Raw genomic sequence first — 144,179 nt, 5'->3', positions numbered from 1 at the left:
GCATATGCGAGACTGCTTATTTTATATTCACATATCTTAATCTCACCCAGCCAGTCTACTGTTTTCAACATGTGATCCACAAATAATATGAACAACAGTGGAGATAGGTTGCAGCCTTGTCTTACCCATGAAACTACTCTGAACCATGAACTCAATTTACTGTCAACTCTAACTGCTCCCACTATCTATGTAAAGACCTTTAATTGCTTGCAAAAGTTTGCCTCCTATTCCATAATCTCGTAGAACAGACAATAACTTCCTCCTAGGAACCCGGTCATATGCCTTTTCTAGATCTATAAAGGATAGATACAATTCCCTATTCCATTCGTAACACTTCTCCATTATTTGCCGCAAGCTAAAGATGTGGTCCTGACAACCTCTAAGAGGCCTAAACCCACACTCACTTTCATCCAATTTGTCCTCAACTAATACTCGCACTTTCCTTTCAACAATACCTGAGAAGATTTTACCCACAATGCTGATTAAAGAGATACCTCTGTAGTTGTTATAATCTTTTCTGTTTCCATGTTTAAAGATTGGTGTGATTACAGCTTTTGTCCAGTCTGATGGAAGCTGTCCCGACTGCCATCCCATTTGAATAATCCTGTGTAGCCAATTAAGACCTGACATTCCACTGTATTTGATGAATTCCGACTTAATTTCATCCACCCCAGCTGCTTTATTGCACTTCAATCTATTGACCATTTTCTCCACTTCCTCAAATATGATCCCATTTCCATCATCATTCCTATCCCATTGTACATCGAAATCTGAAACAACACTGATCGTATTTTCACCTACACTGAGCAACTCTTCAAAATATTCCCTCCAGCTGCCGAAGGCATCAACAGGATTCACCTCCAGTTTTCCTGACCTGTCCCAAATACTTGTCGTTCCCTTCTTACCTCCCTTTCCAAGACTGCTAATTAAACTCCAGAATGGTTTTCCAGCAGCTTGACCCAAAGACTTCAACCTGTTTCCAAAGTCTTCCCAAGATTTCTTCTTGTATGCTACAATTATCTGTTTGGCTTTGTTTCTTTCTTCAGCATAACTTACTCTATCTACCTGAGTTCTAGTATGTAGCCATTTTTTATACGTCTTCTTTATCCTTTTACAGGCTGCCTTGACTTGCTCATTCCACCAAGCTGTTTGCTTCATGCTACCTTTATACATTACTATTCCAAGACATTCTTTAGCCACTTCTAGTACGGTGTCCCTGTACCTTGTCCATTCTTTTCCAATGACTGTAATTGACTACATTCAACTAACTGGTACCTTTATGAGATCACTGTTATGTACTTGTGCCTGATTTCCTTATCCTGAAGTTTCTCCACTCTTATCCTCCTACGTATGGACCTGACCTCCTGCACTTTCGGCCTCACAATACCAATTTCACTGCAGATTAAACAGTGATCAGTGTCATCAAAGAATCCCTTGAATACACGTGTCTCCCTCACAGCCTTCCTGAATTCCTGATCTGTTATTATATAGTCAATGACAGATCTGGTTCCCCTGCCTTCCCAAGTATACTGGTGAATGTTCTTATGTTTAAAAAAGGAGTTTGTGATTACTAAGCCCATACTGGCACAGAAATCCAAGAGTTGTTTCCCGTTCCTGTTGGCCTCCATATCGTCTCCAAATTTACCCAAAAGCTTTTCATACCCTTCCGTTCGATTTCCAATCCTGGCATTAAAATCACCCTTGAGCAGAACACTGTTCTTTACTCTAACAACTACGTCACTGAGTGCGTCATAAAAACTATCCATCTTATCTAGAGATCTGTCCCTTCACAATGCGAGTATACTGACACAATCCTAATTTTCTTGCTAGACACTGTCAAATCTATCCACATCCGTCGTTCGTTTACATACCTTATTGCAACTACGCTGGGTTCCATTTCTTTCCTGATGTAAAGCCCTACAGCCCATTGTACTATTCCTGCTTTGACTCCTGACAGGTAGACCTTGTATTCTCCCACTTCCTCTTCTTTCTCACCCCTTACCCGAATGTCACTAACAGCTAAAACGTTCAATCCCAGCCTCTGCCAGCTCTGCCTTCATCCCAGAATAACCCCCATTGATATTAATAGCTCCCCATCTCGTTACCATTCATTTGTCGAGTCGTATCTTAGGGGTCCCTGGTTTGTCAATTAGAGGTGGGACTCTGTCACCTCCAAAGGTCTGAGCCATTTTGCTCTGATTGTTGCCATCATCATATTTAAAGTACCAGGGAAGCAGGTTGCTGGCCTTACTTGCCCCGGGTTCCATTGAGTTTTACCCCTAACGGTTGAGGGACTAACCGGTGGATTTGGTGGTCTTTGCCGTCTGAGCACAAAGGTGACCACGACTCAGAATATGTCCGAGATGCCCTACCTTATTCCAAAGTAACTGGTATCCCAACTGTCCGCTTACTTGGCCACTCATACGTTGCCTGTGGTACATGAACTAGGACATGACAACAGGAACCCACACTCTGGTGTTTTAAATTTTTCAGCGCACAGGGATTAGAACCATACATTCTACTCTTATAACAACTACGTAACACGTAATCTGAGTAGCTAAAATGGGAAATCTCACAGTAACTTTCAAAATTCTTTTGAGATGCTGTTGTATAGCGATTCTTGTTTTGCGCTGAACTCGTATAACAACTACATGATAAATAATATGAGACAATAATATGTTAAAATGCACAAACAAAATTTGGGAAGCTCTTGAGGTTTCGTTAAAATCTGAGACTGCATACAGCTGCAATAAACCACAACAACGAAAATGATCACAAGCATCTAAGCGAGAAGTTCGATAGTAGTTGGCTGCTTGTGGTGACCTTGTGGTAAATTACTTGACACTACCTAAGTAGCATGTTAATTCCAATACGTGGAATCTACAGGCTCTTGCATAACTTTTAACGACTCCTCCTTTCTTGCAGTAATTTTGTACAACCTGCTGATGATAAAAAAAGAATCTGTCCACCACAAATGGTCGAAGAAACGCCGGGTGTAAGGCTCTGCCTTTTCCACCAATTGATGCTTCTGTGTGCCAGTGTTTAATCGCTCTTCGTGGATTTGTAGCTTGCAAGACCCTTTTGCGTATCTCATCGCCGGATCGGGATGAGGAAATACTAACGAGGAAGTACTGAATGATCCCTTGAATGTAAGGAACAGCCTAATGAGCCCATGCTACTAACTGAAAGTGTACTATAAGAGGTAAAAAGTAATGACAATGAATAAAAATGAAATTAGTGATAAGTTTAACATCAAACCTGGATTCACAAAGTACACATATTGAAGGAATTTATTTACTTTGGGAGGTAAATAACACATGACAGATGAAGCAAGGAGGACAGGGAATGATGACTACCATTGGTAAATAATTAATTCGTGCGAAAATCTATCTACTACTATAAAATACCGAAATTAATATGAAAAATAAATTTCTCAGAATATTTTTCTGCCTAAAAGTAAACTTGCATCTTGTCACAACATGTCTAATGTCATAATGCATCTAGAATGATACGTGCTCAACTTCAGATAATCCTCTTCTCTGCATAGGCCCACTTGTGATTCTTTCAAATAAGCGTTACATTTATTTTCTTAACGACAATGTATTGAAAAGGTCCATATCATTAACGTCGATGTGCAGCAGGATTTTGGAAAGTATATTGTATTCGAACATGATGAATCACCTCGAAGAGAACGGTCTATTGACACATAGTCAACACGGATTTAGAAAACAGCGTTGTTGTCAAACACAACTAGCTCTTTACACACACGAAGTGTTGACTGCTATTGACAAGGGATGTCAAATTGGTTCCCTGTTTCTATATTTCCAAAAGGCTTTTGAAACTGTACACACAACCGGCTTGCAGTGAAATTGTGTGCTTATGGAATATCGTCTCAGTTATGTGATTTGATTCGTGATTTCCTGTCAGGGAGGACACAGTTCGTAGTAACAGACGGAAAGGCATCGATTAAAACAGAAAGGATTTAAGGCGTTCCCCAAGGCAATATTACAGGCCCTCTGCTGTTCCTTATCGATGTAAACCATTTAGGAGTCAATCTGAGCAGCTGTCTTAGGTTGTTTGCAGATCATGCTGTAGTTTATCGTCTATCAAACTCATCAGAAGATCAAAACAAATAGCAAAACAATTTAGAAAGATATCTGAATAGTGCAAAAATTGGCAATTGAATCTAAACAATGAAAAGTGTGACGTCATCTACGTGAGTGCTAAAAGTAATCCGTTAAATTCGGTTACTTGGTAAATCATTCTAATCTAAAGCCCAAAAATTCAACTAAATACCTAGGAATTACCCTTACAAACAATTTAAATTTGAAAGAACACACAGAAAATGTTGCCGAGAAGTCAGATCAAAGACTGCGTTTTATTGACAGAACACTCAGAAAATGTAACAGATCTACGAGACTGCCTACACTACTGCTGCGAGGTCTGGGATTCGTACCAGACAGGATGAAAGGAGTACATCGAGATATTCAACGAAGAGCATCACGTTTTTTTACTACTATTATCGCGAAACAGGGGAGAGAGTGTCACTGACTTGATACTAGATTTGGGATAGACACCATTAAAATAAAGGAGTTTTTCGTTGCGGCGGAATCTTTTCACGAAATTTCAATCACCATCTTTCTCCTGCGAATGCGATAATATCTTGGTGAGGGCGACCTACATAGGGAAAAACGATCCTCATAATAAAATAAGGGAAAGAAGAGCGCCCACGGAAAGATATAGGTATTTGTTTTTCCGCTCGCTGTTCTGGAGTGAAATAATATGGAATTATTGTGAAGGTGGTTCGATGAACCCCTGCCAGACAGTTAAGTGTGATTTGCAGAGTATCCCTGTAGATAGAGAAGTATATGTTTTGAAATTGTAGAGTTGTCTGGAGTGCCTGATTTTTTTATATAGTGTTAAATTCGCAGTGTGGACAATTGAGATGAAGACGTAATAATCATGGGTGACTGGAACTCTGCATTAGGAACAGAAGAGTTCTAAGGAATACGGGCTTGGTAGCAAGAATGAGTCAGAAGAAAGAATAATCGAGTTATTCTACAAATTTAAGCTAGTACCAGTGAATACACTGTTTAATAATCACAAAATCTTGATTACTTGGAAGGCCTAGAGGTACAGGATGATTCCAGCTGCATTATACCATGGCCATAAAGAGATTCGAAACCAGATGTTGTACGTTGTATTGTAAGTCATATCGAGAGCAGTTATAGACTTAGATCACCATATGGTAGAAGGGACTGAAGTTTAAGAGAGCCGCCCGGAAGGATATATTGCGGAAAACATTGAGATACTGAACTACTGGTGCCTATACTGGGATAATGACAACCACAACAAATTATTTAGTTGAAGAGGTATAGACATTACTCAAAGAAATCTAATTATGAAGAAACCTTAGAAAACAGAAGCAATATTTCAGTCGGTAAAAGAAGGAAGGCAATACTGAAGTCGTAAGTTCAATAGAGGAACTCAGCAATATGTCACTTAGAAATGCAAGGAACAGTAAATGTAAAGACGTCAATTGGTCGTTCATAGGAATAAATCGGAGTGTAAAAAAGTCATAACGATCTTAGAAGAAATCATAATCAAAGGCGTTAACGTTAAGAATACAAGAGAAAATCTCTTATTACCCTCAGAGCAGAAAGCGGATAAGTGGAAAGAGTATATAGAAGACTTCACTCGTTGATGACGCAATAGAAGACGATTTGGAAGAAATAGACCATCCAGTATTAGAGTTTCAAGGCTTTGGAAGACCTGCACTTGAAAAGGCACAAAGCTAGAATAACATTCATTTGGAATATCTCAAATCATGGGAAAGAGGCAATCAGTTCAAGATGGCATGCCAAATCTATGACAGATACCGTCAGGCATTCAGAAGAATATCTTCCATACAATCCACAACATAATAAGAGTACATAAATGCGAGGAATATCGTATAATCTGCTTAACAGCGCGTGCATCCAAGTAGCTGAATACACTCCTGGAAATGGAAAAAAGAACACATTGACACCGGTGTGTCAGACCCACCATACTTGCTCCGGACACTGCGAGAGGGCTGTACAAGCAATGATCACACGCACGGCACAGCGGACACACCAGGAACCGCGGTGTTGGCCGTCGAATGGCGCTAGCTGCGCAGCATTTGTGCACCGCCGCCGTCAGTGTCAGCCAGTTTGCCGTGGCATACGGAGCTCCATCGCAGTCTTTAACACTGGTAGCATGCCGCGACAGCGTGGACGTGAACCGTATGTGCAGTTGACGGACTTTGAGCGAGGGCGTATAGTGGGCATGCGGGAGGCCGGGTGGACGTACCGCCGAATTGCTCAACACGTGGGGCGTGAGGTCTCCACAGTACATCGATGTTGTCGCCAGTGGTCGGCGGAAGGTGCACGTGCCCGTCGACCTGGGACCGGACCGCAGCGACGCACGGATGCACGCCAAGACCGTAGGATCCTACGCAGTGCCGTAGGGGACCGCACCGCCACTTCCCAGACACATTGACACCGGTGTGTCAGACCCACCATACTTGCTCCGGACACTGCGAGAGGGCTGTACAAGCAATGATCACACGCACGGCACAGCGGACACACCAGGAACCGCGGTGTTGGCCGTCGAATGGCGCTAGCTGCGCAGCATTTGTGCACCGCCGCCGTCAGTGTCAGCCAGTTTGCCGTGGCATACGGAGCTCCATCGCAGTCTTTAACACTGGTAGCATGCCGCGACAGCGTGGACGTGAACCGTATGTGCAGTTGACGGACTTTGAGCGAGGGCGTATAGTGGGCATGCGGGAGGCCGGGTGGACGTACCGCCGAATTGCTCAACACGTGGGGCGTGAGGTCTCCACAGTACATCGATGTTGTCGCCAGTGGTCGGCGGAAGGTGCACGTGCCCGTCGACCTGGGACCGGACCGCAGCGACGCACGGATGCACGCCAAGACCGTAGGATCCTACGCAGTGCCGTAGGGGACCGCACCGCCACTTCCCAGCAAATTAGGGACACTGTTGCTCCTGGGGTATCGGCGAGGACCATTCGCAACCGTCTCCATGAAGCTGGGCTACGGTCCCGCACACCGTTAGGCCGTCTTCCGCTCACGCCCCAACATCGTGCAGCCCGCCTCCAGTGGTGTCGCGACAGGCGTGAATGGAGGGACGAACGGAGACGTGTCGTCTTCAGCGATGAGAGTCGCTTCTGCCTTGGTGCCAATGATGGTCGTATGCGTGTTTGGCGCCGTGCAGGTGAGCGCCACAATCAGGACTGCATACGACCGAGGCACACAGGGCCAACACCCGGCATCATGGTGTGGGGAGCGATCTCCTACACTGGCCGTACACCACTGGTGATCGTCGAGGGGACACTGAATAGTGCACGGTACATCCAAACCGTCATCGAACCCATCGTTCTACCATTCCTAGAGCGGCAAGGGAACTTGCTGTTCCAACAGGACAATGCACGTCCGCATGTATCCCGTGCCACCCAACGTGCTCTAGAAGGTGTAAGTCAACTACCCTGGCCAGCAAGATCTCCGGATCTGTCCCCCATTGAGCATGTTTGGGACTGGATGAAGCGTCGTCTCACGCGGTCTGCACGTCCAGCACGAACGCTGGTCCAACTGAGGCGCCAGGTGGAAATGGCATGGCAAGCCGTTCCACAGGACTACATCCAGCATCTCTACGATCGTCTCCATGGGAGAATAGCAGCCTGCATTGCTGCGAAAGGTGGATATACACTGTACTAGTGCCGACATTGTGCATGCTCTGTTGCCTGTGTCTATGTGCCTGTGGTTCTGTCAGTGTGATCATGTGATGTATCTGAGCCCAGGAATGTGTCAAAGTTTCCCCTTCCTGGGACATTGAATTCACGGTGTTCTTATTTCAATTTCCAGGAGTGTAGTTTTCTATGCGGAAGAATGGAGAAGACAACTCAGGATCTGTTAAGTGACTAGAAGTTTGGTTTTAGGGAATATCAAGGCAGCAGACAGGCAGTTAGTACATTGCGCTTAGTACTGGAAGCAGGAGTTAAGAAAAATCACAACGCTTTCATAGGGTTTGCCGACGTACAAAAAGCGTTTGACACGCTGCAAGAAGTTCGAAACCAAAAGGTAAATACGTGAAGAGTATTGGAAAACATTTGTAACGTACACTATGTGAAAGAAGTGAGAGGGAAAAAATGAGAACAGGAGACCAAGAACTACGTGCTCGGATTATAAAGGCTATAACAACTGTTCAAACTATACTATATCGAAAAAGCAATGACGAAAATAAAAGAAACCTTCAGAAATGGATTTAACGTCCAAGATTTATCAAAGGTTTCATCGATGATAAGATGGCCTGATGGCATTGTCATCCTAAGTGAAAATGAATAATTACTGAAGGACCTGTTGGAAGCAACGAACTGACTTATGAGCCCTTAGTACGGAATCGAAGTAAACCGTAGAAGGTCTAAACTAATGGCAATGAGTAAAAATTAAAGTAGTGCTCAGTTTAATATCAAAACTAAATACACGAAGTGAATATCATGAGGGAATTCTGCTACATCGAAAGCTAAATAAGATACGAGGGACGAAGCAAGAAGAAAAGGGAAAGCAGACTAACACAGGCCAAAAAGTAATTCGTGGCAGAATAAACATACTAGCACAAATATCAAGCTAATTTGAAGAATAAGTTCCGAAGTATATGCTCTTAGAAGCCATCTTATAGCTATGTGAGTCGTGGACTGTAGGAGAACCGCAAGAGAAAGGAATCCAAGCGTCTGAGGAGTGGTGTTATACAAGGATGTAACTAAGTGCACTGAACACAACTGAGAAAAGACTCTGCAGAATCGACGAGAAGAACAGAAAGTAAGAAACAATGTCAAGAAGAGGCAGCAAATGGTACAAATGGCTCTGAGCACTATGGGACTTAACTTCTAAGGTCATCAGTCCCCTAGAACTTAGAACTACTTAAACCTAACTAACCTAAGGACATCACACACATCCATGCCCGAGGCTGGATTCCAAGCTGTGACCGTAGCGGTCGCGCGGTTCGAGACTTTATCGCCTAGAACCGCTTGGCCACCCCGGCCGGCCAAGAGACAGCATAATAAGACTTACGTTACACAAGCAAAGCTCCGCTTTCTGGCTGGGGGTCAATCGGAATAGACCGAACGCCGTGTCTGAAACCTGATTGTCAAGGGAAGGTAGGATTCGGTTACGATTGCGGACGGGGCCGTAATCAATTACTATTGGTTACCTTTTACTGTTACACACAATTTATTGTAAACCAGTAATTCCAGACTCAACAATGAATAAAAATACCACATGTTGTTCCAGACTCAACAATGAATAAAAATGCCACATGTTGTTAATGAAGGAATAAACAACTGTGTAAATAATAGTGATGAATACTTCTCTGGTTATTAGACGAGTGGTGGCGTCGTTCTGTAGCAACGTTTCAATGAGTTTCGTACCCATCTTCTTCGCCAGAAGATGATGGGTACGAAACTCATTGAAACGTTGCGACAAGACGACGCCACCACACGGCTGATAACCCGAGAAGAATTCATCAGTGGAATACACCGAGAAAGACTGCAATCGCATATAAACAATAGTGTTTTCAGTGAGTTACAATTTAGCAAATCACCATTAAATACAGATACAACAGATAATGTTTTAAAAGCAAGCCACTGTGATCTGGGCAGAAGGCCTTACACGCCAGGAATGGCAATAAATTAAGAATTGCTTAAAACTGGCTGCAACTTACAAATTATATACTGAAATATTGAAGGTAGATCGCCAAAAACACAGCAGAAGGCACCAGACGCCAGGAATGGAAGTAAATAAGGTTTTAAGGTTTACTGCTACAGTACAGATACCAAATTAGAATGTTAAGGCAAATGACCACAATCAGGGCAGAAGGCCTTACAAGCCAGGAATGGCAATAATATAAACAATTTAGAAACCTGCTGTAAAACTGAAAATACAACAGCAACGGTTAATTAAAGAAAAACTAAAACAAGCAACTGATCACCAAGAGGGTGAAATAAGATGATGGTAAACTTTGTAACACAATCCTTCACATCCACTGTACAATGCACTGCTAGATTTATTCCAGAAAGCGACCAGAACTATTAACTAGACATATACAACCTTTAAAGTAGGCATTACAAGGTATTGTAATAATAAATACAATAATAAAACACAAGTACCAGTACCTAAGTTCCTTAAAGGGTACTGAGGCTGATTATACTAGGAGAAGGCGAGGACTGAAGGAGCGTTACGCTTAACTAATGGCTATCAGACCTCCTTTTAGAGCACACACGTCTTACAAGAACCAAGGGGCAACAGACGGTGCTCCAGGAATCAATCTCTGAGAAGGCCCGGCAACAATCACTTTCGCGAACGATGATATAGGCAGCCAAGAGTTGCATTCAATTCACAAGATGGTAACTCAGACTAGTGGCAGTCTAACGAATGACTAATGACAATCTTGCTGAAGCTACCTGACGTCCAATAAACCAAATGCAACGATGGAACAATACACCAAAGCCGGAACCGGTGGTCTGCTCTATGTCCACAGAATACTGTGCTTAGAGCGCCTGGAATAAGAAAGGAATCACTACCACCAGAGTAGAAGAATCACCAACCAGCCTGCAATCAAGAAAGCTGTCAAAACTGCACGCCTTACCGGACAGCAGCGGCAAGGCGAGAAAACGTACTCTGCCGCTACATACACTTACCCCCAGGGCAGGTAACTGGGGCGTTAGCGGCCACCAGGCAAGAAAAATTATCGCTGCTTGAACTTAACAAATTGTAACAAGTTGAACGCAGTAAATAGTAATAAGAAGTCGAGGTAAGCTTGAGAGGTGGCCATTGTCCTTGGCAATGGTAACTCTCACTTATATTTCTCATAATGTAACAATATTTAATGCAACTGATCGTCATGTACTTCTGAGAACACGAGTTTGATCGTAATAATATCATTTTTTGATCGTAATAATATCATTTAATTTGCTTAGCACAGACTTACTGTCGGTGTCTGCAAACCAACACCAAGTTATAAAAGAATGACCAGACGAGTCGAACTGTTTTTATTGACTGAATAAATTAAGAATGCCCTCTGTTCCCTATAGTGCCTTATCCTGTTGAGTCCACAGTAGGAGGGAGAAAGAAATGAATGTATGAAAATGATTGCAGGCAGAATGTTTGGGGAGAGAATGACGGTAGAACGATATTTAGCGATTGTGGGTGTACGATATAGAACAACTAGTCGATAGGCTGCGAATATAGAAGCTCTGAAACTTCAGCCTTTGGCCGTAGCGAGGTGTAGGAAGGTTGGATAGTCTGCAAAACTTACGTTTCAGTCCTTAGGGGGGAAAATCGCGGGATCTTTCTCATTGTGTAGGAGGGAGGTTTGACCGGCAACTTTAATTTGTGGAAATTCTGAGCCGATGATTGGTTAGGAGCCGCCCCCACCATCTACATCTAAATCTACATTTATACTCCGCAAGCCACTCAACGGTGTGTGGCGGAGGGCACTTTACGTGCCACTGTCATTACCTCCCTTTTCTGTTCCAGGCCCTTATGATTCGCGGGAAGAACGACTGCCGGAAAGCCTCCGTGCGCGCTCGAATATCTCTAATTTTACGTTCGTGATCTCCTCGGGAGGTATAAGTAGGCGGAAGCAATATATTCGATACCTCTTCCAAAAACTCACCCTCTCGAAACCTGGACAGCAAGCTACACCGCGATGCAGAACGCCTCTCTTGCAGAGTCTACCACTTAAGTTTGCTAAATATCTCCGTAACGCTATCACGCTTACCAAATAACCCCGTGACGAAACGCGCCGCTCTTCTTTGGATCTTCTCTGTCTCCTCTGTCAACCCGACTTGGTACGGATCCCACACTGATGAGCAATACTCCTGTACAAGTCGAACGAGTGTTTTGTAAGCCACCTCCTTTGTTGATGGACTACATTTTCTAAGGACTCTTCCAATGAATCACAACCTGGCACCCGCCTTACCAACAATTAATTTGATATGATCATTCCACTTCGAATCGTTTCGCACGCATACCCCCAGATATTATACAGAAGTAACTGCTACCAGTGTTTGTTTCGCTATCATATAATCATACAATAAAGGATCCTTCTTTCTATGTATTCGCAATACATTACATTTGTCCATGTTAAGGGTCAGTTGCCACTCCCTGCACCAAGTGCCTATCCGCTGCAGATCTTTCTGCAATTTTCTAATGCTGCAACTTCTCTGTATACTACAGTATCATCCGCGAAAAGCCGCATGGAACTTCCGACACTATCTACTAGGTGATTTATATATACTGTGAAAAGCAATGGTACCATAACATTCCCCTGTGGCACGCCAGAGGTTACTTTAACGTCTGTAGACGTCTCTCTATTGAGAACAACGTTCTGTGTTCTGTTTGCTAAATACTCTTCAATCCAGCCACACAGATGGTCTGATATTCCGTATGCTCTTACTTTGTTTATCAGGCGACAGTGCAGAACTGTATCGAACGCCTTCCGGAAGTCAAGAAAAATAGCATCTACCTGGGAGCCTGTATCTAATATTTTCTGGGTCTCATGAACAAATAAAGCGAGTTGGGTCTCACACGATCTCTGTTTCCGGAATCCATGTTGATTCCTACATAGTAGATTCTGAGTTTCCAAAAACGACATGATACTCGAGCAAAAAACATGTTCTAAAATTCTACAACAGATCGACGTCAGAGATATAGGTCTATAGTTTTGCGCATCTGCTCGACGACCCTTCTTGAAGACTGGGACTACCTGTACTCTTTTCCAATCATTTGGAACCTTCCGTTCCTCTAGAGACTTGCGGTACACGGCTGTTAGAAGGGGGGGGGGGGGGGGAAGGTCTTTCGCGTACTTTGTGTAGAATCGAATTGGTATCCCGTCAGGTCCAGTGGACTTTCCTCCGTTGAGTGATTTCAGCTGGTTTTCTATTCTTTGGACACTTATTTCGATGTCAGCCATTTTTTCGTTTGTGCGGTCTTCCTCTGTGAAACATCTTTTGAAAAAGGTGTTTAATATTTCAGTTTTACGCGTGTCATCCTCAGTTTCAATGCCATTATCATCCCAAAGTGTCTGGATATGCTGTTTTCAGCCACTTACTGATTTAACGTAAGACCAGAACTTCCTAGGATTTTCTGTCAAGTTGGTACATAGAATTTTACTTTCGAATTCACTGAACGCTTCACGCATAGCCCTCCTTACGCTAACTTTGACATCGTTTAGCTTCTGTTTGTCTGAGAGGTGTTGGCTGCGTTGAAACATGCAGTGAAGCTCTCTTTGCTTTCGCAGTAGTTTCCTAACTTTGTTGTTGTACCACGGTGGGTTTTACCCGTCCCTCACAGTTTTACTCGGCACGTACCTGTCTAAAACGCATTTTACGATTGCCTTGAACTTTTTCCATAAACACTCAACATTAGGAGTGTCGGAACAGATGCTTTCATTTTGATCTGTCAGGTAGTCTGAAATCTGTGTTCTATTACTCTTCCTAAACAGATAAACCTTCCTCCCATTTTTTATATTCCTATTTATTCCATATTCAGCGATGCTGCAACGGCCTTATGATCACTGATTCCCTGTTCTGCGCTTACAGAGTCGAAACGTTCTGGTCTGTTTGTTATCAGTAGATCCAAGATGTTATCTGCACGAGTCGGTTCTCTGTTTAATTGCTCGAGGTAATTTTCGAAAGTGCACTGAGTATTACGTCGTTCGATGCTCTGTCCCTGCCACCCATCCTAAACATCTGAGTGTCCCAGTCTATATCTGGTAAATTGAAATCTCCACCTAAGACTATAACATGCTGAGAAAATTTATGTGAAATGTATTCCAGATTTTCTCTCAGTTGTTCTGCCACTAATGCTGCTGAGTCGGGAGGTCGGTAAATGGAGCCAATTATTAACCTAGCTCGGTTGTTGAGTGTAACCTCCACCCATAATAATTCACAGGAACTATACACTTTTACTTCACTACAGGATAAACTACTACGAACAGCGACAAAGTCACCACCAACGGTTGCATGCAATCTATCCTTTCTAAACACCGTCTGTGCCTTTGTAAAAATTTCGGCAGAATTTATCCCAGGCTTCAGCCAGCTTTCTGCACCTATAACGATTTCAGCTTCGGTGCTTTCTATCAGCGCTTGAAGTTCCGGTCTTTACCAACGCAGCTTCGACAGTTTACAATTACAATACCGATTGGTGATTGGTCCCCGCGTGTCCTGTCTTTGCTCCGCACCCTTTGAGGCTGTTGCGCTTTCTGTAATTGCCCGAGGCCATCTAACCTAAGAAACCGCCCAGTCCACGGCACACCTGCAACCCGTGTAGCCGCCTGCTGCGTGTAGTGGACTCCTGACCTATCCTGTGGAACCCGAAACCCCACCACTCTATGGCGCAATGAGTGGTCAGGCGAGCAGAACAGTAGCGTGGCTCCGAGTCGAGGACTGCTGCCTAAGACTTGGACGAGAGAGGACGCTTTTCTGAGATGGGTCGAGCCATGCTCGATTTAAGTATGGGCAATGTGCTATATTTATGATTAATAGTTTCACATTAGGTGAACAATCTTTTTTTTCAGCTACACGTAAAGTAATATTAATATTTTGGGGGAACAAAATTTACGTAGGTAGGTAACGTGCAGTAGTAGGTGGTGTAAAATTGTTGCTTTCCTTTGTGATAGTAATTTGCAACTTCGGAGTTTTATAACAATTTTGCGGTGAATAATTTAATCTAATATGTTTGAGCAAGAAAGTTCGTTAGGAAAAATGAAATATTTAAGTGCGTGTGGCAATTTATTTAGTTTTACACCTGGCACTCACCACGTGGTGCTGATCAAGAATTTTATAACTAGTGGATGTACGAGTGCTTGTGTAAGTAAGTAGGAAGTGTGCTATTACATGAAATATGCGTTTGAAATTACGTACTGTTATAGATTTTCAATTTTCTTACATATCTGCAGTAACGTGGGTCCTTTGTTAAGGACAAGTGCTATCTCGTGTGAAAGCGTGTGTAGAATTTTAGCAAAACTAAGTGAAGATAATGCTTGCTGATTCGTGTTTATTGGAATGTAGAGTCACGTGAGGAGATTTTCTGAATAATTAAAATTGCAGATCGGGGAAAGAGATTATTGAACTGTTAACGTAGCCATGAATTTTGGCTGCAAAAAAGTAAGTAGTTAATCTTGACTGGGTGTATTTGTATGTGTAATTTTGGAACGGTTTTCACATTTCAGTGGGTGAATTTGTGTCGGGAGTAGGCAGCAGTACAATATTGGCTATAAATGTGAATGGTCAAGTAGGCGTGGAAGTTATGTGTCATAATTTTGGTTTTCGGTAGAATAATTTTGAGTAGAGATAGTTACTGTATGGTGAATATCGGAACTGCTAACGGCTCGATCCTTACGTTTCTCCTGTGCATATGTTGGTGCAGTAATTGTGGGTGCATGTTGATTAATGACTACAGTTGTGGAATATCCTTTTCTTCTGATCCAAAAGTGGGCACTTGTGGTAATAAGAGATAGCAGTCCGTAGGCGACCACAGTTTCAGCAAAAAGTCAGATGCGTTAACGATAAATAAAGATACAAAGTCAGATGCGTAAAATTTTACATTGTTAATAGGAAAGTCAGATTTGTATAAATTACATCGCGGAATCTGATGTAAATTTCATGCTGTGTAAGGATCAGCCGCCTTAATATTTGTTAAAAGAAGTGAACTTTTTTTGTTCTTATAATAATCTGAAATGCTTAATGAATAAACAAATTTGTTAAAAAAATTCATATTTGAGTCGGAACATTCATTCTATAAGAATAGACAAATCTTTCATTATTTTGTTTTATTATCATTAAAAAAACAAAGTTTATTTAATAATTTTACTAAATGTATGAATGTCAGTCATTGGGCCAAGCACAATTGACATAGCTTTCAGGTTACGGCATTTATGCGAACGTCCTGCAAATAAATCCGTTGCTCAAGCAGTAGTGGGTAACTTTGCAAGCTAATCATATCTGCCTTCCCCAAGCACTCCACTCTCTGCTCTTCGCCTCGGAGACTAAGAGCAGCAACACGAACCCAAGTCACTGGAGAATCGCGAGATATCACAATCGTGAAGGTTTCTATACTTGGATTGAAATGCACTCATCTTAAAGCTGGCTGGATCCGGCTTACGACGAGGTCGTATACCCTCGTGACCACAGCCCTTCGATGCGTGCCGCCAGCGGTCTCTGCGTGTTCTGGAACCGCGCAGACCTGGCTCCTCCTGAGTCCCCAACCGAACTCGCACTCTTACACGACCCGGAAAAACAACGACGTCGCCCCAAAGATAGGGTAACAGTTACTACAAACCGAGTGGCGCCAATCAACACGATAAGAAGACAGGCTTGAATGCTTTTATGTTACAATAAAACCCTTATCACTTGCTTATATTATACCTAGATATAAAACAGTGCTACAAAACCATTTTCTGATATTCCTCAACCACTTCTTCACTGTACTGTCCTAACCTATCATGAAGTACACCAAATGAATACTGGTTAGATAATACATGCAATTGTTGTTAAAAAATTCGTTTCAATGTAACATGAAATTCTACTTCTTCCCCTTCTCTGCAAAAAACTGATGCATATGTTAAAATAGCTACTTCTCATTAAAAAATAAACACCACTTTCGCAAGTGTCTACAAAATGGCAAAAACTACTAAATAGCAATGGGTTGTTACTGTCTAACACCTGTATTTGAAGACATTTTTACCAATTTCTTAACTATTACATATAAGATGTACAAACTACCACACAAGTTCCGAGCTTACATTTCTATAGTCGTGTAATACTACAACAAGTTTTTCTGTTCTATGAAAAGGAGCCTTCTAAATATCCCCATATACATTAATCACTGTTAATTAGAATGCATACAAGCAAATTCATAAGATATGTGGTACTGCATGTATAAATTGTACCGAACAGTAATTAATGTTGTAAGAAGTTGTGCGAATAGGTTGATCAACATTGTCGGATCCCCAGAGTTGGGGAAAACGTAGCAGTCGATTCAGTTTGTTACACTGTGTGGGAGGTCTAGGATGTGGTGCGTAGTGGTGTGTAGGGGTGTGTAGCCAGCACATCACCCTCATGGCCGTTGTCCGTTGCTTTGACCTTGGAGCCGTTATTTCTCACTGAAGTAGCTTGTCAACAAGCACCACGAGGTGAATGCACCCAATCCCAGCCCTCTCACCATGGGTAGACTTACTTGTCACCAGGGATTAGCTTCCATTGTGGAAGGTAAAACCTGTATGGAAAGATCAGTTTGGAACATGTCCATCAAATGACTGAGGCCGTTAGGTGCAAATGCTGCTCTGAGAAGAGAAGGTTGGCATAGGGAAAAGTTTAGATGTGAACTGGATCAAACCAGTCAGAAGACTGATCAAACAAAGTGAACATTTGTGTGCTCACAACTTATGTTTCCTGTGTCTATTTTATGCTGGTAACTTTCTATACGTTGATGCTGAATCTCATTGCCCATGTTTTCCAAGTGGGTGTAAGGCGTTTAGCGGTACAGTTAAGCGTAAGCCTGAAGACAAGAGCAGCCCTAGAGCATGTGAATCTAGCTTATTTTTGATGTGGTTATAGTTCCATACTATCTGCAACAGATGATCCACAAAGACAGACATTTTTGCACAGATTTTTATTACTCCATTTCAGTGTTACATGATCTTTTTCAAATTACTCCCCTCCTACTTCCATGCACTTTTTTTAGCGTCTCTGCCAGTCCTAGAACGTATGGTGCAGGCCATTACTTGTCGAATGCTTGAGAATCGCCTCACTTCCCTTCTCAGAGTTCTCAATCTAATGCCCAGACGCTTGACATTTACTCATCGGAATAAATGAAAAAATCAGGGTGGAAGACTGGGGCTATAAGGAGGATGTGCAGTACACAGGTAATGCCGAATTGAGCCAGAAACTTGTTGAACTAGTTTGCGACTTGAGACCAAGCATTGTCATGATGAAGAGGCCACCCAGTCCTAAGAAGTTCCGACTGTTTCCTTGTAATGTGCTTCTTCACTTTAGCAAATATTGACATGTTGTACATTGCTGTAACAGTAGTCTGAGGGGGAATTGCTTGCTGATAAATCATCTCATGACAGTCAAGAAATGTGAGCACCATCACTTTCCCAGCAGATGAAACAGTTTTCGCCTTTTTATTGTTGGATTACCTAGTGATTTACAAAGTGTACTCCCTCATTTTCTTTCAGGTTCAAAATAATGCGACCACATCAGTGATAATCGATTGCAGAAATGCGTCCCCTCCATCAACAAAGAGATGTAGCACCTCACGGCTTATACCCATTGGCACAGCCTTTTGTCTGGGAGTCAACGGACGTGGCACCCAAGGGGTACAAACAGGAGTCACACAGAGACGTTCATGTCTAATCTAAAGATCGTGCTTTATGTAATTCTCTTCACTGAGATTACGTAATGTTATCTGATGATCTTCACGAACAACCACAGCAGGTGTGTTGATATTGACTTTATCACAGCAGAAGCCAAAGCACGAGGCCCACCTTGCTTAACACAGGCAAGATGGCCTTCTTGAACCACCCGTACACTATTGCTCAAGCTAGTACATCTTCACCATACCCTAGCTGGAGATTTTTGTAAGTTTCAGTAGTTTAAAGAAACACAAAATTTTACTGCGCGATACTGCTCTTCACATGTCATCTGCATTCTTTGATATGAGAAAGACAAAGAGCATCTAGGAAATAGAGCATTAATACTAGCGTAACGATACAAGAGAGCTAACACCTGTGGATGTTAAACATAAAACCTGCTTTCTTCAAATATTCATGGTGCTGACAGGAAACTATCATAAAATCTACAGGAAAAAATCAGTCTCAGATGTTGTTGATCATCCTTCATCTTACGGGAAATTTCCAGAGAAAATATTTTAGGAGTTTCTTGGAAAGTATCTTATTGTCACACACGAAAATGTATTTTTCCCATTTTGTTATGGAGAGATAAAATCTCCCCCAAACCATATATGAAAACTAGGGGACGAATGTACTACTCAGTTAATTATCTCCCAAAATGTTTCAAATTAATTTATAAAATGCGACTTGTGAGATTAGTACTGTAGTGTTGTGGACTTGGCAACGGATTACACAAATGTTAGATTAAAGCAACAAACATTCTTTTGTATGTCTATGAGTAGTACAGTGGTGAGAGCTCTGGACCAAAGAGCATTTTACAGCAAGAACTTCTGGTTGCAAACCAAGTATCTAATTTTGCAGTTTATCCCAACTAAATTCTACATAAACAGAATACAACCAAAATGACCAATGAAGCTGAGTTATTAAAAAACTTAGAACATTATAGTAAAGAAATTTTGATTTTAATAAAAAGAAAAAAACCAAAATTTTGGGGCGTTCATTCAAATTCAGTAACGTGAATAGGTCATCTTCATTTGTAAAGTCTTTAGTATAATGATCTGAAGAGTAACTTTATATGTGTCATCTGAAACTAATAAAAATTTTTCTCCAAATTTAGTTGGTAAAATTTCATCATTTGAAATAATATAATATAAATGTTTTTGAAGTTCTGATAATTTAGAGAACACTTCTGAACAACAATTATTGCAATTGTTAAGTTCAGTTACTAGATTTTCAATGCTACCAATCATGTTAATTTTTATTTACATAAAAAAATGTACAGAATAAAAAATTGAAACATTTTCCAAACATTTGTAAAATGCTTTACAAACTAAGCTTTTCATTTTTTATCATCTCCAGTTTTCTGAAATATTTTAAAAGAAAATGCCATCATGATGTTAAAAGTCAATTATTTTCTTTTAATTTTCCATTTATTAGTATAATTAGAAATTTTCAGTTAGCATTCTGTGTTGTGAATAATAACTAAAATTTTTTAATCATATATAATAACATATGCAGTTGTATCACATCGAATATTTTCATTCAAGAGTTCATTTAATTTCATTGTTGTTTTCTGAGTAGTTAAAACATTCATCCTTCTAGACATATTAAATACATAAAAAAGATAATTTTTAGTAAAACTGAATGATCATACATTTACATCATTATTTAATTGAGTTATTCTTTTGTGGGATGATTTGGTTCATAATTTACTAGTCCACCATACTCAGCATTATGTTTAAATTAAGCAATAATCTTTGTATCTTGATGAAAATAATCATTATGCTTAACCTAAGTTCCATCTACCAAATTAAAATTTTGTCGATTAATTCTAATGGAATGATTTTAGGAACATCTTAAGCAATAGCTTCTTTATTAGGTTCAATAACTTGATCATTAAATACTAAAATTTTACCAACACATACTTCTTTATGCATATATATTTTCTTATCACTGCTGATAACAGCTCTATTAAAAATTTTATGTACTTTAATATGAATGTTTGGGTTATTTAAAGGAGTAAATTTTTCGAAATTTTCAAACTAGTTTGATGAACAAAAAGTACTATTGCTTCTCAATCACAGTAAAGTTTATTGTTTTTCAATGTTATATATGGAGTTAAAAACGTTGAATAAAAGGCAACTAGGCTAGTGTAATGTTTTTATAAATTTCTCTTATTGGGCAGTTCGTCATTTTTTTCAGATTACCACTCTCACCGCATTGAAATAATAAAGTCATTTGTATTAGGAAAAATTATGTAAACAAATAATGTATGTTCAACCAGAAATAAGTATTCCAGGAAAGAAATTAATGAACAATGATGATAAACTTTAATCAAATGCAATTCAATGCATAATCATTGTCACAAGTGGTTGCAGAAAAATAACATTATTGATGGTAATTATATTTTAGCACCAGAATGGTCAACTTGTAAAAAATTAGTCATTGGTATGTACCTTCAAAAAGTTTAAATCAACCAAAGTATTCAGAATTTATCAAAAGATGTGAAGAAATTGAGGTTAAAACTATTAAAAACTGTTAGTTTTATTGAAAATAATAATGAATTTATTTCATTACATGAATATGAAAATAATTCAGCTGTAATTTTTGATGCTTCCATTCATGAAAATCAAGATACATCTTGAGGATTTTTTACTAGAGGAAGATATAAGGGAAAAGATTGTTTTTATTTAAGATTTAAGTCAAACTTATTCAAAAAATCCAAATCAATTACTTAGAGACAATTTTAAATTTTTTAACGTTTTTAGACAAGATGATACAGATTTGAATCATATCTATTGTGAATTTATGGTGGTAATTTTTTACATTTGATGAATTTAAAGAGTTTTGTACTAAATGTTGGAATAAAGGTAAATTTGGTTTTATTACAATAGATATAACAAGAAATGATAATTTAGAGAAAAGATTAACAACATTTTAAACATTGAACATGAACACTAAATGTCAACAATAAACATAAGAATTGAAAATAAACATTAAACATTAGTTATTGAATGTAAATATTAAACATAAACGTTAAATGTAAAATAAAGAAGATTATTCATATTTTATTCTTAATTCTTAATAAATGCTTTCAAAATACGATAAACAAATTGCTAAAATGCCAAAAGAAATAAAAAGTAAAATAACAACTAAAAGAAGATTCTAAGAAATGGAATGGACAACCAAGAACAGAACATAAAAATTTGAAAAAGGAGATCAATCGTTATCAATGCAACAGAAAAAGTTAATGAACGAAATGAAGGATAAGGAGAAAAAATATTAAAAGCAATTCAAGAGAATTGTTGTAATGGAATTGGTTCCTTATAATCAACATTATTCAGAAGAATAAGGTAATATTCCAACAATTTAACATCATGAAAGAGATAAAAGAGATTATACATTAAGTGAATCAGAAGTAAATAATTTGTTAAAGAAATATGAAACATGGTAGAAAACTAAAAGAAAAAGATGGAAACGCATAAATATAAGTGAAAGAATGTTAGAATTTGTTGATCATATTGAAGATAACAATTCAGGATTTACATCTGATGGTCAATTTAAATTTGTTGGAAAATCACCAATATAATTCCATGGTAATAACTTAAAAATTGGTAAAAAAAGAATAAGAGAGAACAGATTAACTAATGAAACTTTTAACTAGACAACAAATATCTATGGATTTTTTAGGGATATAATTTTTTTCTCTTGATTTACTAAACTATACAAGAATTTATTCAACTCAAATGCTGTATTTAATTAAAGTTATTCAAATAAAGTAAAATCCAGTAGTGAAACTCTATATAACTATGTGATTAATATAATTGTTAAGCAATATTTTCCTAATTTTACAGAAATAAATCTTAGTGGTTCATATGATTAAGTTGTTGGTGGTTTAGGAACAAATATCCAAAGAAACCAATTGAAGAAATTTGCATAAGTGGAGTTAGGCATTCAGTCGGTAGATTAACAGTAATTCATGGTGAAAAAACACCAGGAAATAAAAATTATTGTAATGAAAAAGTATTAATAACACAAATGTTAACTAATAATTTGATTTCATTGTGAATGATCCAAAAGAAATTCCTTATTTAATCAGATTTTTGAATAAATTATCACATATATTTTGGAAAAGTGATGTACATCAAAAAGGGTTTAGCTAATATATCAATAAACAAATAGCCATTTGAAATGCATTTACCTGGTATAATTATTGTATTTGAGGAACGAAATTAAAAGAATGATCACCAAGAAATGATAAAGGAATTAGTCCATAGGATGGAATATGTTGAGGACATGCTAATTATTTATGGAAATAATAAATATTTAGAAAAAGTCAAGAGGCAGAAGAAATTACTATTATTTGCAAAAGTAAAAATGTATCCAAATGATTCCTCATTAACAGAAAAAGTTGCTGCATTGCTGTTAGAGGAATAATGTATGAGAAACGAAAATTAAGAATGGGTTTAAATTGTGCCAGCTGAAGCAGTTCAAAGCCTGTGTCTTGATAAAAATGGATGAGGTTTGTAAAAATAATTATTTATTTTTTTAATCTATATAATACGGAAGAATGCTGAAGATTAGATGGGTAGATCACATACCTATTCAGGAAGTACTGAAAAGGATTGGGGAGAAGAGAAGTTTGTGGCACAACTTGACTAGAGGAAGGGATTGGTTCGTAGGACGTGTTCTGAGGCATCAAGGGATCACCAATTTAGTATTGCAGAGCAGCGTGGAGGGTAAAAATCGTAGAGGGAGACCAAGAGATGAATACTCTAAGCAGATTCAGAAGGATGTAGGTTGTGGTAGGTACTGGGAGATGAAGAGGCTTGTACAGGATAGAGTAGCATGGAGAGGTGCATCAAACCAGCCTCAGGACTGAAGACCACAACAACAACAACAACAACAACAAACTATATAAATGCATAATGTTTCAATTGATTATACTATGCAATCAAGTGGCAAAATTAATCAAAATAAAGAATTAGTTAACGATTTTAACTTACATTGAAGAAAGAAAGGAAGAGAAAAATCTGAATTTGACTTGTTTCACAAACTACTACTGTTTTAAAAAAATTGTTAAATATTTAGTGAACAGAAAATCAACAAAACAGAAAGGTCGTTTATTAGCATTATTATTAGCTGCATTACCTTATTTAGCAACAATTCGTTTACTTGCTTATGTAACTGCAGCAATTGCAATGCTGGTTTATTTAAGAAAAAAGTCATAAAGAATAAGGAGAAGAAGAAAGATATAATTTGGAAATGGAAAATAAAGGAAAATGACTAAAAAATTCAAAGAAATAATGGTAAAATTAAATAATCCTTTATCAAATATTGACATCAAAGAAATAGTCAAACTAAAATTAATCGTTATCTTGCCTTTTAGTGGCTGATTAATTACCTAATGAACCAAAAAAATTTAGAATGTAAAATAGTTTATTTAGATACTTCAAATCACATTGGAACTCATTGGATTAGTTATTATAAAAATAAATAACGGAAATTTGTTTTAGATTCATATTGAGGAAATATAACTAAACAACTAGTTAACGATTTGTGAAAAAATACTTTGTGCTACAACAGTGTATTGAAGATTTCGATGATGTAATTTGGGAACAGTTGTTTGTATTTATTTTTAAGCTATAAACATGAATTATTATTTTAATTATATTTTAAATTTAATACATTCAGAGATTTGGAAATATACTCAATAACAGTTTATGAAAAATCCAGCATTCGATAATGAATAAATTTAAAAAATCAAAAATATTTAAAAAACAGTAGAATCAAAAATGTTTTACTTAATAAAATATTTCATAAAGAATTAAATAACATTTTTATAGTAGAGAAATATTTTGTTGATTTTTAAGGAAATTATAATAATTAATACCAATGATCCACTTGATGATTTGCAGTAAACGATTACTGGACACAATTTTCAGAACTTTGACAACAATATGTAAATGTGTTAATTGTTGTTGTTGTGGTCTTCAGTCCTGAGACTGGTTTGATGCAGCTCTCCATGCTACTCTATCCTGTGCAAGCTTCTTCATCTCCGAGTACCTACTGCAACCTACAGCCTTCTGAATCTGCTTAGTGAATCCATCTCTTGGTCTCCCCCTACGATTTTTACCCTCCACGCTGCCCTCCAATACTAAATTGGTGATCCCTTGATGCCTCAGAACATGTCCTACCAACCGATCCCTTCTTCTGGTCAAGTTGTGCCACAAACTTCTCTTCTCCCCAATCCTATTCAATACTTCCTCATTAGTTATGTGATCTACCCATCTAATCTTCAGCATTCTTCTGTAGCACCACATTTCGAAAGCTTCTATTCTCTTCTTGTCCAAACTATTTACCATCCATGTTTCACTTCCATACATGGCTCCACACCATACAAATACTTTCAGAAATGACATCCTGACACTTAAATCTATACTCGATGTTAACAAATTTCTCTTCTTCAGAAACGCTTTCCTTGCCATTGCCAGTCTACATTTTATATCCTCTCTACTTCGACCATCATCAGTTATTTTGCTCCCCAAATAGCAAAACTCCTTTACTACTTGAAGTGTCTCATTTCCTAATCTAATACCCTCAACATCACCCGACTTAATTTGACTACATTCCATTATCCTCGTTTTGCTTTTGTTGATGTTCATCTTACATCCTCCCTTCAAGACACCATCCATTCCATTCAACTGCTCTTCCAAGTCGTTTTCTGTCTCTGACAGAATTACAATGTCATCAGCGAACCTCCAAGTTTTTATTTCTTCTCCATGGATTTTAATACCTACTCCGAATTTTTCTTTTGTTTCCTTTACTGCTTGTTCAATATACAGATTGAATAACATCGGGGATAAGCTACAACCCTGTCTTACTCCCTTCCCAACCACTGCTTCCCTTTCATACCCCTCGACTCTTATAACTGCCACCTGGTTTCTGTACAAATTGTAAATAGCCTTTCGTTCCCTGTATTTTACCCTGCCACCTTTAGAATTTGAAAGAGAGTATTCCAGTCAACATCCTCAAAAGCTTTCTCTAAGTCTACAAATGCTAGAAACGTAGGTTTGCCTTTCCTTAATCTTTCTTCTAAGATAAGTCGTTAGGTCAGTATTGCCTCACGTGTTCCAGTATTTCTACGGAATCCAAACTGATCTTCCACAAGGTCGGCTTCTACTAGTTTTTCCATTCGTCTGTAAAGAATTTGCGTTAGTATTTTGCAGCTGTGACTTATTAAACTGATTGTTCTGTAATTTTCACATCTGTCAGAACCTGCTTTCTTTGGGATTGGAATTTTTATATTCTTCTTGAAGTCTGAGGGTATTTCGCCTGTTTCATACATCTTGCTCACCAGATGGTAGAGTTTTGTCAGGACTGGCTCTCCCAAGGCCATCAGTAGTTCCAATGGAATGTTGTCTACTCCGGGGGCCTTGTTTCGACTCAGGTCTCTCAGTGCTCTGTCAAACTCTTCACACAGTATCGTATCTCCCATTTCATCTTGATCTACATCCTCTTCCATTTCCATAATATTGTCCTCAAGTACATCGCCCTTGTATAGACCCTCTATATACTCCTTCCACCTTTCTGCTTTCCCTTCTTTGCTTAGAACTGGGTTTCCATCTGAGCTCTTGATGTTCATACAAGTGGTTCTCTTATCTCCAAAGGTCTCTTTAGTTTTCCTGTAGGCAGTATCTATCTTACCCCTCGCGAGACAAGCCTCTACATCCTTACATTTGTCCTCTAGCCATCCCTGCTTAGCCATTTTGCACTTCCTGTCGATCTCAATTTTGAGACGTTTGTATTCCTTTTTGCCTGCTTCATTTACTGCACTTTTATATTTTCTCCTTTCATCAATTAAATTCAATACTTCTTCTGTTACCCAAGGATTTCTACTAGCCCTCGTCCTTTTACCTACTTGATCCTCTGCTGCCTTCACCACTTCATCTCTCAAAGCTACCCATTCTTCTTCTACTGTATCTCTTTCCCCCATTCCTGTCAATTGTTCCCTTATGCTCTCCCTGAAACTCTGTACAACCTCTGTTTCTTAACTATGTTACAATATTACTATTCTAAGAAAGACATTGAGAAAGTTTTGACATATTATTTCTCATAAACAGATTACCTCCATACTTCATTGATTTGGAAAAGTTAATCATAAAGCATATGATCAAAAGTTTGATGAATTTGATATATTCTTAAAATGGTCTTGTTGTTGGTGAAAACATAAACAAAGATATAATATCAGGTGATTTTGATCTTTCGATGAGTGTTGTTGATAAACTTCGTAAATTAGATCCTGAAATCTAAGTAATTAAAATACCTCACAAGTCAAGTATTCTTATTGCAACACTAAAAGCTTCTGCTAAAACTGTTCCAGCTGATGTAAAGAATCTGCTTTTGGTGAAATAATTTAAATACGTTTTATTGTATACAAATGAAGAATGATAAGTGCATTTATTGTTTCAAGTCCAAAAATTTTATTGAAACACTTCAGCGTCATAGAATAATAACTGAAAATTGAAGACCAAAATTGAAGGTCTTGTTCAGTTTGTAAAATTAAGTACAGTAAATTCGTTAAAAATCTGTAAGTGAAGGTCTAAATTTTTATGAAAAAATTATTAATAATTTACATAACCTTATTATCAGGAATATCAAAAGTAATATTTTCTTATGGAATTGATTATTTCTGGTAGTCTGAATTAATCGAAATGAATTCTGTGAAGTTAAAAGGCATTTCAAATATAAATAAAGAATATAGTTATTTATGAACTGTTGTTGATTTTTTTCAAAATTGCTTGGGCAGTTCCAGTTACAAATAAAACAAGTAAAAATGTTGTTAATTCTTTTGAAAAAATATTTGAGTTACGAAAATAAAAAATTTCCAAACAGATAATGGCAAAGAATTTTTTAATTTAATGTTTCAATAATTAATGAAAAAATTTAACATTAATCATTATTTTACTTTTAGTGAATTAGTAGGAACTCCTGTTGAACTATTTAACATGGTACTGAAGAAATATTTGGAAGACATTTTCTCTTCAAGGATGTTATAAAAGGTTGGACATAATTTCTAAATTAATTGATGAATATAAAAACACAAAACATTCAAGAACAAAAAAGCTTTGAAAGAGGTAAATAAAGAAACCGACAAATTCTTAATAAAAACTTGTTATGTGTATTATTTGTTGGATACAGAACTTAAATGTAAAATTGGTGATTAAGTAAGAACAAGTAAAACGAAAGGATCATTTGAAAAAGGATATACTGCCAATTGGTCAAAAGCAATTTTTAAAATTGAAATGTTGCTCAATCAAACTCAGTCAAATATAAATATATGGTGAACTAATAAACTGAAACATTTATGGTGAAAAAGTTTTAAATAAGTTTGGTAATTATGTTTATGTTAAATTGTAATGATTTGATAATTCACACACTACAGATAAATAAATATAATTTAATTATTGTAAAATATCAATAAAAATTTTATACTATATAAATGGAGTCAGCTAAGGAAACTTGTACCATGTTTGGTACTGAAACGAATTTTCATTATACTTATTGTTTCATTAAAGAAAATGGAGTATATTTTGATATTCAAATAAAAGTTCAGAAAAGCGATTCAATAGAAAACTCAGATTTTACATGTGAGTTCATAGAGTTGTGGTTTTCGTAAATTCTCTTATGTAAATTGCAAATAAAATTTTTATGAATATTAGTTAAAATTCGAATATGAAAAATGTAGTACGAAATTTCATTTCACCTTTTAAGATGCATTTGTTACTTTATTTTATCCTCAAGAAATTCTTCTGTTGAAGTTTCAACCAAGTACTGAAACAATTTCTGTACTTTCTGTTGATATAAGTTTAATGAAATTAGTATTTAATTAATTATGAAAGTATTTCAAAATTTTCATGTCTTTTTTTAAATATCTATTTTTTTTCACTTTTTGGAACTGAATAACATTATGTTCACAACTAGTATCATATAATCTTCAAATAACGAAAGTTTTTCATAAATTTTGGTCCCTTAATTGAGGAACAACATATGGTGATCGTGTCTATTTTATCATATCGTTTTTTTATTATATCTATAGCTTTATCAAATTGTTTATCTGAAATTTGTATACAATAATCCTTAAGTTGATTCGGGTTTGTGTGAATGACTAATTTGCTCTTTATGAATACATTGTATATTAATCTTTATTTTATATTTTCCATGTTTTCGAATGATGGTAAAACAACCTGATAATTTCGTTAATTTTCTGCAAAAGGCTTTTTCGACTTAATAAGTGATGCATATAGATCAGGTTCATTAATAAAAGTTTTATGTTAATGTAAGTGTAATATTTTGGTACAGTTCAGTATTTTTTTATATATTTACTTTTAGCATTATCACTTAAAGTGTTTCTAGAATACAAATATTCGAAAATATCACAAAGTTTTTCGCTTTAAACTATGGTTTATATTTTTCATCAACGATTTTTAACTAGTCTGCTTTTTGTAATCAAGATTGTAATTGTTTAATTCCACAAGCGACCCCATTTATATATAGAATTTTTACTATTTATTTATTTCTAATAAATGTGTTTCCTTTTAAATGGAAAGCAAAAATAAAATCATTTGTACAGTTTACAACCAAGAAAATGAAATTCACAAAGAAATTAAAATAACAGGGAATAATTTTCATTTCAAAATTAAATTGTAAAAACTGTAATAGGAGTAAACAAAGAGAACATCTTCATAATTGTCATATTAATACATTTACCTGAAAAAGCCTTAGAGAATTATTTCAATGACATGGTACTTGGTAACAAGCTAACAGTGCCGCAATCCACCATCCCGTCATAGTGACAAGAGGTCCCACGAACTTCTGGCTAACTGTACCAAACATAACCCAACACACAATTTAGATGTGGTACCTATATTTATTTTTATAGACTTTTGTTTAATTTTAAGTATTAATTTTAATATTAAGTCTGCTAAGAGTACAGGCCACTGATTTTCCTGAACCATCGATTCAGTACTCTCCAAATGCTATGTTAAGAAGGTCTGTGATTATATTTGTGGAAAGCGTGGGACATCCATCAATTTCTGCCCACATAGATTGCGTTATGCCCAGTAGAAAATACAACCAAGATCGTAAATCACTGTGACTGAGCTGTTGATTTAACGAAACGTGTGACAGATGAAATGAGTTTAACTGTAATGTTTGCGGAACACCCCTTTGGCGACCACAACTTGCGCGTGTAAGATGTCTCCTACTGAAGTGATTGCGCATCAATGCTGCTGAAGTGTCAGTGGTATTTCTCACAACAGTTGCTGTACTTTTTCGTTGGCATACTTTCCTTTTCATATTTCTGTTTGTGAAATCTTTATATAATCAGGATACTTACTAACACACAACCTCTCCAATGCTCAATTTCATGACATTCGCCATAAACAGAAGCGATTCTAACTGTCATATATACTGTGGAGGTCTGAATAGCTTCATGAGCATAGGCAAAAGTAAAAATTATACCTAAGCTACTTACTTGCTTACATTTGGTACAGTAGGTAGAAGATTTTGTGGGACTCCTTTTCCTGTCAGTGGGTGAGTAGCTTGGGGCGGTGTTGTCTTTCAACGATGTCCTTTTTTGTGGCATTGGAAAAACTGTCATAATTGAACAGCTGTAAAATTTAAAAATTATTTTTATTCGTCCATTCGGAAATCACACCTTGATGTATGTTTCAGTCCTAAACATATCTGGAGCAACTTGTTTTAGCTGCAAAATCCTGCATGTCCTGGGCGTTTAAGTTGGGAAGTCTTAAGGACCGAAGTACTTGTCGTCATTCATGTAGCACCACATGTTACATTGCAATAGGACGCAGTGGTTAGACACTGGACTCGCATTCGGGAGGAAGACGGTTCAATCCCGCGTCCAGCCATCCTGATTTAGGTTTTCCGTGATTTCCCTAAATCACTCCAGGCAAATGCCAGGATGGTTCCTCTGAAAGGGCACGGCCGACTTCCTCCCCCATACTTCCCTAATCCGATGAGACCGATGACCACGCTGTCTGGTCTCCTTCCCTAAACCAACCAACCAAACAATTGCAATAGGAGCATCCTATATGGCGAGCAAACTGAAAGCTTTCTTCGATGTACGATAATTAATATTGTTTTCCTGGCCTTCTTGTTCATCTGAGATGTCGATCGCTGAATAAGCTGCGAGTATGATTAGTCGGCAACATGTTTGTCACTGTTCTGTAACAACCATTTTTTACTTGTATACAATTCACCGAAGAGAGGTTTCTCCCAAACATATCAAGGTACACTTTGAGTGCGTTACAAGATGTTTAAAGGATGTGATTGCAGCACTTGGCGCAAGGTTGCTTAAGAATGACGGAATATACAGGGTGTTGATTTTAACTCAAGACATTGAAATATCTCGAATACTACATATCGGATCAAATAAAGTTTTGATTCCAATTTGATTGTCTCAGAGGGAAACATCCAGTGATACGGCACTCGACCCACTATCGCAAAACTTGCATGGGCGGCGGGTTACAACTTTGAAACCTTCAATGGGAATCCCCTTTTATTGTTGTAGATCACGATTTTTCAGCAAAATCTATATATACTTTGTCTGAAGCATTTTCTTCGTTTCGCCTCACCTGACATTGTAATCGGAGGAATAGATATGGGTACGCAATCGTAATTTACGACAGGCTACTCAATGGTCCCTTGAATATCCACTGGCACGTGAGACTCCACCTCCGTGTTGCGAGGGCAAGACAGTCCAGTATCTCATAACTTTTAATTGGAAAAGCCATTGCTGCAACGTATAGTATTGAACAGGTGACTACTAAATGCGCCACTGTGTTTTTAGGTTGAGGCAAACGACTCTACTTTTCCTCTTACAGTAAGCGATCAAATGTAGTTCCTCCTACTTCAATACACTTAGTGATCCGCTTTTCAGATGATCGTACAAGGAACAAAAGCATGTCTGCATCAATGTCAGCACAGACGCTTCTGATGCTGTTGACAATATCTTCACGGCCAGTTGGTACTTACTAGTGCACCTTATTTCTTAAATACCGCATGAGAAAGAAACCCGGCGACCTACAGGGTCAGCTAATATGCCCACCTATGCCGATCCATCGACCATTGTAAACATGGTCTAATACCTCCTGTGCTTCAATTGCGCAATGCGCTGGGCAACCATGATGAAACCATGTACGTTGTCGAACGTCTAAGTCAACATCCTGTGGTAGTAGCGATAGGTCCTGTTTCAAAATCTTTCGATATTTTACATCCATTCAATGCGTCGTCGATAAAATACGGACGAATGAGTTTGTTTCTCATGATGCCACACCATACGTTAATTGACCAAGGACTTTGATTGTCAACTTGCCATAACCAATGGGGATTGTCTACACTCCAGTAACGCATGTTACGCTGGTTAACGCTGCCATGGGTTGTGAATGTCGACTCATCCGAAAAAAGTACCATGGCGAAGAACATGGGGGTCGTTAGACGTGACTATTCACAAAACACTACCAGGCTATGGAAATCGACGCCATGAAATTCTTGAGGCAGTGGAACGTGGTAGGGATGATACCTATTACGAGCCAGTACTGTGACAGCGTTACCTACGGATACATCGGAACTGCGGTGTAATTGCCTGGCGTTTATCTGTGAGTTGTGGTGCAATGCATCTAGTAGAGTTATTTAATTAACTTCTCCTCTAGCACGTTTGCTTCGTTTCCTTTAGCAAGTCTGTATGCTTCCATCAGTCATAAAAGACTTATAAAAGAACGACTGGGAGGGAACTTTCTCTGGAAAATACAGGACGTACAAGGTAACAGCAACCTCGATATTTCTCCTACGTTTTCCGTAAATCACGATAATTTCAGTATTTTCTTCTCTACTTGAAACATTGATCGTCCACTTGCATAGTTGATTTCCAAATGATAGGTAGGTGTCCAGGGAGTAAACGCTGCACAAGTGCTGTAACGTGTAAGGCCGCTATTTGTTCTACGTCTGCGCGATACGTGATTTCTGGTCGCAGTGTACTGCCTGTTACGACACGTCGAAGTTCGTCACTCGGCCACGGTGGCGCGTCGAGTAGTGTCCTGTTTGTTATCTCGGAGGAATACAACGTCGCGAATGGGGTTTCCGATTGGAAGTAATGAAATACTGGACTGCCCTACCCTTGAAGCGTAGAGGCAGGGACCCACGTGCCATAGAATGCTCAAGGACCATTGAGTAACATGTCGTAAATTACGATTGTGTAGCCATTTCTATGCCTCCGGTCATGGTGCCATCCGTGGAGAAACGAAAAAAATACTTCAGACAAAACGTATGCAGATTTTACTGTAGAATCGTAATCTGCAATAAAAACTGGGGTTCCCATTGAAGATTTCGAAGTTTCGCCCCGCCACCCACGCACGAGGTGGGGTGGCGAGTCGAGTGTAGCATGTTGGATGTCCCCCTCTGAACAAACAAACCAGAGTTATCGCTCTTTTTGATCGAGATATTTCAATGCCTTCAGTTAAAATGGGCATGCTGTGTATGTAGTGTCTCTTCCTTCAGACATGTCCAAAAGAAAAGACACCATTTTCACCCCGCAGCCTCTATGAATCAAGACACAAGGGAACTGAAGACGTTGGCTGCCATCGACATTTATTTACATCATTCTGGCTAGTTGAAAATTTGTGCCAGAGCATGATTCGAACCTAGGTATCCATCTTACTAAACAGTTTGTGGTTCCTCCTCCATTCTTTATTCTGTCGTGGGTGCTACATTTTAGTTAATTAAGCTGGCGGGTGACGATGTCTTCGATCTCCAGGGTCGTGTTCAGTTTATTTTTACTTAAAGCTGGGAGGACGAGTCACAAATTTCATCTCCTGAAACAGTAATAGCGGACGTAACGTAGCTTGACACCGTCGTAAGCTGTTTATTCACAAGCCCTGTTATTAAGCAAGCTCAGTCTAATTCCGTGAATAAACACTATTTCTTTTTGATTAGAATTAATTTCAAGCACTCAGAATTGAAAATAAATGTCTTGACAGCTTGTATTCATCGCAATTAAGTTCTGACGCCAGATTACACGCTTAAAGTCAGAGAGGTTGCTGGAGTGTAGTCGGTGAAATTCTTCAAATAAATGACTGTCAGCCGATCGCTCTGTGCTACCAGTTAACTTTTTCATAAAAATTGTTTAACTGCTGTTGAATAGATACTGACTTCAAAATTATAGTACGTGTTGTCTAGGTATTTTCAAAACAATCAGCCTCAGATGCAAAATCGTAACACTTCAACAATGGTACATATTAAAATCCATAAATAACGAAGCTGAATCAGAGATTACTTTTGATTCTGATTTATTCGTAACTCGTACGAAACGAAACTTTCTCAAATAACACTCTTCGACAACAATAACAAGTGTAACCGAGCTTCTCACTGAAAGAGAGCTGACAGAACAGAAGATATCCCTACGGTCTAAAACATGTAATACTAAAAACAAAACATCGAACAATGCAACACCTACTTGTTATTCTGAAGCCTTTAGCTTCCTTGAAAAATCTAAATTATTTTATTATATTAATAACCTTACAAATTTCAAACAAAAAGTGACATAATGACAGACTTAAATAACTCAAAATAAATATAAATAAATATTTCACTTGCTGTAAGAAAGAGTGGCTCCAAGTTGCAATGACTATTCCGCTATTTGGACACAATAGTGAACAGAACCGTACGCACTACTCTAACACGCCTTCCATCAGACCAAAATTCTCAGCTTGTACCACACAATGCTGATGTAGTATCCCTGCCCATTAGCCTCATTAGTCGTGGCATCTCACCAATTCTGGTGAGAGCTCGACCTTGGTGTGCATCTGTACTGAAGGGAATATCGGCCATCAGCGCCTTAATTATACATATACATCCTGTGCCTCTTCTTTTGGAGATATCCCGACATGTCTCCGGGTGGCGTAGTAGTCAGCGTAACTGCTCCGGAAGCAGTAGGCCCCGATACGAATCCCGATCCGCCCACAAATTTTCAACGTGCGCCATTGATATAAATCAGTATACACTGGCAACCAGTGTCTTTTTCCCTTATGTCTTAACGTCGGAATGGTCCCTACACAAAAAGAAGTCTACTTTGTCTACCGTACGTCCCGGAATCTACAGAAAAATCTTTCTTCCAGCGTGGAAAGGAGAGATTCACCGGCGCTGTCGTAAGGCAAAACTTGTCTTTCACAAAAGAACGCTTTTGTCAGCAGTTACCGGCAAATATTATTCGGCTGCTAAGTCACACAGGAGAAAATGTAGCGATACTACTTCTATGGAAGAGATGAAACTTGCTCTGTCGTTGTGGGACAACTAGCGTCTGGTATGTTGCAGGAAGTGACTCTGAACGCTAAATCTTTCGCTTGTCTAATGTGAACATAGCGTATTCTGTAGAAACGTCGCCTCAGGTGTAGCCTGTCAAGTTCCGCCTTTTTCGCCCCCTGTGCACAGCGCCGAGCGAACAAGAGAAGTCCGGGGGAAAGGCGACACCGGCGGCGGCTGTGCGGGGGCTGCCAGCAGGTGTGGCGTAGGGGCGGCGCGCGCAGTCAGTGACGGGCACAGGCGCGGAAACAAAGGCAAACCGACCGGCAGCGGGGCGCTGCGAGCGCGCCGACTGCGAGGCGGAAAGAATTCAATTTGTTGCAGCGGTGCGGGGAAGCCGGGGAAGTTTGCGTCGCGCGCCGAGTGAAATCCCGTGCTGTTTCTATCGCCCGCCTTTCTAGTTTCCAAGGGGGCAGTCCTGCAGAGTTTCATTTTACGTACAGGTCACCTTATTCTCGCATGATAATCGGGAAGCGTGAGGTACATGTGCAAAACAGACGTTAACCGAGAAGAAAGTTTTAAGGTGCAAATGTAACGTGTACAAGGAAGTAAACTGAAGTTCTAGCAACGTGGATAAACACATTCGTTTATTTAATTTTTACGATTTTTGTTTCGATTTCTGTAGCACGGCTCACCAAACAGGTATGAATATGCCAGAAAACAAAATGTTTCAAATGGAACCAGCAAATAAGTGTGAAGGATAATAGGGCTATACAATGAGGTGACAAAAGTTATGGGATACCTTCTAATATGCCGTCTGACGTCCGTAGAGTCAACAAGTCGTTGGAAGTCTCCTGCCGAAATACAGAAATATTTCTGTACCCGTCCATAACTGCGAAAATGTTGCCGGCACAGGATTTCGCACACGAACTGACATGTAGATTATGTCACATAGATGTTTGATGGGTTTCCTGTCGGGCGAACTTGGTGGCAAAATCATTCGTCACGGCTGTCCAGAATGTTCGTCAAACGTATCGTGAACAATTGCGACCCGACGACATGGCGCATTGTCTACCATAACAATTTCGTCCTTAGTTTGGAACATGAGGTCAGTGAATGGCTGCAAATGGTCTCCGAGTAGCCAAACATTACCATTTCCCGCCAGTGATCATATCAGTTGGACCAGAAGACCCAGTCAACTCCATGTAAACACAGACCGCACTCCAGTACATGAAGCACAACCCACACCACTGTGAAGCCATCATCTCCTCGCACTTTGCCTTGTTTACAAATTGGGTTCATGGCATCGTGGGGTCTTCACCACCATCGAACCCTGCCAGCAGATTCTACAACTGAAATCGGCACTCATCTGACCAGGCCACCGTTTCCCAGTCGTCTAGGGTCCAGCCGATATTGTCACGCCCAAGAGAGACACTCAGGCAATGTCGTGCTTTTACCAAAGGCAGCTGTGTCGGTCGTCTGCTGCCATAACCCATCAATGGCAAATGCAGTATCGTAACAGGTACGGTCGTTATACATTTCACACTGATTTCTACTGTTACTTTGCGAAGTGCTGCTTGTCTGATAGCAATGACCACTCTACACTAACGCCACTGATCTCGGTCGTTAAGTGAAGATCGTTGGCCACTGCGTTGTCCGTGGTGGAAGATAATGTCTGGAATTTGGCATCCTCGGCACACTCTTGACAATGTGTATCTCTGAGTACTAAATTTCCGAATGATTCCCAAGATGGACTGCCCTATGTGCCTAGCTCCAACTGCCATTCCACGTTCAAAGTCTGTTAATTCCCGTCGTGCGGCCATAATAACGTCAGAAACCTTTCCAAATAGATCACCAGAGTGTAAATGACTGTTCTACCCATGCTCTGCCCTTTTCTAGCTTGTGTACGAGATACCACCACTATCTGTACATGTGCATATCGTTGTCTCATGACTTTTGTCACCCCAGTGCAACGGAATATGCTTAATGAAACAAGACTATTGGCAACAGAATCCGCAAAGATGCGAAAATCTGCAGAGAAAAGATAATGAAAGACAAACACCGAAAACAACAATATTGTAGACAAAACAAAACAAAATTATATTTCCTAGGCACCATATTTCATCGTTTCATATGGTAGGTGGCCATTAAGTAACTGTGGATAAGCAATTGTGCACACTGAAAGATTTCTTGAAATGTTTACGCTGTTCAAAAAATGGTGACAAACACAGACAGTTTATGGTTACAACAATGACATTGTGGAAGTAATGCCTGAAAAAGTTTCTGAATTTTCTCATTACTTCTCAAGATGAGAAATCAGAAGCAGCAATCTGTTTTATTTGGTAAAAGCTTTCTAAAGCCAAGATGGCATAAAAATTTTTTTTGTTTACTAACAACTCGTTTCGAGAGACTATACGAGGTGCATTCAAGTTCTAAGGCCTCCGATTTTTTTTCTAATTAACTACTCACCCGAAATCGATGAAACTGGCGTTACTTCTCGACGTAATCGCCCTGCAGACATACACATTTTCCACAACGCTGACGCCATGATTCCATGGCAGCGGCGAAGGCTTTTTTAGGAGTCATTTTTGACCACTGGAAAATCGCTGAGGCAATAGCAGCACGGCTGGTGAATGTGCGGCCATGGAGAGTGTCTTTCATTGTTGGAAAAAGCCAAAAGTCACTAGGAGCCAGGTCAGGTGAGTAGGGAGCGTCAGGAATCACTTCAAAGTTGTTATCACGAAGAAACTGTTGCGTAACGTTAGCTCGATGTGCGGGTGCGTTGTCTTGGTGAAACAGCACACGCACAGCCCTTCCCGGACATTTTTGTTGCAGTGCACAGGAAGGAATTTGTTCTCCAAAACATTTTCGTAGGATGCACCTGTTACCGTAGTGCCCTTTGGAACGCAATGGGTAAGGATTACGCCCTCGCTGTCCCAGAACATGGACACCATCATTTTTTCAGCACTGGAGGTTACCCGAAATTTTTTTGGTGGCGGTGAATCTGTGTGCTTCCATTGAGCTGACTGGCGCTTTATTTCTGGATTGAAAAATGGCATCCACGTCTCATCCATTGTCACAACCGACGAAAAGAAAGTCCCATTCATGCTGTCGTTGCGCGTCAACATTACTTGGCAACATGCCACACGGGCAGCCATGTGGTCGTCCATCAGCATTCGTGGCACCCACCTGGATGACACTTTTCGCATTTTCTGGTTGTCATGCAGGATTGTGTGCACAGAACTCACAGAAATGCCAACTTTGGAGGCGATCTGTTCAACAGTCATTCGGCGATCCCCGAAAACAATTCTCTCCACTTTCTCGATCGTGTCGTCAGACCGCCTTGTGCGAGCCCGAGGTTGTTTCGGTTTGTTGTCACACGATGTTCTGCCTTCATTTAACTGTCGCACCCACGAACGCACTTTCGACACATCCAAAACTCCATCACCACATGTCTCCTTCAACTGTCGATGAATTTCAATTGGTTTCACACCACGCAAATTCAGAAAACGAATGATTGCACGCTGTTCAAGTAAGGAAAACGTCGCCATTTTAAGTACTTAAAACTGTTCTCATTCTCGCCACTGGCGGTAAAATTCCATCTGCCGTACGGTGCTGCCATCTCTGGGACGTATTGACAATGAACAGGCATCATTTTAAAACAATGCGCATGTTTTTATCTCTTTCCAGTCCGGAGAAAAAAAATCGGAGGCCTTAGAACTTGAATGCACCTTGTAGTTCACTTTAGGATTGAAAAATTTTTGTTACAAAATATGTTCATTTTGAGTTGTACCTTTCGTCAAGTTGTTTTGTACGTGTAATGTAACTCATTACATAAAGCTTTGTCATAAATAGAACATTTAAAATCAAAAAGCACCTTGTGCACGTGGACACGTCCATATATGTAGCGCTTAACAGATGATTGCTACCCAATAAAAACACAGTGCACAATAAAATACACAGTAGTACATTTCATTACCTTAGCTGGACATTGAAGATCCACCTTAGACGGCGTTTAAGGTGCAACTTAAGAAGTGTATAAAGCCGTTCGACACTTGATGGTAGGAAACAGGAGTCGAAGGTTTTTTAGTAGAAGTAAAGCTATGCAAATGGAACAAGCAAAACTATTTGCAGAAAGCTTAAAAAAATAGAGAATTCTTCAAATTATGACAATCTTTTACCAAGTCTGCTTCGTAAAAGGTATGAAGGTGAAGAATTTTAAAGCATGAAAATGTGTATCTGGCAGTCCCCTCATTGTCTTGTACGAGATATTAGCAAATATTCAGTTAGGAAAAGAAAGGCTTTTAATGGACCTAACAGATGAAAATGTATTTCACACTTGATTTAAAGCCAAGGGACTACTAAGCTATTCTACTTTTATTCTTCGTATAGTTGCTAGACTTGCAAATAAACAGTTGAGACTCCCGCCGTATTTTCCATATTTTCAATCGGTAATTTAATTATTTATTTATTTATTGATTAGGGCTTTCAGGCCCTCTCTTACATCTGACAAAGACCGACACATACAAAAGATACTACAAATCTTATCAATAATAGTAAGAGCTGATACTAGTAACAACAATGAAAATATTAACAATTATGACAACAAAGGGTATTTGACATGTTTGAAGCTAAGTTTAGTGTTATCAGAATCGGATTGGATAAAGGAAGAGGAGAAGATTGAAATGATGGTGAAAGTGGCTGTCAGGAAAGAACAGGATATAGACAGAAACTCTGCCGACGGGAGTTAGGAACAAGTTCTGGGGGACTTGGACTGACCAGAATGAGTTGTGCAGAACATAGGAGATAGAAGGTGGAGCATTGGCTGTCTCTTGAAGTTCGGAAGGAATTTAATTTCTCTGCTATTTTGACGAAGATTATTCCAAAGTCGGGTTCCTGATGCAAAAAGTGATTTAGAGAACATGGAAAAGCTTTGTGATTTATTCACCGAACAGGAAAATGCTGTGTGATGGTGCAGAGAAAACTTTACTTTGTCGAGAATGAATGCTCCTGCTGTACTGTTAAGAAAATAAAGTAAGTGTTGAAGACAAGTAATAACGAGTGCAATTATTGAAAAGACGACAAAAGAAATGTACAGTATGATAGTCTCCACTCTTACTAGCACGTTAATTGTTCGTAGACTGGGGTGATCAGGTCGAAAAAGCGAATGGTCGAAAAAGCGAACGTCACAAGTGAATCACAGACAAGCATTTATCGCCATTTCCAATCTACGTGAGCTTTCGCACGAGAGTACTCGGAAAATGGCATCACCATAATCAAGTATGAAAGTACTTTGCAGAAGTAGAAAAAGTTAGTTCTATGTCGTTTAGGATTAAGTTGGAAGAGGTTATCTGAAATGAGGGGTAATGAATTTTTTTTTGAGCGACTAAGATCGGTTAGATTTTAGATGGGTTAAGTTTTAAATATTTGCTCTGCGCTCATACTGGTATGGCAAGTAAATCGGCATTCATCTTGCGGAGTAATTTTTCGGAGTTAACTCTTCACCTATACAGAATGTATTGATTGCACGGAAACGAGCTGTAAGGAGAATGTGCAGTGTTGACCCGTTGGCGTAGATTAGGATTTCTTCAAGGACTTAGGTATTTGAATCCTTAATTAGTATCATACTTCTGCAAGCTCGCTGTCGATCTTCCTTGAGGAAACTTCCTCCCCTTTCGGGATCGTTTCGCCTTTTCACTTCGTTTATCTTTTAGGTGGAGTGCTGTCTTCTCCCTATGAAGCCGCAGTGCCGTTAATCCTATCTGACCTTCAGTAAATGCACAATAAAGCCGCCGTGAAATTTCGCAGATGTAATATCAGTTGCGTCATTCGTAGACTTGTTTTCATTTCGTGTTTATTATGATAATTATGGTGTGGTGTGTTATGATTATTGCCGACACTCTCCCGTAGTTAATTTGCGAAGTATGGAGCCTCTACCATGTCCGCATTAGAATTCAAAACAGCCTGAACACACTGGTTACTCTAAATGAGATCTGAGAGCAAGTGAAGTAAGCTTCGAGAAGATCTTGGAAGATATTATTATTGAAGTTTCGGAAGATAGTGATATTGCTCCAGATTACAAGACAAAAAGTGATGATGACAGAAATTTGAAGTTGATGGTAATGATAAAACTAAGGAGGTAGAAAGAGTTGAAAATGGCCTAAATATAAAACAGCCATAGAGCTGTGATTCATTCTTCTATGGCAGGGGAAACAGTTTCAGATGAAAACGACCACAACCATGAACTAACGTCAGAAGAAGACAACATACCATTGTGCAGTAGATTCCTTGTCAGTGACTTAGGGTTAATGACTTGGATAGGAATCCATGTGTTGGACACGTACGGGGTCCACTTCTTTCTCAAGATATTTTAGATGAGATTCTGTATTGGTCGAACAATAAACTAATAAAATGAAAGCATTCTTAAAACAAATTATCTTTTACAGATGATATTGACGTTCTCTATATCTGGCAAGGAATTCGACTCACAAATAATTTTTTTTTCAGTAGGTGGACCAGATGTAATACTTTTCATAGTACTAGAGAAAAAGTTTTTTGTTTATTCACAGATATTTGATTTGAGAACCCAGATGACACAAGAGAGAGAGAGAGAGAGAGAGAGAGAGAGAGAGAGAGAGGGAGATGTGCCACTGCCGCTGTGTTTTCATTCTGTTCAAAGAGGAATCATAGAACATACTGAGTTCACGTGAGTTCACGCATAGATCGCTTGTTGGAAAGTGTTTCGTCACTTGCATAAAATAAGGATGTCTCAGAAAAAAGAAAGTGAATACTGAATGAATAAAATGATAGCTGCCTGCGGTAATATTCTTCATTCGTCGAAATACTAAGAAGCCGAAGATTTTCTGCTAGTCCATGCATACTGCTTTCTTGATCACATAATTTTTCGACTTCAAACGTTAGGAATGTTTAATCCTGTAAAATGTATTTGGTTTCCTGTGTTGTAATTCATTTTATGTGGTTAAATGTTGTGTCTGCTTACTCAGTTTTTACATAAGTTGCACGTTCTTTGTTTATCTAGAGATCAAGTGCAGAACAGAAGGCTCTAAACTTGTCACACACTGCACATGTGTCAGTCCCAGGGTACCCAAAACTTATTTTGTAGTTAGTTAGTAGAATCGGTCGATACCGTTCGTATGACGCAGGGGTTTGAGGAATTTCCTGTCAATAAATTGACGGAAAAAAAAATCGGAACAAAGAAGTTGTGCGACATAAACGGAAGTAAGTGGGAGTGTTTCTAGATCTGAAACAAAACGTCGCCATTCGCTAGTCGCCAGTCGCTTAAGAGTGGCGCTAGTAGCTCCACATGAGGATCCAAATCCCTGCAACCCCCCCATGAACCATGGACCTTGCCGTTGGTGGGAAGGCTTGCGTGCCTCAGCGATACAGATGGCCGTACCGTAGGTGCAACCACAACGGAAGGGTATCTGTTGAGAGGCGGTACTGTGAACGGCTGAAAGCAAGGGGAAACTGCAGCCGTAAATTTTACACCTTTACTGTAAGAGATCTGCATGGAACCAGTCTCAGGACTCAAGATCACAACAACAACAACAACAATATGCTGCAATGGTCGCAAACGTTAATTACCTTTGTGATCGGACGCCGTGAGCTGCTGTTAGTGAAGAATGGCTTTAATACGACATAGACACCATTATCAACACGTTACTGAATTTGAACGAGATCGTTTAATGGTGGTACGAGGACTGTATGTTCCTTCTGCGACATTGCAGAAAGGCATGGGAGGAACCGACAAAAATGTAGCCACTATAGATGATTGCTGGCAACGGTCGTCACGAGAAGGCAAGGCCACAAGGAGACCATGGTCCGGACGGCCACGTGGCACCAACGAGAGCGAAGACCACAGTGTTCTACGTATGATTGGCGCAATATGCGGCATCCGCAGTAGCAATTTGAACAGCAGTTGGGATCACAGTGACACAGTAAATTGTTACGAATCAGACAGCTCCGAGCCGGACGCCGTGTAGCGTGCATTCCACTGATCCCAATCCGACGCCTTTTGCGATTTTGGCGGTGTCAAGGGAGAACTCACTGGAAGCCAGGATGGAAGCCTGTAGTGTTTTCTGGTGAAGGCTGGTTGTGTCTGTGTGCGTGACGCCTGTCTGTTGGTTAGGAGGAGGCCAGTTAAGTGCCTGAAAACAAACTGGCTGACTGCTAGACACACTGGATCTACACCTGGAGATGCACTGGGGTGCGGTTAAGTATGGCAGCAGGGGCACTCTCGTGGTTATCCCACTCACCCTAATTGCAAAACTGCTCGTCAGTCTGGTGATTCGACCTGTCGTGCTGCCATTCATGAACAGCGTTTCAGAGGGAGTATTACGCTCGCCCGCATACCCTGTTACAACCCAACATGCTCTATAGAGAGTCGATTTTGTTGCCTTGGCCTACTCTATAAACAGATCAGTCTCCGAACCCGCACATGTCTGACATCATCGTACGACAACTCCAGTGTCACCTACAAACAGTATTAACCGTCCAAGTGCAACAGCCGCGGTAATACACTCCTGGAAATTGAAATAAGAACACCGTGAATTCATTGTCCCAGGAAGGGGAAACTTTATTGACACATTCCTGGGGTCAGATACATCACATGATCACACTGACAGAACCACAGGCACATAGACACAGGCAACAGAGCATGCACAATGTCGGCACTAGTACAGTGTATATCCACCTTTCGCAGCAATGCAGGCTGCTATTCTCCCATGGAGACGATCGTAGAGATGCTGGATGTAGTCCTGTCGAACGGCTTGCCATGCCATTTCCACCTGGCGCCTCAGCTGGACCAGCGTTCGTGCTGGACGTGCAGACCGCGTGAGACGACGCTTCATCCAGTCCCAAACATGCTCAATGGGGGACAGATCCGGAGATCTTGCTGGCCAGGGTAGTTGACTTACACCTTCTAGAGCACGTTGGGTGGCACGGGATACATGCGGACGTGCATTGTCCTGTTGGAACAGCAAGTTCCCTTGCCGGTCTAGGAATGGTAGAACGATGGGTTCGATGACGGTTTGGATGTACCGTGCACTATTCAGTGTCCCCTCGACGATCACCAGTGGTGTACGGCCAGTGTAGGAGATCGCTCCCCACACCATGATGCCGGGTGTTGGCCCTGTGTGCCTCGGTCGTATGCAGTCCTGATTGTGGCGCTCACCTGCACGGCGCCAAACACGCATACGACCATCATTGGCACCAAGGCAGAAGCGACTCTCATCGCTGAAGACGACACGTCTCCATTCGTCCCTCCATTCACTCCTGTCGCGACACCACTGGAGGCGGGCTGCACGATGTTGGGGCGTGAGCGGAAGACGGCCTAACGGTGTGCGGGACCGTAGCCCAGCTTCATGGAGACGGTTGCGAATGGTCCTCGCCGATACCCCAGGAGCAACAGTGTCCCTAATTTGCTGGGAAGTGGCGGTGCGGTCCCCTACGGCACTGCGTAGGATCCTACGGTCTTGGCGTGCATCCGTGCGTCGCTGCGGTCCGGTCCCAGGTCGACGGGCACGTGCACCTTCTGCCGACCACTGGCGACAACATCGATGTACTGTGGAGACCTCACGCCCCACGTGTTGAGCAATTCGGCGGTACGTCCACCCGGCCTCCCGCATGCCCACTATACGCCCTCGCTCAAAGTCCGTCAACTGCACATACGGTTCACGTCCACGCTGTCGCGGCATGCTACCAGTGTTAAAGACTGCGATGGTGCTCCGTATGCCACGGCAAACTGGCTGACACTGACGGCGGCGGTTCACAAATGCTGCGCAGCTAGCGCCATTCGACGGCCAACACCGCGGTTCCTGGTGTGTCCGCTGTGCCGTGCGTGTGATCATTGCTTGTACAGCCCTCTCGCAGTGTCCGGAGCAAGTATGGTGGGTCTGACACACCGGTGTCAATGTGTTCTTTTTTCCATTTCCAGGAGTGTAGATCCCACAAACGTACATCCGGCACCTGTATAACACAATGCCTGCAAATTTGCATTCTTGCATTCAACATTCTGATGGAGCTTTCAATAACCATAGCCTATCTTCGAGGTTTTTACTTAGCCTTCAATAAACGTATGATATCTTCGAGAGTACCCTCTCTGCATTTAAAATCCTTCGTCCTTCCCCACTGGGAATATCCCAAACAGCATCTGGTGCTTTGACTGAGTAGAGGCGTAGTTGTTTTCATCATTTACGTGTGTACTAATCGATCCGATCGCAATCTTAAGTTTAAAGGAACCATGTTTCATCCGTAAGTGGAACCGTTCAAGCAGTATCTTTTTTTGTGTACATGAAGTATGGCTGCGCTGTTTACTTTTATTGTAGTGTTTTTTTATTCTGTCATTTGACTTTAGATAAACCAACCAGATTTAGCAAAATATTTTCGCAGTATTTTCAGCAGATTGACATGGTTCAAACGGCTCTGAGCACTATAGGACTTAACATCTCAGGTCATCAGTCCCCTAGAACTTTGAACTACTTAAACCTAACTAACCTAAGGACATCACACACATCCATTCCCGAGGCAGGATTCGAACCTGCGACCGTAGCGGTCGCGCAGTTCGAGACTGAAGCGCCTAGAACCGCTCGGCCACTACGGCCGGAAGGTTGACATGAACTGAACATCGCTTCCGACTGTACATGTTAGTAAAAATGCTCTTCCCACTTACAAAAGTTAAGTGTAACATATCAGTTCTGAATTCAACTTCTATAGAATTAGTATATAAAAGCTTTATGCAAGGCCATGAGCCATTATTGTTGTACTTTATTCCAGAATTGATACGTATTTGCATACGATTTATTTTTTGAAGGTTTAGTAATTTAATTAAATTTGTTTTTAGCAATTTTTATTTTGTCATTTTGTTTAGTATGAGAGGAACAGAGCACCACCACCACCAGAACCACTACCACCACAACCACCACCACCAAGGCAGCAGCAGCAGGAGGCTGATGTAAATTTGTCGATATATATCCTGCCATTGCGACTGACAATGAAGTGTTGTCTTTTGGTGCTACAACGTCTCAGTTTGGGAGAAAAGACCGATGAAGTGTTAGTAGCTGTAAAAATTTTAAGAGGGCTAACAGTGTTCTGTTAGCAAAAAAATGAAGAACTCAGGAAAAGAATTAAAGAAGAACTGACAGAATTGACGAACTGAGAAGAAAACTTCTTTTTGAGAACTAAGAAGAAAACATCTTGTTTACGGAAGTGACCTTAGTGCTCTGGAAAACATACCTGGAATGAACAAGGGGCAGTTGCAACGACAAGCTGCAGAAAACAAGGTATACAGTAGAAGGAGGCAGGCCATTCCGGAGCCTACCGAGCAAAAATTCTCAGACACCACTGCGCGTCCTGACGTCGCTTTCAGGACTTTCTTGGCTGCGCATATGGCAGAACGAGGGAGTCGTGGTGTACGTCTAGAGTAAATGAATCGTTTCGTGTCAGTAACTATAGTTACTCGAAATACGACAGACTTTATTTATCCCCGTTTTCCCAAAGATGATAACTTGCAACTTGAATGGATAGTTCGATAGAAACGCGTGGACAGAATGAAAATTTCACTTGTGTGGCCAGTTCATTTTCGGCCTGAAGATTATGAACGAGATTTGAGAAAAAACTTTTAGGGTTACCTTCAAGAAAGAAGCTACTACCCATAACAATCCCCAGCGTAAAAATTCCAAACTGGCATGCGGCAAAAATTACAGGTAAGAGCGATGCAGATGAAAAGATGAGAATTCAGTACATAAATAACGCTCAACATAATTATAACTCAAAAATTACTGAAAATTAAATTAATTCACTTAAATTTAATGCTTTTTTCAGGAGGTACTGGATTACTCTACGACAGTGAATGACTCGCTATACTGTGTAAGAAATAAATAAATAGATACGATAGCTTGATTTCTGGTGAAGATTCTCAAGATGTGTGAACTATTTCAATGTAAGAATATGGTACGACTTGCGACTGAACTCTTAAACCTAGGTGCGCTAAAGCACAATGAAGGTGTTAGTGAAGGGGGTTTTAGCCCAGTTGGCAGGGACTCTGCATAACACGCTGAATGTTGTGAATTCTAAATCTATTGATTGGTTCAATTTTTATCTTTAAATTCTATCGAAATGAGCTATTGGATCGATGAATTTTACTGATATCTTATCGCTTTTGTCTATTGCTTATTTGACTAATAAAGAGAAATTAATGTAACTGTGTAGTACTTAGTAAATAATTCCAGCGGTAATAAAAGTATATTCATTCCTCAGAGATTTGGAAGTCGTGCAAAACACTGCTATGCAAGACGTTTGCAGAAATGAGCTTTGGTGACTTATAAACTGCGTCAAGTGAAAAAAAGAAAGAAAGCCGACCAGACCACCGCTAATGAGCTCTTTCGTGGGTCCAGTAAAATAGCAAGAAAGGATTTATAAGCTGAGTGCGGAGATTTAACTTTCAATAAATCTAAATGGACAGAAAGAAGGAGTTCTAAAGAAAAGCGATGTAGACTTATGAAGTAAAACAAATATTCTGCGCCATGTTCTTTCTTGAAAGCGGAGAAAAATATCATCTGAAAAAAAGAAGAATATTACGTAGAATTGTGAAATGTGAGTAATGTGTTGTCAAAATGATTTACACCAGCACAGATGTCTGTTGAACGAAATCAAAAAAGTAAAACGGAATTCAGGGGAGATTACCCTTGCATTGACTTTAAGAGCTCTATCGTCAAAAGCACAAGCTTATTTGAAAAACGAAAAATGCCTAAGACTTCAGAAATGACCGAAGGACTTTGAAAGGGACCCAGCATTCTCGAAGATATCCCAAGTTTATTGAAGGCTAACTCAAAAACTTTTGCTTCTTAAAAGAGGCTAGCAGTTTTGACTCTTGGGTAAATGAATGTTGATGTCTGCGTATTTTACGATTCGTCAGAGGACGCAGAAATCGGTCCAGTGTTCCAGTTTTCATGATCCATGGGTTGTGTAAGCACTGGAAGCAATGTTTGTATTTTGCTTCAGAGTAACATTAAGTCAGTTGAGGAATCGGGAAGATAATATTGTAGCTGTGACATGTGGTACAGGTGGAAAAAATATAAAACTTTGGACATAATTGCTTGTCGATACATATAAAACATATTTCGTTAATCTAGCAGGAATGTATGGGTTCATTTCGAAGTACCGCATCTGTTAAACTTATTGAGGAACTGTTTCGTTACGCTACCGAGCCGGCCGGTGTGGCAGAGCGGTTCTAGGCACTTCAGTCTGGAACCGCGCGACCGCTACGGTAGCAGGTTCGAATCCGACCTCGGGCATGGATGTGTGTGATGTCCTTAAGTTAGTTAGGTTTAAGTAGTGCTAAGTTCTAGGGAACTGATGACCTCAGATGTTGAGTCCCATAGTGCTCAGAGCCATTTGAACCATTTTACGCTACCCAATGGGTCTAAAACAACTAAGGGAACTATACAAGAACATATTAAACATGAAAAAGTTACCTAACAATAACCCACCGCACTACCGAAGCTCTCTTAAATCTAACTGGACGAGAGCATGCCTATCTTCGTAATAGCTTAGGCCCTTAAATAGTTCTTCACAAGGAAATCGAAAATAATTATATTGAACTCGTTACTGACGTCATTGACGTCTTGAGCTATAGCATTCCGAAAGATGAATGTCATGTGGAATTCGAATGAATCTCGCAATTCAGGAGAATACATTACAGAGATTCTTTGACCGTTTGTTCAGCAATGCGAGAATGATTTCTTTAAGTCAATATAATCTTTCTTTGGTCTTTTAGAAAGCCTGAAAAGTATGAAACTCAGCTACATATTAACTTTCAAACCAATCAAAATTTCTTCTAAAATTATTTTTTGAGAGTACGCTTCGTGTACTTCGTGAACTTCGTAATAGCGCTACGCCACTAGAAGCAAGGAACAGAGTGCGTCTCCTTATAATGACGGGTAACGCAAGTGATACTTCTGCCTCCGGAAAATCGCCGGTTACTGAAGAATTAAACGAAGAATCTTCTCACTGTGGCTTAGACTCAGATTCGCTGTCCCCATTTAAGTGCCTAAACGATGATAAATCATTAGGTATACCAGCAGCAAAAAGTGAAGTAGGAGAGCCTAATGCAGAGTGGATATCAGTTATATCTCGTGGTGGTATTTATTCTCCAACGTCAGCATGCACGAACAAAGTATTGCAGTTTGAAGAAAAATTTTCTGTTTTTTTTTATGGAAATGGATTTTGCTAGTAAAAAGTGTAAAATCTCTGTGCTCTATTTTGAAACAAAAGTGTCCTGTGGTTCATGACACAGTTGCTGTTCTTTATGAAAGAAGAAGAGCGTTTATATTATGTATCTGAATGAAAAAGCGAAGTTGAAAGCCACGAAGAGATGTACCATAAGGCGGAAACAGCTATCGACTGCATTTTCATCTGGTAAAAGGCAATAGAAATGGCGAGCAGTTTACATTAAAATCTGCTATTTCATCTAACGAGTGAGTTATTTTTTTTTTGATTGTCATTTATTTGATCCTAAGGTGTAATTCATCTGTCATATCACTTGATTTGATTTGTCTGACTGTGTATTCAACAAAACAGAAAGTAAAATGAACGAGTAACACCTCATAGCGTCTGTGGTACGTCGCATTTGCCTTATAATCACACTGCTGCACTGCACTACGCAGCCTCACAATGACGTCAGGGGACTGCGGCATTTTTACTGGAATGGGCCCCGTGGGAAAAAGGCAGAGCCTACCTGTCAGAGTGTGCCAAAATCGTACCAATCAAAACTCCGTTCATTTGTCCTCGTTTGCATTTTTACTCGCTAAGTGCATAAAACTGTGTTAGACGCTGCTTTAGCATATGCATGCCACTTCCTAGAACAATAGCAAGATGGTACCAGTGACTGGGCGGTGCACCTGGTTTTTACCTCAGAGGCTTTTGCCATAATTGTATCAAAAGCTTTCCATCGGGGATCCAGTAATGTCATTCTCTGCAGCTTGTTAGCTAGTGAGATCGCAATAAGGCAACACATTGAGTTTGATTGTGCTCAATACTATTAGCTATGTTGATATGAGGTTCTCTACTGCTGTAGATGATTTGGTTCAAAATGGTTCAAATGGCTCTGAGCACTATGGGATTTAACTGCTGAGGTCGTCAGTCCCCTAGAACTTAGAACTACTTAAACCTAACTAACCTAAGGAAATCACACACATCCATGCCCGAAGCAGGATCCGAACCTGCGACCGTAGCGATCGCGCGGTGCTAGACTGTAGCGCCTAGAACCGATCGGCCACTCCGGCCGGCTGTGGACGATTTACTTGCAGCTAAAGAGACATTTTTACTGATGCTGGTTGCTATTCAAGGCTCTTGGAAACTTACAGTGGGGTACTTTTTTACTTCTGGGATAACTGGGAAGCAGAAAGCTAACTTAGTGCAACAGCGCATCAGCCTTGACAATGCCAGTGCCATTCGGGTGCAGTGTCTATGTTTTGATGGCTGTGCCACTAATCTATCAGTTACCAAATGCTTAGGGTGCAGTCTCAGCCCTCATGATCTGAAGACAACATTTTTGAATGTGTCAAGCAGCATTTACATTAGACACTGCACATCTGTTGAAACTCATAAGAAGCTCTTTGGGAGAAATGGAACGAGCAAGCCGATATCATTACTTCATAAAGTGCAGGTAAATGAAGAGTTCCATTTTTAGGCAACAGCTTTACAAGTAGCCACTTTCATTTCCTCAATAATAAAACGAAAGCGAGGTTATCAGGCCAACTGCTCAGCAGTTCCGTAGCAGATTGCTGTGACCTGCATCTGCAACAATCAGATTCATTCACATATTCAACCGCCTATTTGGTATTATGAACTCCAGGAGCCTTATCCAGAATCAGTGGAAGCAAACGCTTGATAGTTCAGCACTTTAGATCTGGAAGATTTTTTGTTGGATATACAGAAGTACATGAAAGTACTTGCAGTGTCTCCATTACGCCAAGGTTCAAGAGTTGTGGACTCCAATAAGAAGACTGTATTTGTTGGTTTCCTTATAAATATTTCAAATGTTTTACGCTTTTGTGTAACGTCAGTGGAGGCTCAGTCTTCTGCATCCGTACTGAAATTTCGTCCCACTTATAAATGCCCTCAGAACAACAAAAATATTTTTAAGTAGCATTCGATTCGTGTTGGATGAATCAATAGCCCAGGTACTCGTCAGTTTGTTTCTGACTACAGGAGACTATTAGTACTCAATGTAATTCGTAAATCTGACAAAAGCAATTATGTAACGCTGGAGGAAATTCTTACTCTTAATTACGTAGGATTGAGCATTGAAAAACAAAGCAGTGTCGCTTCATACAATTCATGGTCACTAAATGTGGAAAGCCATTTGGGACTCACTTGCACGACTATGCGAAGCTGGTTTTTCTTCTCTTTGAAGTTGCGGCCCATGTTGTTGTGTACATTGTTCTGCTCTTAGAAAGTACACTATGTGAGCCTTGATTTTCAATGCTGCGAGGTGACGGGAGTCATAATGTTTACTCTTTCATACACAGAGAGATCAGAGGTGGTTTAGTTTCATCAGCAAATGATGTTGTAGATATGTGTCTTCACCAGAATTAGTTCTTTCTTAGGACACTAGTATTATAATCTATCCATGCATGAATACATACATACAGAAAAAGAAGATATGATCAACAGTGTTCTTAAAAGTATCATAGACTTGTTTTTTCTGCAAATGATCTCACCCTTGATCTCGAAAAGGCATAAGATATTTACCTTCTTACGTCTAGAGGTAGTATTCCAACGAGAAGCGTAAAACACAGTGTTCATATTAATGGGATTTGAACTGAATAAAGCATGCTTCGTGTGGTGTCACCGCCAGACACCACACTTGCTAGGTGGTAGCTTTAAATCGGCCGCGGTCCATTAGTACATGTTGGACCCGCGTGTCGCCACTGTCAGTAATCGCAGACCTAGCGCCACCACATGGCAGGTCTAGAAAGACGGACTAGCACTCGCCCCAGTTGTACGACGACTTTGCTAGCGACTACACTGACGAAGCCTTTCTCTCATTTGCCGAGAGACAGTTAGAATAGCCTTCAGCTAAGTCCATGACTACGACCTAGCAAGGCGCCATTAACCATATCTGGAGAGATTCTCATTTGTATAGTCAAGAGCGATGTACCACAAGGATGAATGAAAGTTAAGTAAACAGACGCTACGTACTTGTCTTTAGTGCATTAATAACGTATCCTGTTCCGGACTTCACGCCAGTCGGCGTGTGTGTACGCGTGCCTTTCGGTTACCCGTCACTGTGGACTGGCTGTCTTGTCAGTCCACTACACTTCGGATCTCCTAAAACAAACTTTATTCAGCCACATTCGCACTTGCAATCATTGAAAATCTTATGATCAGTCAGATCAGTGCTTTGACATGTTTTACATATTTCCATTCAGTTTTGGCTTATGGAATAATGCTCTTGGGTAATTTATCTTAATGAAAGAATATATTCATTGCTCAAAATCGTGCTGTAAGAATACGATGTGGTACTCAACAACGGTCAGCTTGAAGATGTCTGTATGCGAAGTTAGGCATTTTGACTACTGCTTCGCAGTGTATCAGACAATACAAGGGAAAATACAGATTGGAATATCAACAATTTTGAGAAAAGTGAGAAGAATAGATTGCTACTTACCGTAAAGAAGACACGTAGAACAGCATAAAGACATAACACAAAGTGTGTTCACAATAGTTATCGGCCAAACCCCTCTTCAAAAAGGAAGGAAAACACAAACACACATTCATACAACCATACACACAAAACTCAAGCACACATGACCGCCGTCACCGGTTGCTGTTGCCAGAACTGGCGATTGTTGTTGATATTCCAACCTGGACACCCCATTGTTTGAAATTGCCTAACGTCTTTCTTCTATTCCCACAAACCAGTGATGTTTTCCTTTGTTACTGTCCTCTGAAATTTTACTTTACTCAGTATCTGTTCCTTCCCTCTTTTCCTGTGTTTTTCATTGCCTTCCAAATCTCAAACATTCCGACATGCGAGCCACACTGTATCAATGGTCTCGTCCCTGCATAACACAAGGCTACATGACCGCGTTGATTGCTGGTGCAGCATCTCCATGCCCTAAATTCCTCTCGATGATAGTTATTCATTGCACTTCCTTCGTCTGTAAAAAAGATTCCGGGTAGAACAGACGGAGATAGCGATCATGCATGCGTGAATTTTGTGTCAATGATTGTATGAATGTGGGTGAGCACTTTGCTTCATTTCAGGTGAAAACTTTGTCCGAAAACTTATGTGAACACTCTTTTCGTCGTGCCTGTCTGGTGCTCGCCGTGTGAGTAGCAGTCCATCCGCTTCACAGTATATTTACTCCCAAATGAAATTTGTTGTAAATAATTCACTGTACTTCAAAGGAAGAATGATTTATATAATTACAATACCAGAAAAAACATCTGTTGCGCCACATTTAGGTTGTCTGTAGTACCAAACAGGGGTTCACAATGTTGCAACCAAGAGTTCTGATCATCTACCCAATGATATAAAATGCCCTACAGACAGCAACTCATGCTCTTTTTCCCCTTTATTGTGTTTCAAACAGCAGCACACACGCTGCTCTTCAGCTGAAAGACAGTAATTATACAAAGAAAACATTTAAAATCACGGAATGGAGAAAATGTGGCTTACATATATATAAAAAAGTGGGGAACAGTACGGAAGAGAACAGACAAAAAGGGGAGGACTGTAAAATGGAAATAAAAACCATAAAAATAGGCGCACACAAAACAAAACTACACACTGGATCATAAAAGTATCGACGCACTGCGTAGCACATAAAAATCACTGAGAATAACACTATGTACAAGTCCAGCCCACAATTAAAATCACAGCACTTGGCGCACAGGAGAACAGCACGAAACACAACACTGACGTAGTACAATGATGACGGTGAGCAAACAGTGAAGATCTGCCAGGGGCATACAGACAAGGGAGGAGGGATGGTGGCGTGGAGAGGGGGGAGAAGGGAAGAAGGGAGGGAAGGAAGGAAATGGGGGGGATTGGCAGGGGGTGAGCCTAAGAGGGCCAGGGAGGGAAGGACGTGGGAGGGAAGCAGTCGAGGAGGGGATGCAGTTACTCAGGGAGGGAAGGAGAAAAATCCGCTCTGAGGGAAGGAGGGGAGAGGAAAAAAAGGGGGCCTTGGGGAGGGGGGGAACAAGGCCAGGTTACAGAAGGAAGGGTAGCTGTCACAGTGAAGTTCAACATCCAGGAGGGGGAGGTGCTGGAAATTGCCCTGATGAAGGAGATGGAGGGTGAGGAGGTGGAGAGAGGGAGGGATACAGTGATACAGGCATATCAATGGGTGGGGAATGGAGAGTAAGGAGGAAACAAGGGGGTGGGGGGATCAAGCCTGTGGACAGTGTAAAGGATATGGAGATGTTGGAGGAAAAGGAGGAGGTGGGGGTAGGGGATGAGGTCATACCAGAGCTGTGTGGGGGAAGTAAGGCTGATACAGAAGGCAAGGCGAAGTGCATGGCATTTGAGGATTTGGAGGGCCTTGTAAAGGCAGGTGGGTGCAGAGATCCAGGCAATGGTGTCATAACAGAGGATAGGACGGATGAGGGATTTGTAGGTATTGACGATGGTGTAAGTATGCAATCCTCAAGTCTGGCCATACAGGAGTTTCAGGAGGTGGAGACAAGAGTGGGCTTTCTGCTGGATGGTCAAGAGGTGGTGGGTCCAGGTAAGGTGCCGATCGAGAGTGAGGCCAAGATATCTCAGGGTAGGGGTGAGCTGGATGGGACGACCATAAATGGAGAGGTAGAAATCATGGAGACGAAAGGAGTGGCTGGTGCAGACTATGATGACTGCCTGACAACTCATGCGACTCTGCAGAGGACTATCTGTTACTGTAATGTCGAAATTGTGATGAGTAGAAATTAATAACATCTGCCTGTCTTTGCTTAACCTTTTCGGTCAAGGTGTCGTCATATAAGGACATACTAAATAAATGCTTAGTATATTAAAATTCGTTATTTTTACCATTTGTGGTTTTTGTCCTCATATTGTCACAACCAGAGAGTTCATTTGAGAATAGCGTCGACATCTCCTGTCAATCTGTGGTAGCACAAAACAAAACTGAATGTGCACAGTCGCATGGACACTTCCCAATAAACTTTCTACCTTCCATCAGCCGGTTAATATCGTCTGAGTTTAAGTAAAAAAAAAAAAAAAAATGTGCCTAGAACGGTGCATTCTTGAAGGTGAAAACTAAAGGTGTCTTTCAGAACGAAATATAAGTGCCATATTTACAACTTTATAAGTTTCCAAATGAGGACATTGTGACTGAAAGGTTGTAATAGCGTAGTAATTTAGGACATTATTTCGCTGTTTTTTTAGTCATCTGACGGTGATTTCGCATTGCCCACACCCCAAAATAGACGAAGGCCACTTACAGAAGAGGAAGTCTCAGAGCTCCTTAATTCATCTGAAATTGATCATCTAAAATTGATCATCTATCCGATGATGCAGGCGATAATTTGGAACAAGAGGATAATGATGGAGGTAGTGTTAGACGTTTTATATCATATGGTTTATTTAAAACTGAGTAGCCTAGACGCAAAACCTGCTAACTGCATGATAAGTGACACTGAGATAATCACGAAACACTCTTCCCATTGGCAGCCAGAATGTTAGCATTGTGTACGAATTTGTTACATCGCAGCCAACCTAAAGCTCAATAAGAAAAATATCTCTTCTAATAGTAACAGACTGAAAGATAGCTTTGAGTGTCTAGACTGGTATGTCTGATGTCTGTTCACGTGCTTTGCATCTGGTCATGGCACTGCGACAGCGATGCCTACTGGGCATTAGCGGGCTTTTCACCCATGCATTTTCAACATGCAGTTAGCTGCTTTTGAAACCGAACACGATTTATAGCCGGTTTTGCAACTTGAAACATATTCCATCATGTAGACGTTGAAAAAATCTATACGGCCGTGTGCCCGCCTCAAAATCGACATAAAATGAATTTTTCAATGTCAATAAACTTCACCAACAGCCGTATGCTTCAGGACATTGTATTTTGTTCTGAAAGCAACCAATTTCGGCAATTCATTTTGCCATCTACAGGCCCCATACACTTTTATCCAAATAAACGAACTTATCGTATAGCGCCATAAAACACTGGATATCGTGAATTCCATTCGTTATGCAAATGCGTCATTTGTGTAATTTACGTATTCCGGTGAAATAAAATTAAATAAATACTTAGAATTTTAGACTTATTCTGCACCGACTTGAACACAATATCCTGATTTGAGAATGCGTTGAATCTCCTCTTAGGGGGCATCTCGGAATATTTTATATATCTAACAAATCATAATTTAATTCGAAGATCTGGATATCAAGGCCACGTTTTTTTTTCTGGAAAAAAATAATTCGTGATCGAAATGGTAAAAAAAAAAATTAAAAATTAGTAAATAATCATCATGGTGGCATATTATAACACTGATATTATATAGTGACTCGTTCCACACCATTACCGTTTATCGTACAAATGATACATCGAGCATGAAACTAGTACTAAGTACTGAGCGTAGATGTGCTAGTTTCAAAGCTTTGATTCTACTAAAATTTCAATTTACGAGTATCTTTGTGCCTGACGATAGCGTAACTGCCGAAAAACGATTAGTAAAACAATAAATATTATAGCCCGGTACACCAATGTCGTGTGTTTTTTCATTATTATTGTATAAAATACTCTGCGATATGATACCAGAAGCATTACTCTTCACTAAAACAAAGTGAGGTATATGGAGCTTGATTTTTCTTTGCGAATATCTTTCCAAGCGAGAAAAAATTCGAGGTAATGTTACCAGAAGAGCTCTGCTGCATTTGCAGTTGAAAATTAGCGATCTCAAGAGTTTTCAGTTCCCAAATGCCAATAAATGAAGTTAAAGCGGAATCTAACCTTCTACGGTCCAGGAGAAAAAAAAGTAGGTAACATTTACTATCGCGGAAATGGTCTCGGCAAAGGTAGCTTCGATAAAGTTTTACCTCTGCCACAGAGGGGTTTCATTTTGTTCCCTAAGTGATCGTTTCATTAAATGGCTGCAGTTTTCCAGGGCATCCTCGCCTTTTTAAGTATCCATGGGGACTTGTAAACTATTTTGCTTCAGCATTCTATACGTGGTGTAACCCCGTTTCCAGCCGCTACTGACCTCAACTTTACGTTAATGGGTTGCCATAAAATAAAGCAGAATTCACTGTGAGAGGATATAATTTTTTAAATACAGCAAGTAATGCGGTCTAGGGAAAGCCTTGGTTAATTTTTGAAGATGACGAAGAAAGTTTAGTAGCCGAGTGTTCTTTCTGTACAGATGATGAAAATGTAGTGGAGATATTTTGCTACATCATATTCCATTGAAGTTTGAAAATATGCGCTTGATCCTTGTAGCTGTTCTAATGAAAAGTCAGAGGCCATTCATAAAACTTTGTACATATGAAGATGGTACCTGTTCTTTCCGACATGTCGGAAAGAACAGATACCATCATATATATACATACATACATACATATATATATATATATATATATATATATATATATATATATATATATATATATGGCTCACTGGCCATTGACTATCTTCTTCTGTGTGGATGCACAAACAGTGCCTGAACTCTTACTGGAATCGGCAGTAAAGCCGCGAGTAATGAGTATGATGGGCAGGGACACTATGAACATAGTTCGGGACAGGAAGTTGCGAATGTGGGTCTCACGGGAGGCATGTCAGAGATAAGTTTCTGCAGTCGCACTATCCTGCGTGTCCTCGGTGGCTCAGATGGATAGAGCGTCTGCCATGTAAGCAGGATATCCCGGGTTCGAGTCCCGGTCAGAGCCCACATTTTCAGCTATTCCCGTTGAATTATATCAACGCCTGTATGCAGCTAGGGGTATTCATTTCATTGTAGTTTCATAAAACTTAGGACGGAAGGAAAATTCGTATTTGATATCAACGGCCACACTGTAGGGAAAAAGGGAATGTGATATCTAACATAACGTACAGGTTACGTTGCATTGGGTTTCATTTTGAAGTTGAGATTCAGTAGGGTATATTTAATCGCGAAACGTGTTACTTCTGAAAGTGCACGAAATTACAAACATGTCACGTTACGGGTAGATTTGCTTTTCGGACCTCTTACTGCTGAACAAGTGTTCTTTTACATTCGTTTTGGGTAGCGTGGTTCGAAGTCTCTTAACGAGGATTCTAACTCGCGTTCAAGAGGACGGCATTTCAAGGCCCTGTCGAGCCACTCAGTTTTAGGCTTTTCCGTGCTTTCCTCAAATAGTTGGTTGATTGGGGGAGGAGACCATCGGATTAGGAGAGGATGGGGAAGGAAGTCCGCCGTGCCCTTTCAAAGGAACCATTCTCGCAGTTGCCTGAAGTGATTAAGGAAATCATGAAAAACCTAAATTAGGATGGCCGGAAGCGGGTTCGAACCGTCGTCCAGAATGGGAGTCCAGTGTGCTAACCACTGTACCATCTCGGGATGGTTCTTTTAAAAGAAACATGGATGATTTCTATCCATATCCTTCCGCCTCTATAATGATATCCTAGTCGACTTGACCTTACATCGTCATCTTCTTTTCAGTTTCATGTTGTTGTTGTTGTTGTTGTTGTTGTGGTCTTCAGTCCAGAAACTGGTTTGATGCCGTTCTCCATGCTGCTCTATCCTGTGCAACCTTCTTCATCTCCCAGTAGTACTGCAATTTACATCCTTCTGAATCTGCTTAGTGTATTCATCTCTAGGTATCCCTCTACGATTTTTACCCTCCAGGCTGCCATACAATACTAAATTGGTGATCCCTTGATGCCTCAGAACATGTCCTACCAACCGATCCCTTCTTCCAGTCAAGTTGTACCACAAACTCCTACCCAAGTCTTTTCAATACCTCCTCATTAGTTATGTGATCTACCCATTTAATCTTCAGCATTCTTCTGTAGCACCACATTTCGAAAGATTCTATTCTCTTCTTGTCCAAACTACTTTTTGTCAATGTTTCACTTCCATACATGGCTACACTCCATACAAATACTTTCAGAAACGACTTCCTGACACTTAAATCTATACTCGATGTTAAAAAATTTCTCTTCTTCAGAAACGCTTTCCTTGCCATTGCCAGTCTGCATTTTATATCCTCTCTACTTTGACCATCATCAGATATTTTGCTCCCCAAATAGCAAAACTCCTTTACTACTTTAAGTGTCTCATTTCCTAATCTAATTCCCTCAGCATCACCCGACTTAATTGGAATACATCCCATTATTCTCGTTTTGCTTTTGTTGATGTGCATCTTATATCCTCCTTTCAAGACACTGTCCATTTAGTTAAACTGCTCTTCCAAGTCGTTTTCTGTCTCTGACAGAATTACAATGTCATCGGCGAACCTCAAAGTTTTTATTTCTTGTCCATGGATTTTAATACCTACTCCAAATTTTTCTTTTGTTTTCTTTACTGCTTGCTCAATATTCAGATTGAATAACATCGGGAAGAGGTTACAGCCCTGTCTCACTCCCTTCCCAACCACTGCTTCCCTTTCGTGCCCCTCGACTCTTATAACTGCCATCTGGTTTCTGTACAAATTGTAAATAGCCTTTCGCTTCCTGTATTTTACCCCTGCCACCTTTAGAATTTGAATGAGAGTATTGCAGTCAACATTGTCAAAAGCTTTCTCTAAGTCTACAAAAGCTAGAAACGTAGGTTTGCCTTTCCTTAATCTTTCTTCTAAGATAAGTTGTAAGGTCAGTATTGCCTTACGTGTTCCAACGTTTCTACGGAATCCAAATTGATCTTCCCCGAGGTCGGCTTCTACCAGTTTTTCCATTCGTCTGTAAAGAATTCGCATTAGTATATTGCAGCTGTGACTTATTAAACTGATAGTTCGGTAATTTTCACATCTGTCAACACCTGCTTTCTTTGGGATTGGTATTATTATATTCTTCTTGAAGTCTGAGGGTATTTCGCGTGCCTCATACATCTTGCTCAACAGATGGTAGTGTTTTGTCAGTACTGGCTCTCCCAAGGCCGTCAGTAGTTCTAATGTTGTCTACTCCCGGGGCCTTGTTTCGACTCAGGTCTTTCAGTGCTCTGTCAAACTCTTCACGCAGTGTCGTATCTCCCATTTCATCTTCATCTACATCCTCTTCCATTTCCATAATATTTACTCGAGTACATCGCTCTTGTATAGACCCTCTATATACTCCTTACACCTTTCTGGTTTCCCTTCTTTGCTTAGAACTGGGTTTCCATCTGAGCTCTTGATTTTCATACAAGTTGCTCTCTTTTCTCCAAAGGTCTCTTTAATTTTCCTGTAGACAGTATCTATCTAGCCCCTAGTGAGATAAGCCTCTACATCCTTACATTTGTCCTCTAGCCACCCCTGCTTAGCCGTTTTGCACTTCCTGTCGATCTCATTTTTGAGACGTTTGTATTCCTTTTTACCTTCTTCATTTATTGCATTTTTATATTTTCTCCTTTCATCAATTATATTCAATATTTCTTGTGTTCTCCATGGATTTCTACTATCCCTCGTCTTTTTACCTACTTGATCCACTGCTGCCTTCACTACTTCATCGCTCAGAGCTACCCATTCTTCTTCTACTGTATTTCTTTCCTCCATTCCTGTCAATTGTTCCCGTATGCTCTCCCTGAAACTCTGTACAACCTCTGGTTCTTTTAGTTTATCCAGGTCACATCTCCTTAAATTCCCACCTTTCTGCAGTTTCTTCAGTTTTAATCTACAGTTCATAACCAATAGATTGTGGTCAGAGTCCACACATGACCATGGAAATGTCTTACAATTTAAAAACTGGTTCTTAAATATCTGTCTTACCATTATATAATCTATCTTATACCTTCTAGTATCTCAGTTTCAGTTTCATATGCACACATTTTTAAGGCACTTCTTTTAGTCTAGTGGTGGAGCTGCTGGATATTCAACTGGAGGGGGAGGATGCGATTCGCGAAGGTATTTGCGAATTGTTAAGGGTAGCTTGGAATGAGAAAGAAAGTTTTCAGCATCGTGAGGGGAAATTAGAACCTCCTTCATTTAATAAGCAGTGGACCTGACATTTTAGACAACGAAGGTGTGCCCAAGCCTGGGTGCTACCTGAGATTTACTTCTTATAAATTGGTGTCATGCTCGTCTAAGTAAAACAGGATCTTGAGACGTGTTTGGGAAGATAGGAAGTTAACATGCATTTGTCTGAAATCGGTCCATGCACGACAGTGAGCGGTAATCATCTGTTCCAAGAAGCCAAGCACGAAAATGTGATCTCGGGTTGTATTGATCGCAGAGATAAGGAGTCAAGTGTTTTTGGTAGTTCTTGGTTCAGCGTCCATTTGTTTACGAAAGGGAAAAACTGGAATACCGTGGTTAGAGACAAGGTATCGTCAGGGCAGCACCAGAGAAGAGTGTCATTATCGCTGCTGTTCTCTATATACTACATAAAAGTTTGGCTCAGAGGGCAGTAATCTGCGGCTGTTTGGTGACGATGCTATGGTGTATGGTAAGGTGTCGTAGTTGAATAACTGTAGGAATATACAAGATGACTTATGCAAAATATCTAGTTGGTCTGAAGAATGGCACTTAGCCCCAAACGTAAAAAAATGTAAATTAAAGCGGATGAGTAAGAAGGACATACCTGTAATGTTCGGATACAGTTTTAGTAGTGTCGTGCTTGGCAAAGTCAACTCGCTTAAATATCTGGGCGTAAGGTTTCAAAGCGATAGGAAATATAACGAGCACGTGAGAACTGTGGTAGGGAAGGCGATTGGTCGATTTTGGTTTATTGGGACAATTTTAGGAATGTGTGGTTCACCTGTAAACGAGACCGCATACGGGATGCTAATGAGACCTGTCCTTGACTGCTGCTGGAGTGGTATTGAAGGAAGACATGGAAGCAGTTCAGAGGCCGGCTGCTAGATTTGTTACCGGTAGTTTCGAACAACACGTGCTACGGAGATGCTTTGGGAACCCAAATGTGAATCCCTAGAGGGGAGGCGATGTTCTTTTCGAAAGATACTATTTTGAAAATGTGGAGAACCGGCATTTGAAGCTGGCTGTCGAATGATTCTACTGCCGTCAACATGCATTGTGCATAAGGACCACAAAGATAAGATGCGAGAAATTAGGTTCCATATGGAGGCACTAGATAGTCGTCTCCATCGCTCTATTTGAGAGTGTAACACAAAAGAAAATGACAAGTAGAGGTACAGGGTACCTACCGTCACAAATCTTACGGTGACTTGTGGAGTATCTATTTAGATATAAATGTAGATTCTACAGTACAGTGTCAAAATTTAAACTTTTCACACATGCTTCAACCCAAAAAATTAAACAAATGCGGTGTAGGGTGACCCTCTAGCGGCACATAAAAGCACCATTTCCTCGTGGGCGGTAACTGATGAAACCCCAAAAAAATCATGATTTTTGGGTATTAAAAGTACGAGTTGTGGGGATGGCCATTTCTATAATTTCTGTTCATGGCAAATTTTCGTAATTTGTACCCTTTGTTCTCAAGATGATATTCTCGGGGAATGTCTAAACATTTTTCGGTATCATTATCCGTTAACGAGATCTAGAGGTTCAATGTAGGTAAAACATTCATGTAATATTCGGCCTTAGGTGTATGGGTACCTATTGAGAGGTTTCACCTGATTTCACGCAACCCTACTTAACGTACCCGTCATACATTTTCTTCTTCACGACTATTCTCTGCCGCTCGCTGTAGGGACGATGAGGACGCCACCGCATCATTATTGACATGAAGTGTTTGATCATCTACATCTACATCTATATCTACGTGATTACTCTGCTATTCACAATAAAGTGCCTGACAGAGGTTTCAATGAACCACCTTCAAGCTATCTCTCTACCTTTCCACTCTCGAAAGGTGCCCTGGGAAAACGAGCACTTAAATTTTTCTGTGCGAGCCCTGATTTCTCTTATTTTTTCGTGATGATCATTTCTTCCTATGTAGGTGGATGCCAACACAAAGTTGTCGCAATCAGAGGAGAAAACTGGCGATTGGAATTTCTTGAGAAGATCCCGTCGCAACGAAGAACGCCTTTGTTTTAATGATTGCCATTCCAATTCACGTACACGTCTGTGGCACTATCTCCCCCTATTTCGCGATAATACAAAACGAGGTGTCCTTCTTTGAACTTTTCCGATGTCATCCGTGAGTCACACCTGATGAGGATCCCACACCGCAAAGCAGTACTCCAGAATAGAGCGGACTAGTGTGGTGTAAGCAGTCTCTTTAGTAGACTTGTTTACCTTCTAAGTGTTCTGCCAATGAATGGCAGTCTTTGGTTTGCTCTACTGACAACATTACCTATGTAATTGAAACCTGGTTGGTAGGTACTCAGAGAGAGCAAAGGATAAGGTTACGATTTTGGATGGGCGGTAAACAGTTGCTGTGAGTTGGACAATCAAACACAAAAATTTATTTTTCTAAGAACCACTTATTTTCACATTGCTTTAAAAGATCACAATTAGACAATACGGCTGAAGGCCTAGTTAAACCAAAATTGAGATGCTTTTTGGGCAGAAAGCCCAAAACTACACCGGAAACAAGAACGGCTGAAGGCCTAGCTTAGAATTCAAAAGCAATTAAAAACAGAAGTTAATTTTAACAATTTTTCTAGCCTGGAAATTTCTTTTTAAACTTACAACAGAATGGCCGAAAGCCTAATTAAAGAAACATTAACTTATTTGCACGGCCTAAGGCCACATACAAATTTGAAAGAACGGCTGGAGGCCTGAACAACAAATCAGACAAACAATTTAAAATAAACCCCTTCCTTCGTATACAAAATTTTCCTTTAAGGAATACACATGGCTGAAGGCCTCATTAAAAGGGATTCACGTAAATCCTCGACTGAAGGCCCCAAATAACACATCAAACGGCTTAGGGCGTGGATAACAAACAATTTCAGACAGAAAAAATTTTAAGGAAATTATTTTAAAAACAAATTCAATCTTCAGAATTTTAATTTAACATCTCTGAAGGCCTTTATGTAAGATTTAAAAAGAACTGAATTAATACATGGCCGAAGGCCTCACACAATATTTCAAAGTAAAATGAAAATCACAATCTAAAACAAACAGAACAAGTGGTGCTCAGAAGTGTCCCAAGGGACGGCCTGAGAAGGTGGCTCAAACGAAAGGTAAGGTGAGACAGACAGCCAAGAGTTGAAGTTAAATAATCGGATGGCAGCCCAAACTAGGGACGATTCTAGAACCGACCAAAAATATTACCAATTCCCTTCCGTCCGACCAACGGCACAACGATGGAAAATATCGGCCAAGGACGAGAATACGAACAGCACTACATCTTGAGAAATTTGCGTCTAAAACAGCCAAGGGAACAATAACCACTCTAAGCAAAATATGAACCAAACAACTTAAAAGGCTGTCGAACTACACGCCGTGCTGGACAGCATCAACAGGACGAGGAAAGGCACACTGCCAGAAAACTACACTAACGACCAGGGCAGGTAACTGGGGCGTTAACGGCCACAGGGCAGAATGTACCGCTGGTGCACTTCACTGGAAAATAACAGTCAATTTCATAATTAATCACAATATAGGAAGAGGGCTGCAAGATTTTGCCAACACATTATACGTGGCTGCCAGCCCGAATGGCCCAGGGAGCAACAACCCGCAAATGAACGAAGAGGTGTCACAATAGTTGAGGTTTCATAACAGGTTAACTGATCACTTAACTTCAGCATCCAGGTTCGTTGGGCAACGAACTTCGACGCTCTCGCAGCTAGCACCTCACGATCCGACAGCGTGTGCACGCCACCAGTGGTCCCAGTCTGGCCTGGCATTGCGGGGACTTCCTTGCTGCTCCATCCGAACCGACTGACCACCACACACAGCACCACCACCCGGAAATACTAGCGGTCATACCAAAGATAGTACGACAGTACTAGTATCGCGGCAAGCTAGCAACTTCGTTATGCCAGTAAGTAAGGAAGAAACAAGACTCTACTCAATGTGACAAAATGCCAAAGAACAAACGGCATGAACGTGAGCCGCATGCGGCTCAGTGATTATTCCAATTTAAGTTATTCGTATTTATAATCCCTAAGTATTTAGTAGACTTTGTAGCCTTAAGATTTGTGTGCCTTATCGCATAATCCAAATTTAGCGGGTTTCTTTTAATGCTCATGTGAATAACTTCACACTTTTCTTTATTCAGGGAAAATTGCCACTTTTCGCACCAAACAGATATCTTATCTAAATCATTTTGCAATTCGTTTTGGTCATCTGATGACATTACAAGACGGTAAATGAGAGCATCATCTGCAAACATTCTAAGACGGCTACTCAGATTGACTCCTATGTCTTTAATATAAATCAGGAACACTAGAGGGTCTATTATACTTCCTTGGGGAACGACGGGTATTACTTCCCCGTCTATTACCACGAATTGTGACCTTTCTGACAGCAAATCACTGATCCAGTCGCACAACTGAGGCGATATTCCATAGGCACGCAGTTTGGTTAGAAGACGCTTGTGAGGAACTATGTCGAAAGCCTTCTGGAAATCTAAAAATACGGACTCAATTTGACATCCCATGTCGATAGTACTCATTACTTCATGAATATAAAGAGCTAGATATGTTATAAAGAGCTAGATATGTTTCACAAAAACGATATTTTCTGAATCCGTGCTAACCATGTGGCAATAAATCGTTTCCTTCGAGGTACTTCATAATGTTCGAACACAGCATATGTTCCAAAAACCTTTTGCAAATCGACGTTATTGATATGGACCTGTAATTGAGCGGATTACTCCTACTTTACTTTTTGGGTATTCGTGTGACTTGAACAATTTTTCAGTCTTTAGGTACAGATCTTTCTGTGAGCGAGCGGTTGTATGTAATGGTTAAATATGGAGCTATTGTATCAGTATACTCTGAAAGGAACCTGAGTGGTATACAACCTGGACCGGAAGTCTTGCCTTTATTAAGTGATTTAAGTTGCTTTGCTACACAGAGGACATCTAGTTCTAAGTTTGTCATCTTTTCAGTTGTTCTTGATTGGAATTCAGGAACAATTACTTCGTCTTCTTTGGTGAAGGAGTTTCGGAAAACCGTGTTTAATAACTCTGCATTAGTGGCACTGTCATCATTGACTTCACCGTTATCATCGCGCAGTGAAGGTATTGATTGCGTCTTATCACTTGTGTGTTTTGTGTATGACCAGAATCTCTTTGGGTTTTCTGCCAGATTCCAGGCAGCACCTCGTTATGGAAATTATTAAATCATCTCGCATTGAAGTAAGCGCTATATTTCGAGCTTCGGCAAACTTTGCCAATCTTGGGGATTTCGCATTCTCTTAAATTTGGCATGCTTATTTCGTTGCTCCTGCAATAGCAATTTGTCCCGTTTGTGTGCCATGGAGGATCAGTAACATCACTTATTAATTTACGTCGTATATACAGCATCTCTCAATTTTCGTCGATACTATCTCTTTGAAATCATTCCACATCTTTGCTACGGTTACATGATCAGATCGGAAGGAGTGAAGACTGTCTCCTAAAAAGGCGTTAAGACCATTTTTATCAGCTTTTTTTAAATAGATATACTTTGTGTTTCTTTTTGATGATTGTGGGCGTTGCGGTACTCAGCCTAGCAGCAACTGCCTTGTGGTCGCTAATCCGTATATCCGTTATGATACTCCCTATTTGTCGATTATTTGTTGCTATGAGGTCAAGTACGTTTTCGCAATCATTTTCCCTTCGAGTAGGCTCATGAACTGTTCCAAATAATTTTCTGAGAAAGCATTCAGTACAATTTCGGATGACATTTTATGCCTGCCGCCGGCTTTAAACGCATAATGTTTTCAGCATATCGAGGGTAGATCGAAGTCACCACGGATTATAATTGTATGAGTGGGGTACCTATTTGAAATGGGATTCAAATTTTCTTTGAACTGTTCGGCAACTATATCTTCTGAATCGGGGGAGGGGGGGGGATGGGTCTGTAAATCGATCCAATTAATACGAGTAGTTTAGGTCGACTGTCAAGTATAACCCCTACCCATTCTATTTCGCATTAGCTATCTTCTTCAGTTTTAAAGGTAAACTACTTCTGACAGCAACAAATACTCCACCACCTCCCAGTCCCTTCCACACAGCCAACGCTGCCCGTGTAGCCGCTTCCTGTGTGTAGTGGACTTGTGACCTCTTAAGAGGAACCCGATGGCACAAGTCAAGGAATCTGCAGCCTACTCGGTCAGAGAACCACCTGAGCCTCTGATTCAGACCCTCCACTCGGTACTGCACCAAAGGACCACAGTCGGTTCTATCGTCGATGATGCAGGTGATGAGCTCAGTCCGGACTTAGCTCCTCTGATTTTCATCTCTGTTCTCGTGAACCGCTGCCTAAGAAGGCAACATTCTGGCACAGACAACGAACTGTATACCAGCGTAGAGAAGTGCCAAAAAGCACTGGCTGCTGCCTTCTATGACAAAAAAGGCAAATATATTCGTCTTTAAAAGATTCTGACAGAAAAGTGCGGAACCAGCTGCCTTAATCCTCATTTTGCCTTCCTCTCCAAACATTTTGCCATTCGAACGTATCTGCACTTTTTGACTCCGGTAGAGAGTAGCAGAGAAACAGCTACGAGAGAGGAGACAGAGCCAATGGCAGAGACAGAGAGAGGAACAGTGATAACGGGAGAGAGAAAGGGGAAGTGAAGGAGACATATGGATCAAGACAATAACAGTGTGAGCCAGAGGTAAAGGGGATACTGACGATCAGAGGGAGACAAAGAGAGATTGATGAAGGTAGAAGCAGTGGGAGGAAAAGAGAGAGAAGTCAGTGTAAATGAAAAAGAGATGAGCGGATGCAATGTATAGTTTCTGAGGTCTGGACACTCCCAGATTGGCGAACTTTAACACGTAGGTACAGGGGAGGGCGCATTTCGGAACGAAATTTTAAACTTGTGGGTGTGGAGGCGAAATGAGTTTAACTCCAGAATTTGTGAGGTGGCGAGGGATGGTGTAGACAATGGCATGGGATAGAAAGACAAGAAAGGCAAGAAAGTTAAGAAAGGCAAAAGGAGACAGAGTAAGCGGGAGAGGAGACAGTGGCAGTGAGATTTACTGGAAGTCAATAGAAGGAGACAATGGGAGAGAGGCATATGCAGACAGTGAGAGTGAGGAGAATATGCTGAATATGAAGATTTAACTATAAAGAGATACTGTGGGGAAGGGTTAAGAATTACCTGTTTTAAAAGAGCGCGGATATGTTCTCAGGCCAAAATTTGAAGTGAGCAAGGTGGCAGGTTAACCTGTTTTAATAACAGTCTCTTAAAGATGAACATATAGACATTGTTTACGCTCCGACATGAGCATTTTTCCGCTGGTATTATTATGGATTATTATTGTATAGGCGTGTGCTTAGAGCTCTGGTTTACTTCGAGGCAGCATCAGTTAAAAGGAAACAAGAAGTCGGAAGTGCGACATAAGCGTAGAACAACTTCGTAATGCCTTCATACGCTAAAACTGGATACCGACAAATGGCGAAGCCATCAACGATCAACAGCGAAATACTGGTGTACGAACTACAAATCTGGAAAGAACTGTTTAACCTGAGGATGGATCGCACTTTGTGACTCACTTTTTATTGAATCAGACCTCCATCCGGGAGGAATGAGATTCAAACATCCATGTGGATGATGATGATGATGATGATGACAGTGATGGGGATTTACGGCTCTCAACAGCATAGTCTTCACCGTATCTCGTGTGTTGTAAGAAGTCTGTATCTCGAACGCGGAATTGCTGCAACGCCTCCCCACGGACATTAATTACTAGTTTTCTTCAGCATATACTCTTATGGCGAAGTCGACACAAACATGTGATTCATTACTGACACAAACAATTTATCAGTTCTTTTGTCATGTATTAAAATCTTGGAAAAATGTCCATATAACACGCTATGACACAGAAACATTTTCAGTTTACTGTATCCATGGTAGGTGGTTAATTAATGGTGACGTTAGTGTACCTAATGTCTACGTAACTATGTCCGTACATTTTCTCCTGCACTTAAGCCAAGATCCTTGAAAGGTTGTTGACGTCGTATAAAAATAGTCAGTGTCTGTAAATCTCGTGACAGTGTTAGTGTTTCCACTCTGACTGGTTTTGTCGTAATAGAATAAAGCTGTACTGCTCCTGAGTATAGATTCAGGTTAATGTAAATAATAAAACTGCCCGTTATATGTGGATGTCTGACCACTTAATAAAACAAAACGGCACCAGAGCTACCAAGGTGACATGCTCTACACTGTACTTTAAGTTGGAGGCTCTTTTTTTGCAAAATTTTAAACTGCGTATTGTTCTATTATTGTTGTCTTGTGGGATGGTGGACAGTTCCCAAGAGAAGCTGAGGGTTGCCTTTATAACAGCATATGAAGTATATGTAGAGAAAAGCCGGCCAGAGTGACCGAGCGGTTCTAGGCGCTACGGTCTGGAATCGCGCGACCGCTACGGTTGCAGGTTCGAATCCTGCCTCGGGCATGGATGTGTGTGATATCCTTAGGTTAGTTAGGTTTAAGTAGTTCTAAGTTCTAGGGGACTGATGACCTTAGCAGTTAAGTCCCATAGTGCTCAGAGCCATGTAGTGAAAATATCTTGCGCCGAAAGAGCTTCACTTCCAGCTGTTCGTCAGTGGACATTGTCCTATCCGTTGTCTGTTTAGTATCCTTTCCTTCCGTTGGTGCGACTGGTATGACGTTCGCAGGTCCCGATCGTAGACTTCACTCAGCACGTTTTTTGTTTACCACCACCAGTCTCTCAGATTCTCACTGAACCATGGTCAATATCCGAAAATGAGACTCCTACTGCATGTCTGGAAACATTTCAAGGCCTTTTTCGACGTATGCCATTCAGAATCGCTGCTGAATTGCGTTCAGAAAGTGAGTGAAGATGTTATTAAGTATTCATTTGAAAAGTGCTAGACATGAACCAAATTTTCACCTGCAGCGGAGTGTGTGCTGATATGAAACTTCTAGGCATATTAAAACTGAGTGCCGGACCGAGACTTGAAACCGTTGCCTTTCGGGGCCAAGTGCTCCACCATCTGAGCTACCAACACACGACTCATGCCCCCTCCTCAACATGTCCACTTTCAGCAGGAAGTTTCAAGTCGTAGATAGATATTTGAAGATATTTGGAATCTGATGGCTGCACACAGGTCACATGAACCCCCGTCATTTAAGGGCGGGGGTTTGTGGGAGCAGAGCTGGCGCTCGATAGCACCTCAGTCTTGTTCCATCGATTTATATCAAGAGAATTAAGCCGCCAAGACATCAACGTGAGCGCAATATCACGGTCCTCAATGGACTGTTGCACGACTCAGGCCTTGGACAGTTAGCCTGCTGCAAGATTCCATGGTCATGGGCTAAGAAATCAAATCAAATCAAAGGACGCAGGTTGTCCGTAATAATGTTCACTAAGGTGCACGTGTTGTAGTGCGTTCGACTACTACCACAGGTCCCATGTAAGACCAGAAGAGTGACGATCATAATATAATACTGCCCCACTGGGAAGCTTCTTTGGCACAGTGCATGTTTCGAGCAGCCGTTTGCTTCGACGAAAGCGTATCTGGACACAACCATCGACTTGATCTAACACGAGACATGGTTTATCCTACCAACCAACACTTACTTTTGATCCACCGTCCTATCTCGATGATACCCGTGCCCACTGCGATCGTGACTGACGTTGTCATGAACATGTACATGTTATCCATTTCAGAGATCCATGTTCGAACCTGCAGTTATGGTGTAACGACTGCTTTGTTCAAAACTGCCTTGTAACAGATATCAAATCAGAATCAAAAACACCATTTAAATCAGAGTTATTAATCGTCACTGATAAACGAAATGTGTATTAGTACCAGTGATTGCCAGCACTTAACCAATGTAAATTACTTTTTCGTACTGAAATGCCTGATTCTCCTAAATAAGAGGTTCCTATACGAAAGCAAACTGCGCTGGACTTGGACTGTGAGTGAGAGGACACAGGTGGGCCATAAAGCCGGTGAGGATAGCTGGCCTTGGCCGGAATTCGCTGAAAGCCAACGGACGAGAGTAGTCCACGAGGCACTTTGAAGAACCACACCGAATGCTGGTCGCCAAGGCTCACAATGCAGATATCAGCTCACGTGGTGCCAGGCCACTAGCATCCGTTTTGAAAGATCCGCGTGTGGAAGGTGTCAGTGTGCCATTTCTGGCAAAGACCTGGAAGGACGCATTTATGAACAGAACTGTATAAAGCGGGGCTTCCTTGGAGTACACATATCGCTGTAGATAACATCTGAGAGTCAGCGAGAGCAGGGAAATTAAGACGTGTTTTGAAGCCGTGGGACGCTGCCATCAGTTTAGGCCCTACCAGACAAAAATGCTTAACATAACGTAAGATTTTACTTATGAATTATAGAGCGCAGCAATCAGTCGTCCTTTTTTGCATGTTTTATTTGGAAAATTCAGAATTAGGCTAGTGCCTAGCCATTATCAATGCCCCCCCCCCTCCCCCCCCTCTATTCTCAATGCATATCAGTTCCTTGTTGTTCGGGCGTCAGTAGCATTCAAAGAACTGTGACTGACGCCCGAACAACGGGGAACTGATATGCATTGAGAGTAGATGGGTGCATTGATAATGGCTAGGCACTAGCCGAAATCTGAGTTTGCCAAATAAAACCTGCAAATAAAGGACGACTGATTGCTGCGCTCTATAATTTATAAATCATACCACAGTCGCTGAGTGCACTCACGTTCCTAATGGAAGGTAACCTGATAATGTAAGAACTGCAAACAGTGGGTAATATAAATAACTGACGAGCCCGGCGATGCTTCGCAATTGCTAAATATATATGGAAATTGGATGCGTGTCATAATCTCCGTTTCCCCCTTCTCTTTGTCCCGCTCCTCCTCCCTCTTTCTCTTTGTACATCTCCTCCATCTCCCTTTCTCTGTCGTTCTCCTCGTCTCTCCTCTCTATGTTCACCTCCACTCTTTCTCACCCTGTCTATCTCCTGCTTCCCCTCTCTACGTTCGTTACCTAACCACTCTCTGTCCACCTCCTCTTCCCCCCCCCCCCTCTCTGACTTTGATCCTCGTTTATTGGCATTGCAAAGGAAACTTTGATTGACACCGAAGTCTCTTAAAATGAATGGTTAAATCAGTCGGGATAACTGTGTAAGGATTCAAGAGGTACCTCTCCAGCTGCTGTATCTGTGAGGATAGTAGCTTTAACGATAGTAATCTGCGAACGGGTAAGATTACAGAGATTCGGACGATTCAGATTCCATAGTGGTATTCAAATCGTGTGCCAACAAGCCATAAATACAACTTTCCCGTTTTCTGTTAAAACCGACTGCTAGGAGTAAAACGAAACAGCACATCGCTTTATATCCACATTTTGTTTAAAATCTAAACGGAGAAAGAATAGATATAGGAGAAACAATTTGTCCAACAGTTTGAATGCCCCACCATCGTAATTTAAACTGGTTGCGAGAAAGAAAAAACGGCACATTTCAACAGCTCGGCACAGCAGTCCATCTTTTTCTTGCAGTCAGTTTTAACAGAACCTCCGTACACTGTCGTTTAAAAGAATACGTAGCTTATGTCAGACTGAATGTTTATTAGAATTACCGTGGAAAATTTTGAAATCAATCAAGGAGGAACTTTCTGAAATTTTTGGCTCAATGTTTGCCTAACGTATCTTACATATATTATGTATATTTAAAACATATACAGTCTATGGACATGGAAATTTTATTTGAGTATTGTATGAAAGTTTGAAGCAAATTGGTAAAGGATTTTTTTCTGAAAACTTCTCCTCTTGATATATTGCAGTATATCTATATCAAACGTTTATTTTAAAAGAAATACATTACCTCTGTCAGTCTGAGCATTTAGTAGAGAATCCTGTAAAATACTTGAACTGAATTGGTCAACAACTTTCAAGATTTTTCCTAACAATCTTTCCCCTTCATACATTATACATATATCTGTATACGATATGTATTACAAAATATGTAGCCTATCTCCATACGAACATCCGATGGAATATTGTGTAAAAATTGAAGTAAATCGATCAACAACTCTCAAGATTGTTGCTAACAACGTTTTCCCTTAATAATTTTAATTATATTTTTATACCACATTATTCCAACATATGTAACCTGTGTCCGTCTGAACATTTAGTAGAATACTGTGTAAAAGATCGAAGTAAATAGGTCAACAACTTATTCACATTTCCTCTAACATATTTTCCACTTTACGTAATGTACACATACTTATGAGCAATATGCATGTAAAAAATATGTGCTCTATGTGTGTCCGAATCTTTTTTAGAGTATTGAGAGGAAAATTGAAGTAAATTGGTCAATAATTTATGTATAATTTATTAGATTATTGTCCAAAAATGTGAAGTAAATCGATGAATAAGTTTTCGAGATTTTTGCTAACAACACTTCTCATTTTGTCTAGTGTACTAGCTTAGCGTCCGTTACTTCACTCACGTAGACTGTATGGCCTGCAAAGATGTTTAGGGTTTCCTTCAATCGATTTTTACTTGTTCACTAACTACTACACCTAAACTTTTCACGCTGATTAATGCCGTAGAAGCATGGTCGTTACCGAATGTACTTCTGACCGAAAAGCATTTCTGGTAGTTGGAGTCCAAGAGTTTTGTTAATCATACCTTTTGATTTCTTGTGGTGAGACCTCCATAGAAATTTAAAGGCCCTACCATATCTTTTTTTAAATATCGAACCGAGAAGTGAGTCACCATTTTCGATACATTTAGCTCAATTTTTTTACATAACCAAGTATTTTTCTGAAAATTTTCGTCTCCTGTTTAACTACCTTAGTGGATGAATTTATAAAATTGCAGAAAATTTTTTTAATATCTTAGTGAGAAATCAAATACCAATTTTCGTGGTTCTATCTTCGAAATTGTCTTAATAGCGACGTATTTTCAAAAAACCTTTCATGCTCTACGTCATCCTTAGCGGTGGAATTTGGAAAAATCCCTTCTTAATCGATGCCTTCAGTATAAGATCAGCATCCCCTCCAAATTTCATCTTTCTCTCCTCAGTGGTTTGCGAAGCACAAATATTAGTTAGTGGCGAGTCAGTGAGTTGAGTCATTGCCTTCTATACATAGAGATACATGCTTATATAGGTTTTATATGTATTAAAAATGTAACTTATTTCCGTCCGAACACACACACACACACACACACACACACACACACACACACACACACACACACACACACACATATATATATATATATATATATATATATATATATATATATATATATATATATCAGAACGTTTGTTATAACATCATATAAAAATCTGACGTAAGTCGGTCGAGAAGTTTCCGAGATTTTTGGTAACAACTTTAAACTGTGACTTGTATTTAGGTAGCAGTACAGATTTAGAACTAAGAGAAAGCCAGCTATGCCATAGAGGTCCCTCCGAATTGTCCACAAAGGGAGACAGAAAGGTAGTAAGACAATTTTTAGAACCAAGTGTTAGGTAGCTTGAAGACAGCCTGCTTTAAGACATCCACAGTTCAACCGATTAAAACGATGTGACGAACGAAAACGCGGAGACACCTATCTTCCTTTTACGAAGCAGTCAATTCAAAATCTCTTCTCCGTCAGACTACTTCTTCGGCAGGCCCCAGCTCCCCAGGCTTCTTAGCAGCCAGCCGTCTCGTCGAGCAGTTGAGCCGGGGAGTTACAAACTTTTCCAGCTGATTTGAACTAAGCCGCAGAGGCAAGTTGTTGGTAGGAAACTAATGAGTGATTTTGCTGCCACTCCAGCCTCCACGTACAGATCAACATGGTGAGACCCAGCCGCGACTGCGAGATGTGGTGTAAGGACAATGAAGTCATTTTTACCTAGTTTCAGTAATTTCAAGCTTCCTCCTTCAAACTTGCTAGTGCGGTCAATATGCTGTCCTGTCATAGATGCAAACGTATACCCTTCTGTAGCGCCTCCTGCTTTTAATACTAACCTTCCAGCAATCACGGTACGACTTCGCGAATATAGTATTGTTTCGTAACCTTGTCATGTGTTTATCAGAAATAGACCCCAGGTCCCTTGATCAGATTTGCGCAAGGTATTAATTTAGCATTGTCAATATTTGTCAAATCATTTATCATTCACTTTAATGTAATACACTGAGTTAAATGTAACTTCTGCTTAATTTCTTGTTTAATCCGTGACTTTTATTTTGGAGGGGAATGATTTAATTATGTCACATTAACAAAGCCAATTTGCATACATTAATTAACATTACAAGCATTCTTCCTCGGCGTACCTTTGCACTGGGAAACGTCTGAGGGGCACTTTGCAAAAGAATATCATTTTTTAATGTAAATATGCACTACAGTAGTACGAAGTGTGAGAAAAGTCGGTCACCCTTTGGGTTTATGTTCCACTTGTAATTACTACGTGATGAACCTAAAAGGCAGAGATCGCTTTTGGGATATTGGTTCGAGTTGTTGCCGATCGACTGTATTTGGTACATGTATTTGAGCAAACAATAAAGGTTTTTAGTTAAGGGGGGGCCTCTTTATACGCTTCAGAACACAATAACGCATTGTCGTTTCGTAGGAACTCAAGGAGAAACTTCACCAGAGTGTTTTGTGAACTGTGTAATCCACAAATCTTCTTCGCTCTGACAGACAGTACAGTCACTGAGAATTTATTACTCTCTCCTTGAGAATTGTTATGATCAAGCAGCAGTCGAAGAAGTCTTGTAGTGAAAACTGTGATGATATTTAAACATCCACTTTGAACTTCATTCTTTTTTCAGTGTTATTTGCGCTGTCTATAACCATGAAAATAATATTTCTGTTGACGAATCTGGGCAATTTAAAAAAAAATTATTTATTTTATGTTCTCCATCTCAGTGCTCTGATTCTTGCTTGTTGCTGATTGTTTCATTAGTTTCTAATGACAAATACTAACTGTAATTATGCGTCACATTATGATAATAATTTTTATCTGAGAAACTGATTTTTATGATTCAATACTTATTGCATGAATATCAGCTTTATCACGACAGCAGGAAGGCTGTAGATGGCCGTGTTTCTTGAGTTCTAGCAAGCATTCTGTATATTTTCTTGCCGCCGTCGAGTAAAACAAGGTAGAAAACAGTCTACCCTCAAGGGAAATATAAAAGGACAGTAAGGAATTCTAAAATACTTGACTGAAAAACTGACAGCTAACCACCCATTGCATATAAAGCTAGTAGATGAAACCATCCTGTGTAATTTTTTATTACGCTACCCGCCATAAGTGCTTTAATTTAATAAGTCCAGAACAAGGAATCCAGAGAGATTTAAGTCGGACTGAGCACGTAATTCCAGTCGTGTGGGAGGAAGAAGCCATTGAGCATTATAATGAAGTTTAAACCATCCACAAATGAAGTCGCTTACAATATATTCATTCGAGCAATTCTTAGGAACTCTTTAACAACCTTTGTTGGTTGCAGAAATACATACAGAAGACTCTTCAAGGGGTTATTTACTCAGCGCAAGAGTGTCACGGAAATGGTACACAAAGTCCGAGGAGAGCTGCAGCAATAATGGCGCCATATATAATCTCAAAATGCAGGATACCCACTTTCCAATAACATACGTATAAGAAATTCTGGAGTACTAGGGGACGGTATGTCAGAGGCAGGGTTGGGGAAAAGCTTTGGTGCAACGGATGAAAGCTCTGCTGTGAACCGTATCCTAATTTGCGGAGATGGAATGTAAATACGGGGTGCATCAAAAAGAATCATCCGATTTGGCACGTCTAAATTTCTAAAATTAATAAAAATGTACAATGAATTGCTTTTTTTTTTGATGAGCAGGAAATTCAAATTGTTTCTTTCACACCGTTTCATAGGTGTTCAATATGACTCCCTTGGGATTCATGGCATATGTTAATGTAGTATTCAAATTCTTCCCACACTGCTGCAAGCATGTTTTGAGTTACAGCTTCCATAGGCGCCGTTACGCGATGCCTCGGTTCACCCTTTGTTGTTGGTAACGGAGGCACGTAGAGTATTTCATAAACCCCCACAAGAAATAGTTACACACAGTCAGGTCCGTTGACCTTGCAGGCCAGTAATGTAAGGCTGAATCATTTGATCCAGTTCGACCTATCCATCATTCAGTAATCCTTCGATATAAAAATTCCCGCACTTCCAGATGCCAGTGTGGCAGGGCCTAACAGGTTGGTATATGAAGTCGTTCGAATCAGTCCCAACTCTGGTAAAAGAAAGTTCTCAAGCATATAGAGATGTATACTTCCTGTAACAGTGTTCTCGGCAAAGAAAAATGAACCATACACCTTTACCTGTGAAACTGCACAAAACACATTACATTTTGGAGAGTCCCTCTCGTGTCGTACAACTTCATGTGGTTGTTCTGTACCTCATATTCTCATATTAAGACGGTTCACCTTTCCATTTAAATAGTATGTTGCTTCTTCACTAAACACTAAGCGTGGAAGAAAACTGTCGTCCCCTATCTTGCCAAGAACGAAGTTACAGAATTGTACACGTTGTTATTTGTCACGTTGTTATTTGTCACATTCAAGAAGAGCTTCAGTAGCTGAATGTTGTATGGTTTCATGAGTAAACGTCGACGCAACACACGGACGAACATCGGGGGCATCTTGAGCTGTCGAGCTGCAAGGTGAACGGATTTCAAGGTGAACCGATTTCTGCGGACTCCTTGTGAAACTATGGCGGATGCGTTCGATGTCTGTGACAGACACTTGGAGACGGCCCGTCGATTTCCCTCTACACAAATAACCTGTTTCTCGGAATAGTGTTGTAGGAGGATCCACGCCATACCTAGTACAAAAATGACGCTGAACAGTTATTACTAACTCCCACTGCACGTAACGTAGGAAAAAAAGCGTTCTGTTGTCCCAACATTAATTTTACTACAACTGAAGTGGGCGCACATTGGTGCTACCTAGCGAAAAGACTGTAAAACTCGAGAGTTTGCTCGTTTCAACAGAACGTTGTTCACGCATATATCTCAAGTAACATAGTAGATATGGTTTTATTGAAACCGGATGATTCTTTTTGATACGCCTTGTATTTATTTTCTCATATCGGCAGCGCATCACAAGGGAATATGTAACGCCATAACCCTAATGAGACTCACACAGCATAGCGATGTAAAGGTTTGCTCTCACGAGAAGCCACTAAAAAGAGGAGGAACTCCACATAATTACCAATCAGTACATCCCATTACAAATTTCAAATTTATCTTTAATGAGTAACTCACTGGTGAACTTGTTAACGCATTACAAATTATACATGAAAGTTGCCAAACATTAAATGCACATTAATCCCCGATCAAAAATTCAGAGAGAAGCGAGGCAGTAATAGATAGAATCCTAACGTACTATTGAGGAACACTATTCGTATGCTAGGTAGAGATTGGCGAACAGGGCACAAGCCTTGCTCAAACTCGCTCGAGTCCACCGCTCTTTGGTATGACTTGCGAGTACGAATGCTCGTAGCTGTGGTCGAACGAGATGCCTCGCTACTGTTGTTAGCGTTTTAATAGCAGCTCTGTTTGTCTGCAGGCTGGTATGGCTCCTGACATACTCCCACTAGCTATGCCACTACGCTGAGATCAATGTAGTTCCGCTGCAGACGTGCGATGGTCGCTCGGAAAGTAAATAATGTTTTTCCTACAGAAAATTGTATTTGATATAATTACAAGCATCTTTTTTTTTTTACATACAGTTTCATAAACAAGTTACTTTTCTGTGTAGTCACCGCTTGAGTTGCGCACCCCCGGTGGATGAGTGGTGAGCGCGACAGAATATTAATCGTAAGGCCCCTGGTTCGATTCCCGACTGGGTCGGAAATTTTTTGCTGAACACAGACTGGGTGTTGTGTTGTCCTCATCATGATCGTTTAATCCTCACGGATGGGCAAGTCGCCGAAGTGGTGTCAAATAGAAAGACTTGCACCCGGCGGCTGGTCTACCCGACGGGAGGCCCTAGTCACAAGATTTTTACATTTTTAACGTTCAAATTTAGGACTTTTAGTACCGTTTTAACAGCTTTTTTACGTCTACTCTGTTGCCACCAAGTTGTTGAACTACTGATTAACGGCTTCTATACGTTCACGATTTCCGTAGAATTGTCCGTTCAAAAAATCTTTCGATTTTGGGATAAATCAGGACTGTATGGCGAATGTTGAAACATTTCCCACTGAAATCACTGAAGTAAGTCGTATGTCGTCACAGCTGCAGGTGGACGAGCATTATCATGAAGGACGATGACTCCACTGGTAGCATTCCGCGCCGTTTGTTTTTGATAGTGTAGCGAAATCGTTGAAAAGTATGACAGAAGTCGTCGCCTTTATGGTCTCACTCCTATTCATGTAGTCGATGAGCAGGACACCCTTACGATCCCACAACAGCATAGTAATAATCTTTCTGTAGCTGAAAACTTGTTTTGTCTTTTTCGGTTTCGTTGGGGATTGCGCATGATGCCATTCAGTTGACGGGTGCCTTGAAATGTGATGTTCAAGTTTAATAACCACTGAAAATGTAATTCAAAAACTTTCACCACGCTTTTCATAACTACAGAGAAAAATCAATGCAGCTGCGATTGGTTTTATGTTCGTCTGACAAAATTCAAGGAACTCATCTGGCACCCTTTTTTATAGCCCAGTTCTGCTCTAACAGTCTCGTAAAACACAGTTCTTTAAATTTCTGGAAAGACAGAGTCCAGTCCACTAATTGTAAAACTCCTATATTCTTGGATTTTAGTTTCAATCCTTGCCTTGAACCGTCAGTCAGCACTAAGGGACGACCCGAGCGATCTTCGTCGTGAATATTCTTCCGTCAGCCATTAAATATGATACACAGTATCCGAACTAACGCTTCGTTCGTCACGTTACCGTATACCCGTTGTCACGGGTGTCATATTCCTCAGTGGCTAATCTCGATAAGCGAAGTGCGCAGTGATAGATATGTTACATATTTTCCTATATGTAACGGTCGTATATCCGCTGTACATTCAAGTGCATTCAGGCCTATGTCCTGGATAATGAATGCTGGCCATCGTACTCTTCCATATATCGTCCATTTTTCTTTCACTGTTTCGTAATATTATCGTACGGTGAGCAAAATGTTGGCGACGTCTACATGTACCAATTCTCAACCAACGTTTACAAACTCTTCATATGAAGTGCCAAATACTACACCTAATATTAACGTAAATGGACGAAGATCACTGGCACACATGTCGAGACAGAATTCTAATTACCGTAGCTTTCAGTGGAACCTGTACGCTTCAGCACTTACACTTTGTAGTGTTCTGTAGACATGTACCTTTAGGTGTGTGAGGGCGGATCCATAAGGAGAACACAGCACTTGCCACCGTACATTTAGCAGACGCCCTTATGAGTTACCAGTGAAAATCTCTCCCAGAGATTGTTACGACCATCCGTCGTCTCAGGTTCTTTCGGGCGACTGAGCGGAGCTCGGGTTACTGTAGCAGACGGCCAGGCAGTTCGTGCATGAGGGTCTAGTACTAACATCAAGGAAATCGGGTGCAGCTGCCCGCACAGTTCACAGCGGTTGTATTGACATCTGCCGGGCCTACGCGGCACTACATGCACCAAACAGTTAGAACGAACATAAACGTCAGATACAGACCGCTAAAACTGGAATATAAATTCGGATGTGATCATTTTGAGAGGATTTTATTAGTTTCTCATAAGCGTGGCCATCGTTATATTAAGACAAAATTTAAAAAACTCATGTTCTTCACCTAGGACCTCGATCCTGGAAATCTCTCACGACAAAGAACGTCCTTCACCACTGCCCTACCTGGAGTTGGCACTACGTTTGTTTTACTGAAGTCGGAAGCGTATAAGTGTGCGAGTTTCAGAAGTCTTAAAATCTCAGCCTTTGTTTGCCACCGTTTCTTCGGAACAACGGTTGTAGCAAGACTACTCTGATGCGCATGGATATAGAGTCCGAACAGAACAATGTGGCCAGCAGATCCGCAGTCGGCAGGCATGCGTGGGGAGAGCGGTAGTAATGTGGGTTACGGGCAGGAGCTATAGGGGAAATGCCGGCGAGGTGAAGTTCTAAACTGAAGTCCACACTTACTTTTTTGTAAATTTCAGGTGAGCCCGTCCGTGCCCACACTTGCATGATGACCATTCAAAAAGATCTACGGTAACGTTTGCTTCGGTTAGTATCTAAAAGGTATTCCGCTCAAAATACTGTGATTTAATTTCGCCTGGATTCGTAACCATTTGTAACTTTCAAAGAAGCGTCACGAGTGGCATATTTTGAGTAGAACCTACACATTTCTCTTGTTGCCGAAACACAACGATGTTTACACAGTGTTACCTCACTAACATGTTGTCCAGACACAATTGCGAACGAATTCTGAAACACTGGTTTATTAAGTGAGGAACTGAGCAAAAGTAAGGTCAGTAGCTTATGGAAAAGCACATCCTCGGTTCGAAATACATTACGTAATGTTTTCACTTATGTGGTTCCAAACTACATAATATTTCTGGTTTCACCTGCTATCTATGACCCTTAAAAATTACAACCTTTCATCGCAAAAGTCTGTAGTAAGTGGAATAACATAGTAGATAATGAAGTTCTGCAGGATAACCATATGGAAAACTACTCTCCTCGTTCCATGCTAGCATTTGCCAGAATCTCATTTTGATATCTCAAACCGTAGGAAGAATGTTGTGGATATTTCATTCTGGAATTATCACTCGCGTCGTGCGAGAGCAGTGTGCTCCATCAGATCAATGTTCTCGAGATTGGTGACAGAACCCTCTACTCAATTCTAAGGAAAAATTGAATATGTCAGCTAGGTTTCATACAGAGCAACGTATTACGTAATATACACCAAACGTAAAGTCGTAGAGACCCCTATCTTTGATTGCAGACATTTTACAATTTTGTGCAGTATGTTTCTACGATGTAAATATCACAATGACTCAAAAATGGTTCAAATTGCTCTGAGCACTTTGCGACTTAACTTCTGAGCTCATCAGTCGCCTAGAACTTAGAAATAATTAAACCTAACTAACCTAAGGACATCACACACATCCATACCCCAGGCAGGATTCGAACCTGCGACCGTAGCGGTCACTCGGTTCCAGACTGCAGCGCCTAGAACCGCACGGCCACTCTGGCCGGCATGACAATAACTATGACAATTAACGAAAAGATAGGCACATAGTCATGAACATACAAATCTTTAAGTACCGTAAAAATGAATTTTATAACCAATGATTTCTTTAAAACGTTCGAGGAAGACTGAAGGCTTGCGCCTCAATTCATTCATCGCCTATCTGCCGGAAGGTGGCAAACGTTGTCCAACTCCCCTTCTGAACAAACCAATGAACTCGCTCAGCGCCTTGCTCGACAATTGGTCACCTCGCATCGGCCACCGTATCCTGTACGGACTCGAATCGGCTACAAGTTTGCTGATCAAATTACCTTGAGAAAAAGATAAAAATGTTGATAACGTATAGGTGACAGTGTCTGCAATCGACGAGAGCGACTACGTCACGCTGTTGCATTGACACGACACCATCCAACGTGTGGTAAGCAGTCATTGTAATCAATCTCTATGTCAGCTCGATCGTTACGCTATCTCGTGCGTACAGCACGTTATGACTGTCTTATGAATTCAGCTATCTCCATCATGCATCATTCAAGTTCTTTTCATACGTAATTAATTATGTTGAGTTCTGTATTCACTGAAAACTATCTCTACATGTCTGTAGTTTATCTTGGCAGTGAAGGCTGCTCTCGGTTGCACGTGTATAAATTCCAAGGGAATACATGCTATTGTTAAACATTAATCTCTTTTAAAGTGTTGTATCTCCTGTCCACGCCTAGTGAACTGAGGTTCCTGCAAGAATGATCGATGATGATAGCCTTCTGCAGTCTGGAATGAAGTAGATCTGTATTATATTCCTAAATGTCTGAAAATTTTCGCCTCATGAGGCAACGCCAGTCGCTATGATCTAAAATCTATGTGGCGATCCTCTATCTGGCGTTTAACAACTGAGCTCTGAGGATTACAAATATAGTTCACACTCGTCGATGTGCGTATGAGCAGAGCTTTAGTGTGTGCAGTACCTTGGGAGCGGAGTAGACGTCAGACAGCAGGAATTTTGTGAGGGGTGATTGTTAGTAAAGTGTTCCTGAAGATTCGATTCACATTATGAATAAGTGTTTACCTGGTACTGAGTCAACATCAGTAGGAGCTAACTGAAAAACCTAACAGTACCGTGGAGGCAATTTTCCATGTCTTTAGATAAGTGCCTTATCAGAGATCGGCTTCTGCTCGTCAGCTTATTGTAAATAACCGTTTTATTAGTGTACAATATTTACAAAGTTTTAACAGCATCTTTTTTTATCGAAGCCAAAGTAATATTTCTGAATTCTGTGTTAATATCAGCAACTGACAAATTTTGGTTCAGAAAACGCCTTAGTGCAATAGCCCTCATAACGCAATTCCCGAACCTATACAAACATTTACTTACACTGATGTTTAATTTGTGGCAATACAATCACTATACACATACGTCCACTCAAAAACTAATTTTGGTTTCAATCATAGGAATAATACTTGGACATTGTGTCTTACACTGTATGGGTAAGCATACAAATCATTTTCAGCGTCTCTGCTGTCCACACTACAAAAGCGATGGGTAACTTGCCAAACCCCTCCCCACTATTCATCCATTGTCACTTCCACAAGTTAGTTATCTTATGGCTGACTGGAGCTTTCTTGGTTCGGTCCTCGCAACTGTTAGGTGACCTTAAACAAAAACGAATAATAACAACAGGAAGCAGCGCCTAAACACTGATAATGACTAATGACACCACGGAAAAACCCGATGCCGACGTGAAAGAGTCATGAAAGGGAGCACTTCGTGCTGGTGACTATTCTGTGTTCCATACAGTTGGTCTATGATACTTTATTGTTCTTGAAGATTCGTTCACGGCTGCGGTAGACATCTTCAGGCGTTGTCCTGATACCTTTTGGTTTTGCCAACTGATGGATCTGAAGCTGAGAGTGACATAAATAACGTGAAAGCTGGACGATCACTTCCTGTCGAAGCTATCGAACTATTCAGGATAAAATATTGTTTCTGTTTAAGTCTATATCCACACAGCGAGCTGGGCCAGGAAGGCTCCTTGTGAAACGTAGAAACGCCTACTTTTCATTTCCGTAATGTTTCTCAATAGATTTTGAAGATAGTATGGGGTTAAAAATCTGATTTTTGTACGTGTAGTAGTGTACCATCTGGGCACCTACTCCTAACGGCAATTGCGAAATGATACTCCTACTCAAGCACGCGCACTTTATTTACAAATCTTGTGTTGGAAAATTGTGATGTCTTTAGCCCACCGATCTCTACGATTCAGATGAGTGAAATACGAGTGCATACTGAAAAGTAATGCCTCAGAATTTATTACACTGTTCTCAATATCGGTTGAGGTGTTACATGTCGTGATTATTACTCGGTCGAGATTCCAGTTTCGCTGAGCAAGTTGCAACACTCTGCCGCTAGAGGGGTCCTAATTGTAGCTTGTAACATGGCATGTAAAGTAACTATGACGTTGCCTGAGATACAGCTTACTGTAATCGAGTATCTAATCGAAGAGTTTGTTCTTCAGTATGAAACTGACAGACCAGACACGAGCGCTGCAACATGTGCAACAATCCGTCGCCTTGCGTTCATGGTCATCATTCGTCCTCTATACACGTAGTCCCGACTTAGGCCCATCCGATTGTCGTCCATTGAAAACTTAAAGAAGTCCATCGAGGACTTCACTTTGATATTGATGAACCCGTGCAAGCAGAGGTGAGGTTGTGGCACCCTTAACAAAGACAAACATTCTACAGTGACGGTATCAACAAAGTTGTCTAGCTGCGCGGGGTAGCCGAGCGGTTGAGGCGTCTTGTCACGGTCCGCGTGGCTCCCCCCGTCGGAGGTTCGAGTCCTCCCTCGGGCATGTGTGTGTGTGTGTGTGTGTGTGTGTGTTGTCCTTAGCGTAAGTTAGTTTAAGTTAGATTAAGTAGTGGGTAAGCTTAGCGACCGATGACCTCAGCAATTTGGTCCCACAAGACCTTACCAGAGGGTTCCAAAATTTCCAAACTTGTCTATAGTTGGGAGAAAAGCGTTCGTCATTAGAATGATACTGTCTGATACAAAGTGAAGCACCTAGAAGACAAGGTCGAATGTCAATGTAAATTCATACACATACACACCATCGGTGGGTATGTAAATGATCAGAGTTACATTTTCCTGTTACAGGTAAAATGGTCACCAGAGTGCTTTGGCGTTGTTCGTATTTGATGTTGATGTAAGATCTAGTAGGGTACACAAGGGGAGTGAACAGCGTCAGTCGTTGACTAATCACCGTCAGAGACACGAAGATGCCGATACCCCAGTTAGAACTGTCAGAACCTAACGAAATTTGATTGGAGCCTCATTGTAGGTATCCAACTGACCAGCTGGTCGAACCGTACAAAGTGCTAATTTGTGGGGCATTCGCATGTCACAGTGGCCACTGTTCGACTGCATGGGAACATGAGGGCAGGCATATCCGTCGTCAAGGTCCCAGGGAATCGCTCTAACTAACCGCCCAAGTGAGGAAGCCGTACTAAGCACCAAGGACATCGTAGCCCATTCACATTTGCGCTTGCCACCCAACAATAAGTAATGGACTCTCTGCAACATAGCCGAGCGTGGTAGCCACGGTTCGCGTGGCTCCCCCCCCTCCCCCCCCCCCCCCCCCCCCCCGCCGGAGGTTAGAGTCCTCCCTCGGGCAATGGGTGTTGGGTGTACGTGTTGCCTTAGCGTAAGATTAATCTAGATTAAGTAGTGTGTAAGCCTAGAGATCGATGACCTCAGCAGTTTGGTCCCATAGGAACTTACCACCACACTGCAACATACTATGTCGTGCACCATTGGCCAGGGACTAGCAGAAGCTTGACTAGAGAATTACCGTCCCACTGCCGTTAAAACCCCAACAGATGGCTCTATTTGAAGTGGTTCCACGACCAGGAAGCATGGGCAATTGGTGTATGGCGTCACATTATGTTCAGCGATGATCGCAGATCTGCAGTGCCCTGAATGACCATCGTCAGGTACGCTTCCAAAGCTCTAGGCAGGGCTAGGGGTGTTGCTCTTGAAGTAATAGTGTGGGGGGCCATTGCATGTTGCATGAGGTCACAGCTAGTACTGACTGAGGAAACGCGGTGTAACAACGGTGTAACAACGGTACAACTTGCGTCCCCAAGTGTTGCTTCTCTTGCAACAGTACCAAGGTGCCAATTTTCAGTTCGACAATGTTCATCCACACACGGAATGGGTCTTTATAAACTGTCTGCGTAATACTGAGTTTCTCCCGTGGCCTGTAAGCTGCCCAGATTTATCCCCAGTAGAACATGTGTGGGACCGGTTCAGGCGTCGACTCGCTCCTAGTGTCAGAATACAGGAATCAGTATCCATTTACAACAATTTTGGGTCACCTAACCTGATAAGAGGAATCAACTTCTTTATGGAATCCTTCCCAACCAAATCACTGTTTGTATCCATGCCAATGAGGATGCAACGTCATACTGGTTCAAATGGTTCAAATGGCTCTGACCACTATGGGACTTAACTTCTGAGTTCATCAGTCCCCTAGAACTTAGAACTACTTAAACCTAACTAACCTAAGGACATCACACACATCCATGCCCGAGGCAGGATTCGAACCTGCGACCGTAGCGGTTGCGCGGTTCCAGACTGTAGCGTCGAGAACCGCTCGCCCCACCCCGGCCGGCGGCATACTGGTAAGTGGGCTTATATGGTCAAGTTCTTTGTAAATTTGGCACGATTTTGTAATCACTGCAACAACGTCACGTACCCTGTAACCCAAGAAGTTTCCTCCTCCCCTACTGGGTACTTCCCCTTCATATTCAGGCAATGAAGCTAAAAGTGTACGAAATATTTTGAGACTCTGGTGACAGTGATATCTGTCTTCTGTCACCAATAAATGCGAGTTCTTGAATAGCACCAATACCAGCACTGCAAGTGTCATAATATGATTCCAAGCCAATTTTTTTCCTTTATATGAAGAATTAAAAAGGCTTTCATAAAAATATTTAGTCATATACAGAGTTAAGGTGAGTTATCGCACAGTCAATGTTTTGAAGAAAAACTTCGTTCTGTAAAACAGTCCTATCTGACCTTTCTGGCACTTCGAATTAATCCAACCTATTACAGCTACTACGACTACTGCATTAGTTAAGACACTTTTACAAAATTTTAATTATACATGAATTTTCTGACGTAAACGCCAAGGTCTCTATTGTAACTGCTAAATATGAGCAAATCTAATACTCTCACCCCGCATTCCCTGTAATGCTCTGGTAGCAAGAATTCACTATGGTCTCACGAATACTTAATACCTTAATACACAATATGGTCACTACAGCATCCTGACAAAATTTAATTTGTAGTACCACGATCCTTCTAAAGACTCGGCTTCAAATCTTACTAAATAAGCCATTAATTGGTTTTCTGCAAATGGGCTTGCTCTAAATTTTGAAAAAACACAGTACATCCAATTATTCTGCTGAAAAAAGTACAGTTCCTTCAATAAATATAACACATCAACAGACGTCGGTAGACAGGGTAAAGCATACTAAGTTTTGGGTGTAAATATAGATGAGAATCTTAATTGGAAAATTCATATTTTGGATCTTCTAAAGCGACTAAGTTCAGCAACTTTTGTGATCAGAATAATTGCCAATTTTGAAGATATAGAAATTAGTAAACTAACATACTTTGCATACTTTCACTCTCTGATGTCATACGGAATAATATTTTGGGGTAACTCAACATTTAGACAAAAAGTATTCACTGGTAAAAAGAAAGTGGTTAGAATAATGTGTGAAATTCATAGTCGTACATCTTGTAGGCAGCTCGCATACGTTCGTCTTGTACACTTCTTGTTGTGGCTACATATTTCAACCATCGCAAACTTCCAAAAACGAAGAAGTAGAATTGCGTTCCTATATTTTACAGTAATCTACACAATCGTGTTGTTGGAAATTGTAAAAATGTTACGCTGCAGTGAAGTTGAGGTTAGGCCTAAATGTTCGTCAGACAGTGCTTCAAAACGCAGGTTGAAACATCATACCACAAGTGAACAAGTTGATGGTGTTGTAAATAGTGAAAATAACAGTGATAATTTGACTAGGAAGTGAAATTTTTCAGAACTCTTTTTGTCAGTTGCCGAATGTAACAACTTTAATAGTGATAAACCCTTAATGTTTGGTAAGGAAATGGGTAAGAGAAGAACCCTATTGGGAGTTAACGAGCATTTCGCTCTCATTTGAGTATGTAGCCGAAAGAGTCAGCCTTCAGGGATTGTGAAACGGACCCTGTCATCCAGGACCGGATGCTACAAAGGGCGCAGATTCACCACGAGTTGGGGAACCTCAGAGGCGTCTGTTATCTATTGAGGCCTAAGCGCTATAGTGTGCGAGTGAGACAGACGAGAACCTACATCATAGGGAAACCCAGTAGAAGGTTTTGGTGACCAAGGACACGTAGTAATGTTAAATATGGTGGACCTAAGGTCGGCCATAAAGGGAAACATTTATGAAAACTATTTAATTCTGTAGTAGTGCAGGGAATCAAGCCACAGTAATTTTAATCTGGCATCCTGCATTAATAATAGTTGCTTCTTTATTTATTTATCAGAAAGCATATTGACGCAAGGCTACTGGCCATGACATTCAAAGTTAAGAAGGAAATTGTATTGGTTATATGTGAAAGAATTTAACGTTTATTATGTAACGGATATTATTGTCACTTCATTTAGAACGTGAAAGTGGTCAAGCTTTGATTCTTTAAATATGTTAAAATGTAAAGTAATGTAGAATAATGTAGAATAAGCTGTATGCAATCAGGTGGATAACTTCAGGAAAGGGAACTGCACTAGTCAGTTGAGCGAAGATGTTCGGCACGCGGGAAACAAATGGCTCTGAGCACTATGGGACTCAACATCTTAGGTCATAAGTCCCCTAGAACTTAGAACTACTTAAACCTAACTAACCTAAGGACATCACACACACCCATGCCCGAGGCAGGATTCGAACCTGCGACCGTAGCAGTCCCGCGGTTCCGGACTGCAGCGCCAGAACCGCACGGCCACCGCGGCCGGCACGCGGGAAACGCTGTCGGAGACGCACAGAGGACAGTTCTGGTCGAGACACCAAAGGGGACATTTCGGATGGAGAGGCGACAATGGACAGTTCGGCTGGAGACAAGAAAGGGTGCAGTTCGAATTGAGACGAGAGCCGACAGTCGGCCTTTAGACAGCTAGCAAGTGAAACGACTTAGAAAAATTCGCGTTGTGTGGTATTGCGGGACTTAGCCCCTGAGGGGTGAGCAGCAGCGCTTCTGGAAGCAACTCTAACTTGTCGTGTAAATATCGAGGTGGAGTATTGTGCTTCGCTATGAGATTGTGAATGATCGAACTGTCTCAAACGGATATGCGCTCGATTTTAATAGTAATTCTAAATACGAGCACTTTCGTTATTAGTTTTCTTTCTGAATAAACATTATTCTAACGAAATCACAAGTGTGTGGCCTACAATATCTATCCATCGTTAATGTAGTTCCTGATATTATTATTCCTGTCATTATATGTTATATTAACTTTATATTTCGCAAACATGCCATCAGACAGACAGTTTAACTAAAGGGTCACAAGTCTTTAATTTAGGGTGTGCGACACGTGCGGTTCAACCCCTAGACGAGTTTGAGCCAAGACATTTCGACGAAGAGGACCCGCATGTGAGACCGAACATAGTTGGGATATTAGCTCGCAGCTGGGGGGCCTGTCCGGGATAAGAAATTGGAAAGTGCTAGTTGAGGTATAAGAATCTTGCAAAGTGTTGGAACATGATCGGATTTTGAAAAGTGTTACTTGCGGAATATGAACTCTGGAATGTTTAGAATTGGATTTGAATTCTGGAAAGGGTTTTCAAAAGTATTATCTGAACTTCGGTAGACAGGACTTCTCGCAAAAGTTAAATGTGAGATCGGTTCAGGACTGAACATTAAGTTCCTTTAATAGTTGTGAAATTACAAATGTAATTCTCACAGGTGGCGATATTCTGTGACGTAGGCCCAAGTCTGTGGCAGTTTTGGCAGTTTGCTTTTGGGCTCTGAGCTACGAATTTTGCAAAAGTTCTGTACACCGAGTTTTAGCAGTGGTTAGGTGAGATATAAAAGTAACGCGGAAGAAGAGGCGACATCAAGATCACGTGGTTCCAGCCAGCAGCGGCATCTTCTGTGGTGATTCATCGCACAGCGGCGGTTGCAGTACCACAGAAGGGGCCATAAGATCTTAGCGTCGGCTTCAGCTGCGACATCGGCAGCAATCGAAGAAGGTTCCAGCATGAAAAAGCTAAGTACCTTCGCTGATTGCGAGATTATGTATGATTCTGTAGTTCAATCGCCAATAATAGACGCCGCAAATATTAAGCAGTCGGCCAGTTTGTGTGGGTCCGAAAATACTATCGAGCCGCATAGCCATAAGTCGGGGCAAGAGAGTGTGGTGGGGGGGGGGGGGGGAGGGGGCAGGGGGGGGTGAATTTAGTAGGGAAAATAGTCCGAAATCAGGCAAGGGAGATGAATTTGGGGAGACACGATGTCGCAATGATAAAAGGATTGAGATCCATAACTGATTCTGTTAGAACCTCTATGGGTGAGATAAATGTCAAAAATGACTCTGTTACAACCGATATGGTTGACGTAAATTTAAAAATTGATTCGGTTAAATCCGAAATAGGTTCGGTTGTGAAAGTCGAAGTAGGTAAAATGGCTAGTGGAATCGAGACATTGATCAAGGGTAGAAAGCTGGAGAAGTTGCAGGCAGATCTGGGAGACAAGATGCTCCAACGGCTGAGACGACAGAGGCTATTAGAAACTTATCCGTTCGAATAGGTAAAGGGGTGAAGAAAGTAAATAAAATAAAGGAACAAGTACAACCTGTCATTAAAATTGAAAATAATGATGTTAAAAAGCAAATCAATGACATAAGAAGGGAAGTGAATTCTTTAGCTGCACATCAAATCTCTACAGTGATCAGTGTTCTGTGTACGAACTCGGGATCGGTCAAATATGTTGGAGACGACGGGAAATATCATTCAGTAAATTTTCTAGGAGAATGCAGGGATGGTTTTATAAGGGGAATGTCCGACGAGGCGAAGATAAGATTCGTGAAAAGACATGTAGAAGGTGAGCCGCAATCGTGAGCAAATACACGCAGTGATACATTCAATACCCACGAATTATTTGAAAGCAGATTCCTGAACAAGTTCTGGAATGAAGTGAAACAAACAGGACTCCAAAATTAGTTTCTGAAAGAGCCGACATTTAAATACGGGAACTGGTCCATGTGAGAATTTTGTAAACGTGACCTTGCGAAATTAATGTATGTGGAAATGTCCATTAGGAGTGCTTACTGAAATTACGACTTTGAAAAGGCGGTTACCAGAAAACTTGCAGTGGGATCTAGTGCATAGTCCTAGCAACTCAATAGACGTATTTGTGGACTTTGTAGAAAAATTACCGAGCGAGGTGGCGCAGTGGTTAGCACACTGGACTCGCATTCGGGAGGACGACGGTTCAATCCCGTCTCCGGCCATCCTGATTTAGGTTTTCCGTGATTTCCCTAAATAGCTTCAGGCAAATGCCGGGATGGTTCCTTTGAAAGGGCACGGCCGATTTCCTTCCCCATCCTTCCCTCACCCGAGCTTGCGCTCCGTCTCTAATGACCTCGTTGTCGACGGGACGTTAAACACTAATCTCCTCCTCCTCCTCCTCCTGTAGAAAAATTAGAAGGGCCGTTGAAATTTAAACCGTAAAGAAAGCAGAGAAATAGTTTTCAGAGTGGAAATCATAATTACAATCCGAGAAACTACTATAAAGACATCCAGGAAAGCTATCAACGGAACGCAAACAACAGCTGATAATGGAAACGGTAAGAGGAACACATCCAATGATAAAATTGGAAGGGGTAATGGGAACGGATATTTTCGTGACAGGGACCGACACCAAGAACTTAGATTTGAGGGACCGACACCTGGCGAAATGAACCAACGTAATGGGAGATTGGTTCAAATGGTTCAAATGGCTATGAGCACTATGGGACTTAACTTCTGAGGTCATCAGTCCCCTAGAACTTAGAACAAGATAATGAAAGATAATGATAAACGCTAAGTGATTTGTTTAATGAATGTGAGGCGAACAATTGTGTGAATGTTAATAGAAAGAAAGGAGGCTCAGGTGGAGCTGAATTTGGTAGAGTTAGATGGTATAGAAAATTCTAAAGAGGCACTAACCAGCGGTAACGATTATAGTGATGAAGATGATGATATTCCAGGTGATATCGTGACGGCAAAAGTTGTTAAGGAGGTTAATGAGGGTGGCGTAACATTAATCTGTCAGCTGTTTAAGAATTTGTGTGTGTATCGGCGGATATGGGTGAATTATTTTTCAAGGAAGGTAGTAATTATGTTTTATGTGCTGAAGTTACGAAAGTTAAAGCTGCTGATATTGAAACTTCAGAGGAAGGAATCTGTGGGTATCTTTCTACTAATGGAAGTGAGCCCGACAGTCTGGATGGATCTGTGGATCTTGAATGTTTGTTTGAGAATGAATGTGGATCTGAATTTAATGTGCGATCTGAAATTAATGTGGCGCCGGAGCGTGTAGGATAGGAAAAGGTATTATGTTCAGGTTTAAATCAAAATGCAGCGGTATTTAATAGTACTGTTGGTTCTGAAATTGCATGATGCTGTAGCTAAAATTTGTGTGGTGTAACGGCAGAGGATAGTCAAACTACGAACAGTTCTTATAGTGGTGATTTGTCGGCGGTGTCGGCGGAGGTAAATGAGGTTTTATGTAGCGAGTTGTATGATGTATCAGCGGCTGTTGAGAGTGCTGTTTGTGAAGGTGTTTGTAATGATGCAGAAGTAAAAAATAATGCTTTATTTCATGATAATGATATTGTAGCTACTAATGTGGATAATTTTAAGGGAGAATACAGTGAATTTGATTCTAATATAGTAAGTGATATTTGGACAGAATGGTATCTTCAGGAGGAATGCGATTTTACTGCAACTGATTGGCGATGGTACGGTAGAACATTACGATCGTTATTGCCTCATTTGTGGACTCGAGAGAAGTTTAAGATAGCGAGAGGTCTAGAAGGGAGAAGAAATGAAAGTGGGATGAAAGACGCATTTAATGAATTATTTTTGGACGAGTACCAATTTGAGGGGTGGATCGAACAGGATATGTGTAATCTAAAGGTGGAACAGAGGGGAAGAGACATAGAGAGAATGATTTATTGAGGGAACAGTGTTTAGAGCAAAAGAAATGATTACTGTACAGCCTATCATTGAAATTAAAGTAAATGACGAGAAAGTAGACGCACTACTCGATTCTGGAAGTAATCTGTCAGCAGTGTCAGAAGGTTTTGTACACAGGATAAAGGACAAGAAATTACTATTACTACCTGTAAATAGTGTAAAAATTAAAACGGCAATTGGCGGTGTAAGTAAGTGATAAGGCAGGGGAAAGTAGGTTAATAAATATGTGTATCTGTGTTTAGATTATAAGATTATTTGGCGGGGTAATTTGCAATGTTTTATTTCACTATTTTTGTAGCTTGTTTGTTATTTTGTCACGTAACATATTTTTTGGGCACAAGGTCTGTGCAATTACGGAGAGATTGTTTAGACGCAAATTTGAGTGCGAAGAGATCGGAGAACTCAAATGTTTGGTGAACGGTACCAAGTCAAAAATCAGTGCACAGTATGCATGTAAATTAGGTTTTTGAGGGTATAAAAGGGATTAATTAATGTGTATGTATGTGTTAGTCTTAAGTTTTTGGATGATATTATGTTTTTTGTAATTTCCAAATTATAAGTTATGGTCACGCCAATTTTGATGCATGGAGGTCAGAGAAATTTGGAAAATGAAAATTAATAATGCTTACCTAGTAAGACAGATGTATGTTTATCTAATTACTGAGAACATTTTGGGGGAATAATTTATTGTTGTATGAAGTATCGATTTGTGTATGCAGGTTCACTGCACGGAATTAAACGAGGGGTGAGATTGTTCATATTTGCTCTTAGTTTTGAGTCTATTGGGTGTTATTTAAATTAAAATAAAATATTAGTTTGCCGATGAAGTCGATTGGGAATCCGTCACGAGATGCATGTCTCTAGTGGGACTCGAATAACGGGTAGGAATCATTGAAAAATTTACAAGCATCTTGCAAACGCTGTAAATCAATTGTTTACTGTGTAGTATGGATCTCTTTGTATCGATTGCACTGGGGAAGCATTCACTGCAGATACTGGGTGGCTCCGGAAAGTGTTTGTTTTCTGGTATCTACATCCGATTCGAATTTCAACAGATTTGTTCCCGCAAAACGATGGCGATGGAATGCAGAGCCATACAGAATTTCGGCGGGGTACTCGGCTCCGAATCTGTGGAGCGCCGCTGGAGACTTCATTGTAAGAAAGAGTTTCTGTGAATGTGAGCGCAGTGGCGCTGATATTTCTGCAGCATTTCAAAAGACAGTCAATTTTGATAAATGTATAGGTTTATTTTGCATGTAATTAATATGCTGCAATTTATAATTTATGTTAGATATATAAGTTTCTTTAAATTTAAAGCAAGCTGCATCAACACCACTACAAATAATTACACTATTGATCTGGTGCTTAGGATATTTATGTTACTGTATTATGAATTTGGGTCTTATAAATTTGGGTGCTACCTCGTAACATATAAGACACGCCAACATGTTATGAAGTGGAGGTGTGTGAGTTAACGAGCATTTCGCTCTCATTTAAGTATATTGCCGAAAGAGTCAGCCAAAAGGAATTGTGAAACGAACCCTATCGTCCAGGACCGGATGTCACAAAAGGGCAGATTCACCACGAGATGGGGAAACTCACAGGCATCTATTGTCTATTGAGGCTAAGCCCTGTAGCGTGCGAGTGAGACAGACGAGAACCGACGTCAGGGGGAAACCCAGTAGAAGGCTTTTCTGGCCGTGGAGACTTAGCAGTGTTAAACATGGCGGACCTAGATCGGCCTTGAAGGGAAACATTTATGAAAACTAGCTATATCTGTAGTAGTGCAGTCCGCAGCTCGTGGTCTTGCGGTAGCGTTCTCGCTTCCCGCGCCCGGGTTCCCGGGTTCGATTCCCGGTAGGGTCAGGGATTTTCTCTGCCTCATGATGACTGGGTGTTGTGTGATGTCCTTAGGCTAGTTAGGTTTAAGTAGCTCTAAGTTCTAGGGGACTGATGACCATAGCTGAAAAGTCCCATATTGCTCACAGCCATTTGAACCATTTTTGTAGTAGTGCAGGGAATAAAGCCACAGTAATTTTAATCTGCCATCCTCCATAAATTTTCATGATAAGAAAACCAAGACCCTAAGCTGTCGACAGGCGTTGATATACATCAACGGAGACAGTTGAAAATATGTGCCCCGACCGGGACTCCAACCCGGGATCTCATGCTTACATGGCAGACGTTCTATGCATCTGAGCCACCGAGGGCACACAGGATAGTACAACTGCAGCGATTTATCCCTTGCACGGTCCCCGTGAGACCCACATTCCACACTTAATGTCCAAAAGAACAGATACCATTTTTAAATAAATTTTGATGGAGATCACAATAAAACTTGAATATTGATCATATATATAATTATTTAGGATTTACTTTTAAAGTGAAATTAACAGGTTTGTAATGAAGACCTGAACGCTGAAATCTGAACGATTTGGTCGATCTAAACGATCGACATTTCGTATAGAAGCGCATCATTAAAATGACGCACGTTGTGAATATCAACCCTGTAACTTTATTTGTTTAAAAGATATAGTAAATTTAAGTTATCAGTATTTTCAGTTAAGCATCAGACCATTTTCTCCACACAAAACACATTGAATGATGACAGCATGGCACCTTATTGAATCATTAGGTAATAGAATATTGGTTGTAAAGTTTAGTGCATAATAGTTACTTTTATTCTTTATTTATTTATCAGAAAACACATGCGTTCAAGGCTACTGGCCGTGATATTCAAAGTTAAGAAGACCATTTTATTGATTTTATGTAAAATAATTTAACGTTTATTTTGTAATGGATATTATTGTTACATTATTTAGAACGTTAAAGTGGTCAAGCTTTGATTATTTAAATATGTTAAAATCTAAAGTAATGTAGAATAACCTGTAGCTCATCAGGTGGACAACTTCAGGAAAGGGAACTGCACTAGTCAGTTGAGCGAAGATGTTCGGCACATGGGAAACGCGGTCGGAGACGGACAGGGGACAGTTCTGGTCGAGACACCAAAGGGGACTGTTCGGATGGAGAGGCGAAAACGGAAAGTTCGGCTGGAGACACCAAAGGGTAGAGTTCGAATTGAGAGGCGAAAGCAGACAGTTGGCTTTTAAGAAGCTAGGAAGTGAAACGACTTAGAAAATTTCGCGTTGTGTGGTATCACGGGACTTCGTCTCTGAGCGGTGAGCAGTAGCGCGCCTGGAATGAACTCTAATTTTTCGTGTAAATATCGAGGTGGAGTTTTGTGTTTTTCAGTTAACTCTGAAGACACAGGGAAGGTGCTGAACAATGAATATGTGACAAAACACTGCCAACGTGCTCCCAAAAGAGATAGATGAACACAAATCTGACAAAAACTTTGAAGATTTGATTGGTGGTATGGAAAGCAAAGGGGACAGTGTCTACTTTTTGGTAGGTCAGTTGCTAGACGTGGTGTGTGACACACTCACTACCTTGGTGATGGTGACTAAAGGCTTCAATAGTATTGTGGCTGCCAAACCTTTTTTTTCGTAATCAACGTTTCTGCGTTACCTCATCCAATATTAAAGCTATAAAACAAAATTTAGCATAAATAATAATACAGTACTCGCCCACACAATGAACCACGTTATTCAACAACAGGTTAAATATTTTGGGCATGAGCATGTCGTATGTACTTAAATCGTTAGAAGAAAAGACTGACTTTAAAAAAAAAACAGTTTTTTAGAAAATACACAAACAACAAATTGATAAATATTCTTGTTGTATTGTTTCAACAAGTTAATAATTAAAACTATAACATTTGTTTTACCCTTTATTTTCAGTTGTGTGGATGTACAGTGCACCTGAAATAAAAATAACACGTAATTCAATGCGGAGGAGGAAAATAAATATTCACTCCACTGTTAATTACACAGGTTTTAAATTTTTTCACGAAGAGCTTAAAATATACTAACTATTTGGTTAAGGTTTCATTCCAGTACCTATTAAAATGTTTGAGTTATTAAATTTCAAAATAATCGTAAAAAACTACTGGCCATCTCATCTAGGTCCCTTAATTCTCTGAGGAAATTCAGTTTTTCTCATGATATCAGAATGACGTTCGCAGCTGAATGATAACCGTGTAATTGCAGTTATGGCTTACCTGGAGACCCCTGCCTTGGAGGAAGTTCTTTACGTTAGTTGCGATGCCGCGGCTTCTTTAACACTGCTAGACCATAGAAAAGTTGCAGTAACTGGATTGCTGATTAGAAAATGGATTGCCAAAAATTAAAATAAAATCTTACCGACTACTTCGGTAAATAGTCTGTGATCGATTACATACTGTCAAAAACCTTTAACTGTTTCCAAGCGGGGTGCGGGACAGATTATAGCGGTTTAATTAATTTAGCAGATTTGGATTTTTCACTTTCAACAACAACGGATGTGTGGTTTATGTTCTAAATACCAGATCCTCCTTCTGCTAACTTCGCTTAAACTGATTGATCAGAAGCTGAAGCCCTCGTACTGTTTAATCTAATCTCTGAATACAGTTCACATTTCAATGCACAGAACAATGTCGGTCTGTCTCCACTCATTCCATAAGATAGGAAAATATACTGTCCGTCTTCTATCTCACGTAACGCAAAATAATTCGGCTCGCTGCCTGAAGAAATCATCGTGTCTTTGCGTTTTATTAATTTGACTGCTTCAGCTTCTAAATTCTTCGACGTGCCTTCAGTTTCTTCTTCTAGCTGTGTTTTGCGTGATCTAGAAATAAATGTTGTTGCTTGTATTCCTTCCACTCTTCTTTGGTATTTCTCGCCTGCTCTTCTGCGTCGACCTTCTTCTACAAATAATAGTTAATTATTGCAACAATAGTGAAGCAATCGTGCTCCACAAAGTTCTGACAACAACTCGTCGTTCCTGGTAAATTATAGTTTTCTGTTTCAGAGTACTCCACCCTGTGCTCTTCCAATTTTCTTCTCTTCCTTCCACCGCTTGTAAAACTGTTTTGCTTTCCGTTAACTAATTAATAAGAGAAGGGAAAGAGAAAGAGAGAGAGAGAGAGAGACAGAGAGAGAGAGAAAGGAGAGGGGAAATAGACAATGCTAGGTGGAATGACTTTAGATGGTGGGATGTATTTATTTTTGAGCTAAGAATAAGGAAATTATGTTCATTATATAAGGAGACAACTATTAATCAATACCGAAACTAATATGTTGTAGTCACCATCTGTCTGTTCATTCAGCACGTCAGTGTGTTGGAAACTGTCTTTTAAGTGCTTCTAGCATACTAAATTTTCTATCTCTCTCTCTCTCTCTTTCTCTGCCTCTTTTCCTGTCTCTCCCTCTCCACGCCCTTCTTGGTTCTCTGTTGTGGCTGAGGATTTGTTCATGGTTTGTTCTCTTTTAATTAGTTTTTTAATTTAGTTTTTCACTTTGTTTATCATTTGTGTGTTGTACCCATTCTCTCTGGCTCCTGGTGTACTTTGTTTAGTTCCTGTGTGTAACTGAGTTTGTCCAGTGGAGTTGTGGTGAGCCTGTGTAGCATGTGTCTGAAACCTGAGACGTTGTGTGCTTGGGGATAGTTGGAGTTTATGTGAATGGTTGTATTTGTGGCTGTAGTTTTCCTGAAAATTCCAAAATTATGTTGTTATTGATTCTGTGTATGGTGATGTCTCAGAAATTACGCTTCATTTCCTCTTCTGTCTCAATGGGCCGGCCAGGGTGGCCGAGCAGTTCTAGGCGCTTCAGTCTGAAACTACGTGACGGCTATGGTCGCAGGTTCGAATCCTGCCTCGGGCATGGATGTTTGTGATGTCCTTAGGTTAGTTAGGTTTAAGTATTTCTAAGTTCTATGGGACTGATGATCTCAGATGTTAAGTCCCATATTGCTCAGAGCCATTTGAACCATTTTTTTGTCTCAACGGTGTATTTTATTTTGGGTGAACTGTATTTATGTGACTGTGTAATTTGTTTTATTGAGTGCCTATTTAATCAATCAAGCAGATGATGTCATCGATATATTGCTACCAGTACATGATCTTGTAATGTTCTCGACGTATGATTTCACTGTATATTTTGTTTTCAGTGTGGTTTAGAAATATGTTTGCTAGTAGACTGCTGATGGTTGAACCCACTGGTAGGCCATTTTTTGTAGATAGAACTCCTTCTTCAAAGTGAAGTAATTCAGTTCTGAGATAATCTATAGGGTTGCTTCTATTTCATCTATGTGTGCACTTGTTACATCCCCTGGATACTGCAGCTTCTGTTGGCACGTTTGTGTACATGGGTGTAGTGTCAAAAGATACCAGGGTTGCTGTTGATGGTGTGTTTGTACTTTTTATCTTTTTTGCCAGTTCACTGGTATTTTTTAGGTTTCTGTTGTTTATGAAAATGTGTAATTTCTGTAGTATAGTTTGTGAGTGTCTAACTAGGTGGTAAGATGGTGCATTTTTGAAGTTGATTATGAGGCTGATAGGACAGTTATTTTTATGTATCTTTGGGTTTTTTTTGTGTTGTGTATTTGGCTTGAGTTTCCATGATGGTGACTTTGAGGGTTTTTAAGAGTTTTTGTATGTTTCTTTGGTACCTCATGGTAGGATCATTGAGTAATTTGATGATGTTATTCTGTTCTATAAATTTTTTTGTTTTCTTGATGTACTCAGCCTCATTAACAAATACAAATGTATTCCCTTTGTCTGCTCTGATGATGATTGTATTGTATTCTAGGAGTTTAGTTGTTTAGTATTATGGCTATATTTTGCAATGATGTTTTTTTTGGTGATGATGTGGGTCTTGTTCTCCCTGATAATGTGTTTTATATCTTCTGCTACAACTTCCTTTGTTAAATTGGCATTAAAATTTGGGTTGTCCAACTTCTGTTCTTGCTTTATTAGGTGTTCTGTTTCTGTGATCAGGTTTTCTATGATTTTGTGTGACAATTTTGTGTTCATGTTGTGTTTTGACCCCTTTTCAAGTAATTCTCTTTCTTGTTTTGTTAAATTGACAAGCCTCTCATGTAACGTGTGTTGGGCTCCTACTCTGTCTTCTTTATCTGTTGTTGTGACAGATCTCATGAGGTGATTCAGTTTTCCGTTTTGTCTTTCTTTCTATTTGTTCATTAGTGTTTCTGTGTAAGACCTAATTTCTTGAGTTATGTCAACGAAATAGGCTGGTGTTTTTAGGAGATTATTTAATTCATGGTGTGTTTTGTACAACTAAAATTTAAGCTGCTGTTTTTACACGTGTAGGAAACGAATATCTTCCTCTAATCAAATAATTCCTGCCCTTCTTTTGGCTACTTGTGCTGCAGATGACTTGCTGTTTACATTGGCTTTTACAAAACCAGGGATTATGTTACTACTTAGACAGGTTTTGTTAGACCTGATGTTGAGGATAGTTTTGTGCAGTTGTAATGTTGTATTCTTGAATTTGTTGTAGAGCTTCGTGGGTAATGCGTCGCTTGGTTTTGAAAGAATAATTTTACTGAAGTTTGAAGCTTCTCTTGATGTAATTACGTGTTTGTGATTTAAAAATTGGATTGTTTTGGAAGTCAACCATTTGCAAATATAATAAATTTATTTTTTATTTTTATTTTTATAGTAACCCAGACGTTCTTTTCCGACACTTATGTGTCATCCTCTATGGGTCAATTTTTATTTCTGTGAAGAACAAATTCAAATGTATAATAATTCATCTATTATAGGCCTAATAGTTACAATATGTGCATTTAGCTTTGTCTTGGTTAGACACTCACCTTAAAATTACTTCTTTAAATGAACTGCATTATTATACATACGAATGCATGCTTTCAAGGCGATATCCATTAGTAAAACATTCTCGGGTTTCAAGCCGCGTCAAGTGGTTTACTGCCCATGAGCTTTCGGCAGAGATCTCCTCTGCCATTGTCAAGTGGACGACTGTCGTGTGGTTGTCACTGCCGTGCTTATACACCCGTGCCGTCGCTCGTTACGTGGCTCGTGACGTCACTGGTGCTCGGTCTCGCACCATATATGGTAATGTTTTGGCCGCGCATCCTCCGGACACGCTTCAACTCCCTTAACACCGGATCCCACGCTGTACTCAGCTGCAATAGAACGTCTCTAATCAACGTGTTGTCAGAAATTCTGATCTCTAAGGCCTCGTTCATCACGCTATCCCAGAAGCCATTAGTCCGTTTAATAATAGACGTCTCATCGATTGCAATTCGGTGTCCGTTTTCCAGAGCATGTTCTGCTACAGCTGACTTTTCGGGATAGCGCAGACGGTAACACCTTTCATGTTCTATGCGGCGCTGTTGAGTAGTGCGCAGAATATGGCTGACGTAGAACTGCCCACATCCACACGGTATCTTGTAAATTCCTGGGGTTCTTAAGCCTACATCGTATTTTGCTGATTTCATTAGTTGCCGGATCTTTGGCGGAGGCCTGTAGATGGTGTCTATTTCATGCCTCTTCAGGAGCCGACTACTCTTCCCTGTTGTCGAACCACAAAACGGTAAGAATACAACCTGCTTGGTGTCTTCTTCAGAGATCTTCTTCCTTTGAGGCTTGGATGACATTGCTTGTGAGATCTGTTTGTTGTTGTAATCGTTTTCCTTAAAAGCGTTGCGTAAGTGGCTCAATTCTCTCGGCAAGTTTTCAGCGTCTGAGACGATTTCAGCTCGATGTACTAAGGACCTCAAAACTGACTGTCTCTGTGCTGGGTGATGGAAGCTGGAGGCGTGCAGATACCGATCCGTGTGGGTGGGCTTGCGGTAAACGCTATGACCTAGAGACCCATTGGGTTTACGACGGACAAGCACGTCCAAGAACGGCAGGGAACCCTCCTACTCTACTTCCATTGTGAAGTTGATGTGGTCGTGGATGCTCTTGAGGTGCTCCAGGAACTCGTCTAACTTTTCTTGTCCACGTGGCCAAACGACGAAGGTATAATTGACGTAGCGATAAAAACAGCTCGGCTTTGCAGGAGCCGTGTCCAAGGCGATGTATTCGAAATGCTACATAAAGAGGTTGGCTACTAGTGGAGATAATGGACTTCCCGTCGCCACGCCGTCAGTTTGGTTAAAATATTCTCCATCATGTAAGAAATATGATGACGTCAGAGTGTCCTTAAATAAATCCACGAGTGTGTCGTCAAAGAGCTGGGATAGCAAGTCAATAGAGTCTGTGATGGGGACACACGTGAATAAAGAAAGAACATCGAAGCTAACTATGATATCCCCTTCAGCAAGTCGCAGACCTTTAATCCTGTTGATGAAGTCCGCCGTATTATTTATATGGTGTCCACAGTGTCCAACGTGCTTAGAGAGGAGGCTGGCCAGATGTTTAGCAAGTTTATAGGTCGGCGATCCAATGGTACTCACTATCGGCCTCAGCGGTGTGTCCTTCTTATGCACCTTCAGCAGACCATACAACGTGGGCGGTCTTAGTGCCTTGGGGAAGGAGGTTCTTAATAGTATTCTCTTCCAGCGATGACCGTTTGAGAAGCTATGAAGTCTTCCTCACTATTCTAGATGTTGGGTCCCGAGGTAAATTATGGTATATGTCTTCCTCCAACATCAGACTGATTTTTGCGTCGTAGTCGGCTCGTACCATTAAGACGGCAGCATTGCTCTGGTCATCTGGTAGGACGACGGTGAGAGGATCATTCCGGAGAGCACGAAGGCCACTGCGTTCAGCTCTAGTCATATTTGAAGCTGGTGGTTTGGATTTTAAAAGGATACGGCGTGTTTCTCTATGAATTTCTTCAGCCACATCACTTGGAAACTTACAAACCGCTTGTTCAACACCACTTAATATGTCAGCGAAGGGGATGCTTCGTGGTGAAGGAGCAAAGTTAAAATCCTTCCTAAGTACTGAGATCCAACCTGCGTCGATGTTCCTTGCTGTCTTGGTTGATCACAGCACGTTCCGTAACTTTATGTTTTGCTCCATGTTTCTGCAGCGAAAGCCTACTTAATTTCCCTTACAACTTCTCCGTTACTCTTCGTTTCGATGATGTTTGCTGTACAACTGTTGCTGCGTCGATCCAGTCCCAATCCAAAGCTGAAAGTGACCTTGTCAGTTGCAGGTGAACGGCCAAAAGCTCACGACCGTTTGTATCCAGCTGTTTTCTGGTGAAATGTATCCTCTCCCGCAGCAGGGCGCAGTTAACACGGCGAAAAATTCTTCTGGCTGCCGTGGTGTCGATGTGATGGTTAACGATGGAAAAACGTGGAACCGTCTTCTCATCACGACAGCGTAGTAGGAAGGCGAGCGAGCTTAGTAAATTAGCCTTCTTAACGCGCAGATTTCCCAGGCGTGTCATGCTGCGCCATGTCTCCTCCCCGTAGAGGTACGTTATATAAGAATGTTGCTTTCACTGCGATATCTGTTAGTAAAACATTCTCGGGTTTCAAGCCGCGTCAATTGGTTTACTGCCCACGAGCTTTCGGCAGAGATCTCCTCTGCCATTGGCAAGTGATTGACTGTCGTGTGGTTGTCATTGCCGTGCTTATACCGCCGCGCCGTCGCTCGTGACGTGGCTCGTGACGTCACTGGTGCTCGGTCTCGCTCCATATATGGTAATGTTTTGGCCGCGCGACCGCCGGGCCCGCTGCAACTCCCTCAACACCGGATCTCACGCTGTACTCAGCTGAAATCCACCGTCTCTATTGCATTATTACATAACGGTTTTTGTGCCCTTTTCCCGCCAGTTTTTTTATCGTTATTGCTTCGACAGATTTTGTTAAACCTGATGCTGAGAATAGTTCTGTGCAGCTGTACTGTTGTATTCTTGTATTTGTTTTAGAGCTTCGTGGGAAATGCTCTAGGATCTCAAGCTCAGTCTCCATAATCTTCTCAACTATATATTTGTTTATTGTATATATATATTTTATTATTATCAGTGTTTGTATTAACATTTGAAGATTTGAAGCTATAGGTTGATAATTACCACGGAGTTGCACTCTGGTCTCGTGGATATGAATTCTCCCCTCTTACCCCCACCCCCCCTTTGCCCCCCACACCCGCCACCTTCGCCACAGTAAACTATCGTTGAAGACAGTAATTTACATCTCAATTTTGTGACGGTTACAGGTGCTTGCCGGTACTCAGAAATTTTAATGTGACAGTAACCAAAAAATTAAGCAAAGTGCATTTACAGCGGGGTAAATGATTACTGTAACTTTACAAGGCGTGCATTCGAAACGACCCGCGTATACACGCGATTCGCGTTTCGATATAATGGAAGGACAAGGCCGTCTCGTGTAATCCGTATTTCACTGTAAATAATAAATGGTAAATAAATCTGTATGTGGCACGAACTGTTCTCAGAGACGTAGGGATTGTACTTATGAGTGAGGTCGATATGATGGAAGATTATTAAGAAGCTAAAAAAATTACCTTAAATTGAGACATTACATTCGTCTAGTGAAAATACAGTGAAATGTTAACTGTGATTTAAGGAAGTTTTGTCCCCATTGTGGATGAAAAGTTGTTCCTGACTTGCAGCGGAAGAAGTAAAAACATCTAAAGGCAGCATGGCGCGTGCAAATAAACATGAAGCTTTGTTACTTACCGGGATCTAGCTTTAAGAAAAGTACTCTGAACTTCTTCAAGAACCTTGCTATTGTTCTCTGAATGTGGTGCAGCCCGGTGCACGTGAAACGACGATTAAAGAAAGCACTTGACAACTCACGCTCGTAACACACCTACAGTCACAAGGTATGCCGCGCCGGTCAGTTGTGGTGGATAAGGAGACCGCTCCGTGGTACCCTACTGATTGTTGTGTATGCTCTCAGGTACGGGTTAGCATTCTTGCCGCCCAATGAACTTAGGGATAATGTGAATTTTAAAATAGAAAGCAAACTTCACAAAGACATTATGCAAGTGCATATTGAGAGAAATTGTAGAGAAAGAAATAAAAGCATCCTCACAAAAAACTCATCTTCAATGCAAAACGGGGAATCTCGAGACACTGCAGATTACCTAAAATGAAATGATGATGTAATAAAGAAAAACGCAGTATTTCTATGCATATGTAGATATGTTTGTAATATAAGATGTTATATAATTTCTGTTAAAATATTTCTTTCATGCGAATTATCATTTGTGAAAGAGGTAGATATTCCACAAAAGCATCAGTTACCAGGGGGAGTTGCGAGTACCAAAACAGTACGCTCTTGAAGGTCTTTTCACTAATTGATCAAAGGGCAGTCCAATTGCGCAACCTATTCTGTTTCATCGCGCGTCTGTAACGTAGGAGGTCATCTAACATCAAAGTAACACAGACAATAATGAATAGTAAGATTTAAAAACACCCGAGTAAATTCTGGCACAAGTGAAAGACGGTATGAAACAAACATTTTGTGCAGTGAATCATTGGGCTTAGCCGTGTGAGTGTGAACTGTAAGGTCTTCGCTCAAGGAGGTGTGAAACTTTACAATAAATAATTTCTGTGCTGGATGGAATATTATGATCTCTGTATAAAAGCAATATATGTGTTAAGGCTGATCTTGTTTTGTCACATTCTGGTATCTTTATGTTTTAGAATTGAATAGAGTTTGGGCAGAGGGGAGTCTGTCCGTTCATTATTTAGTAATAACAGTTCAAGTGACAAAATCGGTGTACCTAATTATTAATATAGTTTTGCGGCACCTTTTACTGTAGAGAAGGAGAAAGAGTTCAGCTGTTCTCCGAGGCTATAAAAAGGATGTAAAAGAAAACGACTTAATTAGTGGCTGGCTTATACTGTGCCAAAATGGGCACTTGCGCATTACAAAAATTAAGAGTGTAATTATCACCCTTTTCAAGAGGTTTTAGTCTCTAACTTTCAGATTTCAAGGCCAGAACGTAAAAGAAATAATAGTTTTCTCCAGATTAGCTCATCAGAGAAGCCCTGTGACTGCTTCATACTGATCGAAAACGAAGATATGTGTTTTTCTTTTTCTAGATCGCAGAACTAATCATAATCATGAAATAGGCACTAGGAAATAACCCGTTGGTACCGCTATGGCTAATGTAAATCCCTTTTATGTGCTGCCTTAACGATTCCATGGAGAATTATCCTCAAATTTCGGAAGTATTTGATTTTCAAAATTATTAAATTATTTGTCTTTCACTAAGCAGTGCAGAATTTCTCTATACCCGTTAGTTATTGCAAAACACACAAAAGGAGATTTTACAATGTGTACTGCTTTTCTCCTATGAAGATGCATTTATAACATAAACCGGTAGAGAATGAATGTTGCACAGCTGAGGGCGCAAATATGCATTTTTTTCAGGAAAGATGCATGGGTATGTACATTTAATTTTCCGTACCTTGTCCATGATGACAGAAACAGTGTGAAGAAACATCGCAAACAACAGCTGACATTGAACTGCCGCTGCGTTGCGTTGAAATGCGTTGCGAGGACTCTGGCCCCACCCTCTGTCATGCGTGCATGCCATACGCGTGTGAACACCTAAATAACAGAAATGAACGTGTCTGCACTTTTCTGTCTGTGTGGGTGTGTGAGTGTGTGTGCGAGAGTGCGGGGTTGGGGGCTTAGTTTTTAAACCTGTCGCGTTTCCCCGACGTTAAGGTATACCGTGCATGACGAAATGGCGGCATAAAAAACTGGTGCCAAGGCAACTGTGGTGCATAACGACTCGTACTTGACAGCGGTCAACGTTGGTTGCGGAGATGTGTACGTAGGAATAGAGCTGCAATTGTCGAGCAGCTGACAGTGCAGATTCACCAACTGGACGTCCACTGTGCGGGGTCAGGTGCCTTTTCAAATGAATCACGTTTTCGTGGAATTTGGGGGGTAATTTAGTTATTCTGGAAAGCCACAAGGGATCAACACAAGTATGGATCTATCCTTGGTCGTCGTGTCCACTCTTACATGCAGATGCAGTTTGTCATCCCCTTGGCACGGTGACTTCTACCAGCAGTACCACGATAAATCTACCGTACTCACCGTCCCCCCCTCCCCTCTTCTCCCGGATTTAAGCCTCAACCGATAAACCTAGCACAGTTTCTCACGGCACTGGTGTCGGCATGCCACCATATCCCTGGCGGTGCTTTTAAGAACATCATCACTTCTCTTGCTGCATGTCTCGCAGAGGTGCGCCCTGCAAAACGTAGATATCCAAGCTTCAGACAGGTGGTCACATTAATATCACTGGATAGTGTATAAAGATCAGTCATATGAAAACTTTACAGACGGGAAAAAAGGAAGTACGCTGTTTATTATTTCATAAGAAATCTACAAAATTGTTAATAAATTTATCTCACTCTAAGACAAGGCATGACACCTACATCAGAAAACGTTTGCGCCTACCTACGGAACCATGATTGTACCGATGCGTGCACTCTTCGTCCAAAACAAATCGACAGCCACGAATGTTTTTCTTCAGGGCTCAAAAATATGGAAATCGTATGAGTGTAGCTCGGGACTGAATGATGTGAACAGGGTTTTCTGCGAAATTTCTTCAGCTTGCCCGAAACAACTTTGGATCATGAGGGTGGACACCATCCTGCTGTACTTCAACATTCCTTTTAAGTGTCCCCTTACCGCTGTGCGTTAATTTTGGCACCGTGTTATAGAAAGTCAAAGAGCAATGGGCCATAGTACACAAAGGAAAAGGTCATCATCCTGGAGCTGTCACATAAGTTATTTCGAGTACACTGTAGAAGTTTTCCTGGGAAGGCATTACAGGTCCTCCCCACTCTATTTCCATATTTTGAGAGCCCTGAAGAAAGACATATTATGGCCGTCTATTTCCTTCAAACGAAGAGGTGCAGGCCTGGGTACGATTATGTTTCCGTAGGCAACCGCAAATATTTTTCGAAGAAGGCACTGACCGACTTGTGTAATTTAAATCAGTCAAGACGAATACTTTTCAAGTAATAGACAGTTTACTCCCTTCTTCCATCAGTATCGTTTTCATCTGGCTGCAAGTTACAGCAAACATCCTGAATTTGGCCCATGTGGCCAGATTTGCTCTTGCCGCACGTCGCGGCGCAGCGGGCAATGTTAGCACCGCAGTGCGAAAGAAATGAGTTTGACGTCAAGCACATTTGACAGGGAAATCCTTACCGGTGTCTTTGACCGCCCGGTGCAAGCCAAAGGAGAGAAAATGATAACGAGGCTCGGAAATAATAACGAGGCTCGAACCGAGAAAAACCCCAAACCGAACGGGAAATGAACGTGGAGTCCCGTGAACGGAAATCAACAGAACAACACTGCATAAGAATCTCTCTGAGCCTATTGCAGCACGATATTTATATCTCTTGAAGAAGGCAGGTAACATAGCAATTGTTCCTTGATTAGTTACGTCAATTTCTCACCTTTTCTCTACAATCGTGTATATTTTTTTACTTTTCAGTATTGGTCGATTCCTCTCCTGAGAGTGCATTTATAATATTCTACAAAACATTATACACATTCGAAAAGAAGAACAGGTAATATTTTAATGATCAACCGGCCTGATTTTCCACATTTTTTGTCTTATAATATTTGGTATTTCACTTACTGCCATGGGATACAGGAAAAAGAAATTCATGCCTGTTCTGTTGGTGAAAAAAATGGTTCAAATGGCTCTGAGCACTACGGGACTCAACATCTGAGGTCATCAGTCCCCTAGAACTTAGAAATACTTAAACCTAACTAACCTAAGGACAGCACACACATCCATGCCCAAGGTAGGATTCGAACCTGCGACCGTAGCGGTCGCGTGGTTTCAGACTGAAGCACCTAGAACTGCTCGGCCACACCAGCCGGCTGTTGGTAAAAACAGTGAGTACTGTTTCCATCTGCTAGTTTTTAAGCTGTCAAGTGTACATCAGAATATCAGATACGCTGCTGTCAGTTGTGTGACTGATCTTGTCCATTACTCTGAACCATCCTTCCTGCACAGCGTTATTTAATGACATGAACAAGTGCTCATCTCACAGTGCAATTTCATGACTACGGTACAACTATTTCAGTGTTTACCGTTGAAACAGAACATCGACATCATTGTTGATTTTAACAAACGAAGACCTCGCACAATACTGAACGAAAATGGCGGGGTGTACTCCCACCGAAATATCGGCGGTCACTGTAAATAGTAACTGCCCGAATTCTCAAGTTGTCTGAAAATTTTATACACCAGGAGAAACTCATGTCTCACAATAAGTACTGAGTTTGTAGTAAATACCTGTTAAATGCATTGGCAATTGAATGGATCTACGGAAGAAAGTGCTAGCCCACTAGGAGGTGTTTTGAGATATTGCATGTTGTAGATTTGATTACATTCGAACGCAAGAACGTAGATACAATAAGACAAAACAGTTTATATAGTAGACAGTGCATTCAATCAGTATGTATAGAGTTAAAAATTTCCAACATGTGACTAATGCGAAAATAGAACAATAACTCGGACACTCTAATCCTCACTAAGGTTATGGGTGTCACTATCGACGACCGACCCCTTCAATACAGTATGTAGAGAATTGTAACTGTATCTCCGACAACTTGTAATTTTACTCTACTGTGTACTGTATAGTGACTCTGCACACTGTGTGCCGTGTAGGGATGGGCTAAACTGCGATTTTCTTGGATTAGTGATTTCTTTGGATGCTACTTTACGGTAACTGCGATTTGTCACTATTAAGAATCATAGTTAACGAATTCACAACTTGTATCCCTCTGCACTCCAGTAATGCTATTTCTGAAATTTTTGCTACTTCTGAGATTTTTGTGACTTCTGCGATTTCTGCGCTTTACGCGATTCCTGCCGTTTATCACTTGTAGATGTTACACTATAATTAATTCCAAGCAGGAAGTAAACTGTGTAAACATAATCAAGAAATAACGTTACAGTAACTCATGTGTCAATAAGTTACGTGGAATGGTATTATTAATATTTATAACGATTGTTCCTCAGTCGTTACACGATATACCGAATGTAGTTCATATCAGCAAAACAGTTAGTAGTGAGTATATTTCACTTATATTCCACCTTTGGCTTTAATTTTGTATTAATTGAACAAGTGGGAAAATATTGATAGTGTGATGTTGAGAATCATAACACAAATTACCACACAGTATGTGAAGAGTTCATGTTTACAATACGGATTCTAAACACGTTGTTACGTTCACAGGTATCTGAACCATATTTTCAATCACTCGATATAGTGATAATTCAATATATCGTTGACAGAAGAACTGGAGAAGTTGCCACAGTTTCTCTGAATGGTCTTCGTCAGAAGCAAGGTTAGTTTCTCTAAGTTTGTGAATGAACGTAGTGACATCGTTTGTGCACAGTGTGAAACCTCTTCCCTCAATTCACCTGCTTTCATCACTAAAAATATTAGCAGTTGTATAGTGTGAATTGTAGTGCTAGTAATTAGTAGCAGCATAAAAGTTTAATAACCCTCGAGGTTTCCAGCAGCACTTCCCATTTCGATTACTGGCTGCTCTATGTTCCCCTCCACATCTAGAATAGATAATCGTGAAGATTCAAGATGGCTCTTTAAGAACTTGCAGCTTAAAAGAGCCATAATTGTTAACATTCGTGTGCAAAATGTCACTGAAGTCATCATGTGATATGAAAGGAATGATAAATAAATGTGAACTACAATGTGAGTCAAAAATGAAAATTCCATTCTCACCTTGCTTAAGCCGTCCCGTACCCCAGAATTTTCTGCTGTGTATTTAAGATAAAGACATTCTAGAGTGTAATATTGATCCGTTCATCTCTCCTGGCTTGAAATGATGGGTATGATGAAGGTCTAGGTCTGGTTGGAAGGTTGCGTATTTTGAGGTTGATGTGCGAGTGAAAATAGTGGAAAGTACTGACCTTACAGTTACAAGCGGATATTGGGAAGAATATTAGTGCAATATTTCAAAATATAGACAAAAGTTTAACTGCGTATTGTACTGTCGGAAAAAATAACAGTGTTGTAAGCACAGTTGTTAAACATTTGGCGAAAGTTACGTAGTAGACACCATATTGCAGTTTTAGTAGTTTATGTTCGATACATGTGTGTAATACGCATCAATATACTCATCAGAGCCTTACACATTATCTGTTTTCTGAAATTACCCTGTTGTTTTAGCTTTCATGATGAAAAGTATGTTTCAATATTTCACGAAAACTCCAAGCTATACTATAGGTCTGTCTACTAGCACAACCTTTATTTGGCATTCACATTCGTTGGTTGCACCAATTTTCAACCGGATATAAAATTTTTCTCTGAGCAAATTAGCTTCTTGGTTCATTTGCTCGTCCTTAAATACGCAATACATCCATATGGCGAGACGCAAGGTTCTTAGAACGAAGTACGAACGTAGGTGAACAGATGGCATACAGCATCTAATATTAATTGCGGTTTTTAGTTGCTACTTGCCACTTATAGTTGCGACTTGTCACAGAAACCACAGTTAGACTCGATAGTGTGTCGCAAAGAAAAGCAGTAGTACGAAAGTAGGCCATCAGATGGCAGACGGCGTTGAATGATAACTGCGCTTTGTTGTTGCTATTTGCGACTTGTCACTGAAATCGCAGCTCTACTCGATAGCATGACACAAGGTTCACAGAAAGAAGTACGAAACTCGGCCAAAACATGACACACGTTGATGTTAATACTACTTGCGACTCCTAGTTGTGAATGAAATTGCAGTCAGATTCTGTCAAGTTGTGATATCCGTGACTTCTCAATCTCTGTGGTTCGTAAGAGATACAAGATTTCTTGCTCACCCGTAGTGCTCTGTCGCCAGAGGAATCAACATCTTTCAATATCGCAGCGATATAAGGATCATACATAATCAGGACAGGAAGCATTTGTATTCAAGTTGAAAAACAACATCACTTAACGAATTGTGACATTTTGGCCTATCCATCTTTCCTGTCTCCTTCAATGATTTACAGCTTGACAGAGCGATATTGTTCCATAATAAATGAGAATATTTAACAATACCTTCCGGCGCCTCGTTATTGATTGATATCGCATGACTGGTCTTCAAAGTAACAAAACCGCCACAGCGTTTGTAGACTCGTGTGTAAAGCACGAAAACAGGTGTGTTAGGGGAAAAGCAGCGTAGAACGTTATGGAATGCTTCATGTCCCGTAGGTTTAGCAATGAGAAGAGTTATTTTCCTTCAGTATTGTGAGAGGTTTTCATTTGATAAAATCAACAATGACGTCGATGTTCTGTTTCAGTGACAAACACTGAAATATTTGTGCCTTCGTCCTGAAATTGCACTGTGAGGTGAGCGCTTGTTCATGTCATTAGATAGTGCTGTGCAGGAACAACGGTTCAGAGTAATGGACAAGATCAATCGCGCAACTGACAGCAGCGTATCTGATATTCTGATGTACACTTGACAGCTTAAAAACTAGCAGATTGAAACAACAGCCACGGCTGACTAAGGCTGAAATAGCACCGATGTGAATGAAACGTGGTGTTTGTTTTTCAGGATACACATAAATACTATACAGTAAATTAATGGATGTAACGAACTGTCTGGGAAAGATGGAACGTTTTTAACCTGAATAGAATCGTCACTGTAACATTTAACCATGTGTTCTAAGTATTGGGATTGCTCTCCAACATCTAGATCGGATCGCTATCCTTACATGTAATTATTTTTCGAAACACTGAAGAATCGCAGCCATCCATATATAACTTTTATGATTCCTTTAGAGCGGTCATTTCTTCTTCTTTATGGTGTCCGTCTGTTTCTTACCATATTCAGTAAATTTGTGAATTTGCCAGTGGAAACTGTCCGAAACAACATTTTAATCACCCCTCCACAAATCCGAAAAGGGAAATAAAGAGCATGTAGGAGCGTGTGGGGACGGGTCTGATAGTGTCTTTCATTCTGCTTTCAGCAGTGAATAAGCTCTATGACAGTGGTAACAGTGTACAAATCTGTTGCAGTGCTTACATCAGAGTGAATAGCGATGACCCGAATAGGGATTCCTTCGTCACAGAGCTCATCGTGTGCCTCAATAACGTTGGCACTGATGGCCATAATACATAATGTGTTATAGATCATCAACACGACATAGAGTAGACATCAATCATTTAAGTTTATGTTATTGTTTTACAGAAGTAGTGGCTGCTTTTGTGGTCTGCAGCTCAGACACCTACATTATACTCCGCAAGCCAACTAACTGTGTAAGGCGGAGAGTACTTGAAGCACCACTTACCGATTAAGAGAACCAATCGTATGGAAATAAAGTATGTGAAGTCCGTTATGAAACGCCACAATGAAGTATTATGAGCTGCACTATGGATAAACGATTGTACAGGGTACTTTAAATTCTGGTCTTACGAAGCCCTTTCTTCTGGTTTGTACTGTCGTTTATAATTTATGAAGTTCTTAAAACTAAGCAAAATACTCCTTGGTTGTTCATCACCTCTGTATAAAACTGCTTGATACATTACACTGTTCATAAAATCATTCGTACGAGAACGCTATAGTCAAATAAGGCACCAAAATTTTATTTGTTCCTTCATGTTAAGAAGCTGTACTGCGATTTATAGACGGAGACAATATTCCAGAGATCCTTCGCCTTTTCATTATGATAACTACAAAGGGGCAAAGCTTTACTGCTGTTGTGCTGCATAAGTGGCAAGGAGATACAGTGCTACCAAAATAAGCCCAACGCGTATGTCTCTAATGTTAACCTTACTTGAATCAAATAGTGATACGTCAACAGGACCAACATTAGGACTTACCAATCATGAATTTTAAGAAAATCAGTTTTATAAAGAGGTCAAGTTTGTTTTACTGTAACATACGGAAGAAAAAAAGTTGTCTACATTTATCAAGCATTACAGCCAGTAGTAACTTTATTCGTGTTGCGGAGGACACGATGTCGACCTCGTAAACTGATTTTCAACTTCGTTGCAACTTTATTTTTCCTGCAGCGCTTAAGCTATTCACGACTGACCCATTCCTTCCTAAATAGCTGTTACTGTAAACGCACTCAACGAATACAGCAGTAAGACTTGAGATGCTGCACTTCAGACACATTATTCAGAGATTTCTGACTCATTGGAATGGCCGGTGCTAACATCACAAGGAATTCCGCCTTTAGATGATGGGAAGGAAAGCTAACAGCTGTTGCCGGTGCTGCAAATTTCCGTTACCTTGATCACAACATGTAGAGACATACTGACTTTCGGTGAGTCGCCGACCTACCGATAATGGTATACTAACAGATTACCCGAAACCCATGACATAACCCTATATCGCTATTAATAAGATTCTGTGTCTATATATGAACTACGTTATGTCTAATAGTGGTTCTTACAGTTGTACTGAGACCCAGGCAAATTTTTCTTTTTTCCTAACCCTCAGGCATTTAACTAAAATGAAAGGTGACTATCAGCCCATAGTTCGTCTGGATGAAGATAATGACACGTCTAAAGCCCACTCTGAGGATTGCTGGCGATAGAATCGAAGGACGTGGGTCCTATCTGAGATGACTTTCGCCTACCTAGTCTGATGGAGCAGAAAATTAAACCGTGTGATCACTGCTGCACGGGTCCATGGTTTTCGGAATTAGAAGTGTTGCAGTACTTGCTGTCCTCTGGGGAAAATTGAAGTACTAATCCCACTTGCCCACTTGTCACGAACGAACCAGTTAATCAATACTTACTGCACTAGCAGGTTAGCTGCACTCGTGCTCGACGCAATAATTCGTTAGCGGAACCTACAAAAGGACTCTGATTGCTCAGGTGGTCAATAGGGTTATCACCTGACAATCCTATCCTGTCGACATTCACGAAGCTGAAAGCACAAGTCAGGGCAGTCTGGAACTCATTCTGAATGTCGTCAACATACGCAACAAAAATTAAAATAAATTGCTGTCGCTGACTGAATAAAATTGAGTCACAAGTAGACTACTACATAACATAACGGACTGTACTCGCAATTACACCTTGGTAATACTCGTAAGGATGTTGCGACAGCGCATAGACTTTGTTTGTATGACATCAACGCGGACTCAGTTAAAAGCAAACATCTCCTAATGCGAGACACTGCATAGAAATTGCACCCCACGCTCAACTTGGTGAAACGTTCATTGTTATATTGGTTTTATTCAGTCTGTGCAGAAAGTTGGAAATCCATTCATCAGAACACTTTACGCTTTCACTGACAAAGAAGGCAGCAGTTATGTTGTCACAATTAAGATTAAGCGCAATTCGTTCCTTGGTTGTTATAGAAAGCTGTCAGTGTTTGATGTTCCCTCCTACATATCTGATTAGAGCTTTCTCTTCCTTCCATTAGGAGACGCTGCAGTCGAATCTGAACTACACAAAGGTTTTTCATCCCGTTTCGTTGGTCATTATCGTACACTTTCTTCATTTGTAACTTTAAGTTATTCGTAGCTTTCAGACAGTAACAATGAAAGCATTACTGATAAATACTGTTCCTAAGCTCATAATGATCAAACGAACAGAAAGTCTTATCTACTCTTATATTTGCCAGTATATACACTTGAATAACGAAACATTACAAAGAAATCGAATGAATATCTGAACTTGCAGTAAAGTTAAAACAGAAAACCAAAAATAATTAGCGCAGCTATCGAAGAGGAAGGCGTTTCAAATAATTCCCAGTGTTCTGGATTTATAGTGTTCTTGCCGCAGTTCTTGGACCTGAGTATTCTGCGTAACTATGCTTTAGCTCCGACATCTGGTACAGAAATGACACTAAAGCTCATTAGCGTTTTCGATCGGTACTTTGGCCCCAGGAGAAATCGTTGCTGCCTGCGCAGCATTACTTTTGCCCCGGCAGTGCACCTTTCAAGAATTTGGCTGTGGAAAAGTATTCTTTTTGCCATTGGTGCAATTGACTCCTCACAACCCTTCAGAATTTGTTTGGTTGCTTTGTAATCATTGCCCTTCTTGTTGAAGTGCTCAGAATTATCCTGCTATATTCACTTGACGTTTTCATAAGTTATATTAAATATTCAGAGTTTTCCTTACTTAAAGGGACCACACCCTGCCTATCTAACCCATGTTAATGTAGGCAAGTGTTTGACCCATTTCTGAAAAACCTATTTGATGCATGACCTTAATATTCTTACTGTATGTTACATGATGCTAATAGAGTCAACTGTACTAAAATCTGCTTTATCCATTTTATAGTTTTTAAGAAATACTTTGTTAAATTTATTAACAAAAAATATTAAGTTTTTTCTGCAGAAAATATTTTTTGTGAACTTCCTAATAGGGGAATATTAATGAGTGTCGTACAAGAAGTGGCTTTTTATGTTATGCAGAGTCTCTGAAAATGTCATTCATTTATCTATGATACTTTCTGATATAATGGGGCATATGTACCGAAAATTTTAGTTTGCGGGAAATTGACTTTAAAGAAAAAGCTTTTGAAATTTGTTACTTAGAGTTAATTAAACCTGTCCTGCTGCATATGATGGCCGTTCTTTGGCCTCCAGCAGGTCTTCCAGCTTCTTTTTCACCTTACTGGATGTTTGTCTTGCTTTCTTGGCCATATTAGATGCAGACCTGTCTGCATCGGCTATCCTCATTTTATCGCAATGTTGCAGCCCAGTGATCATACACTCCTGGAAATGGAAAAAAGAACACATTGACACCGGTGTGTCAGACCCACCATACTTGCTCCGGACACTGCGGGAGGGCTGTACAAGCAATGATCACACGCACGGCACAGCGGACACACCAGGAACCGCGGTGTTGGCCGTCGAATGGCGCTAGCTGCGCAGCATTTGTGCACCGCCGCCGTCAGTGTCAGCCAGTTTGCCGTGGCATACGGAGCTCCATCGCAGTCTTTAACACTGGTAGCATGCCGCGACAGCGTGGACGTGAACCGTATGTGCAGTTGACGGACTTTGAGCGAGGGCGTATAGTGGGCATGCGGGAGGCCGGGTGGACGTACCGCAGAATTGCTCAACACGTGGGGCGTGAGGTCTCCACGGTACATCGATGTTGTCACCAGTGGTCGGCGGAAGGTGCACGTGCCCGTCGACCTGGGACCGGACCGCAGCGACGCACGGATGCACGCCAAGACCGTAGGATCCTACGCAGTGCCGTAGGGGACCGCACCGCCACTTCCCAGCAAATTAGGGACACTGTTGCTCCTGGGGTATCGGCGAGGACCATTCGCAACCGTCTCCATGAAGCTGGGCTACGGTCCCGCACACCGTTAGGCCGTCTTCCGCTCACGCCCCAACATCGTGCAGCCCGCCTCCAGTGGTGTCGCGACAGGCGTGAATGGAGGGACGAATGGAGACGTGTCGTCTTCAGCGATGAGAGTCGCTTCTGCCTTGGTGCCAATGATGGTCGTATGCGTGTTTGGCGCCGTGCAGGTGAGCGCCACAATCAGGACTGCATACGACCGAGGCACACAGGGCCAACACCCGGCATCATGGTGTGGGGAGTGATCTCCTACACTGGCCGTACACCACTGGTGATCGTCGAGGGGACACTGAATAGTGCACGGTACATCCAAACCGTCATCGAACCCATCGTTCTACCATCCCTAGACCGGCAAGGGAACTTGCTGTTCCAACAGGACAGTGCACGTCCGCATGTATCCCGTGCCACCCAACGTGCTCTAGAAGGTGTAAGTCAACTACCCTGGCCAGCAAGATCTCCGGATCTGTCCCCCATTGAGAATGTTTGGGACTGGATGAAGCGTCGTCTCACGCGGTCTGCACGTCCAGCACGAACGCTGGTCCAACTGAGGCGCCAGGTGGAAATGGCATGGCAAGCCGTTCCACAGGACTACATCCAGCATCTCTACGATCGTCTCCATGGGAGAATAGCAGCCTGCATTGCTGCGAAAGGTGGATATACACTGTACTAGTGCCGACATTGTGCATGCTCTGTTGCCTGTGTCTATGTGCCTGTGGTTCTGTCAGTGTGATCATGTGATGTATCTGACCCCAGGAATGTGTCAATAAAGTTTCCCCTTCCTGGGTCAATGAATTCACGGTGTTCTTATTTCACTATCCAGGAGTGTATTTTCACCAGGATTAACTCGCAGCTTGTTCAATACCCAACACTTTCCAATATTACCACAATTGAATGTAATAACAGCATTATGAACTCTTAGTTTCATTGTATGCATGCCTACAAATACAGTTTTAGGAAGGCGATTCCAAATTACGCTATTGAAACATACATTTGGGTTCTGTGTCTGCCCATGCAGATATTTCCTTAGAAGGTTAGGATGAGGCAAGTCTCCGAAAATAGGTTTAATTGCTGTAACAACAGCAGCAGGAAGAGAATGCTGGTGAGAATAAGATTCTCCAGTTGCCTGAGCCCTATTGCACTTGCACCACTAATTTTCTCCTGATAGACACAGCCCATAACATGGCTTATCATCAGTAGAGGACGTTAGGTATAGGCTTAAGTTGCAGGAGCTTCTATATAAATAGCTGTGAAAGAGATGAGTACATTTGTAAACAAGCTGTGCAAACGTAAGTATAACAACTACTCGCAGTCACACTTGTACAAATCTAACGGTGTGTTTGAAAGTGTGTGGTTTACAAATAGCAGAAACAAAAGAATACCGACCGTTGCATTCCAAGGATAGGCAACACACTCGGGAGTAAAAAAAACGTGCAATGTAGGAGATATAAAGATCTAAAATATATGAGAAAAGTGGGTGGCAGAAAAGTGCTCGTGGCACACAAACACACGTGGTAGGAAAATGCTCTTTAAATGCTAAAAAAAAATAATTCAGCAAAATCCTTTTCAGAGTACTTAAATAAAACCTTAATCTATCGAAATATGATGAAAACCGAAAATCGATTTTTTTCCACCTGAACCACGGTGTGGTCCCCTTAAGATGTGACATGGAGATGGTAATTTTACGGTTTTTAGCCTTCGTCTATCGTTCCACACAGAAACTACTGAAACGTCCCCTTAGAAAAATTATAAATGACTGTGCTTAAGCTGACACACAATATTTTTAGCGCAACGCAATCTGACTTTCAATAATCCCTCCAAAAGAATGGCCCTGACTAACAATTACCTATACCTTTCATGAATCACTTACTTCACAAAAATCTTCGTTATTCCAACTACTGAAAAACAGCGTGCGCCAATACTGATAGCTGAATAAAAGATTCTAACTGCTGAAGGCACTAACTACTAATAGGCATAGTTAGCAAATGAAAGATTATGATAGAGAACAAACAATGTATTTACATTAGTAGTGTTCAAAATTCACAATATATATATCAGTTCATGACATCCAGTCTTAAAAATTTACTGTCTCTGATGGACACACGTCCAGATCATCCGCTCTCAAAACTCCGACATCTCTCTCCCCACATCCACCACTGCTGGCGGCTCACCTACAACTGCGCAACGCTACGCGCTGTTAACTATGCAACACTACAATAGCAAATTCCAACAATGGTAACCAGCCACAGACTGATCAAAGCACATTCAGCGATTTTTATATAGAGCGCTACATGGCGTTACCAACATAAAAACCTTAACAGCCTACTTACATAACTCCCATGCTCCCCACAAAAAATTTTACAAACTGTTTTGGGTAGTGGCCAATACAGATTTGAAATTTTTTTTCATAATTACAATAACAAAGAAATAAAATGCACACACTTACTGATACAATGTTGCTCAAAAGCTAAATTTTCTCACAGTCCATAAAGACAGTCCTGATCATTCATCACAGTAAAATTTTAGTGTTTTTTTTCTAAAGTCTGAGCAGTAAAAGAAAATGCACACGGAAGTAGTGGATTTCCATGCAGTCTTGAAGAAGCAGTGTTGTCCTACCAACGGAAAGACAGTGCTGACTCTTGATATACAGACAGGTAATGGGCCACATCAGTGCACACCCACAGCAGAGTCGGTCGAAGTTTTGAAGAATATTGGTAGGTAGGTCATCACAGAGCAGACCCACTGTACTCCTGGAAGAGATTATGGTATTGGTGGGCCACCAAAGGTGCAGACCCACTGTAGTCCTTGTGGAGACGGCCAGCAGCCATCTGTTGCGACTGTGTAGCTGCACAATCACTAACGAAGAGTCTTGCAGACAATGTAGCAAGTCCATGAACCACCACTTGTGCACTCACAATTCTTTTTAAATGTCCTTAGAACCAGCAATGCTGTTAACCAGTCCCTTGCTGAATTATTAACACACGTGCAAACACTAACAGTCCCAACTTCTCACATACTGTGCATATACCAACAGAACTGTGTGCAGTGAAATAAATGGTTACAAGTTACTTAATTTGAAGAACTGGTGGCAATTACAAATTTATAACATGAGAATACAATTATAAAGGTACAAAAGTTTCGTCAGTATGTACTGTACCTCCTCGATTCACCGCCAGTTGGCCCAATTGAAGGAAGGTAATGTTGACTTCGGTGCTTGTGTTGACATGCGACTCGTTGCTCTACAGTACTGTCATGAAGCACATCAGTACGTAGCATCAACAGGTTAGTGTTCATCACGACCGTGGTTTTGCAGTCAGTGCAATGTTTACAATTGCGGAGTTGGTAGATGCACATTTGATGTATGGATTAGCACGGGGCAATAGCCGTGGCGCGGTACGTTTGTATCGAGACAGATTTCCAGAACGAAGGTGTGCCGACAGGAAGACGTTAGAGGCAATTGACAGGCGTCTTAGGGAGCACGGAACATTCCAGCCTATGACTCGCGACTGGAGAAGACCTAGAACGACGAGGACACCTGCAATGGACGAGGCAATTTTTCGTGCAGTTGACGATAACTCTAATGTCAGCGTAAGAGAAGTTGCTGCTGTACTAGGTAACGTTGACCACGTCACTGTATGGAGAGTGCTACGGGAGAACCAGTTGTTTCCGTACCATGTACAGCATGCGCAGGCACTATCACCAGCTGATTGGCCTCCACGGGTACACTTCTACGAATGGTTCATCCAAAAATGTGTCAATCCTCATTTCAGTGCAAATGTTCTCTTTACGGATGAGCCTTCATTCGAACGTGATCAAATTGTAAATTTTCACAATCAACAAGCACTCAATTGTGCAATCACGTCATCAACACAGATTTTCTGTGAACGTTTGGGCAGGCACTGTTGGTGATGTCTTGATTGGGCCCCATGTTCTTCCACCTACGCTCAATGGAGCACGTTATCATGATTTCATACGGGATATTCTACCTGTGCTGCTAGAACATGTGCCTTTACAAGTACAACACAACATGTGGTTCATGCACGATGGAGCTCCTGCACATTTCAGTCGAAGTGTTCGTACACTTCTCAACAACAGATTCGGTGACCGATGGATTGGTAGAGGCGGACCAATTCCATGGCCTCCGCGCTCTCCTGACCTCAAACCTCTTGACTTTCATTTATAGGGGCATTTGAAAGCTCTTGTCTACGCAACCCCGGTACCAGATGTAGAGTCTTCGAGCTCGTATTGTGGACGGCTGTGATACAATACGCCATTCTCCAGGGCTGCATCAGCGCATCAGGGATTCCATGCGACGGAGGGTGGATGCACAAATCCTCGCTAACGGAGGACATTTTGAACATTTCCTGTAACAAAGTGTTTGAAGTCACGCTGGTACGTTCTGTTGCTGTGTGTTTCCATTCCATGATTAATGTGATTTGAAGAGAAATAATAAAATGAGCTCTAACATGGAAAGTAAGCGTTTCCGGACACATGTCAACATAACATATTTTCTTTCTTTGTGTGTGAGGAATGTTTCCTCAAAGTTTGGCCATACCTTTTTGCAACCCACTGTATTGTGAATAGCAACGGTCCTACGACACTCCCCTGCGGCACAGCTGAAATCACTCTTACTTCGGAAGACTTCTCTCCATTGAGAATGATAAGCTGCGTTCTGTTATCTAGGATCTCTTCAGTCCAATCACACAATTGGTCTGATAGTCCATATGCTCTTACTTTGTTAGTTAAGCGACTGTGGGGAACTGTATGGAACGCCTAGCGGAAGTCAAGAAACACGGCATCTACCTGGGAACCCGTGTCTATGGCCCTCTGAGTCCCGTGGACGAATAGCGCGAGCTGGGTTTCACACGATCGTCTTTTTCAAAACCCATGCTGATTCCTACAGAGTAGATTTCTAGTCTCCAGAAAAACCATTATACTCGAACATAATACGTGTTCCAAAATTCTACAACTGATCGATGTTAGAGATATAGGTCTATAGTTCTGCACATCTGTTCGACGTCCCTTCTTGAAAACGGGGATGACCTGCGCCCTTTTCCAATCCTTTGGAACGCCACGCTCTTCTAGAGACCTATGGTACATCGCTGCAAGAAGGGGGGCAAGTTCCTTCGCATACTCTGTGTAAAATCGAACTGGTATCCCATCAGGTCCAGCGGCCTTTCCTCTTTTGAGCGATTTTAATTGTTTCTCTTTCCCTCTGTCGTCTATTTCGATATCTACCATTTTGTCATCTGTGCGACAATCTAGAGAAGGAACTACAGTGCAGTCTTCCTCTGTGAAACAGCTTTGGAAAAAGACATTTGGTATTTCGGTCTTTAGTCTGTCATCCTCTGTTTCAGTACCATTTTGGTCACAGAGTGTCTGGACATTTTGTTTTAATCCACCTACCGCTTTGACATAAGACCAAAATTTCTTAGGATTTTCTGCCAAGTCAGTACACAGAACTTCACTTACGAATTCATTGAACGCCTCTTGCATAGCCCTCCTCACACTACATTTCGCTTCACGTAATTTTTGTTTGTCTGCAAGGCTTTGGCTATGTTTATGTTCGCTATGAAGTTCCCTTTGCATCCGCAGCAATTTTCTACCTCGGTTGTTGTAGCACGGTGGCTCTTTTCCATCTCTTACGATCTTGCTTGGCACATACTCATCTAATACATATTGTACGATGGTTTTGAACTTTGTCCACTGATCCTCAATACTACCTGTACTTGAGACAAAACTTTTGTGTTGAGCCATCAGGTACCCTGAAATCTGCTTTTTGTCACTTTTGCTAAACAGAAAAATCTTCCTACCTTTTTTAATATTTCTATTTACGGCTGAAATAATAGATGCAGTAACCGCTTTATGATCGCTGATTCCCTGTTCTGCGTTGACTGTTTCAAATAGTTCGGGACTGTTTGTCACCAGACGGTCTAACATGTTATCGCCACGAATCGGTTCTCTGTTTAACTGCTCAAGGTAGTTTTCAGATAAAGCACTTAAAAAAAATTTCACTGGATTCTTTGTCCCTGCCACCCGTTATGAACGTTTGAGTCTCCCAGTCTATATCCGGCAAATTAAAATCTCCACCCAGAACTATAACATGGTGGGGAAATCTACTCGAAATATTTTCCAAGTTATCCTTCAGGTGCTCAGCCAGAACAGCTGCTGAGCCAGGGGGCATATAGAGACATCCAATTACCATGTCTGAGCGTGCTTTAACCGTGACCTTCACCCAAATTATTTCACATTTAGGATCTCCGTCAATTTCCTTCGAACTATTGCACTTCTTATCGCTATAAACACGCCTCCCCTTTCACTGTCCAGCCTGTCCCTGCGGTATATTCGTCAACACTTCCTCCATATTTCTTCAGTATAAATATGTTTCATAATAAAATTCCTCATATAGCATCAGCTTATTGATCATAAACATACCTCAACAGCATAATACATATCGTCGTCGTAATAATAACGTCATTACACCTCAGTCAAATCTCAAAATCGTCGTAGCTTCCTCCAATAATTTCAAAACCTAAAAAAATTCTCTGCTCATTTCAGTAGTGTCATCTACCTCAAACGTACTTTAAAATCATGATCCCATAACAAACACATCATTCAAAGCTCTCATAATATCACAATGGTTCCGAAAAAATATGAACAGTTCACAAAGTACAGACAAAATACAATTTCATAAATGTGAAGTTATCCAACAGTGTAATTACGTAAACATCTGTCAGTGATGTAGTGTACAAAAATATTTTTCTCTCTCATTTAAATGATCAGATATCTGTGTAATTTATGTGTTAGAGAAATATGGTACCGATCTCTAAAGTTGTATAACCAAATACCATATTAACTAGGGCTCCTTGTGCTTGCTACATACATGGTACACAAAGTAAGCGTGTACCCCCCTGAGGATTAATGTAATTATACCCTCAGGTGTTACAGATTACAGCAATGGAATGAAATGTATCACGGAAAACCTTTGTATCTTTGTAATTCCAAAATATTTAAAAATAAATATTTTAAGTACAAAATTAATCACGCAAACACGTGTACTTCAGGGCTAAAATGTGCGTCTTGTTGTAACATAATCTCTGTCATTATTTAAGGGTAAAAAATGTGCCAAGTGTCGTATTTATCGTCGTCCGTAAGCAAAGTTCTGTAGAAGTCAATGTACTTACCTCATAGTAATGACTGGGTGTTGTGCGCTGTCCTTAGGTTAGTTAGGTTTAAGTAGTTCTAAGTTCTAGGGGACTGATGACCATAGATGTTAAGTCCCATAGTGCTCAGAGCTATCTGAACCATTTTTACTTACCTCATAACAAACAAAGTGAAATGCTATGCATATAGATATCGTAGTTATTACGTACAGTACCATGATCAAGGAAGTATTATACTGTAACGTATTGTTGTGCTATGAAACAAGCTGTCTCATTGTAGCTATACCACAAAAGTTACTACTAAAACATGTTTTCCTTTCCAGAAGAATTCAGAAAAACTGTGCAGATATAACAGATACAGCACAAAAGCAACAATGTAAATTGTGTCACACATTAGTTGCATCGTGATATACTCGTGTAGCTGTCAAAGAAACCAAATACTAAGTCATCTTTAATCCCACAGAAAGTACTTCAAATAAAGAATGTATTTTCAAGTAAAACAAAATGTTGCATTAAAATCTCATTAGCAGTATCGGTATATGTTCTAAGTATGTGAGCCTTATAGTCGTTATGTAATCGTGCAATCAACAAGCAAGAATGTACACACACAATAACGCTGTGTCCTCTGTTCACTATAACAATGCGTTTCTAACTAATTGTCTAAATAAGTTCCCTAGGTTATTAACTGGATAGTTAACTTTAAAACATAGTTGCATGTTAACAGTTTCTAAGTGTGACAAAGAGTACTAGTAACGTGAAGCAAAAAATTTTATAGCAAAGACTGTTAAGAAACAGATTATCTCTCAATAAACGGTTTTACATGTGAAATGTGGTGCAATCCTTTACTCTTCCTGGTACTCAGAGTTGCAACTTGAACGCAATTATCATGTGGTATAAGTCGGTAAAGAATACTGGAAATTTTCTCAAAGTTAGCTTATGTTATTTTTCTCAAGCCCATCCGGCGCACGTGGCTGCCTACGGTGCGAGTTATTGTCTGTCTCTTTGTTGGGGCGCGTCGTTATTAGGATTTGGAGATCTAACTTCTGCAAATTCACCTTGTCGAGAGGGTCCTGCCCTGTTTGAATCCCGCCAGTTCTGATGAAATTCAGGTCTGTCGTTACGGTTATATCGTCTGTCATCATGTCGGTAGATTCCATAGTTTCTTTCTTGTCGGTCATGTGGTGGAGAAGTTCTCCCTGAATCGTAACTGCGTGCTGAACTGTTGCGTCTGAAGTTAGTCTGCCTCACTTGATAATAATTATTTTGGTTCCCATATTGTCTGTTTCTCTGATTGTCTCTGTCATATTCATTACTATGGAAATGCGATCATTCTCTGTAATTATTATTAATCTGCCAGTGGTTGTCATATGGGTGGTGTCTGTTTTGGTCACGATTTGCGTTGTAAGAATAGCCTTGTCGTGTCCAGTTATTATTTCTGTCATCGCGGAATTGTGACGGATGTGACCTGCAATTGTTGCGTTCCAATTTTCGCGTCCCGCGATTGTCACTGTCAATTTCCAATTCTTGTAACAGTCCCTGAAAATCTTCGATGTCGTCTTTGCAACGTCCTGCCAAAATAATATGTCGTAAATATTCAGGAAATTTGATTAAGCAAATGCGGATGAGTTCTGAGGGGCTGTATGGGTTTGACAGGTACTGATTCTTGTGCAACATGTCTTCAAAATATTTCACAAGACGAAAATTGAGATTGTTCAAAGTGTTTCATCATCATGATGCTATGTATTACGCGATCTTGAGTAGTTTGTGGCCAGTATGCTGAGAGGAAGGCATGATAAAATTCTCCTTCACTATTGCAATCGTGAATGACTGATCGCATTCTTACAGCTGGTTCATTCTCTAAGTAGCCACACATAAATTCTAATCTGTGTTCTAATGACCAGTTGGGAGGAAACCAATGAGAGAATTGATGAAGCCACGCTTGTGGATGAATGTCGTTGCCAGAATTCTTAAATGTTTTGAATTTACGTGTAGTAATGAACAGCATATAGTCAAAATCATCATGTCGGCGAGTCGCATATCGGTCATTGTTACTTCTTTTCGGCGGTTCCGTCTCAAAAATCGGTGTATCTTGCTAATTTCTTTCATAATTTCCGAAGTGCCCTGTGTTATTATTTTGTGGCTGTTCCGTATTTCTGTGTACCTCTTCTCGTATTGGAGCACGAGTGTCCTCTGAAATATGTAATTCCTGTATTACCTGTGTCAACTGATCTTGTACTTCCCGGATTTCTCTTTTGTGCTGTGTATTGACTTGATTTTGATTTTGTTTGAATTTTATAATTTGTTCATACTTTTCTGTGTCAGTGAAGGCTACGGGTCTTGTGTCATTCAGATCATCATCTACCTTTGTAGATAAGTTAGTGAACTGATCCGAAAGTTCGGCTACTTTCTCCGACAGTGAACTGATTTCCTCAGTGTGTTTCTCTGAACCAAGTTTCAGAGTGTCCATTTGTGTTCAAATCGCATCCTTTAAGTTTTCCTGAGTTTTTGCAAGTTGCATAACCGAATCAGTAGATGCAACTGAGTGAATTTTAGCTTGCAAGGTGTCGTGATTTTCAAGAACAATTGTTTGCAGTTCTTTTATGGCTGCTTCATGATTCTGTAATGCATTTTCATGACGCGAAAAAATAGGTTGAAAATGCTCACAAATTTGTGTTTTTACATCATTACAGACTTTTTGACATTTCGATTCGATTTTAAGTAACTCAGCAGTTAAACCTTCACCTTTTTGTTCAAGTGTCTGATCCATTGAGTCTAACTTTTGAAGCTGTTGCTGTGTTTGCCTCTGATTTTGTTCCATCGTGTCTAACTTTTGCTGTGTTTGTCTCTGATTTTGTTCCATTGTGTCTAACTTTTGAAGATGTTGTTCCATTGTGTCTAACGTTTGAAGCTTTTGTCCCATTTGTTGCATTAATTGTAATAACAATGCACTGGTGTCTGAAACATGTTCCTCAGTGCTATTTGGCAGTGCATTTGAACAGTCGGTATTCGCATTTTGAAAATTAGAAAATGTGTCTTGACTTATTTGAGAAAACGGTGAAGACGCAAAACCTGAATATACAGTATTTGCAAGATTGTGTCCTGTCACTTCGGATTGCTGAGGCGAACTGTTGCCGACCGATCGATCGATAATGCTTCCCTGTTCACTAATTGTTTCACTGTCTACACCATTACTTGCAGCCCGCTCCATTCCCTATGCACAATTACCAAATTACTACTTTGAACATAAGTTATTTCATTACACGGTGGCGCTAACACACTTTTTTCGTATTCATTGTCATTTCTCAGTTTACTTTGGAGCCTAGTGTTACGTTTTTCACACGCCATAATTATCACGTATTTCACACGATAACAAGAAAAGCACAATTTGAAGAGCAAAAATAAGAAATCACATTAGCATAGCACTGAAAAAAATATCTCGTTAATTGCAAGTGCAGTTGTGAAATAATTGGTTCAAATCTACATGCATGCCACAACTGTTTTACTGTACAACAATGAAAAACTACAACTACAAAGGAAATTCTCTCTATAATTACGCGCTAGCAATAAACAATAGCTACACTAATTACACAAACTACAAGAAAAAATCAGAAGATTCCAGTGAGGTATCCTCGGCTAAGGGTCAACATATGAAACGTCCCCTTAGAAAAATTATAAATGACTGTGCTTAAACTGACACATAATATTTTTAGCGCAACGCAATCTGAATTTCAATACTTCCTACAAAAGAATGGCCCTGACTAACAATAACCTACACCTTTCATGAATCACTTACCTCACAAAAATCTACGTTATTCGAACTATTGCAAAACAGCGTGCGCCAATACTGCCAGATTCTAACTACTGAAGGCACTAACTACTGATAGGCACAGTTAGCAAATGAAAGTTTTTAATAGAGAACAAACAATGTATTTACCTTAATAGTGCTCAAAAGTCATTATATATATATATATATATATATATATATATATATATATATATATATATATATATATATCAGTTCATGACATCCAGTCTTACAAATTTACTGTCTCTGATGGACACACGTCCAGATCATCCGCTCTCAAAACTCCGACATCTCTCTCCCCACATCCACCACTGCTGGCGGCTCACCTACAACTGCGCAACGCTACGCGCTGTTAACAGCCAACTGCCGAACGCTACAATAGCAAATTCCAACAATGCAAACCAGCCACAGACTGCACACAGCACAGTCAGTGATTTTCATATGGAGCGCTATATGGCGTTACAAACGTTAAAACCTAAACAGCCTACTTACACTACCACTATCTAATCTTTTATATTGCGAGTACTCTGCACTGTCTTGGCCACTGGGTCGATTAGAAATAAACGAAAGCTGTAGATGTTGTGTGGCTTCGAGGTATATAGGTCACATTGTAACGAGGAAGCTAAGTTACTTCTTGATTTGAATCTTACTGGAGACCGTACTTCTACTTCTTATGTGCAACATATGACATCTCGATACATATCTTAAATGCCTCATAGATCTAAAGATGAAAACGTATTATTTTTCAGACTTACACACTTGTTGATACCTGCATTTTCTGCTTCTGTAAAGATAATAATATTTTTTTGTTTTTTGAGAATATAAGATTTTGTTGACGAAAGATATAATGCTACTTGAATACAACACATGACTTTAAGTAGAAGACACAGTCCTCTTATTGTCAACAATGTGCAATATATTAATAATTCGTGACAGTTTGGGCATGTTCAATGTATGAATACTTTTTTTTACTAAAATATACCTTTGTTGTAGTATTATATTGGTAAAATCAAATTTGTTTTTATTATTACATTCCATATTTTTCAACATTTTTCATTAGTTCACAGAACACAGCAGACAAATAGACTGAAGAGCCAAAGAAACTGGTACACCTGCCTAATATCGTGTAGGGCACCCGCGAGCATGTAGAAGTACGGTAACACGACGTGGCATGGACTCGACTAATATCTGAAGTAGTGCTGGAGGGAACTGATACCATGAATCCTGCATCGCTCTCCATAAATCAGTAAGAATACGAGGGTGTGGAGACCCCTTCTGGACAGCATGTTGCAAGGCATTCCAGACACGCCCAATGATGTTCATGCCTGGGGAGTCTGGTGGCCAGCGGAAGAGTTAAAACTCAGAGGAATGTTCTTTGAGCCACTCTGTAGCAATTCTGGACGTGTAGGTTGGCGCATTGTTCTGCTAGAATGGCCCATATCCGTCATAAAGCACAATGGACATGAATGGGTGCAGCTGATCAGAGAGGATGCTTACATACGTGTCACCTGCCAGAGTCGTACCTAGACGTATCAGGGATCCCAAATCACTCCAACTGCACATGCCTCACACCATTACAGAGCCTCCACCAACTTGAACAGTCCGCTTCTGACATGCAGAATCCATGGATTCATCTGGTTGTTTCCACGACCATACACGTCGATCCGCTCGATACAATTTGAAACTAGACTCATCCGACCACGCAACACGTTTCCAGTCCTCAACAGTCCAACCGCGGTGTTAACGGAGCCAGGCGAAGCCTAAAGGTTTGTGTCGTGCAGTCATCAAGGGTACATGAGTGGGCTATTGACAACAAAAGGCCATATCGAAGATGTTTCGTTGAATGGTTCGCAGGCTAACACTTGTTGATGGTCCAGTATTGAAATCTGCAGTAATTTGCTGAAGGGTTGCACTTCTGTCACGATGAATGATTTTCTTCAGTCGTCGTTAGTCCCGTTCTTGCAGGATCTTTTTGCGGCAGCAGCGATGTCGGAGAGTTGATGTTTTACCGGTTTCCTAGGTCCTAGGGGAAAATCTTCACTTTATCCGAGCCTTTGAGATGCTATGAACCATCGCTCGCGCGCCAAGTATAACACCACCTTCAAACTGACTTAAATCTTGATAACCTGCCACTGTACCAGCAGTAACTGATCTAACAACCGCGCTAGTCTTATGTAGGCGTTGCCGACCGCAGCACCGTATTCTGCCTCTTTACATGTCTCTGTATTTGAATACGCATGCCTTCACCAGTTTCTTTGGCACTCAGTGTATAAGGGAGTAGTCAGTCACCAACAATATGTTCTCTGAAATTATCTAACACAGTGTGCCAATGCTCATATAATTTATGGATGTCACACTTGTCAAACATTTTGATTCAGGTTAGATATGTTGTTAACCAAAGCCTGAAGCACCTTCTCACACTGAAAACGTGGGTAAGAATTGTGTGGAAGTAAACATGATGAAGTTCCTGCACAGCCCGACGTACTTCAGTAAATGGACCTCGAAACAGAAGTAGGATTTACTAGCTTGTATGCCGCTATTCGATATCAGCCACTAGAGCATCTGGCATTATCTTTACATGGCTGCGTATTCAGCAGAGCGCTCCTGAAAACAAAAAGTTTCAGATTTTATACGACTATTTTGCGGAGAAATGTTTGGATAGCGGGTATATGCCACGAGATGTGTGAAACTGAAGCTGCAGGCCACATCGCACTAACAATTTCTCTTTATGATCGAACCGAAGGATAAATAGAGTACATTAATGGAACTGTTATTTGTTCACCAACGAGACGTTTCACAGATTTAGCCATCTTCAGACTGAGTGCATATTAGATGGTGTTAGGTATATGGATACCGAACATACATAGTGTCCCAGCATATAATTGCCCTCATCAAATATTTGGAAACATTGCGCGTCGTAATTGTTGAGGCATGAATGTGAGACAGGAAGAGGCCTGCGTAGATCTATCATCATGCAGACTTGTCGGAGGTGTAGTTGTTCATCTCCGGGCTATGCACTAGTGCATGAGAGATCTATGTGGGCCTGATACTGTTTCGCATTCACTGGGCTACGTCGCATGTCTCAAAAAGAACAACGCGCAATGCAAATACAACTGTTTAGTTTCTTAACTGAATTCTGCAACAAATTTCGAAGATTTCCTTGGAAAATACACGGAAACAGCGGAAGATTCCAGCAGCGTTACATAATGGTCAATTAGAGATTCCGATGTCAGATATTGGATGGTAAGTGGTACCCAGGGGCAGGTATAGACTCAGATCGTAATTTACTAATGATGAAGAGTAGACTGAAGTTTAAGAGACTGATACGGAAGGAAAAAGCATGGGCTCAATCTAGATATAGTGGGAGTCAGTGAAGCGAAATGGAAAGAAGAAAAGAATTTTTGATCAGATGAGTATAGGGTAATATCAGCAGCAGCAGAAAATGGTGTAACGGGAGTGGGATCCGTTACAAATAGGGAGGAAGGGAGGAGAGCACGTTACTGAGAACAGTTCTGTGGCACGGTTGTTATTATCAGAATCGAAGGCAAACCAATACCGTCAACGACAGTTCAGATATATATTCCGACGTCGCAAGCTGAAGACGAAGAGAGCGAGAGAAAGTATCTGAGGATATTAAAAGGGTAAAGGGACATGAAAATCTAATAGTCATGGGGCATTGGAACGCAGTTGTGGGGGAAGGAGCAGAAGAAAAGGTTACAGGAGAAAGGTGCTTCGGAGAAGGAATGAGAGAGGAGAAAGATTAACTGAGTTCTGCAATAAAGTTCAGCTAGTAATAGCAAATACTCTGTTCAAGAATCACAAAAGGAGGAGACATACTCGGAAAAGGCCGGTTGACACTCGAAGATTTCAGCTAGATTACATCTTGGTCAGACAGAGACTTCGAAATCAGATACTGGATAGCAAGGCGTATCCAGAAGCAGATATAGAGTCAGATGACAATTTAGTAGTGACGACGCGCAGGCTGAAATTTACGAGATTGGTTAGGTGGAATCAATACTCAAACAGGTGGAATACGGAAGTGATAAGTAATGACGAGACGTGCTTGGAGATCTCTAAGGCTATAGACACGGCAATGAGGAACAGATTAGTAGGCAGTGCAGTTGAAGAGGAATAAACACCTCTAAAAAGGGAAATCACAGAAGACGGAAAGGAAAACATAAGTACAAAGAATGTAACTGCGAAGAAACCACGGGTAACAGAAGAAATACTTCAGTTGATCCATGGAAGGAGGAACGAAAATGTTCAGGGAAATTCAGGGATAATGAAGTACAAGTCACTGAGGAATGAAATAAATAGGAAGAGCAGGGAAGCTAAGACAAAATAGCTGCATGAAAAACTTGCAGAACTCGAAAAAGAAACGATTGTCGGAAGGAATGACTCAGCACATAGGAAGGTCAAAACAATCTTCTGTAAAATTAAAAGCAAGGGTGGAAACATTAAGAGTGCAACGGGAATTGCACTGTTAAATGCAGAGTAGAGAGCGGGTAGGTGGAAAGAGTACACTGAATTCCTCTAAGAAGTGCAGATTTGTCTAATGTGATAGAAGAAGAACAGGATTAGATTTAGAAGAGATAGGGGATCCAGTATTAGAATCAGAACTTAAGAGATCTTTGCAGGCCTTGAGATCAATTAAGGTAGAAGGGATGAATAACGAATCATTGGGGAAGTGGGAACGAAACGACTATTCATGCTGGTGTGTAGAAAGTATGAGTCTGACAACATACCATCTGACTATCATCCACACAATTCCTAAGACTGCGAGAGCTGAGAAGTGCGAGAAGTGTCACACAATCAGCTTAACAGCTCATGCATCCAAGTTGCTTACAAGAATAATATGAGGAAGAATTAGAAAGAAAATTGAGGATATGTTAGATGACAATGAGTTTGGCTTTAGGAAGGTAAACGCACGAGAGAGGCAATTCTGACGTCGCGGTTGATAATGGAAGCAAGGCTAATGAAAAATCAAGACATGTTCATAGGGTTTGTTGACCTGGAATAGGCGTTCGACAACGTAAAATGGTGCAGGTTTTTCGAAATTCTGAGAAAAAAGGGGTAAGCTATAGGCAAAGAGGGGTAATATACACTCCTGGAAATTGAAATAAGAACACCGTGAATTCATTGTCCCAGGAAGGGGAAACTTTATTGACACATTCCTGGGGTCAGATACATCACAAGATCACACTGACAGAACCACAGGCACATAGACACAGGCAACAGAGCATGCACAATGTCGGCACTAGTACAGTGTATATCCACCTTTCGCAGCAATGCAGGCTGCTATTCTCCCATGGAGACGATCGTAGAGATGCTGGATGTAGTCCTGTGGAACGGCTTGCCATGCCATTTCCACCTGGCGCCTCAGTTGGACCAGCGTTCGTGCTGGACGTGCAAACCGCGTGAGACGACGCTTCATCCAGTCCCAAACATGCTCAATGGGGGACAGATCCGGAGATCTTGCTGGCCAGGGTAGTTGACTTACACCTTCTAGAGCACGTTGGGTGGCACGGGATACATGCGGACGTGCATTGTCCTGTTGGAACAGCAAGTTCCCTTGCCGGTCTAGGAATGGTAGAACGATGGGTTCGATGACGGTTTGGATGTACCGTGCACTATTCAGTGTCCCCTCGACGATCACCAGTGGTGTACGGCCAGTGTAGGAGATCGCTCCCCACACCATGATGCCGGGTGTTGGCCCTGTGTGCCTCGGTCGTATGCAGTCCTGATTGTGGCGCTCACCTGCACGGCGCCAAACACGCATACGACCATCATTGGCACCAAGGCAGAAGCGACTCTCATCGCTGAAGACGACACGTCTCCATTCGTCCCTCCATTCACGCCTGTCGCGACACCACTGGAGGCGGGCTGCACGATGTTGGGGCGTGAGCGGAAGACGGCCTAACGGTGTGCGGGACCGTAGCCCAGCTTCATGGAGACGGTTGCGAATGGTCCTCGCCGATACCCCAGGAGCAACAGTGTCCCTAATTTGCTGGGAAGTGGCGGTGCGGTCCCCTACGGCACTGCGTAGGATCCTACGGTCTTGGCGTGCATCCGTGCGTCGCTGCGGTCCGGTCCCAGGTCGACGGGCACGTGCACCTTCCGCCGACCACTGGCGACAACATCGATGTACTGTGGAGACCTCGCGCCCCACGTGTTGAGCAATTCGGCGGTACGTCCACCCGGGCTCCCGCATGCCCACTATACGCCCTCGCTCAAAGTCCGTCAACTGCACATACGGTTCACGTCCACGCTGTCGCGGCATGCTACCAGTGTTAAAGACTGCGATGGAGCTGCGTATGCCACGGCAAACTGGCTGACACTGACGGCGGCGGTGCACAAATGCTGCGCAGCTAGCGCCATTCGACGGCCAACACCGCGGTTCCTGGTGTGTCCGCTGTGCCGTGCGTGTGATCATTGCTTGTACAGCCCTCTCGCAGTGTCCGGAGCAAGTATGGTGGGTCTGACACACCGGTGTCAATGTGTTGTTTTTTCCATTTCCAGGAGTGTAGAATATTTACAACAGTGGACGACCTAGAACGAAGAGCTCAGATTAAAATGGGAGTAATACAAGGATGTAGTCTTTCGCCCCTCTACTGTTCAATCTGTACACCGAAGAATCAGTAATGGAAATAAAAGAAAGGTTCAAGAGAGGAATCAAAATTCAGGGTGAAAGAATATCAGTGATGCGATTCGTTGATGACGTTGCTATCTTTACTAAACGTGAAGAAGAATTACAGGACCTGCTGAATGGAATGAACAGTCTAATGAGTACAGAATACGGATTGAGAGTAAATCGAAGAAGTAATGAGAAGTAGCAGAAATGAGAACAGTGAGAAACTTTACCATCAGGATTGATGGCCACGAAGCAGATGAACTTAAGCACTTTTGCTACCTAGGCAGCAAAATAACCAACAACAGAGCAAGGAGTACATAAACAGCAGACTAGCACTGGCAGAAAGGGTATTCCTGGCCAAGACAAGTCTAGTAGTATCAAAAATATGCCTTAATTTCAGGAAGAAATTTCTGAGAATGTACTTCTGGAGCACAGCATTGTATGAAAGTGAAACAGGGACTGCGGGAAGCTTGAACAGAAAACAATTGAAGCATTTGAGATGTGCTGCTACAGACGAATGTTGGAATTTAGGTGGACCGAGAAGATAAGGAATGATGAGGTTCTGTGCAGACTCGGAGAGGAACGGAATGTGTGGAAAACACTGACAACGAGAAGAGAAAAGATGATAGGACATCCGTTAAGACACCAGGGAATAACTTCCATGGTACTAGAGGGTGCTGTAGAGGGAATAAACTTTAAAGGAAGACAGAGAATGGAATACACCCAGCAAGTAATTGAGGACATAGGTTTCAAAGTACTACTCTAGGATGAAGAGATTGTCACAGGGCAGAAATTGTTGGCAGGCCGCATGAAACATGTCAGGAAGAAGACAGATGACTAAAAAAAATAATAAAAAAAACATAAGAAGCAGCGTGGTAGGAAGTAGGATATACACTCCTGGAAATGGAAAAAAGAACACATTGACACCGGTGTGTCAGACCCACCATACTTGCTCCGGACACTGCGAGAGGGCTGTACAAGCAATGATCACACGCACGGCACAGCGGACACACCAGGAACCGCGGTGTTGGCCGTCGAATGGCGCTAGCTGCGCAGCATTTGTGCACCGCCGCCGTCAGTGTCAGCCAGTTTGCCGTGGCATACGGAGCTCCATCGCAGTCTTTAACACTGGTAGCATGCCGCGACAGCGTGGACGTGAACCGTATGTCCAGTTGACGGACTTTGAGCGAGGGCGTATAGTGGGCATGCGGGAGGCCGGGTGGACGTACCGCCGAATTGCTCAACACGTGGGGCGTGAGGTCTCCACAGTACATCGATGTTGTCGCCAGTGGTCGGCGGAAGGTGCACGTGCCCGTCGACCTGGGACCGGACCGCAGCGACGCACGGATGCACGCCAAGACCGTAGGATCCTACGCAGTGCCGTAGGGGACCGCACCGTCACTTCCCAGCAAATTAGGGACACTGTTGCTCCTGGGGTATCGGCGAGGACCATTCGCAACCGTCTCCATGAAGCTGGGCTACGGTCCCGCACACCGTTAGGCCGTCTTCCGCTCACGCCCCAACATCGTGCAGCCCGCCTCCAGTGGTGTCGCGACAGGCGTGAATGGAGGGACGAATGGAGACGTGTCGTCTTCAGCGATGAGAGTCGCTTCTGCCTTGGTGCCAATGATGGTCGTATGCGTGTTTGGCGGCGTGCAGGTGAGCGCCACAATCAGGACTGCATACGACCGAGGCACACAGGGCCAACACCCGGCATCATGGTGTGGGGAGCGATCTCCTACACTGGCCGTACACCACTGGTGATCGTCGAGGGGACACTGAATAGCGCACGGTACATCCAAACCGCCATCGAACCCATCGTTCTACCATTCCTAGACCGGCAAGGGAACTTGCTGTTCCAACAGGACAATGCACGTCCGCATGTATCCCGTGCCACCCAACGTGCTCTAGAAGGTGTAAGTCAACTACCCTGGCCAGCAAGATCTCCGGATCTGTCCCCCATTGAGCATGTTTTGGACTGGATGATGCGTCGTCTCACGCGGTCTGCACGTCCAGCACGAACGCTGGTCCAACTGAGGCGCCAGGTGGAAATGGCATGGCAAGCCGTTCCACAGGACTACATCCAGCATCTCTACGATCGTCTCCATGGGAGAATAGCAGCCTGCATTGCTGCGAAAGGTGGATATACACTGTACTAGTGCCGACATTGTGCATGCTCTGTTGCCTGTGTCTATGTGCCTGTGGTTCTGTCAGTGTGATCATGTGATGTATCTGACCCCAGGAATGTGTCAATAAAGTTTCCCCTTCCTGGGACAATGAATTCACGGTGTTCTTATTTCAATTTCCAGGAGTGTATAAAGGTACAAAGTAATGACGAGACGCATCTGAAATTCGCTAAGGATGCCGTCTATGGGTAGCATCTGACTGGTAATCAAATGCTGAAATGTGTCTCGAGTTAGAACTTCGCCTCCGCCTAAATTTTCAATAAAAATCAGCAACAATGGTGGTCAAAGACGTCTGGCATAAGATGTCGACCTTTTCGGACAACGACCTTGTCAAAGAGGACGGAGCTGCGGACAGGGTATTCTTCTGCCGTTGAGGTGGGATACTGCCCCTAAAAGGCGGAACAATTAGCCACAGTGAAAATCAAAACTTTTTTATTCGCAACAGTTAGCCACACTGTCCAGCTACCTCTCTAAATCGTTGACGCTCCGACTTAGACATTTGTCGCGGCTTTGTATAAACTTTCCAGTACCCTCGTCACAGAAAGCAGCCGCCTGTGCTTTCCGCCAACTGTCTATTCCTTTCTGAAAAACGGATTGAGCCAATTAAGGGCTGTAGTGTGGGCGATCAAACACTTCCCATCGAAAACGCTGCAGGAGCTTCATTGCCTCTGCAGAATGCGGCTTGAAGTTTCCTTGAACAAAGAAACGCATGACGTTTATGTGATGTAGGCTGCATAGCTTCAAGGCTAAATCTCTCACCAGATCCACATACTTCGCGACACACACTGTTGTTTTAGGCATTTCTATGAGATCACCTAGCGCTTTGAACTGAAAAGAGCGACGTGAAGCGATCGACAGGCACACTGAAGACACTGTCCAACACATCTTTGCAAAATTTCATCAGATTTTCACAATGGTTTCCATTTCGTGCCTATTCCGACCTTGCTTTCCGAATACGCCTCGTAATACGAAGGCTATTCGGAAAGTAAGTTCCGATCGGTCAACAAATGGAAGACACTGTGAAAATCTAATAAGGCTTTGCACATATGTGTTCGACTGTGTCTCTAGTATCCCTGTCGGTTGCACCACTTCGCTCTTTTCAGTTCTGAGCGCATGATGAGCACATAAAGATGCGTATAAAATAGTGTCTTCCGCCAAGTATGAGATCCTGCTGAGAGATTTCGCCTGATGTTATGCAGCCCACATTACTGAACTGTCACACAGTTGCTACTTCGTGACAATTCTCTGTCGCAATCTGCAGGGGCAATGAAAATGCTCCTGTAGCGTTTTCGATGGGAAGTGTTTGATTACCCTCACTACAGCCGGTAATTGGCTCCCTCTATGTTTCATCTCTGCTCACATTAACTACTGGCTATGAAGACAACATTTTCGCAGAGACAACGAGCTATAGACGAGCGCAGAGAATTGGCGGGAAGTACAGGCGGCTGCGTTCTACGACGGGGGTATCGGAAAGTTGGTATAACGGTGCGGCAAATATCCTAGGTGGAGTGGGGACTATGGTGACTATGTAGAGAGGTAGCTGGAAGGTTGAGCCAACGGTCTCAAATAAAACATTTCTGATTATCAATGTAGTTTCCACTTCGCGACTGATTGGAACTTACTTTCTGGACAAACCTTGTATGCAATATGTACAAGAACCAAGAGGGATCAATAATTTTAGGATAAGAGTGTAGGACCAAGAAAAAAGAGCTCGGATTAAAAACGGTGTAAACCAAGGATGTAGTCTTTCATCCCTACTGTTCACACTATACATTGGAGAAGTACAAAAGTGGGATTAAAATGATAATATTCGCTGATGAAATTGCTATTACCAGTTAAATTGAAGTAGATTTATAGGATGCTTTGAAAGGAATGGACAATATAATCAGTACAGAATATGAATTGAGAGTAACTCGAAGAAAGACAAATGTAATGAGACGTAGCAGTAATGAGAACAGCGAGAAATTTAACATCAGGATTGATGGTCACGAAATAGATGAAGTTAAGGAATTCTATTACCTAGACAGCAAAATAACCATTGGCGGGCGGAGCAAGGAGGACATCAAAAGCAGACTAGTACTGGCAAAAAGAGCCTACCTGCCCAAGGGAATTCTACTAGTATCAAACAAGTACCTTAATTTAAGGAAGAAATTTCTGAGAATGTACTTTTGGAGCACAGCATTGTATGGTAGTGAACCATGGATTGTGGTAAAACCGAAACAGTAGAGAATAGAAGCATCTGAGATGTGGAGTTACAGACGAATGTTAAAAAGTGGATGGACTGAGAAGTAGGGAATGAAGAGGTTGTTCGTAGAATTGGCGAAGAAAGGAGTATGTGGAAAACACTGACAAGAAGAAAGGGCAGAATTATAGGACATTTTGAAGACATGAAGGATAAAGTTACATGATTGTAAAGGGTGCTATAGAGATGGAAGACGTCAGCAAGGAATTGAAGACGTAGGCTACAATTGGAACTCTGAGATGAATGATTGGCACATGAGAAGAATCCGTGATTCGCAGTGAGCTACGTCAAGTCAGTAAGAAGACCGATGATTAAAAAAAAGTATGTTTTGCAATAAGTAATTTCATAGTATGCAGTACAGTCGGTGAGGAGCAAAAGAGTGGTCACTTCTTAATAGAGCAATCATGGATGTTCGACAGTCACGCTTAGTTACAAGGAAGGTAACTCCGAAGGAGCCGTGGGAAACAGAAGACATGCGTCAACCGACGAAAGAAAGGAGGAAACACTAAAATATTCGGGAAAAGACAGGAATACAGCAATATAAATCATTTAGGAATGAAGTGAGTAGGAAGTACAGGGCAACCAACGCGAAATGGTTGCAGGAGAAATACGAAGAGACCGAAAAAGAAATTATCGTCAGGAGGACTGACTCAGTATACAGACATATCAAAGTATTGTTAGATAAATCAAAAGCAAGGGCTTAATTTGAAGAAGAAAATTCTAAAAATGTACTCTTGGAGCAGAGGGTTGTATAATAGTGAATCATGGACGGTGGGAAAACTGAAAGAGGGGAGAATCGAAGAGTTTGAGATGTGGTGCTATAGCAGGATGCTGGAAATCGGGTCGTCTGATAAGGTAAGAAATGAGGAGTTTCTTCTCAGAATGCCTCACGAAATCGTAAAATATTTGCAAATGATGACTTACCAGATTATATCAAAGACCATTCCTTTTCGACGGAATCAGCACCTCAGTCTCCCTGAGATATTTTTGAAATCAGGTTCTCTACGAGAGGACACAGGATAGACAATCGTTGCAGAGGAATAGCAGGCGAATGACATGCAAGTACATCGATGCATCAAAATTTTAAAAAATTCACACATATTAAAAATTGTTTTACTCGTGTTATATATTACAAAGGTTGCTATAATGGAAGATTAAAAAACCTGTGAGAAGTCACTTTTTTATGATACTTTATTTTGCCGTTACATTTATGAGTATCGTTGACAATCTTGGAAGCGACAAATATATTGTAACCGCAATTGAATATGGTCAGACCAATCTGAAAAAAAGTCATACAACAGTGACTGGTTGGTGTTATTTCAACCATTTAACAAACATTGAAATCAATTTCTCGTAAAACTTGTCGCAGCAATGTCGCTAGGTACAATCATTCTAAACTACGATTAATACGAATATCAGCCAGCTACGCTGCTCTTTGATTTTATTTTGTAAATTATTCACGATAGCACCATTTTGGCATATTGCCATCATCAGGTGCTTTTCTATGTTATGTCGCTGCTGCCATGTCCTGTCTTTTTTTACAACTATTAGTTTCTTCTTAGAAGTACACTGGAGATGTGTACTGATTTTAGTTAGTTTTTATGTACGCTATTTTTCTCTTGACAACTTGTATGACAGTGGATCAGCGATATTCACTGTCATCCAAGTTGTCGAGAGAAAAAAAAGACCTATTAACACTACGCGCCCCAAACAACAAAAATTCTAAACTGTGCTTGATAGACAAGATGGTGACAGTTTATACTACCAATCAAGTTCCAGGATAGCTTCTGTTGTGAAATAGATAGAGTACTTTTCGACGTTGTTACATAACAACATTTGATGTAGTTTTTGTGGTCGTTTCTCCTCAATTATCTAAACAATTACTGAATCTCTCAAGACGATTACGTCGACTATCGAGAATCTAGTGAGGTATAACCTCAAACATGACGTCGGTAAAAAGATAAATAAGTTCGAAAGATTGGGAATTCATAAAAAATCAGTGGCCACACTGTGACGCAAAGTATATTTGGCAGTCAGGGAGAAAATTTCCGGTAAGATACATGTAACATAAGGATGGATTAAAATAATTTTGAGAAATCAGTTCTTGTGAATCATATATATATGTAAATCGGGACATTCCTTTAAGGGAATAGAACGCTACTTGCACTTAGAAAAGAAAAACTCCACTTGCTGGAAGAACTGGACATCATCTCATGGAAAAAAACAGTAATATTTAGAACGCGAAGGTAATGACAACGGAATGATATTTCTTTACGCCTTCGTAGAGTTACATTAATGCAGAAAAATAATATTTTAATTTCGTAATGCCTCTTTGGCCAGTAGCCAGTAGCTCACGACCGTAGACTTAGGAAATGGAAGAAAATGTAGGCGACCAATAGAACAGCATTAGTTTCAGCCGATAGCTATGCTTACGCCGTACTACCGCGGATTTGTAAGTCCACATCGACCGCTGGCGCTCTGTATAAGCGCCAACTTGACACTTTTGGAGCCCACAGTATATCAATGGAACGCGACCTGACGGAGTGTGCGATGCGAGGTGGGACGGTCATTGCCATAAATAGTGTATTTTAACGTAAGACGAGGACACATAGTTCATTGCGGTTTTATTCCATTTTATTTTGTGAATGCCGCCGTTGTACTGGTAGACTTTTTTGCAGTTTAGCCTCCTGAGTTAAGTTTGAGAACCTGACGGTGAGAACATTGTCTCTCGAAATGTGTGTGTGTGAATTCCGAAGGGACCAAACTGCTGAGGTCATCGGTCCCTAGACTTACACACTACTTAAACTAACTTATGCTAAGAACAACATACACACCCTTGCGCGAGGGAGGACTCGAAACTCCGGCGGACGGGGACGCGCAATTAGTGACAAGGCGCCTTAAACCGCTCGGCCACTCCGCGCGGCTCTCATGAAATGCTTGTTGACTTGTGTGCAGGATAAAAGTTACGATTGAATGTTAGCAGTTCTTATCGTATTACTGTTCTACCAGTCTATCTGCCTACTCCCTGACTGGCCTTACACGGCATTTGGCTGACAGAATCCATCACCACAGTTTCCTGACATCTGATTGCACCAGTATCCTTTCTGGTTATGTCATCTGTAATTATTCCACCCATCGAAATTCTAATTTGTACAATCAGACTCATGTGAATTACTGTCCTGCTGCCTATCTACCGTAAAATTCTCTCTTCTAAACCCCGTCACATACTCGTCCGTATCTGTCAGCATCACTTTGGAAGCTTTCTCTACACGGAGTATAGATCTCTTATGTTCCAGGGCACTGTGTATATGGACAGCTGTATTAGCTCGCCAGTATTACAGGGGTGATCCAGATGCCAATTTTGTTTAAAAATCTCACTGAAGTACACTGAGTATGTCTGGAGCTGCATATCTGACAGAGGCGAGGCTTTTAAAACGGTTATAATAAATAATAGTGATGCCAATGGTTCAGCCATGGTTAATGCGTTATGCGGACGCCAAAAATGATAGGAAAAAGAGAGTACTACAGAGCACAGAGAAAATCAAAGGAAAATACTGTGGCCATAGGTCGCCATAAAAAAAGCATGTCGTGTGTTAAAATTAACTGATTTGGTGGCTACGGGTGTTAAATGAGAAGAAAAATATCCCTACACTGTATGCATGACAGTTCATATGAATAGTGACACAAGTAACAGATCTGGAAGAGCTTGAAATAAGACTCGATAGATAGCGTACCAGCTACTGCTGCTATAAAAAACATGGCAGCGTTTGACACTCGTTACCACGTCCGCATCTCTTACATCTGTAAAGATAGTGCTTGGTCACTACACGAAACGGAACTCATCACAACGAGCCAAAGACCCTAAAAATACAGCAGGTCGTATTTAATGTTTAATGGTCGCCTAACCATAGGGAAGTTGTAGCGATTAGGGATCTCAAAACGTAAGTCAGAGCGAGAAAACAAAACCTTCATTCAGTGTCATCAAGTGAATAACTGGCAGTGAACAACATAACGATGTTTTGAAAATTCTAGCATGCTAAAATAAAATTCTATATTGCAGTGCCGGTGTTGGCACAATATACTCTGCAACTTCAGACGTGCATCCATGTCTGAAGGAACAGGCACTGCAGCGATCGTCGATTAAGTGAAACACAAGAATTATATTCGCATTTGCGAATATGGTTAAATTCCAGCTGCACAGTTTATTGGTGGCAATAAAAATTTGTGCCATATCGGGACAGGAACCCTGATTTCCCGCTTTACACGAGAGGTTGCCATAACCGCATTGGGCCAGCCGCTGTAGCCGAGCGGTTTTAGGCGCTGCAGTTTGGAACCGTGCGACCGCTACGGTCGCAGGTTAGAATCCTGCCTCGGGCATGGATGTGTGTGATGTCCTTACGTTAGTTAGGTTTAAGTAGTTCTAAGTTGGGGATGCTGAAGAGCCATTTTTTTAACCGCATTGGCTACCTGGCCACTCTCTCCGGACAGACACCAGGCAATAACTATTTAGTTACTTTGTATGCGATTACAGTCTTTCTCGGCGTTATCCACTGATGAATTCTGCTCGGGTCATCAGCCGAGTGGTGGCGTCATCTTGTCGCAACGTTTCGACGAGTTCCGTACCCATCATCTTCAGTGGTGGTGTCGTCTTGTCGCAACGTTTGGAC

Source organism: Schistocerca cancellata, chromosome 3 (genome assembly GCF_023864275.1).
Source record: "Schistocerca cancellata isolate TAMUIC-IGC-003103 chromosome 3, iqSchCanc2.1, whole genome shotgun sequence".
NCBI classification, from domain to species: Eukaryota; Metazoa; Arthropoda; class Insecta; order Orthoptera; family Acrididae; genus Schistocerca; species Schistocerca cancellata.
Note: the sequence above shows the minus strand (reverse complement) of the source record.